The sequence below is a fragment of the Oreochromis niloticus genome, linkage group LG5 (assembly GCF_001858045.2).
Source record: "Oreochromis niloticus isolate F11D_XX linkage group LG5, O_niloticus_UMD_NMBU, whole genome shotgun sequence".
NCBI classification, from domain to species: domain Eukaryota; kingdom Metazoa; phylum Chordata; class Actinopteri; order Cichliformes; family Cichlidae; genus Oreochromis; species Oreochromis niloticus.
Window position 1 is genome coordinate 38,419,329 of NC_031970.2, and position 131,037 is coordinate 38,550,365.

Genomic DNA, 131,037 nt, shown 5'->3' on the forward strand with positions numbered 1-131,037 from the left:
TGTTAAAATGTCGCATCAAACTCAACCGGGCATGCTCAAATCTGAGCACTGCTCCTGCCTTAGTTTGCTTTATCTTTTTAATTCACTTATTTATCTATATATATACATATGAGCTGGGTGTGTGTAGGCAGGTTGAGAAAGGCCATAGTTACACAGTAAATGTTTAGCATGTATACATATAAATATGAGTGTGTCTGCTGTGCGGAAGCTAAGAAGAAACCTACTGTCTGAGACCTCCTCCTTAACACCGAGACCTGCTTCCCTTGTTAACCAATATCCCCATGGAAACAGGGGCGCTTTGTATTTTAATGCACATACACATGCCTGGAGGCTGCAGATGAGATGAAGCTTATGGACAGTGAGGAGCTACTACCCCTGTGCTGTCACAGCTGTCAATCAAATCAGGTCAACATTCAAATTTTAAGTCTCAGCAAAATGGTTGTAAAAAATAAAAAAGTCACACACACAAAGGGAAGACGAAATAGCCATAAAATCGAATACTCTTGTTCCACCCTGTAAACATAGCGTTTAGTTGGGCATTTTAAAACCGTCCTTATTTCACATAAACATTTAAATTACATAAGCAGAGTTTTAAATATAAAGAAGAAGGCAATTTTCTTGGGAAAAACACAGATTTGTGCACACGTGGATATCAGGGTCAGATGTACAGCTTTGAAGTCGGACTTAATTACATGGGTTGGGGATGGATTTTTTCCCTTGATATTGAAAGTCAGCTGTAGTTCTGTGATTAAAGGACCATCTCTGCAGAGACTAACTGCCGGAAACCCAAACTGAATTAGTGCTTAAACTTAATGAGTGCCGACGCTTTCATACAGGAGCCAAGGTGCCAGTCGCTGACTGTTCTGTCGACTTTAAAAATTAAAAACTTTAAAATTCACATGATATGTTTTCACAGTCACCAGATTTTAACCCAACTAAATTATGTTCATCTCTCCAGAAAATTTCTCTGAGAACGTATCCCACTGAGATCTTAAGCTGTTTCAAAGTTTTCGGTACCCCACCACCGTTGATTATGTTTCCCCTCTGTCAGGCCTGACTCCAGACAGACTGGGTCCTCCATCTCATGATGCCAGCCCAGTGAGCCCTGAACCAACTACTCCAGGAGCACAGTCTCCATCCCACCTACACTACCACAGCAAGGCCCAGCACAGACGCTTCTCCATGGAGGTAAGTAAAAACTCAAATTGCAACTTAAGAAAATAGTAGCTAAATCTAATTTATTTTGGTTTAATTTTTAGTGTAGTTAAAGTTTTAAAAGAAAAATGTAAAAGACTGGAAAAATGGGAAATGGATTTAGTGATTTAATGAAACATGGAAAAGCAGTATGAAATAATAGAATTTGAACAATTCTAAGTCAAGTCAAGTCGACCTTTATTCTGCAGCACTACCTAAACTCTCTTAGGAAAGCTTTCTTCTGGTTTCTTTAAGTCGTCTTCTGGGATAGTTTCAAAATTCTTCTTTCAGTGTTGCCCGTCTCTTGTTGTTTTATTTGTCAAGATGATCCCACACTGCTTTTTTTTTCTGTGTATTATTGTAGGGTCTACCTTAGAATATAAAACGCCTTGAGGCGACTGTTGTTGTGATTTGGCGCTCCATAAATAAAATTGAATTGAATTGCTTCGGTAATGTTGAGGTCTGAGCTCTGTGGAGGCCAGTCCATCACAGATGGTATATTCCAATGTCTTTTTTTCTATCCAGATATGGTTTTGATGTATTGGCAATGTACTTAGAATCTCTCACTCTTAATTTTGACAAGAAAACTTTCTCCTTACATACTGAAGACTGACTGACTGAACCAAAATGTTCTCAGTTATCTCACTTAGTAAGAGCTAATTAAGAGTTAATTATTAATTGAATAAATAAAGGAATAAACTGCTAAACAATAAAGTTTAGCAGTTTGAACATTAGATATCTTGTCTCTGTAGTGTATTCAATTGAAAATAGGTTGAAAAGGATGTGCAAATCATTGTATTCTGTTTTTATTCACATTTTACACAACGTCCCAACTTCATTGGAACTGGGGTTGTTGGTGGGCTCACCTTAATATGCAGCTTGGGGTATATATAACTAACCTGGCTTCAGTTTGGAGTGAGAGGTGGCAGGTAGAGATTTTTGTATCGCTCTGGCGCACTGCCTATAGGTTGAGATTGTTCCCATCTTTAATACGAGTGACTGGAGAGTGTGCTCAGATATGAGGGGATCGCACTACTCACCCTCCCTGGGAAGGTCTAAGCCAGGGTACTGATAAAGAGTCCATCTGTCGAACATCAGGCGTTTTCCCAACCTGTCTACAGATATTTTTTGAAGTTGGAGAAGGCATTTGACAAGTCCACTGCGAGATTCTTTGAGCGGTGCTTCAGGATTATGATGTGGATACTGTACCAGTCAGATGCAGTGAAGGGAGAGCTGAGCTTTAAGGCAAAGTTGCTGATTTACTAGTCAGTCTATGTCCCTACCCTGGTCATTGGTCAAGAGCCCAATGGGGCATGTCCTACCAGAAAAGGGTCCCAAGACTACAAGACTATGTCTTTCTGCTGGCCTGGGAATGTCTCAGTGTTTCTTAGGATGAGCTGTCTGTGTGACCCTCTCCCAGATAATCGGAAAACAGGTGGATTAATGCATGAACATATCCTCCACGAGGTAGAAAAACCTTGTTCTTGAATTAAAACATCTAAAGACTGCTGACTCTAATACACAGAATTCCTGAAACGTAATTGTCTGGGTCATTATGTGTTTACTGTCAGTGAAAACAAGTCGGACAAGGCTTTCAGGACATGAGGAATTAATTTCAAACAATGACAAAGTAACATAATTACCCTGGTTTACATAATGTCAAAGGAAAGTAATGATTAAAACTGCACTGCGCCTCCACTGATTTGGCACATCCCTCACAACATTTCTGAAGTGTGGAGCTTTAAACATGCATAGTCAGACCATAAGGTTTTATATTCTGCTTTATAAGGAGAACAAGTGCTTTTATTTGTATGTATAGAGGAAAGAGATATTGTTCCTTCAGTGGTCACATAATATAGTAAACTGTAGTTACAGCAACAGTGAAAAAGCTGAAAACTTACGTGCCACCACAGAGAAAAATAAGCAGACTGTCTCTACAAAAAAGATGTATTGTGGGATAAACAATAAATAAACCATCCATCCATCCATCCATCCATTCGCTTCCGCTTATCCTTTCCAGGGTCGCGGGGGGCGCTGGAGCCTATCCCAGCTGTCATAGGGCGAGAGGCGGGGTACACCCTGGACAGGTCGCCAGTCTGTCGCAGGGCCAACACACAGGGACAGACAACCATTCACGCTCACATTCACTCACACATTCACACCTAGTGACAATTTGGATTATCCAATTAACCTATCCCCTCAAACTGCATGTCTAAATATAAATAAACCAGTGCAGTGGAATTATAAGGCATGCTGTCATCGTGTGTGTGTGTGTGTGTGTGTGTGTGTAGGTGTGTGTGTGTGTGTGTGTGTGTGTGTGTGTGTGTGTGTAGGTGTGTGTGTGTGTGTGTGTGTGTGTGTGTGTGTTCTTCTGCAATCTCCTGCATCTTTGTATTATCTGTTGTTTTATCCTTGCTACACTGATACAAATCATTGCCTATATGTGTCACAGCATGCAAAAACCAGGCTACAGTCCAAAATTGAATTTCTAATTTTTTAAATGAATTATAAAATGTCAGAGCCTGTGGATTAACATGCAAAAACAGATTTGTTTAATTTTCTATGAATTTCTTGCTTAAACATGTCGCACTGTCTGTTCTGTGAATTATTGTGGTTTAGCAATGATGCATAAATAGTAATATATAAATCATCACTTACAGCATGTTTGTAAATGATTAAACTTCCAATAAAAACTCCACCAGGGTTACAAGAAACTGTTAATCAATCATAAACCACACAGTGTTTGGACATGTGCTGGAAAAATGGGCTGCCAAGTGACTGTAGAGTGGACAACCAGATGATCTGGAAGAGACAATATATACAATGAGTCACAGAAGAGAGGAAGAAGAGGAAGTCATAGAAAAGGAGAAGACTATGAGGACAGAGCAGACAATCACAACAGAAGGAGACAAAAACAGAAAGTAAAATTATCAAGGCAATAACCAAAACACAGCAACATGAAGATGAGATGTGAAGACTAACACTAAAAAAGATGTCAGACAAAGAGACAGAAAGGACGAAGGCACTGAAGGAGAGACAAGACGGTGGGAGATGAAATGAAAGCACCAAAGGTGCTCAATAACAGTGCAATCAAAGCAGGGGCCATGCAGTGAATCACATTAATTCCATCGGGAATTTTACTGAGAGGTGAAACTATAAAGATTAAAACTGATAACTTCGTCATGAGAAGGACCCAGCAGAGGTGGTTTGGGTATCTGACAACAACCAGGAGGAGGCCCCAGGGAAGACCCATTACAAGCTGGAGAGATTGTATCTGTCGACACTATAAGCTGGTTAAGGTGGCCGGGATGTAGGAAGTCTGGGCTTCTCTGCGCAGACTGTTGCCTCCACGACCTTAACCCAGATAAGGGACGAATGGAAACTGATCGCTAGAATAACAAAGAAATCAAAACAGGAGCCGAAACTCATGTGAACTCAAATCCATCATCTCTACAAAAAAAATCGGGATGATGACAGAATGACAAATGTTCCTTTTTATGTGCAGAGGTAATGAATTGTTCTGAAGGATTTTACAGCTCCTTTTAAAACCTTCATCATCATTGAGAACTAAAAAAAAGAAAGTGAGAAAACTCTTAATACTTAGAGTATTTTGTGAGGATATCTAAGTGTTGTAGAGTATTCAGTGTCACTAAAATACCTGGTTTAAAGAATCTCGAAGGAAGATGACATTTTGATGTGAGTTATTCATGCAAAGATTTGATTTTGATGTAAAATCAGTACTTTGCTGTGTGTGTGAGTTCTTTTGAGAAAAGCATCTTCAGAGGTGAGGCGTTAAAACATGTTGTGCCACAGCACTACAGAAAAACTGTAATATAATAGATGGTAGGGTTTGGATTCCTGTAATGCCTTCCATCTCACACGCTGGCTTCACACTAATTTGTGTTTTGCCAACTGACTGAAAGGAAACTGTCTAGGTTGGAGTGCATATTAAAAACATGAAACGTCAGCCAGGCGCAGATATCAGCAGTTACACGAGGAGATGTCCTCCTCCCCAGGAGTTATTTCTCCATTTCCACCTCCGTGGGCTCACTGAGATGAGTCAGAAGCTTTTAACCCTGCCCGCTGCAGCAGACTTTTTTATTGAAAATGTGAGAGTTCACAGTTCCACCTTTGCAGAAAAAGTCCCCGTGGAGCAAATGTGATTCACGCCACACAGCCCAGACAGTCGAGCGAAGCCAAAAGAGAAATGAGTACTCAGTGAGAAGACAGAAATAGGTTGCAGCCTGCAAGCTTACACAGACTTGGACAGCTTTTCTGTGCAGCTCTTTCTAATAAAAGGCTTTAAATAATGTAACTAATTAATGTGCTTTAATAAGAGATTGTTTCATGGATTCAGCACTCCTCTGCTCACCTTCAGACTTAGCAGAGTTGCAGTAAATCCAAATAGCCCCTGTGTGGGTGCTGTATTATGAAGTAACACTTTTTGACCACACGCTCTTTAATTACACGTCATGCTGCAGTTACTAAAACCGACTGAGTAAATTGCTCAAGGCCGGTCATTAATGAGTGTTTAATAGCAGCTCAGTTACTTCACTTTATGTTTTCATTAAAGTGACATTTCTTTCATTTTAACATGCAAAAGTGCAAAATGGAATTTAACCTATAATAAATGTGCACTGCCTCATTTAAGTGTGCATGTAGGACGTATTAAAGCAGATATGTATTTTAACCCCCCTGCCCCCCAACCTCTCACTTAAGATGATTGCTCCTCCCTGAGCCTGGTTCTGCTGGAGGTTTCTTCCTGTTAAAGGGGAACTTTGCCTTCGCACTATGGCCATGTCCTGCTCATACGGGGGTTGTTTGATTGTTGGGGTTTCTTTCTAATGTTTAGGTCTTTACCTTGCAGTAAAGTGCTTTAAGATGACTGTTGTGAATTGGTGCTTTATACAACACTGACTTGAATTGAACTAAAATCATCCTGTAGTAACTATATTACTATTTGTTGGGAAATTTCCAGTTTTTACTAGATCTATGAGGTTTTGGCTGCAAGTAATTAATTTCTGTTTAATATGAATTTCTATAAATGTATTCAACTACATGCCAGTTAACTAGACTCAATCCCTGTATTATCACAAACACATTGCCAGTTTGATCCCATTCTGTCACAGAATGATAGCAGACTGATTGTCTTATTGCTGCTTCATCACAGTCTTGATGCTTTAAAGACACTCGGAAGATGGCAACTGACTGGAGAGTCATCGCAGATCTGGTCCCCATCTTTGAAGCAGCCATTTGAAAGGCAACAAGACTGCATGTTCATTGCACACGGTCAAAATAATTGTGGTAGTGCTGCAGTTTCCAACCACTATTTTTACCCAGTCTGACTTTGGCATGATTTAATAAGGTTGTGTTACGTAGGTTGTGTAACATTGTGTGGACTTTGAACTGGACTGACTGAAAATAAACAGACAATAAAAACTGTTAAGCGATGATGTAATTTAAAAATAATAATAGTTATAAATGGTAAAAGAATTAACAGTATTAATGACAATACAAACAGTAAAAGAGTGCAAAGTATGTTTATGGTGTGGCATGGCTCAAAAAGTACAGATTCTCCTCAGCTTGCAGAAACAGTAAAGCCATTATTGTGGCTTAAAGATGACAGCTGAGGTGTGTGGAGACCAATTGAAGGCCTAAAGATATTCAATCCAAGACATATCCAGCCTACTTATTGAGGTCAGGTCAGTTATCTTGTTGGATTGACCCGTGTGTTCAATTCAATTCAATTCAATTCAATTTTATTTATATAGCGCCAAATCACAACAAAAGTCGCCTCAAGGCGCTTTATATTGTACAGTAGATAGCACAATAATAAATACAGAGAAAAACCCAACAATCATATGACCCCCTATGAGCAAGCACTTTGGCGACAGTGGGAAGGAAAAACTCCCTTTTAACAGGAAGAAACCTCCGGCAGAACCAGGCTCAGGGAGGGGCGGGGCCATCTGCTGCGACCGGTTGGGGTGAAAGAAGGAAAACAGGATGAAAGACATGCTGTGGAAGAGAGACAGAGATTAATAACAGATATGATTCGATGCAGAGAGGTCTATTAGCACATAGTGAGTGAGAAAGGTGACTGGAAGGGAAAAACTCAATGCATCATGGGAATCCCCGGCAGCCTACGTCTATTGCAGCATAACTAAGGGAGGATTCAGGGTCACCTGGTCCAGCCCTAACTATATGCTTTAGCAAAAAGGAAAGTTTTAAGCCTAATCTTGAAAGTAGAGATAGTGTCTGTCTCCCGAATCCAAACTGGAAGTTGGTTCCACAGAAGAGGGGCCTGAAAACTGAAGGCTCTGCCTCCCATTCTACTTTTAAATACTCTAGGAACAACAAGTAGGCCTGCAGTGTGAGAGCGAAGTGCTCTAATAGGGTGATATGGTACTACAAGGTCATTAAGATAAGATGGGGCCTGATTATTTAAGACCTTGTATGTGAGGAGCAGGATTTTGAATTCAATTCTGGATTTAACAGGAAGCCAATGAAGGGAAGCCAAAACAGGAGAAATATGCTCTCTCTTTCTAGTCCCTGTCAGTACTCTTGCTGCAGCATTTTGGATTAGCTGAAGGCTTCTCAGCGAGTTTTTAGGACATCCTGATAATAGTGAATTACAGTAGTCCAGCCTGGAAGTAATAAATGCATGAACTAGTTTTTCAGCATCACTCTGAGACAGGATATTTCTAATTTTAGAGATGTTGCGCAAATGGAAGAAAGCAGTCTTACATATTTGTTTAATATGTGCGTTGAAGGACATGTCCTGGTCAAAAATGACTCCAAGGTTTCTCACAGTGTTACTGGAGGCCAAGGTAATGCCATCCAGAGTAAGAATCTGCTTAGATACCATATTTCTAAGATTTTCAGGGCCGAGTACAATAACCTCAGTTTTATCTGAATTAAGAAGCAGAAAGTTAGCGGCCATCCAGGTCTTTATGTCTTTAAGACATTCCTGCAGTTTAACTAATTGGTGTGTGTTACCTGGCTTCATGGATAGATAGAGCTGCGTGTCATCTGCATAGCAGTGAAAATTTATGCTATGTCTTCTAATGATGTTGCCTAGGGGAAGCATGTATAATGTAAATAGAATTGGTCCTAGCACTGAACCCTGTGGAACACCATAATTGACCTTAGTGTCTGAAGAGGACTCTCCATTTACATGTACAAATTGGAGTCTATTAGATAGATATGATACAAACCACTGCAGTGCAGTACCTGTAATACCTACAGCATGTTCTAATCGCTCTAATAGGATATTATGGTCAACAGTATCAAACGCAGCACTGAGGTCTAGCAGGACAAGCACAGAGATGAGTCCACTGTCAGAGGCCATAAGAAGATCATTTGTAACCTTCACTAAAGCTGTTTCTGTGCTGTGCTGAGCTCTGAAACCTGACTGAAACGCTTCAAATAAGCCATTCCTCTGCAGATGATCAGTTAGCTGTTTGACAACTACTCTTTCAAGGATTTTTGATATGAAAGGAAGGTTGGAGATTGGCCTATAATTAGCTAAGACAGCTGGGTCTAGAGATGGCTTTTTGAGTAAAGGTTTAACTACAGCCACCTTGAAGGCCTGTGGTACATAGCCGATTATTAGAGAGAGGTTGATCATATTTAAGATTGAAGCATTAATTAATGGCAGGACTTCTTTGAGCAGTTTTGTAGGAATGGGGTCTAAAAGACACGTTGATGGTTTGGAGGAATTAATTATTGAAGTTAACTCAGAAAGATCAATTGGAGAAAAAGAGTCTAACTTAACATTGATGGTACTAAGAGTAGCTGTAGATGATATTACATCTGTGGGATGATTATTGGTAATTTTTTCTCTAATGATAAAAATTTTATTTGTGAAGAAGTTCATGAAGTCATTACTAGTTAACGTTAAAGGGATGGTTGGCTCAGTAGAGCTCTGACTTTTTGTCAGCCTGGCTACAGTGCTGAAGAGAAACCTGGGGTTGTTCTTATTTTCTTCAATCAGTGACGAATAGTAAGATGTTCTGGCTTTGCAGAGGGCTTTCTTATAAAGCAGCAAACTATTTCTCCAGGCTAAATGATGATCCTCTAAATTTGTGACACGCCATTTCCTCTCCAGCTTACGAGTTATCTGCTTTAGGCTACGTGTTTGAGAATTATACCACGGAGTCAGGGACTTTGGATTTGAGGCTTTAGTTTTCACAGGAGCTACAGTATCCAGAGTCGTACGTAGTGAGGAGGTAAAATTATTAACAAGATAATCGACCTCTGTTGGAGTAGCGTTCAGATAGCTGCTCTGCTCTATGTTGGTACAGGGCATTGAAGATGATAACAGTGGGTGGATTATATTCTTAAACTTAGTTACAGCACTTTCAGAAAGACATCTACTTTGATAAAGTCTACTCTCCACTGCTGTGTAATCAATTATTGTAAATGTAAATGTTATCAGGAAATGATCAGACAGCAGAGGGTTTTCAGGAAACACTGTTAAATGTTCAGTTTCTATGCCATATGTTAAAACAAGATCTAGAGTGTGATTAAAGTGGTGGGTGGGTTCTTTTACATTTTGAGAGAAGCCAATTGAGTCTAATAACAGATTAAATGCCATGTTGAGGCTGTCATTTTTAGCATCTACATGGATGTTAAAATCACCCACAATAATTATTTTATCTGAGCTGAGCACTAAATCAGATAAAAAGTCTGAGAAATCAGAGAGAAACTCTGTGTAAGGCCCAGGTGGACGATAGATGATAACAAGTAAGACTGGTTTCTGAGTTTTACAGCTGGGGTGGACAAGGCTAAGCATCAGGCTTTCAAATGAATTAAAAGTCTGTCTTGGTCTTTCGTTAATTAATAGGCTGGTGTGAAAAATTGCTGCCACACCGCCCCCTCGGCCTGTGCTTCGAGATTTCTGGTAGTTAGAATGACTCGGGGGTGTTGATTCATTTAAACTAACATACTCATCCGGCTGCAACCAGGTTTCTGTAAGGCAGAGTAAATCGATTTGTTGATCAATTATTAAGTCATGTACTAACAGAGACTTGGAGGAGAGAGACCTAATATTTAATAATCCACATTTCACTGTTTTACTCTTTGGTTCAGATGTGGATACTGTATTGTTCTTTCTTTGTGATTTTTTATGTTTAAGTTGTTTATTGCTGGTTTTTGGTTTGTTTTTTGTCTTTTTGGGAGCTGACACAGTCTCAATGGAGATGGGTTTTTGGGGGGTAGCAGGAGGAGAGAAGCTGCAGAGAGGCGTGTAAGACTGCAACTCTGCTTCCTGGTCCCAACTCTGGATAGTCATATTTTGGGGGGTTTAATAAATTGGTCCATATTTCTAGAAATGAGAGCTGCTCCATCCAAAGTGGGATGGATGCCGTCTCTCCTAACAAGACCAGGTTTCCTCCAGAAGGTTTGCCAATTATCTATGAAGCCCACATCGTTTCTGGGACACCACTCAGACAGACAGCAATTTAAGGAGAACATGCGGCTAAACATGTCACTCCTGGTCTGATTGGGGAGGGGACCAGAGAAAACTACAGAGTCCGACATTGTTTTGGCAAAGTTACACACCGATTCAATATTGATTTTAGTGACCTCCGATTGGCGTAACCGGGTGTCATTACTGCCGACGTGAATTATGATCTTACTGTATTTACGTTTACCCTTAGCCAGCAGTTTTAAATTTCCTTCAATGTCGCCTGCTCTGTATGGAATGCCAGGACTGCCATAATGAATTACTTAAATACACCATTAAATAATTAATTAAATGTGGCAATAATTAATTAAAATGGGAATTAATTAATTAAATACATAGTTATGACACATGTAATTAATTAATTATTGACACATTTAATTAATTATTTATGTATTTCACATTTTAATTAATTATTGACACATTTAATTAATTAATTATTGACACATTTAATTAATTATTTGTGTATTTCACATTTTAATTAATTATTGACACATTTAATTAATTATTTAATGATATATTTATTTATTTCATTTTGGCAGTCCTGGCGCCTGGCTCTCACCATGAAATAATTTTATCTGTCAGCCTCACCCATCAAACTCAGGGGCGGGGTTAACGCTGATCGACTCAAAACCATTGCTTTGGCCTGGTGGCCATTGTTTTTAGCCCACAACAACCGGCAGAACTGAACTTTGAAAAACCCTGTTTGTGTGTCACCAAAAACAGTTTTAATATTTTTTTAGCCGAGAATGTAGTGGTTTAATCTTCATATGTCTGGTCGGTTTGTCAAGATACAGCCTCTTTGCAAAAGTGCTTCGATGATTTCGGAGATGTCTGGCCAGTCTCACGGCAAAGCGTGGGATAGACCCGCTCGCCTCGCAAGCAATCGAGCTGTTATTACCGCCGACAAAGCGCAGGCCCCGGTACACAGCTGTAATAACCCCCGCTGACACTGACTTATTTTACTGAGGTTATATTTATCGGGGTGTTATTTCCTGATGTTCGTATGTGTCCTACGTGTTTCAGTCGCCAATTCTGAATTATAACTAACATTAAAAACATGTTTAAGGAGGAGGGAGAGCAAATAAATTCGATTAACAGCTGATCTTTGGGTTTCTGTTCAGTAATCAGCGTGACCTGCGTATAAACGCAGAAGAGAGATAACGTTGGTGTTTCCGTCATGTAGTAGCTGCTGGCTTTAACTGTACAAAGGTGGTTCGACACTATGAAACACATACAGACTTCATGATGTTCGGCTAATATTTTTATTGTGAATATTAATCATGAGGGTAAACGGACCTGTACACCACGGAGCAAGATCAGCATCTCCATGACATCTTCAGATCTCTGAGTTAACACAGAGTTTCCCAGCTGACTATCTAACTGTCATCTACGAATATGTCACGGGTCATATCAATATGATTTTACAGAAAAGCATCCTTAATACTGCCAACTATTCCAGAGACGTGAAAATCTACAGCATAAAGAACACAAAAATATAGCAGTCTAACGAAACACTGTAACAGAGATGAACCGTCAGTTTGTCGCAGATCAAAGTGGAATGAAAGTGATTGGTTGAACAGTTCGTGATCTGTGTTATCTGCATTTTCATCAGCGTAAGAGACTCAGCAGCAGATTAGACTAACAGTTATACATTTAATAAATTACCAAATGAATCCACGATCGAACCTGTTCCGACAGTTTGAGTTTGTATTCCCTCAGCTGCAGACTCGCTGCTGTTTAAATGTTTGACAGGAAGATTAGATATAAAGCAAACGTCAAACATAGACTCAGTCTGCGGTCACATTTGATATGAGGCCAGCACGGATATTGGCTGTGTCCTGTTTTAAGATCATACATGTAAAATTGTTGTCTGACCTCCGTCGATCCAGCCGCTCAGAGTCCGTGGTTACCATGGTTACTGCATAAGCAGCTATAATGTAAACATTACGCAGCATGGGTGTTTATGTTTTTCATTGCAAAAGAACTGTCTGAATGGTTAACTGACATTAACTTGGATAAATTATAGTTAAGGAGTATCACAGATAACGCCCATGTGAGCTGCTGAAATAAGTAGGCTATTACTGAAATATACGTGCTATATCATAAACTACAATATAAATAGGGAGGTCCTATTAACATGTTTAGTTTTAAAGGACACCTTCCTGCCTTTAGTCTCATTCATGAGCAGTATTAGTTTTCTTCTAACATCCAGAAGTCTGCACGATGTGTTTCATAGTTTGTAACAAACCTTTTACAGTTAAACATAACATGACCGAAAAAGAAAAGAGAGAGAGAGAGAGAGAGAGAGAGAGAGAGAGAAATCACACAAATTATATGTTAAGCTCATTTATTTTTAGTTAAGTAAACTCTAAAAATTCTAACATAGCTGGTGCTTAGAATACAGTTAAATAACTATTAAAAACAGATGATATAATATTTCTGTCCAGGTTGCAGTCTTCATGATGAACACGCTGTTGCAAACTCTGCTCCTCTCGGTGGAAATGCGCCTTCTCTTTCCTCTTTGTATAAAAACATTTTAAAAGTCAGTTTAATCTCAAAATTCACTGTTAAATCCGAAACACACCAGATAAAGAAAAGCGAATAGTTCAGTCTAACACATGTGCCAGTGAACCATTAAACGTCTGTAAAACTATGCAGTTATGAAACGTAACTTTAACCTCAGCCAAACCGATTTGCTCAGTTGTAAATAAAACAGCGAAGTAAACGTGACCCGACAGACAAAACCTGAGTGAATTAAGTCCAGCGTTTAACCACTGAGAGCTAAAACTCAGGTGAGGTTTCAAAGCTGTGTGCAGGTAATTGGACATCAGCTGCCGATAAAGTGGCTTCGCCTACAAAGTGCTCTGTAAGAAAACAAGCTCCAGCAGCTCTGCGCTCGGGAAAAATACTATATTTACTTATGTTGTGCAGAAAAATGCGCTGACATTGCGTTATATCGAGCACCGGCTGCCCAGTTAAACTGTGACTATCACCAGGTAACGTGGGCGTGTTTCTTGAATTAGCAGCAGGTGTTAAACAGCTGACAGGTGAGGAGGAGGATGCATGCAGGTAAACTGAGGGCCTGCTGAGCTGATCGCTGGTGTCGTGAGAAACATGTCAGCTCGTTCTTTATGTTACAGAAGCACAGAGACACAAGACCAGGCGGAAAGAGACGATCGTTCAGTGAAAATGAGAATCTGCGAATGCAACATGTGGAACGCGGAGAGTGGAATATGTAAACAAACCGGTTGACGTAACCCCCCTCGGTGCACTCTGCATGCTGACTGTTAGCAGAGCTACTGAAATCTCTGAAAACATCTGAGCACTTTTGCAAACATGTTCTATGTTGACAACCTGACCAGACGTGAAGATTACGGCGCGACATTCGCGGCTAAAACACTGTTAAAAGTGTAGTTGGTGACAGAAAAACGGGGTATTTTAAAACTACACCACCACCATTGCTGCCTGTGATTTGAAACGCATTCTGGGATACCTGGCTGCCTCAAGTCTACAGAAGCGATCGATTATCTAGGATCGACCTGTTTTGACTTACATTGCACGGCAACCAATCAAATGTTAGAGAAGCTGCATGGGCAGCGTTAACCCCGCCCCGTGAGTTTGATGGGTGAGTCTGACAGATAAAATTAATTCATGATGAGAGCCAGGCGCCAGGACTGCCAAAATGAAATAAATAAATATATCATGAAATAATTAATTAAATGTGTCAATAATTAATTAAAATGTGAAATACATAAATAATTAATTAAATGTGTCAATAATTAATTAATTAAATGTGTCAATAATTAATTAAAATATGAAATACATAAATAATTAATTAAATGTGTCAATAATTAATTAATTACATGTGTCATAACTATTTATTTAATTAATTAATTCCCATTTTAATTAATTATTGCCACATTTAATTAATTATTTAATGGTGTATTTAAGTAATTCATTATGGCAGTCCTGGCGTTCCATAGCTCTGGCCCCTGGAAGACAATTGACTATGGTTGCCGGTGTCTCTAGCTTCACATGTCTGAGAACAGAATCACCAATTACCAGAGTTTGACCCCCGGCGGGTGTGTCGCCGAGTGGGGAAAAACGGTTAGACACATGAACAGGTTGGTGGTGTACCTGGGGCTTCAGTTTAAGACTATGCTTCCTCCTCACCGTCACCCAGCCGCCCTCTTTCCCCAGCTGCTTGGGGTCTGCCGGGGAACAGCTAGCGGGGCCTACGCTATCTTCGGCTGCACCAGCTACAGGGGCCTGGCTAGCTACGGGTGAATGAAGGGTGCGAAGCCGAGTCTCCAATTCAGTAATCCTGGCCTCCAGAGCTGCAAATATGCTACATTTATTACAGGTATCATTACTGCTAAAGGAGGCCGAGGAGTAACTAAACATCTGACACAATGAGCAGGAAAGTGCAGGAGGGACAGGTGAAGTAGCCATGGTGCTAACGAGTCGGCTACGAGCTAAGCTAAGCTAGCGAAACAGTAAAGAGACAGTGAGTGAATACTTTGGCTATAAATTAGGTAGTGAGTACACAGAAAGGGTGATTCAGATGAAGCACGTTAAGATTATACTATGAAAAAGGGATGTATCAAAAGATTTAAATTAAATTGCTAAGCAGAAAAGCTACTCAGAAACACCACTGTGTTTGAGCAGGAACAGGAAGTGATACTCTACCACAAAGCGAGCGAACATCAAGTGACAGCGCCACCAAGAGTCAGATCCCAAACAGATGAGACGTTGAGGATGAGACTGCTGGTGGAGCACCAAGCTGACACGTTATGCACTCTTCCTCATTGCTGGCGATTGAACCAATGACTGTTGTGTCAACTGCAAATTTTATGATGGTGTTTGTTGCATGAATGGTTTGGGAGCCACGGGTACAAGGAGGAGAGGGCTCAGCAATGCTTTTGTGCCAGGATCAGTCCCTCAAAGCACTTGGAAATGAGAACGTACAGTTTTTATGAATCACTTTTATTCTTGCAGGACGTTAGTAAGCGCATGTCCCTGCCAATGGACATCCACCTGCCTCCAGAGTTTCTGAAGAAGTTGCAGATGGAGAATGAAAACTCACCGCTCTGCAAACCTCTCAGTCGCATGTCTCGACGCGCCTCACTGGTTAGTGATGTGTCTGTTTTTGCCATGTTTGTCTGCCTTTTTAATAGAACTTTCTCATTTTATTGACTTCATTGGCTTTTGAAGAAATTGCTCTTGATTGAAAGAACATCTCAATTTCCTTTGAACATATTATTAAGTCCTCTTACCTTGCTTCTGTGTTTTTGTTGTTATCCAGTTCCTTCTGTAATAATATAATGTCTAATTATGAATATTTTGAAAATTCAGAGATTTTTTAAAAAATGAGACATTTTTAAGCTTTACACAGAGATATGCAGTGTGTTTGTGTGTGAGATATACTGTACATGGTGCCAAAGGTGAGGTAGAGAGTAGTGGGTAACAGGCTGAAGGGGGACTGCGGAAACTTTAACTGTCAGGTTAGGTAAATATTTTCTTGGACCTTCTTCTCAATTAAGAGGTATTTGCTTCCTGCTCGCTTGACAGAATAAACTCTCTTGCTCTAATTAATTTATAAAGCATTAGCTAATAAAAGCAGGGTGTAATCAGATTGAAGGCACTACAGCAGTGGATGCTATAAGATTAATCTTTCCTTTTCTTCTTGCTTCTAGTCTGACATAGGATTTGGGAAACTGGAAACATATGTTAAGCTTGGCAAACTGGGTGAGGTAAGTTGTATCTTTTCACAGTTTTCATGTTTCATTAAGAGCACATGCTTATGTTAAACACTCAATTTTGCTTAGAAAGGCTTTGAAATGAGTGAAATGACCTGGACGCATCTGCATAGCAGCCATAATGAGAGCTGGGTGAATTCTCTAAATACTAGAAATTGCGTCATTGCTTCCTGTATTACCTCTTTATCAGAGGGCCATCCTTTGCGAAAGGAAAGGAGATAATAACGTCCAATATTTCACAGTGACACACTACAAAAACAAACCATCAACAGGTTATCATGTAAGCTGCTGCTGTGTTTCTTATCTTACAGGCTACAATGTGCTGTTAATACATGTTTTGAACTCTAAACAATTTGTTAAACCCACCGGTGAACTATAAATACTTTGCCGTCGTATAAAGTACGTCGTGTTAAGTAGTTGTTGTTTCAAGTACTTTGGAAATGGAGCAGACTGGATTTCGTATAGTGCTTTTCTAGCCTTACTGACCAATCAGAAAGGTTATACTACATTCATACACTTCTGTACACTCCACTTTATCTACCTCACATCCATGACCAGTGTAGAATCACCAGTTAACTTAATATGCATGTCTCCGAGTCAGAGTACTCACGGGTCACGGGTAAAGAGCAGTGTTGGTCAAGTTACTTGGAAATAGTAATTAGTTACTAATTACTGATCACTTCTCCAAGAAAGTAATTCCCTCTCGTCCATTTGTAGAAACACACAAATCTGAACTGATGTGTTTTTGCAAAGCTGTGTAAAGTTTGAATATTTTAACAGTGATTTCTCTCTATTCAGTTTTGCCTGGAGTGAAGTAATGTCAGTTAACCTAACATAGTGTCACGACACTTCATGTTTCCTGTGAATGCACTGTAGACTTTACAGAGGTTGGGAATTAATCTTGTAATGAAGTGATTTTTCCTACTGGGTTGTCCACGTTGACACAATGCACAGGGCAAAATATAAAGGATGTGTGTTTTGTAGTCCATCTCTGGGACATGATATCAACTCAGCAGTCTGACATCAGCAACATACTGCTGTCACATTATCACGTGTCAGAGCAGTCAGATACACAGTGGTTCTGTTTTCCTCAGTCCCTATAACTGCTGCTTTACATCTTTATTTGAGCTCAGGACAAATTATTAGGAAAAGAAATAGATTTTCAGCCACATCATAGTCCAGTGAGATATGAGTGTGCACAACAAGTCCACAGATAAACGTCTCTGGAGGATAACATTGTCTGTGATCAGCCACGCTCATCATATCAAAGTGAGTACCACATGCAGTATGTGCCTTCTTTGCTTATATACCAAGCCAAACTAGTGCACCCATGTGTTCAGATTTCTGGCATGGCTTCATGACAAATTGTTAAGTGGATTACATTTCATGGACTTGCCTAAGATGAAGAGGGCTCATGGGCTGAAAGCACCTAAATACCATGCTATTTATGTGAGAACATTTATTGCCTTAAGGGTTGAGGAATGTTTAGTGGCAGAAGCAGCCTGCATCAATCTGAGTCACAAGGCTCAGCAGCTGATAACAGGGGTGGCAGGAGATCAAGAAGAGCTGCTTTTATTGTCAATTATAGTGATAGGAGGTCCACAAAAGCATGGTTAGCTTTACGCCTTGCGGCAGGCACCATTGGCTGATAAAATAATCAGCAGTGGAAAGTTATTCTAGATGACAAATCATCAAACTTTAATAATCAGATCCTAAAACAATATATATATTTAATTATTGAATATGACAAAGGCTGTTCGAGATGTGAAGTTTTGATGCTGTTCACACGCGATATGTGCAATCTTAATTCAGTTTGTAAAACAATGGAAGAGTTTCATTGGGAATCTTTTAACAAATGATATTATTATAACATGATAACCTATTGTGACATCAAATTGTTCCTTAAAAAGAAAAATTGTTAGTGTTGTTATGGATTTTCATAAACTATAGACTTCATTGTTTCATCCTGCTATGGATGGTTCCACTGCGCTTCCCAGTATTCCCACTATGACTCCATTAGCATGCAGATATTTGAACCGCCTCAGCTCTTTCCTTTTGATGGAATACCAATGAGAGCCAAGGATACAGTTAACGATTGAAAATATATTAAAGGGTTATTTGTGCATAAGTGATGTGGATGTGTGTGTGGATGGTGCCACACCCATAATCTCTATGTGAACATGTACTTTTTATTAGTATATTTTGTTGTAGTACAGCAACATCACAATATCAGTTAGCTCTTCGGGATGTTTCTCTGTGCAGGGGACATATGCTACAGTCTTTAAAGGGCGGAGCAAACTCACTGAGAACCTGGTTGCACTGAAGGAGATCCGGCTGGAGCACGATGAGGGGGCACCTTGCACTGCTATCAGAGAAGGTATGTGCACACAGACACACACACACACACACAGACACACACACACACACACACACACACACACACACACGCGCGCGCTTTAGAGTCCAGTGCTGCTGTGTTTGTGCAGCTTCTACTTGCAGTTTTGGTAATCACACCAAACAGGTAGGTCTAATAATAACACCGTGTCCTTTCATTCACCTGCAGCATTAGTAACAGAGCAGCTTGAATTAATACTACAGCACTGTTCATACAGTTCAATATATAATGTCGATGTTAGTGTAGACAACTTGCTAAAGAATTTGCTTATGTATGATCCTTTTTAGAAGCTGAATTATCTTAAATGGTCATTTAAATGTTCTTCATGTGAGTCATGTCATGGTCTCGGGATTTTACAGTGTTATCGAATTTTAATCATCATTAAATTTTTATTTTTGTTTGGTTTATTCTAGTCTAGTTGTTCTTGTTATTTTATTCTGTCTCTTAGGCTGAGATGTGGAAAGATCTTGCAGACACAAATGCAAGACGCAGAAGACGCAAAATCAAACTCAAAACAGACATTAAGTGCTAATTTAATCTGAAGAATTTACAATGTCTAGAGAATCCAAAGGGAATGCAAGCCAAAGAAAACTCCAAATACAAGGGAATATATACAAGTCAGGACCAATAAAAATTAAATTTAACACAAGAAACAGAGAAACCAATACTGAAAAAAATAAATAAAAGGGAACTCATTAAATAGTAACAGCAAGTGAAACATAATATATCAGAACCTCAAAACACAAAATCTTTGTGTGGAAACAGTGAAGTAGGAGTATAAAGTAGCATGAAAAAAATCAGCACATGCATGTGTTAAATTTGATGAAGAGGATCAAAGAGCTGCAAATTCTTCTCTCCCTCCCCGTGGCTATGCAAACTTTAAAGCAACACACAGCAGCTAGCTTTAGACCACAGACTGTCTATAAAGATGGACAAGTACATGAAGCCAGCACATTTAGTTTGACACCTCGGGTGTAGTGTTGTCATGTTTTGTTGAATAAAATAGCTCACTTCATGTCTCCTTCCCTTGCCCAACCAGTGTCTCTGCTAAAGAACCTGAAGCACGCTAATATTGTCACCCTGCATGACATCATCCACACCGACCGCTGCCTTACTCTGGTGTTTGAGTATCTTGTGAGTATATCACTTTATGCTTATTAGGTTTTCTGAAGATGTTGATCTCAAATACCAAAAAGCAAAATGGATCAGTTTGACTGCAAAACTGTCACCACCGTGTATTTCAGGACAGTGATCTTAAACAGTACTTGGACAACTGTGGGAACCTCATGAGCATGCATAATGTCAAGGTGAGTCATATGCATGAATCATCATCTACATACTGCATATTGTAGACCAAAGAGTTCAGTTGCAGGCTGCGAGTTGTAGCACTAAGTAAGTTTCCTGAAAAATGTGTTCAACAAATGTTGAACACATTTTTCAGGAAAGGTCAGGAGGTCGCCAAACCTCACCAAACCAAATTACAGTCAGGGGGAACCAACAAAAAAATCTGCCAATGTGGAGCTACCTGCTGCGGTGACCCAAGTGAATAAGAGAGCAGCTGAAAGGAACTATTTGTTAGCAAATGTGAAAACCTTTGGGCAGCTCTCCATATTTATAACTACCGTGTAACCAGTATATTTATAACCAGTGTAAATTGTGCAGTGGAAAGCTGGCCTTACTGGATATGTATTTGTGGGAGCTTCCCTTTCAGATTAAAACATTTTGGAAGGAGAGTATTTAAATGATTGACAGAAATGTGCTTTGTACATCTTGTGTGATGTATATTTTGATTTACTTAAACAGATTCTTTTTAATTTTTGAGTTACTATGCGACTTTCCTTAGGCAACTACTTCCATTCGTGCATTTTTTTTACGCTTATTTGGGCCCTGGTCGCGGCAGCAGTAGCCTAAGTTGACCACCCTCTCCCCAGCCACCTCCTCCAGTTTGTCCATGGAAAAACCAAAGCATTCCCAGGCTTTGAGAGATATATTCCCTCCAGCATGTCCTGACAACTACATTGTTTAAGGAAACTCAGATAACAGATGATAGATATGCAATACACTGAACATAGAAAACATATGAAATGTTTAAATTAAGGGAATGTGACACTTTAAGATGTAAATAAGGTCTGTACTTACCTCTCAGAATTAATGCTGCCTTTCCAGATCCATTCCCACACTCTCAGAAATGTAGCCTTTTGAACTGAGTGTGATAACAAACTGGATCGTCCCCGCTCCACTTTAAGTATGTGGGGCATCCATGTTTTCTAAAAAGAACTATAAATTTCGATTAATCTGACTACAGGACAGTTTGACACTTCACCACAGTCCAGTTTAAATTAGCATAACCGAGAGAAGAGGATGCTGTTTCTAGATACTGTGCACATGTGCACAACGGCACGATGAACTGTGTTCACAGAGGGGTTTTGTGGAAGCGTCCCTTAGTGTCATTTTTATTAAAGACTGTTTTGTTTTTATCTTTTCTTTTGTTTTAAATCTTAACTATTACACAACTACTGCAACTCTTTTTCTCCTCAGATTTGTCCTGTACTGTTGTTCTGGTAATTACACCCTCGTTTCATATTTCTGTCTGCAGATCTTCATGTTCCAGCTGCTGCGTGGTCTGTCCTATTGTCACAAGAGGAAAATCCTCCACAGAGACCTAAAGCCTCAGAACCTGCTCATCAATGATAAGGGCGAACTGAAGTTAGCTGATTTTGGTAGGAAGGAGAACAATAACAGACACACAACAACAAGCGCACATTAACAAGTAAACTTTTGTGAAGGAAACAGCACATTTCTGGGCATGATCACTTTCCAGTTCTATTTTACTGCCACTCAGAGATCGCTGTCCTAACTACTTTAGCACCTTTACTTCCTGTATCCTAGCAACTGTGCCCCTCACGCTGAGTTTTCACAGTTTTCTGCTGGAAGTGGGTAGTTAAATCCACCAGTACTTTCTGACTGCATTTCAAAAGTTTTAAATAAACACGGGTAATGAGCGGATAGCGGAAGCTTCTCTTTACCTGCTCACAGTGTGTAGATGATATTTCACTGTGCTGTTACTGAGGTCCTGTGACTTGTGTAATGTCCAGGTCTGGCCAGGGCCAAGTCCGTCCCCACTAAGACCTATTCCAATGAGGTGGTAACGCTTTGGTATCGACCTCCTGACGTGCTGCTAGGCTCTACAGAATATTCCACACCCATCGACATGTGGTAAGCAGGGGACAATAGACGTTTCTGTTGAAGGGCCGTTCTTACATTTTTCCACATCAGTCACGGTGAACACTGACCTGCTTGGCTGGAAACTAAAGGCTTGAAACACAGCTAGAAGTGTACTTTAAACCACTGAGCTTGTCAGGAAAGGAATTGGTGCTGACCCTGGTTACAGTGAAATCCTGTTACTTGGTGAAACACTAAAATATACTCGAGGGCCATCCAGGATTTCCGTGACTCAGTTCTGTCTATTAAAATTTCACAGGTTGTTAGCAGTGAGATGAGTCACTAGTCATACAAAGGGGCGTAATATATTTGCATTCACTTTCTGTCAATGGAAAATTGTACTTAATAGTCAGTATAAGCTTTTAATGATATAAGTTTAATTATGATAGAATACTGCATAATAACCTTTTTGATGACTTAGACTGTTGTTACTTGTTCTGTTCTCTTTTATCAGTTCTCACAGCGATAGTACAGAGCTGAACAAGCAGTTCTGACTGCCTACAAGGAAAAGGAGCTGCTTCCCACACACACACACACACACACACACACACACACACACACACACACACACACACACACACACACACACATTCACATACGCACATGCTCACGTATCAACATTCCACTAAACAAATGTATTCATTATTGTATTATTTTTCTTGTGTATAAATAAAGACAAGTGCAAGAACAGAGCGCACATCACAGGGCCCCCACTCTGATGTGAGCGTTCTGTGACCGCCATTGCAAGTAAAGATCTGCAGTGTGTGTCTTCACTCTTAGACTCTCAGATGAAGAAGTGTCATTTAGAATATTTCTCTTGACACCTTCCTTACGTATTTTTGCACACAGTTTGCTGTGGTGAGAACACCCCCACAGCTTTGCTAAATCAGAAATATAAATGTGTCTCTCTAGCAACACATCAGCCTTTTATGAGCACATGGAGCTACATACCCTCTCATCAGACTGCAGGATGCCTCTTCACAACGCCATCCTGTGTGGAACAAAAGGCTGGACTGTGCCCACTCACTCCATACTAGTTTGCACTTACATTCACTTCAAAGACTGTTAATTGTGTGTGTGTGTGAGTGTGTGTCTGTGTGGTGAACTCGACCTCACTCAGAATTTTTATACCTAACGACTTGTCCTCTTCTGTGCCTCCTTATCTCCTCCTTCTCACAGGGGCGTAGGCTGCATCCTGTATGAGATGGCAACAGGTCGTCCCATGTTTCCTGGTGCCACTGTGAAGGAAGAACTACATCTAATTTTTAGGCTCATGGGTAAGAAAAACATTCAAATGTAAAGGCCATACTAAAGTATATTACAGCAGCAAGAGACAATAAGTAAACCTTTTTGAATCGTCTTCATCCTCGACCAAGATTAAAAGTCTTAGACTTGGCCACTACATTTACATGCACACTAATATTTCATTTCTATTCCAAATATTGCATATTCAGAGTTTGATGCACATCATGTATGTTCTACATTCAGCATATTCTTTTTTCTGTATTCTGCTCTGAATCATTATTCTGAAGGATTTTTATGGAGAGAAATTTTCCTCAAAATAGTTCCAAATGCGTACGATATGATCCACAAATGGAAACTAAGATTTACACATCTGTGCAGTGATTTGTGTGTAACTTATGAGGACTCACAAATGCATGATTCAGTCCACACAAATGTGAAGCAATTGACCACACATGAAACTAGTTTACATCCAAACCGGAATAAATAGTCATTATTTATGCACAATTTACAAGCAAGTTCAGTTTCACAAATCGGATAAATTTCTCTTTCAAAAAGCTTTTTAAAGCTTTGTCTAAGACTACATCTAACTTCTCTCTTGCTCACTTACGAAACTTTGCGTGCTTGTGCACCAATTGCCTGATATGTACAGATCGCATCACGTGCCCACGTGGGGTTTGGAGACAAATTCCACAAAACTGCCCAGATCCACAGATACAAAATCATCCGATTCGTAAAGCTGAACTTAGTACTTGACTTCCTCATGCAAATATAAACTGCTGCGTCTTTATTACAGTACTGTGCAAAGGTTTCAGGCAGGTGAGAAAAAAATGCTGTAAACAAAGAAAAGCGTTAATCAATTATTTTCATCAATCAACAAAATGCAGTGAATGAACAAAATAAAAATCTAAATCAAATCAGTATTTGGTGTGACGACCCTTGGAGAACTAAGCACAGATCTTCTGTGGATGTAGGCTTCCTCACAGCCTTCTGTCTCTTCATGTAATCCCAGACACACTCAATGATGTTTAGATCAGGGCTCTGTGGGGGCCGTACCATCACTTCCAGTACTTCCAGTTCTTCCTTACACTGAAGATAGTTCTTAATGACTTTGCTGTGTGTTTTGGGGCGTCGTCCTGCTGCAGAATGCATTTGGGGACAATAAACGATCATTTATATTTCTGAAAGCATTCATTGTTTACAGCCTTTCTTCACACCTGCCTAAAACGTTTGCACAGTACTGTATGTTTCATACACAAAGCTGCCAACCAACATTTTATAAGGCCGGGTACAAGCACATCTCCCAAGAGTAAGTTAGTATAGACCTGAATATCATTTGTGCATGTTGTTATTTTAAAAAACATTTGTTTAATCCTTGAGATCATGAGCTCATTTTTAGGAGAGGCCTTTGTACAAATCACATGTAACAATGTAGACAGGCACACTTACGTAATACAAAGATACATGTTCACACATAAATGTAACCTTTTAAAATGCTCTAATGAAATGATAAAATGCAGCTCCATGCTTTTTTGTAGTTCATCGTGTTCATAGGCAGCAAAGATTCAACGTAACTGAGAAGAAGAGCTGATGTTAACATGTGCTGAGTGCAGAAAAGAATCACCTGTGAAAACACACAAAAAACCCCACCAAAGGTAATAGAGAAAAAAAATGTAAAAATTGAATAATAACTATCAACTTTTAAACTTTTTCAAATTTACTCTCCTGAAGTCTCACAGAGAAGACAATTCTTCCCATAATAACGATTCCATAAGTAACATCGTACCAATCCTCAAAGACCGATGCGTCTGACTTAAGCCATGTCTTTGTAGTTGCTTTTCTGGTAGCTACATAAAAAAGATACAGAATAATTGCAGATAAAGAATGTAGAAAAGAGAAAGAAATGTTTCCAAATGAAAGTCATATGTTTGCTGAATGATTCTGAATGGTTGGACTTCTGGACAGGTGGACTGGAATATTTGTGAAGACTCTTTCACTGAAAAGCACAACATTGTATCAGATTTTTATCTGAGATGTAGCTGTCACTTTAATTCTAACATTTGTATTTTACCACCATTTTAACCTCCTGATGACCCTTCTGTATTCTTGAATACATAAAGAGAGTCAGTAGGTTGTTTACGAATGCCCTTCGCCCCTCCTTAATGCACCAGTTGATCCGGATGCACACAATTCCATATAATGTGCATCCTACCTCTTACGGATAAAATAAAGGTAATGGAAACACTATCTCAAAAACGTTATCTCTGTCACGGCGGGGATCGCTGGTGTGTTTAAGAAGCAGACCCAAAAGGCAGACGTGGGAGAAAAACAAAGTGTAACAAAAAGCGAGGGGTGGCTGTAGCTCAGGTGGTAGAGCAGGTCCGCCACCACTCAGAAGGTCGGTGGTTCGCTCCCAGGCTGCCTCCTGGCTGCATGCCAAATATCCTTGGGCAAGATACTAATCCCATGTTTGCCTACTGGTGGTGGTCAGAGGTGGCGCCAGTGTCCGGCAGCCTCGCCTCTGTCAGTGCGCCCCAGGGCAGCTGTGGCTACAATGTAGCTTGCCATCGCGTGTGTGTGAATGACTGAATGTAAAGCGCTTTGGGGTCCTTAGGGACTGAGTAAAGTGCTACACAAATGCAAGCCATTTTACCATTTATTGTGGCGGATATCATAAACAGAAAACAAGGCAAAATGAGGGAAAAACTCAAACTTATACTGGGATAAACTACGATTAACTATGAAAATTGTGACAGAAAACATGAACATGAATCTGGAGAGGAACAAGAAAAAAAGACAAACAGACACACCGACACTGAACAGAGGAAGACAGAGAACTTAAATACACAGGAGGGTAATGAGGGAAATAGAAACACCTGGGGAGACACAGCTGACACAAATAAACATGACGCCACTGGGAAAAGTAAAACTAAACACATTAAACATGAAAACACTAAACTCTTCAAAATAAAACAGGAAACGTGGAGCGACTTAGACATGACAACACAAGCTTGACAATTAGAACATGGAACACAGTGAGAGACGAACACACAGGCATAACTGAAAAATAAAAACACTGAGGACAAGACAGACTACAAAGAGGACAACAAAAGACTTATAAATCAGGAATTATAGATGAAACAAAAACTAGAATGAAACTCAATTAAATCCTAACTAATAATAACAACAAAAGAACTAAACATATTTCTAATATAACATAAGGAATCAAAAATACAAAATAAACTCAAAACGCTCGGTCACAGACCCAGCCCCTGACAATTTCTTTGAGCAAGCCATCATTAGCAATATTTAGCCTGTTTCCAGAGATGGGTTGATCCATTTGTTAGTTCCTGCAGATTTTTAATAACATTTTTCTTGCCCAACTGTGCTTGAACCCCAAAAGTGTGCCCTTTAATTTCCTTCCATCTTCTACTGTAGTTTGCATTGCACCATTATTTTATTGGTGTCCATTCAGTAACGACGCAATGAGCTTAATGTTTGTCTTGCTCGTGATTTAGATATAGATCAGATCAACATTTGTATGAAAATGTTAAGTGGCAGTGTGCTCTGATCAAATATTTCTTTTGTTTCTTTGCCCACCAGGCACTCCGACAGAGGAGACCTGGCCTGGTATCAGCAGTAATGAGGAATTTATGTCCTACCTCTTTCCTCAGTACAGACCTCAAGCTCTCATCAACCATGTGCCCCGGTAAAACTCACAATCTTCTGTTCACTGCCTATTCACTGACACAAAAAACAAGCTAACATTTGCTAATTATGCATGCAGAATAATTGCTGATGCTGGTATCAGTTTGCTTGTATGTGTTTTTTTTTAAGGATGCAAAACATTTTTGAAGAAAGTAAATAGTTTTTGAGCCATCACATTGATAATGGTAACTATTTGTCCCCAACTGTCAAACCTAACTATTAAATATTATAGCATATGCTAATGTTGGGGTTGGGGTCATGTTTCAGCTCTTACATAGTTAACTGAACTCAAAGTTAATTATGTCAATTCTAAACACAAAATACAATACAGTATAAAAATGTTATTCAGTGTTTACAGTAGTAATGTGTATTTAAAAGCACAATTAGTGTCCTTTTCAGAAATTGTTCTCAAAAACTGCAGCTAAACTCATTATACAGTCTGAACTGTTGCTTTGTGTCCCTAAGGTTGGACACAGAAGGGATTGACCTGCTGTCTGCTCTGCTGCTGGTAAAGGTCCACACATCCACACACCTGATTATGAGGACTTAAATATTCAGGCTCACCAATGAGCTGTTTTTTATCTCATGATTGCAGTATGACACCCGGAGCAGACTCTCCTCTGAAACGGCTCTACGTCACCCCTACTTCCTGAGTCTGGGAGACAACATTCATAACTTGGCAGACAGTAAGACACACACACACTGAGAGAGAAAGAGTTGGATATTGATATACTCTGTATATCAATATCCAACAAAGCATGAATGCTGATGGTGCTGTGTACTGTGTGTAAGTTAAAGTACTAAACTCAATATTTGTTCTAATGACTGTAGGCAGGAATATTTTTACTCTGCGTGTGGATAATATTTTCCTGCCACTGTATTATCACTCTTCAGAAACAAATGTCTTTTCCTACACGTCAGTTTGTCTTTTCATAGCAGTGTATGACCAGTGTGTAGCTAATTTAGCTAATTATGACCCTGTTCCAGTTGGGGGGACATCCATGGATTAACCTCTTCAACATAGTTGAAGCAGTGTGGGATCATCTTGACAGAGAACAGATTTTTATATATTTGGACCAGCTTTGGCTTTGTCTTATAGCATAGTGATTAACATTTGCTTGACAAGCAAAAGGCCAATTGTTAAATTCCAGCCAGAGACAGAAACCCCCTTTGGGGTTGAATCAGAAAGACAGTATCCAGTATGAAAATCCTCCAGATCAAACATGTGAAGCTGCCCGCACTGGCAACACCTTTGTGACAAGGGAGGACCTAAAAGTAAATTCTCCTGTTACTCAAGAGCAGGGGTGCCCAATCCCAGTCCTCGAGAGCTACTGCCCTGCAGCTTTTAGATGTGTCCTTGTTCCAGCACACCTGAATCAAATGAATGGCTCGTTATCAGGCCTTTGCCAGACTTGATGGCATGCCGAATTGGTAATCCAACTATTTGATTCAGCTGTGTTGGAGTAGGGATGCATCTAAAAGCTGCAGGACAGTAGCTCTCGAGGACTGGGATTGGGCACCCCTGCTCAAGAGGATAAGTGACTTTGCCCTTCGCTGGGTCAAGAGAGATGCCAGCCGCAGCTTAAAACCTTCACAGGGGCTTGGGAGTCTGCCTGGGCTTCAATTTCTTCTGGTCTTCTGTACAGATTACTGCCACTGTAACGGTGTGCCACCAGATATACATGTGCCATCTTTGGGATCTGAACCTGAACTTGTAAAGTGCAGGTAGTTTATGAAGAAGGTGAATTCCTTCCTTAAACACAAGAACAACACAGGTTCACAGCTTTGTTTTCATACCATCTCACAGTGATTCGATTCAATTCAATTCAATTCAATTCAATTTTATTTATATAGCGCCAAATCACAACAAAAGTCGCCTCAAGGCGCTTTATATTGTACAGTAGATCGCACAATAATAAATACAGAGAAAAACCCAACAATCATATGACCCCCTATGAGCAAGCACTTTGGCGACAGTGGGAAGGAAAAACTCCCTTTTAACAGGAAGAAACCTCCAGCAGAACCAGACTCAGGGAGGGGTGGGGCCATTGGCTGTGACCGGTTGGAGTGAGAGAAGGAAGACAGGATAAAGACATGCTGTGGAAGAGAGACAGAGATTAATAACAGATATGATTCGATGCAGAGAGGTCTATTAATACATAGTGAGTGAGAAAGGTGACTGGAAAGGAAAAACTCAATGCATCATGGGAATCCCCGGCAGCCTACGTCTATTGCAGCATAACTAAGGGAGGATTCAGGGTCACCTGGTCCAGCCCTAACTATATGCTTTAGCAAAAAGGAAAGTTTTAAGCCTAATCTTGAAAGTAGACATAGTGTCTGTCTCCCGAATCCAAACTGGAAGCTGGTTCCACAGAAGAGGGGCCTGAAAACTGAAGGCTCTGCCTCCCATTCTACTTTTAAATACTCTAGGAACAACAAGTAAGCCTGCAGTGTGAGAGCGAAGTGCTCTAATAGGGTGATCTAATATTATGACCACTGACAGGTGAAATTTAACATGGTGAACATGGCGGTGCGCATAGACGCAGCGGCCCGGAGCTCCTACATTTTTGCACTTTTGGTGGCACTGTGTATCATTTCACACAGTCTGGGTTTACTTCAGTACAACAGAGATGATCTACTACAACTATTACAACTAAGTCGTGGAGATCTTCAACTAACATCCGAGTATCTCATCCCCCGGAGATCGTCAAGCAACTCCCGGGGCTACCCGCAACAGCGAGCCGCAGGAGGAGACGCTGCGAGCGGAGGCAGAAGAGAGGCAGGCGGAGAGGCCTGTGGGCACGGCTAAAGGCTAGTCCGTTTAAACCACCACTCCCGACCATATTCCTCTCCAATGCTCGTTCAATCCGTTACAAACTGGATGAAATACGGCTGCAGATCGCCACTCGACGGACTTTCAACAACTGTTCGTGCATGATCTTCACTGAAACCTGGCTGGACAGCGCCATTCCCGACGCGGCTATTGAGCTAGCAGGCCGCACCGCCTACCGAGCCGACAGGTCTGCGGACTCTGGTAAGAAGACCGGCGGGGGGCTGTGCATCTATATCAACAACTTTTGGTGCACGAACGTCACGGTAACGGACAGACTGTGCAGTACAGAGGCAGAACTGTTGGTGTTAAAGTGCCGTCCATTCTATCTCCCTCGGGAATTTTCTGCCGTTTACATCTGCGCTGTTTACATTCCACCAGATGCTAATGCTAAGCTAGCGTTAGCTCAACTGAGCAGCAGCATCAATAACAGCCTGGTAGCACACCCGGACAGTGTCTTTATTGCGGCTGGGGATTTTAACCACACGGACCTGAAATCTGTACTTCACAATTTCCACCGAAATGTGAAGTGTGCTACCAGAGGAGATAGAACTTTGGACCAGGTGTACACCAACATGGCGAACGCATACAGAGCCCAGGCCTATCCCCACCTGGGTCTGTCAGACCATCTCTCTCTTCTGCTACACCCAATATACACACCAAAGATCAAGAGCACTGGGATTACAACCAAAACCGTGAGAACATGGCCGCAGGATGCTATTCCGATGCTCCAGGACTGTTTCCACCGCACAGACTGGGAAGTATTCAAGGAGCAGGACACTGACAATCGTGTCGCATTGGACAGTTACACCTCCACTGTCTTGGACTACATCTGTTTCTGCGTGGACAATGTAACAACCTGGAAACGACTCCGTGTGTTCCCTAATAATCCACTCTGGATGACACACGGAGTTCAACAACTTATCCGAACGAGGAACAACGCTTTCCATTCCGGGGACCTGGAGGCATATAGTGCTGCCAGGGCTAACCTGAGAAGAGGCATCAAGACTGCCAAGCAGCAGCACAGGAGGCGCATCGAGGCCAGGTTTGAGAACATCACAAACCCAAGACAGGTCTGGGAGGGCATCAGGGCTATCATGGACTACAAGAGGAGAACACCACCACCCTCAGCCGACAGTCCTACTCTGGCTGAGGACCTAAACCTCTTTTATGCCCGTTTTGATAGGGATAACACCGACCCTGTCCTGTCCCCACTCCCCTCAACCGACCCTGCTCCAGTCCTGAGCACTCATGAGCTGAGGTGTGTGTTCCGCAGCATTAACACCAGGAAGGCGGCCGGACCAGATGGAGTGCTGGGCCGGGTGCTAAAAGACTGTGCTGCGGACCTGGCGGACGTCTTCACCTCTATATATAACACCTCGCTGTCCTGTTCACTGGTACCATCCTGTTTTAAAGCAGCAACCATCGTTCCCATCCCCAAACAGTCAAATGTCACATGTCTGAACGATTTCAGACCTGTGGCACTCACCCCCATTCCCGCCAAATGCCTGGAGAGATTGGTCATTAAACACATCAGAGCTGCCCTTCCACCATCTCTGGACCCGCACCAGTTTGCATACAGGGAGAACCGGTCAACTGAGGACGCGATCACCACAGTGCTGCATACACTACTGGAGCACCTGGAGCACGAGAACACCTATGCACGGCTCCTCTTTGTAGACTACAGCTCGGCTTTTAATACCATCCGGCCATACAAACTCCGTCCCAAACTCCATCAACTGGGACTCAACTCCTCCCTGTGCAACTGGATTGTGGACTTCCTCACTAACCGTAGACAGAGCGTCAGAGTGGGTAAGAACACCTCTTCCACCCTTGTGGTCAACACCGGTGCCCCTCAGGGGTGTGTTCTGAGCCCTCTGCTATACACTCTCTTCACTCATGACTGTATTTCCTCCTGCGCGTCCAATCTCATTGTTAAGTTTGCCGACGACACCACAGTGCTCGGACTCATATCCAACAACGATGAGACAAACTACAGGACAGAGGTGCAACAACTAGAGTCATGGTGCCGCGACAATAACTTGGTCTTAAACACCAAAAAGACCAAGGAGATTATTGTAGATTTCCGGAGGAAAGGTCACAACAACCACCTGCCTCTCTTCATTGGCAGTGAGGCGGTGGAGAGGGTGAGCAGTTTTAAATTCTTGGGGGTAACTGTGACTGAGGACTTGTCCTGGGGCAACCACATCACCTCAGCTGTACGGAAGGCCCAACAGCGCCTCTACTACCTGAGGAGACTGCGGAGCGCACACATTCCCAGACCTCTGATGTTGAACTTCTACAACTGTGCCATCAGCAGCGTTCTGACGTACGGATTTCTAGTGTGGTTCCCCAGCTGCACCAAGGCCGACCAGCAAGCACTCCAGCGGGTGGTGAAAGAAGCTGGCAGAATTATTGGAACGATTCTGCCAGAGATTAGCAACATCTTCCCCACTCGCTGTCTGAGGAGGGTGCACAGTATCCTGCGGGACCAACATCACCCTGCGCACCACCTTTTTCACCTGCTGCCCTCAGGGAGAAGGTACAGGTCCATACAGGCCAGAACGTCCAGATTGGCCAACAGCCTGTATCCACAGGCTGTGAGGCTTCTGAACTCGCCCCCCCCCCTCTCTGCCCCCCCTCTCACGGACAATAACCATATCCAACTTAATAATAGCTGTGAACTGGTATGAAATATAGACATTTATCATATCTCACAGTACAATAATTGAACGGGTTGCACTGTTGCACTTTGTCATATTTCTCAGGTCTTTGTTTGAATGTCCCATGAACATTACCTGTCATATTCTCATGTTTTTGCTAAGGATCGTCTCATTGCACTGAAGTCACACTGGGTTAAATAGTCACACTTGGGTCTAAGGGGAATTTAGTATTTATTATTATTTGTTGTAGAAGCTCCAAACACAATTTCATTGTTCTTGACAATGACAATAAAACTTGAATTGAATTGATATGGTACTACAAGGTCATTAAGATAAGATGGGGCCTGATTATTTAAGACCTTGTATGTGAGGAGCAGGATTTTGAATTCAATTCTGGATTTAACAGGAAGCCAGTGAAGGGAAGCCAAAACAGGAGAAATATGCTCTCTCTTTCTAGTCCCTGTCAGGACTCTTGCTGCAGCATTTTGGATTAGCTGAAGACTTTTCAGCGTGTGATGGTGTTGTCCTGGTTTTCTCTGATGTCCAAAGAGCCTCTTCCCGTTTTCTTCAAATCTCTCTCATCCATTGTGTTGCAGTCTTTTACTCTGCTCATCCAAACTATACATGTTATGTTTTAGATTCCTCTGTCTTTCAAGTGTTCCATCTGTAAAAGGGATGTAAAGGTGATTTTATTTTTCCTGCTAGAAGAACTGAGGCCATTTTTACACAGCATCTCCAGTAGAACCAATATCAGATTTATTTGGTCTGGATTTTCTGACCCCTGCACGTCTCCGCATCTTGAAATTCCACTGTTTAAGTTTTGCTGGCATGTTAGATGCGTAAATGTGATTTTCCCCGCCCCCCCCTTGATTTTCACCATGATTTCATCTAAAAGTGAATCGGCATCAGCACTTTCAGGAATCAGTCTCAACACATCACTTCACAAACAGCAAAGCGCTTTGTCTTCATCTCCCAACAGGCTCGTGCACTGGGCAGCTGTACTTATCCCATGTGCATGTACATACCCAGAATTTGCTCAGTTTCCTTAGGAATTATGTTTAAAGACTTTTTTCTTTCCACACACTACACAGGTTTGTTTGTTCCGTTATTGTTGTTTCCTGTAGCATTTCGTATTCACAAAATTTACAAAATGCATGTATGGTGCTGAGACAAGTCTGTCTTCTGAGTCATCCTCACTACATTCCACAAATTCAACATCTCAAAATCTGGAAGTTTTTCTTCTTCCACTGATACTCTTTCCTTTGCACTTTGCCTCTTGCTGAGTGCTTTGTTGATGTGTCCTATGTTGAGTCCCCACCTTCTGCACTTGTCTGGTCCACACTTTCATCTTCAACGCATCTTCATTTTTTTCCATCTGAAAAAAACAAAACAATCCTCCCCACCAAACAAACAAACAAATAAATAAACAAAGTATTCAGTACTTCATCCATAGTAGTTTTAGTAGAAATCAATGAAAAATTGGCAAGAGTGCCCTGCACAGAGGTCAATTGGTGTGTGATCTGGACAGCTTAGGTGTGACTTGTGACAAATACTGGATGAAAAATGGGACGCCATCCCACAAAAATATGTGACCAAGCTGGGGATCAGCATGAAGGGTGGCAGCCTGTCTCAACTGTGTATGGTTCCTCCACATGCTACTGAAGGCCTTGTTTGTTAAATGAATACATCAAATTGTCAATCCAGTAAACAACACCAAAGACCCAAAAGCAGAATAAGCTGTTTGGTATTGGCAGAGAAGCTTTAGCAAGGTTTAATGGGAGCAGCCCACATTCAGTGCTCTACTCTACTGCTCAACCCATGAGCTGCTCAACCCATGGGCTGAGCAGCTCATGGGTTGAGTAGCTCATTCCTTACAAATGTGGCACCATTTCTAGGGCAACAAACAGTCTTTCCAGTTGTATACGATTTATTGCTACGAACTATTACTGTAGAGCAAAGGAATAACTGACCAAACAAAAGTGTCCTTACTTGCTTTGTGCTAAGTTTTTTTGCATACCTTGTTCTCCACCTGTGTTACAGCTGCTTCAGTGTTTTCTCTCAGAGAGGTGCAGCTCCAGAAGGACCCAGGACACCGCAGCTCAGTATTCCAGCCTTTAGGTAAGGGATCTGACCTCAGTGCAAACTCTGGCCACTTGTTGTACACATAAATAATATTTATAACATTCAGTCTTTGTTTTCTTCATATTGGTCACAAGATAGAAAAATTTCCTTCATTGTTAATTTATCTGAGCCTAAAAAAACAACTTTGTTCTTGAAATGCTGAAATGTCTGCACATGTACTTTGTTAATTAGCAAAGCACTTTGAGAGGCCAGCATGCCATGTTTGTTTATTCTAATACAATAAAATTGCCACTCCAAAAACTCTCAGGGGAACTGAAGGACAAGTAAAAATAATAAAGACCTCTCTACTTTTTCCTTTCCTTTTCTTTTATTGGAAAGTAGGCTCAGCTATTGTGAGATATTTCTACTACTCTTTCATCAAACTAATTAATGTTAGTTTGAGAGACTCCTTTAAGGAAAAAAACATGAGTCATTCTTTCTTTTAAAAATTGCTTTCATTTGTTTGAATTAGTCAATGCCAACTACAAGCGTCAACTTCAATTACAGGTCGAGGAAAGAACCGAAGACAAAGCATCTTCTAGAGGTCGTGGAGAGGATGAAGAGAGATGCACGCAAAGCAGAAGACGGCGAGGAACTGCCTTTTCAGATCACAACACCAAGGCCATCGCAGCTCAGCACATTCACAGCATGTTCACCTGCACGGACAAACACGCAGTCATTTCCATGGCAGCTGACTGTGGAGGCACACAGAGTTTCTGGAGACAAACTTGTATTGCACTTGAAATACCTTCTGTATTCATACATATTTGCACACATTTGCACAATCAGCTACACCGAACATGCTGCCGTGATGTAACTGGACACACCAGAGATTCATCCTCCTGACACACACATGCATTTCAGCCTAAGAAGAAACGGAGAACTAAATGAAACGCTCTGCTATGCTATACTGCACACCTTTACACAGGCCTGCTTTACATAGTGTTCAGAGCACACCCAGGGTTCTAGCCATTCAAAGTAGCTGCTATCACAACTGGAACAATGGATACAGTTGCAGGTATGCATGTCTTTGCCCAAACAGAAATGCAAGTATTGCATTATGTGTTGAGTTTGTTCCAAGTCAGTTGGTTTCTAAATTATTTTCTGGTTTTATCTTACAAAACATATGGTCTAACACTGATATGTAGCTTAAAGACACAGTTTGGCAACCAAGGACCCTTATGAATCCTAATTCTTCTCTCAGCTCAACAGTGATTCACAGGGATTTGTAGTTTGAGGACAGGGTTAAAACTTATACACCACCACTACCCACAGAAAAGGCTGACCAGAAACCAAAGAGAATAGTCACATTTTTTTCTGTTACTTGGATTATCTGATTTTGTGATGTAATTTGTTTAAACATTGTGTAAATATATAGTTAATATTTAATTGTCATAGAAGAAGTTCATATCATGTTTTTTAAGCCCCTTTGCTTTGCTAACCTCAAATTTTAAAAAACTGTAACGTTAGATATAACTCTGGGTGCTGCTAGGCACTTGCTCAATAACGGACCTGTATGCATTTGCAAAGTGTTGGTGAACTGATGAAGCAAAAACATTATGCGGCTCACAGAAAAACACTCAGTAACGCTTCATGGTCATTCATTACTTTGCATAATGTGACGAGCTATGCATAATGTGCATTAGCTAGTGATGGTTAGCTATCCCAGCTAGCTAAAAATTTATTCCAAATCCCACTGACATTTGTAATTATGCTAATAGCTAAAAGTTTAGTCTGGAAGGCCATCTTTCAAAATAGCACGTTTTAGGCACACAGATATTAAATGAGAGAATTAAAGACTGATATAATATTATTGCTCAATACTCTATACTCAGTCTGTTTAACACATACTTGATCGTTATGGGCAAAACTGAGCCCTCAGTGAACGGTGCAGGGTTGCATGGCAGTTTTAGCATGTAGTGGTCAAACCATGTTCAGTTTTTGTGTTCACTGTGTGTTACAGAAGGCGTTGATGCTCTCTTGGCTTTGTAATGAATATATACTTGTAGGTGCTGCTTTCAGTCTTGTGAGCTGCATCTTTGCATTCTCGCTTATCTGACCAAGGATTCAGCACGGCACTAATCTGAAATGCAGTCACAGTTTACTTACACAGTAAATGGGTTTAAATGGTGTGAGTTGCATTTGACAGTTGATTTTTACTGCTCAAGTTTATGAAAAGCAACTGTAGAATTGGAAAGTTAACTTTAAGCGTTATAATATTAGGGTTGCTAACAACAACATAAGATATTTTGTTATTAAAATATTCTTATAGGGAAACCCACAGATTAAATATAACTCTGAATCCCACATCACATTATCCTATCCAAAATCATGTTAAAATTCACTCATGGTCATTTTTAATTGAGTATGAGCCTCTGTCCCATAGTTACAACTGGAGGTTCAGCTCTTCATGAACAATATGGCAGGTGTGTTGACACAATGGTCCAATGAACAGAAGTAAGCATTGCGGCATCTACATGTATATACCTTAGCTGTTGTTATTGAACAGAATGGAATCGGATGTATTGTGATATTACCGCCGACTTTCTTAGGCCCCAGTGTGGCAGCTATGGTTTACTTGTATCACATAACGGTCTTGAAGTTGTAGGCATAGCGTTACACTGCTCATTTGCAGTACCTCTGCCGTCATGTAACAACCACTGAAGCTACGATAAAATCTGACTCCGTTGTGAACATAAACCTGGAAAGTGGATAGACTCGCCTCGCTACAGTGCCCGTGTCTTCTCGTTGTGGGGGTAACATTCCTTACAGTGTTAACAGCTGACTTTCACACCAGTTTTTTGAAGTTGCCTTAGTAAACTGTGCATGATATTTTAGCTTGTGAAGAAATTATATTTGCTTCAGTGTATCCAATGTGCTAGGAGACATTTATTTTGTGTATGTAAATAACTCACTATGGGTGTATGTATTTTTGTAGTTTCCTATTTGCACCAGCCGGAAGTGTCCTCTGAAGCCTGTTCCCCTCCCTTTGTGTCTTTCCTTACATGGTTCCAAAGTATGACCCCATATTTTACCAAACTCCTCATTCCTAAACCAGTGAATGGAGAAAATATGCCCTGTAGGTACTTTCTAGTAGCAGTTTAGTAGGAGACACCACTACCCTTCATAATTTGCACAGCCTGTTGTTAGAGAGCAGCTTTTCACAGTAGATTCACTAAAGAAAAGTGCATACAGTGACAAGTACACTCTTCTGTGAATAGACAGGTGAGAATTTCACAACTGTGTTTTTAATAGTTCCCATGTGATCATTTGAGCCAAGAGCTTATGTTTATGTCCTGGTTAATGAATATTATCTGGAGACAAAAGTGATTTTGGCTCTTGAAATTGATACTCTCCTCTGTCCTCAATTTGCTCTGACATCTTGCCTGTCCTTGTTCAGTGCTGCTGAAGTATCCTCATTGAAACCTCTGATGAGATGTTGAGGCATTTGAGGTATTAATAGTTTTAGATACACCATTTGGTGCCCCTGGACACATCATCAGTGATGTCACCTGAGGTCATGGGGGGTTTCGGGTCTTTCAACAATCAGACCGCCTCTGCCAGGCAACCCAGCTAGTGTTGATCAAGGTAGCGCAGGTAGCGCTACCCTACACGTCACGCCTCTCCTCTTCTGATCCGCAGCGACCTCGACGCTGCTTCTGCTGCGTTGGTGGCCTTCGCTGGCTGGCCCCTACGATGCCCAGCATTTTGTATGCCCTGCAGAGCGATTGGCCCGTGAATCCTCGACATCCCACTTCGATGGGTTCAGTGTTGGTCAAGTTACTTGAAAAAAGTAACTAAGTAACTAATTACTGATTACTTCCCCAAAAAGTAATCCCGTTACTTTACTGACTACTTATTTTCAAAAGTAATTAATTACTTAGTTACTTAGTTACTTTTTAAAAACACAATTTACAACCTGAATAGGTGATAAAGCGATAGATCTTTCAGCCCAATTCTACTTTTTCTGCATAATTCATCATACAAAATGTAATCAAATGGAAAAGTCTCTTTTTAAAACTTGTTTTATTAGTTTTAATCTTTTAACTTTATGCATCAAGCAAAAATTTAATTATATGCAACATTCTCTGACTGGAAGAAATTTGTTCAACATTTAAACCTATTTTCTGCACATTCCAGCACATAAAATAAAATATTTTTTTGTGTGTTTACACTCACTCTTTCAAATAGATGCAAGTAAAACACAGCAGAAAATAAATAAAGTCAAAGACTAGTTGCTCTTTTCACCTGTAAAGCAGGACTGGGGTAGGAGGAGGTTTACCCTGGTGCAGGTGTGCCGCAGCGGTCAGTGGAAGAATCCGCGAGTTTCTCTGTGAATTTCCCATTACAGTCGTAGCTCACTCGGCGCTTGCTTGGAGGTTTAGGGGGTATTTTCGCTGTAAAAAGAAGTTTTCGTCCCACGCACAACGGACACTAATGTTTTTGTCACTTTTTATGGAATCAAACTCAAAATAAGGTCAGTACTTCCACGCTTTAAACGCTGCATGCTCATACTCTCTCCCGCACTCGATATATTATCCATTGTTGATCTGCAGACAGCTGTTGTCACGAATGTTGCACTCGCTTACGTCACTGTCATGAGACATTCTCGCAAAAAATCACGGTTTTAGTAACGCAGTAACGCAACGTTCCTACGGGAAAGTAACAGTAATCTAATTACCGTTTTTGCAATGGTAATCCCTTACATTACTCGTTACTTGAAAAAAGTAATCAGATTACAGTAACGTGTTACAAGTAACGCGTTACTGCCCATCTCTGGATGGGTTGGCATCTTGCCCGCCAACCATCACTCCGGCACTCCTCCTCTAGCACAGAATACTTTTCCCTCTTTCTCTCATTGACCTCCTCCATACGATCTTCCCAAGGCACAGTAAGCTCCAAGTGGAGTACCTGCTTGGAATCAGCTGAGAATGATGATGAATGATGTCTGGCCTTAGCGTTGTCTTGGCTACCACTTCAGGGAACTTTAACTGCTTTGCCAGATCAACTCTCAGTTCCCAATCATGCGCCGTTGCCAACAGGCCAGAGAAGGTGTTTCGGACTGCTGCTGCTGGCTTCTTCCCAGCTTTAATGAAAGTGACCTGTAAAAATCCTGTGTTTTAAAATAGCTGAAAACCTCTCATTATTTAAATTAATTAAACCTATCAACAGAATGTGAACAAATGACTACTTTACTTTACACTCAGCTGAGACAGCAGAAAAAAGGAGTGCCAGTAATTTTCATAAAGTTGCTCCTTGAAATTGATCTCTCCATTGATAAAGAAGATAGACCTTGAACGTGTCAGAAAATAATGGCCAACTATGTGATCTGTAGTAAAAAGGTCCATGAAATATGTGAAAATCTCGAAGTCCACTCTACTGGGGCCACTGCTCTCCTGCCTCGCGGTATGTGGTCACCTCTGAGCTAAAGTGGTACTGAGTAAGCACTGGTTTTGAAGCTTTCAGGGTGGTGCTTACACCGCTGAATGTTGCAGATATGTTAGTTTGTTTTGTTTGTTGTTTGTAGCTAGCAACCTGGCAGCCTTTTGTAAGAATTCAGCACTGTATGTATGAGAGAGAGACATGAAAAAGTATTTCCCTCCTTCCTGTTTTTTAATCTTTTTGCATATCTGTCACACTTACAGATTTCAGATCATCAAACAAGTTTTAATATTAAAATATTAACATAATATTTTAATATTAGACAAAGATGGATCCAAACCCAATGTAAGGTTTATGCCACAGCTTGCTAACAGTATCAGTAATTACCAACAGTTATCAGCATGGTTCTGCAATGGTTAATCCACCAGTTTGTGCAACGTATTTAATCAAAATCATATTTTTAATACTACAATATAATTATTGTCATTATCTATGAACTTTCAAATTTACTGTTATACATAAATCCAAAAAATAAAATAAAAAGCACATCATTATTATTTTGTATTAAGATAAATACACTAAATTATTAGAATTATTTACTTGTATTCAAGTACAAAATTAGTTTTAGTGGCTGAATGTTTCATTTGATTAATGTCTGACTTCCCACTAAAGTCCAGTGTCTGCTCAAATTTAAGTATAAAAACATGAATTCAGTAATAAATAACAATCACATTTTTAGTTTTATACACAGTTTTGACAGATATCTAAAATATCTGTTTTCTCATTTTTATGAAAGGTGGTCTACAAATTGGTAAGCACTCTCCATACAGTAAATAGATATAGGAAGGCAACCCGGCAGCCTTTGTAAGGCTTTTGGTTGGGAGACCAGTCATTGGATTGTGAGCAGAATGGCTCTAAATCAGCGGTCCCCAACCTTTTTAGCACCACGGACTAGTTTATGTCCAACAATATTTTCACGGGCCGGTCTTTAAGGTGTCGCAGATAAATAAGATTAAAATACAGAATAAAATACAGAATAAAACCAGTACCGGTACCAAAAAAAGGTGATTTAATTATAGCACATGGGAAAAGACCCAGGGAAACTGACTTAACGATAAAAATGATGAAAAAAAAATAATGATAAAAACCGATTAAAAACCCTGAAAACCATAAATTTCACACCTGAGCCTCAGCTCTCGCAGCCCGGTACCAAACGACTCTTATGGGACCGGTACCGGTCCGTGGCCCGGGGGTTGGGGACCGCTGCTCTAAATCACTGCTGTGTATTCCAGGCAACCAGTGTGGTCTTGCTTTAAACTTGCATTCTTTCCTATGGCCAGCTGTGAGCAAGTCCTCTAGTTGCAAAAAGAAGTCCAGTAGAAGTCTGTTGTTTAAGCCTATGATCTCAGTAAACACTGTCCCGATGCTAGTTCATGTTCTAAATGATGGTCCCTGCTAAAGTGAAAAGGAAGAGTGAAGCTGGGAATGCTGTAGGGCTGTGATTGACGTGTTGCTATCTTATAAGCTTCATGCATTACAATAACCTGAGGATTATGATGGACTGTGAAGTGGATGGGCTACTATGTCACTGACATTGTGGTTTACAAGTGAGTCTAAATTAAATATAATTTTAATGCAGATTAACTGATGTCTCACCATGTGATGTAGATCGCCAATGGTGCATGGCTGCTTGCCGTTTTACTGATGTCAAGGACAGTTTGAATTCATCCTGGCTTCTAAAAAGGACCAATCCTTGATTTTTATGTTGCAGTATTAGGTATTACTGCACATCTAATGTGAACAGTCTCACAGGCTGCAGTAGTTTTTAATCTGCCTGTGATTTAACATGCCAGATGAGGCGTTCAGTGGGGATGGCAATTCCAAAAGGCTGTAAAAGCCTTTTTGGGTGAGTGTAGATATGTCTAAACAAAATCTCTTGCAAGTCCAGTGTATTTTACTTAGCTTGAATAGATAAGTCAATCCACAGATTTACTGTTTATGTGTGCTCTCTATCCAAGTGCAAGCAAACAAATGGCACTTTAAAGTGCTCATAGAGGACAGCAGTAGAGAAGCAGAGAGCTGGGTGTGTCAAAGTGTCCTTAAGTCAAGCACTGAACCTCTAAAGCAGGTGCTTGCTGAGCACCATCAATGGGGTTACATTTGTATATGAGTGAAGAGACAGACGCCAGTCAAATTTTTTTCTACCTCTACAAGTGGGTGAATAGAATAATGGTACAACCATCCCAACCTCTGTTCACCTGTCAGCGTGTTAGAGCAAAGATGAAGGCACCGAGGAGAGGAATTCAGGGCCCACCTGCAGGGACTTCAGATGGATGTATCGCTGTAGACGTTACACTTCCAACCTTCCCCTCCTCCTCCCCCCTCAATGGCAGAAGTATTACTGTGTGTTTAGTTGTGGTAAATGAAGCTATTTTAAATATTGTAATAAAGAAAAAATTAATAATATATGTATTTTAACAGATGTTCTCATTTTTTCTCAGTGAGTTTTATGATGTTAAAAAACAACAGAGCTTTTAAAATAAAAACAAAGAAAAAAACTGTAGATGACGTCTAAATGTTTTATAAAAGATGAGTTTAGATTTTGTATAAGATGTGATATTTTGTGGGATTTGTCTACACTGTTATACAACAAGAAATTGAATGTACTGTGACCGCCATAGGCATAAAACTGATTGAATAATTGCTCAATTAATGAATAAATAAACTACTGAAATTGTGGAAAAAACTGGTTCCAGTCTTTTTGTGTACGTTTACCATAATGCTGCTCTTGGGGGACACAATACCAAGGAGAAGAAGCAGTAACTCAGATAAACACAAGGTGGTGCTACTGGACAACTACAGGCTGTTCTTTGCTGGATGAATGAAGAGAATATAAGGACAGTGACAGCTCCAGTAATTTCAGTTAACAACAATTAAACTCAGTTGTTATTATTAGTTAAGGTAAATGATTGGAGGACCAGAGAACTGACTGTGACAGATAAACAGATCCAGAGAGTGCCAATGTGACAAGCAAAATGAGTTTGTAGACCTGTAAACTGCAGCAGGAATTCAAAGAGTTTTATTTAAAAGGAACAAAGACATGTCAGATAGTGTGCAGAGACACAGGATGTGGCCACAATCCAAGTCATTCCAGCGTGTCAGTGAAACATAGAGGAGATCATATGACCCTCTGGATATGTTTGCAGCTTCTGTAACTGGCACAGATGGTGGCAGCAGTGAGACGCATGCAGAAGTGTGCAGACAGAAAGTAATTCCTTAATTCTCACTTTTATCCGACAGCCAGACGATGATCTGAAAACACCCATCAACCACAGCTTTTATCCCAGTATAGAACAGGAAGGGTTAGAATGGTTAAATCAGTCAGGGGTGTTGTAACAACAATAAAGAAACGCCCTAGGAAGAAAGCTTTTCTAAAGCAGATGTTTAGTTCTGTCAGTGAGTCATAGATTTAATGGCATCATTGTATCGACAGCCTGTGAAACCAAGCAATAGATTTGTTTCACTTTTGTTTCCCATAAGATTCATCTGTTAGCTTAGAGTCAAGATCATCATTAGTCTTTGTATGAAATAATAAAAATTTATATGCATTTACATGTATAGAGTTATGAAGATCTCTGCTCCTTTTTATCCACCATGCACCATGCACCAACCAGTCCAGCAATTTATTTCAATTCAATTCAACTTTATCTATATATCACCAATTCACACCAACAGAGACATTATATTGTAACGTAAAACCCTAAAATGATAGAGGGACAACCCATAATCAGATAACTCCCCATACTTGGCAACAGTGGGAAGGAAAAACTCTCTTTTAACAGGAAGATATAGGCAGAAGCTTCTTCCTCCTCAGCGAGGGGAAAGCAGAGAGAGACCGAAGAGAGCGGAGAGAATGAATGTGTTTCTTAAATAATATGTATTGTGGAAATATCCGATTGTGCCCTGTATGCCATGGAAAGGATCGTAAATGAACTATTATTTAAGGAGTTTAACAATTCATCTTTCAGCGTCCAGTGGTCAGTGGCAACCCATGAAGGATCAGGGTTAGGGTTTAGGTGAGGTTAATATCACCTCTTTTTACAAAATTTTCACCTGTTTGAAAAAAATGGGAAAACATCTTTTATAGTTTTTAAATATTTATCTAGCAGTGGGTTTACCCTCCCACTCACAAACCCTAAACCTAACCCTGAACATATCACTGCTGGTGACTTGGTCATCAGAAGGCTAAGCATGTCTCTCAGTAAAGGGAGTAATGCATATCCACTAGAAAACTGAGGGAACGGTTTAACCCTGGGGACCTATGGCTCAGATTTCTTGTTGGAAGAAATATGAGTGGAAGAAGTCACTCCAACATCTTGGGTGTATTAAATCATAAACCAATAAAAAAAACTATAATTTCACCAATTACCAAAACTGAAGCACAAACATCTTGTGTCAGCTGATTCCTTACTGTAAACCATGATATTTGTTGGACAATTCAATTAGTATGTCTCAGTTTCAACAAGTATGAAGTATCTCTCTGGTTGCAGCAAATGGCCCCGCCCCTCCCTGATCCTGGTTCTGTTAGAGGTTTCTTCCTGTTGAAAGGGAGTTTTTCCTTCCCACTGTCGCCAAAGTGTTGCAGATAGGGAGTGGTTTCATTGTTGGGGTTTTCTCTGTATTATTGTATGGTCTTTACCTTTCAATGTAAAGTGCCTTAAGGCAACTGTGATTTGATGCTATATAAATAAAATAAAACTGAAATGAATTGAACTGAAAAGTAAATGTGTAACATTACAGAAATCTTCAAGTTAATTCCAGAGGTATGCTGTGAATAACCGTCAGGGAGATCTTTCTCATTTGGAAAAGCTGGAAAACTTATGAAAAATTTCTGTTCTCTTTTAAATTTTCCAAAGCCATCCAGTGGCCAAGATTGGAGTCTTTGCCGACTGCTTCTGCTCCTTCAGGCCTTATGTTTGACACCACTGCACAAGAGAACGCTCTAGCACGGGCTTCATTTTTAAGCCACATTTGACATTAGTCAGTGTAGGATCACAGGAAGAGAAGGAAGATACAACTAAACAAATTCCCGAGATATTGGACGACCTGCACAAATCTGAATATTAGTCATATCGGATATCCGTATCTGTCTTGTAGAGGAGAGCACTAACTTACTTTAATAAAAATACCCGTGTTAAACCTGTAATTAGTTCTTAATTTGTAAGTAAAATTTTCGCAATGACGAAGTAAAATCATGATTTATTAGTTATTCCAAAATATATATTTCAAAAGAGCCCACAGTGACACAGGTGTCACCGCCCCTTTACACACTGAGGAAAGTTCCTGTTAAAGGTTCAACACTGACTGAAGGATCTGGGCCCTTGTGGGTTAACTATGTTTTTTTTTTCTCTTAGATCTTCCAATTCTATACACCGTTTAATGACATCATTTCTCATTATGTATCGTTTGCTCTTGAGAATGTTGCTTTGAATCTTACAGCCATACCCGTACAGCCTCCTCTAATGATAGTCACATGAGAATTCCGTCAACCCAGGACCACAACAACTTTTAGACTTTTTTGACCTCACAGAAAACGGATCTCGGATGAGACGAAAACGGATCAGACCTGCCATCATCATGAGGGCGGTTCTTTCGACAGCCAATCAACGTGATTTTCACTACAAGCTCGCTGGCACAGCAGTGGAGAGCGCCTCGGCTGAGTGCTCACACTGTGTTTACTTTGTCAGCTGGCAGTGTGTTCAGTTCAGTTCAGTGTGAAGGAGCCGGCTCTGTGGATATGAGCAGCTGGCAGCTGTGAGGCCTCTAAGGACTTCCGTCTACTCAGAAGTGTTGACGATGCTGCTGGACGAGCGGATCTGGTCGCTGTTTAAGCGCCACTGGCCACAGACTCTCACCTACTGGAGCGTGTTCTTCAGCTTCGGCCTGTGCATCGCCTTCCTGGGACCCACTATCCTGGACCTGAGGTGTCAGACCCAGTCGACCCTGCAGCAGATCACCTGGGTGTTTGTCTCTCAGCAGTTCTTTCTGCTGGTGGGCAGCAGCGTGGGAGGACTGTTTAAGAAAACGTGAGTCTGGTTAGTGAACACCGAGTGTTTTCATGAGGTCTAGCTTCACATGTAAAACACATCACCGCTCAGTGTACTCACTGTTTCATCCAGTGCGTCCTCTGCCAATCATCAATGCTTTGACCTGTTTTTGTTATCAGAGCCCAGCTGTGAAAGCTGACGGTGAATCCTCTCTCACTCTGTATGTGTGATGGGTTAGACACAAGCCCACTGGGAAAGTTTCTAACAGGGTCCATGTGAACCCACACCCAAGGAGTGTGTAGCATAACATAGTTTGCATGTCAGTGATGAACTTTATAATAAACAAAGGATTATATACTTCATCTTTAAAGGTCCCAGCTGTGTGTCAAAGGGAGTTACTATTAAGTGTTCTCAATCTATGCCCGGTTCCACACATTTCCTAAAAGAACCTGATTTGTACTAAAAGCAGGATATGAATAAACTGCTGGTTGCAAAGCTGAAGCCACTGACGTCAGTGGTTACAGGAGAGGCTACTCTCTCAGGTGGATCTGTTATCAGGGTTTCTGTGAGTGCACTACAAGCACAGCTGTCTGCAGGAACCTTTCTAGATACAAAAACCACAATTGTTAAACTAGTTAATATGTCTTATTAGCCTTCTGTTACATGTTGAAAATACACTTATTCACAAGGTGGTGTCACAGTGGGTAGCTTGTTTGGATCTTTAGCTTGTTAAGTTTTAGGGAGCCACTTAACCATGAAAGCAGCTAAAAAAAGTTTTTTAAATAAGGAAAAGAGGACGAGTTTTACCTGTTAAGTTTAGGTGAGTTCACTTATGTCCTCTAATTCACCTGCGTCATCTAATTACAAGACTTAACTGCAGTGATATCAGCGTTCTTGTTTTGTTCTGGCAGAATAACTGGTTCTCACATTTGAGCAAAGTCAAAGTCAAAGTCAACTTTATTTGTCAATTCTACCACATGTACAGGACATACAGAGAATAGAAATTTCGTTACTCTCAAACCCTCAATGAATAGCAAATGAACACTTAGATATAAGAGAGTGGTTAAAAAAGAATGCAAGTAAAATAATTAAAAAAAGTAAAAATTTAAATAGATACAATACAGTTTTCCGTATAACAAGAAAGCTATACAATATACAATATACAATATTCAAGTAAGGGTAAATGACATTAAGTGTAAACCAGGCAGAGTAGTGCAAAGCAGGACAGTGGTTTAGAGTTTCACAGAGTACAGAACCATATAGACTAACTACCCCTGTGGGTAACAAAGACATGCCTTTGCTCATATCTCTGCTACCTTTAAAGCTTGCTTTTTGGTCCAAAAATAGAATAGTTCCATTTTAAATAAACACATACAGATGTAAGTTAAGGTCTATGAATATACAGAAAATATAACTCAGCAGATAAATTACTACACCAAATGGGATTTTTTTTCATTTTTGGTTATTAAAACAATATTATAGAATGACTGAGGTTGAAATTTTGCAAAATATTGTGTTCTTGATGGAGGGCTCAGTATGAAATGTTTTGTTCCTGATTAAGAATAGTGTTGAAATAATTTTCTGACTGCAGCTAGACTTTCACCTGTGACAGTTGGACAGAATACTGTATTTGACTGGCAGATCTATGGCATGCAAATGACAGAGTTTTGGTTGACATTTGTGTTTGAAATTTCCAGCCACTGAGCAGGAATGACAGATTGTGTGAAATGGAAATCTACATGTGTTGGGACACAATGGACATACAGTATAATGCCAAACACATTCACTAGACATCCCATTCTTAATCCATAGAGCTTAATATGATGTCAGCCGCTATTTGCGGCTATAACAGCTTCACCAAGGTTTAGTTTTTATGGAAATTTCTGACCATTTTTCCAGAATCACACTTGTGAGGTCAGACACTGATTCTCTAACTCATCCCAAACGTGTTCTGTCAGGTTGATTTGAGGACTCTGTGCAGGCCAGTTAAGTTCTTCCACACCAAACCAACTCGTCCGTGTCTTTATGGACCTTACTTTGTGCGCTGGTGCACAATGATGTTTGAACAGGAAGGAGCCATCTCCAAACTGTTTCCACAAAGTTGGGAGTATGGAATTGTCCAAAATGTCTTAGTACACTGAAGCATTAAGAGTTCCTTTCAATCAGAATCAGAATCAGAATACTTTATTGATCCCGAGGGGAAATTATTTTGGTTACAGTGCTCCAGTATAAACAGTAACAAAAACAGACAATACAAGAAGTTAGAAATAGCACAATATATACAATATATACATATCTATAAGTCACTTACTAATAAATATCTGATAAATATCTGAATAAGAAAGAAGCGCATGTGCAAAAAAGGTGTAGCAATAGCAGTATACAGGGAGATCGCCACAGGCAGGAATGATTTCCTGTGCTGTCCAGTGGTGCTTTTTGGTAATCTCAGTCTCTCACTGAATGTTGGGGTTTTTGGTAAATGGGAAAAAGCCTTTTGAACCTTGGAACGTTCCCATGGAAGCCCAGTCTCTTTCTTATTGTTGAACCATCAAAACTGACCTTAACTGTGAGACTTTTGAGACGTCCCGGATGAGTTGTTCTTGATGTTTCTTTAAATCGTGGCATGATGTGTTACTTTTTGAGATCTTTCAGCTTACTTCACTTTGCCATACATGTTCTACTTCACTGAGCAGGTCTGGCAGTACTCAGGATTGTGTGGCTATTGAGCAGAGATTAGCTTTCCAAAAAATGTAGTTAATCACAATTAATTTATGATTGAACAAGGAGGGAATTATTTTTTTTACATAGGGGCAAGTAGGTTTGGATAGTGTTTCCCATAATAAATTAAATCATTAAAAAAAAAAAAAAGATTTTCTATTTACTTGGGTTATTTTTTAAATAATTAAATTTGTTTCATGATCTGAAAAGTGAGAAAAAAGAGAAAACCAGAAATTAGGAAGTGGGTAAATACTTTTTCACAGCACTGTTTCATCGTGGTACCTATAATACGGGCATATGGAATTCTCTAAATGCTAAGGAAAGGTGCTTTTTTTCTTCCCTCATTTACCAAAGACACACTGGACCATCCATTACGAACAGAGACGACGTAATGCTGCCGCATTCATACAAACAAACAAACAACGTAATTAATAAGTGACTTTGATCATTATGTACATTGCTGTGTTTTCCGCTGTTACTGTCACTTGCCAATATGCGGTTAGGTGTTGAACTTTTAACAGTTTGAAGTGTTTAGTTCACTTACGGATTTAACAAACTTGTTTTGTTGTGTGAAGCACTTTACAAAAGCTTTCGTACTATAGTTAATGACCTACAGTACTGTATGTTTAAATGATCCACAAGAATTTTGACACATTGCGATAGCAGTTAGAAAAATAAGCACGCATAAGATTTGAAGGACTTGACAAGGGCCAAATTGTTATGGCTAAATGACTGGGTCACAGCATCTCCAAAACTGTAACTCTTGTGGGGTTTTCCCAGTCTGTGTGAAATAGGGCTGCCACAAACGATTATTTTGATAGTCGACTAGTCACCGATTAGTTTTGCGATTAGTCGACTAATCAGATCATGCATCCATTGGAAGTACAATGTACAGCTTATTGCACCAGCATGCATCTGCTCTTATATAACTATCATTAGCTTACAGCGTGTTTAAGGTATGTGTTAACTAAAAACAAAGACAAGATGATAGTTTCTTAAACTTTTAATGAAATTTGCAGATTGTTTCGGTGGACTTTAATAAACTCAGCCATCTGCTACTTGCTATCTAAAATATAACAGGACACCGGAGTATATTCTCGAGCATCTCACACTTCTGATAATCAGAAGTTGTCTGCTTGACGTTTATTCAGCTGTGTAAAAACTATAACTTTCATCTCAGCCAAACCGATTTACTCAGGAACAAATAAAATACTGAAAAAAGCCAAACAATAACATTTTTAAGTTATCTAAGTGACTTATATATCATGTTTAACCTGAGTAGCGAAAGACGGCGGTGGGTTTGAAAATGATTTGCCCGGAGTCCGGTGTTCTCACCGGCTCTAGTGAGCCTAGAACCCCGGTTAGCTATCGAGCTTGTGGGTAACAGACGTCTCCGAAAACGTCGGAGCACTTTTGAAAATATGTGATGTCTTGATAAACCGAGCAGATATTTGAGGTTTACACAGCTACATTCTCGCCTGAAAATATGTTAAATGTTTATTTTGTGACCCAGAAAGAATAATAAGAGTAACATTAAAACTAACTAGCTGCCGCCATTGTTGGAAACTGAGCAGGGCCGCGCTATGAATTCTGGGACACAGTTTCTTCTTCTTCTGGGTTTAACGGCAGCTGGCATCCTTGTACATGCAGTGCTGCCATCTTCTGTTTCAGTGCGTTATTACACTCTTAAATCCTACTACTTATTCCTTATTTTGGGATCTTACAAAGCTTCAAACGACGCGTCGACTATGGCTGTATCCCAATTCAGGGTCTGCAGCCTTAAAGTACGCAGCCTCAACGGTCCTCAAGGGCCGCGTACTCAAAGACCGCTAAGGCCGGAAGTGTGAGGCTTGTGAAATAGGACGGTCTAGCCTCCGTCGCGCTGCCCAGGTTGCCTAGCAACCATGATAGCTGGAAACGTGTGGTTGACAGAAATGAAGGAGAACATATTTTGTTCGTTTGTTTGTTTCTACATGAGCTTTGTGTGATTTAATAAGTGTCTGAGGCTGAGACCACAGGACTGTAAAACATGATTGTTGGCCTTCAGTTCTGTACTGAACAGTCATTTTAAGATTAGCTAGTAAATAACAATTAGTTAATGTTGTTCATGAGACTAAAGTCAGTGTAAATATGAGATGGCCAATATTATAGTTATTATATTAATCATTATAAGTTATTACAGCAGTGAGTTTGAACTCTCAAATCAAATCATTTCTATTGTCACATCACATGTGCAGGTACACTAGTACAGCACATGTGATGTGAACTCTGTGTCAAATACTGAGCTTCAGTAAAGATTCAAGTTGCATTTATTTATATGTCCTATCACCTTAAATCTTCACTCAAAGACAAGTATCTTTGACAGTGTATATATAGGTGTATCATATATAAGAGACAAATGTTGTTCCTTCAGTATGTTGGCATTACTAAATTTGTCTCATTGCTTACATATATTTATAAAAAGAAAATGTACAAGCTGTGATAACTGTTTCTGATAGAATGAAGAGTAGACTGATATATGAAATATTCCTTTATTGGGTGAGAAAATCAGACCATGTCATAACAGCTTTAAGTCATACAGAATAGATATCAGAGCCTTAAACAGGCTGACTCCTGCTAAATGCGTCAAACTGGGCAGAAAGTACACAAACACATAACATCCTTATAGAATATGATGTAACACTATAGATCAAGTTACCTCAGAATATATAAAGCATATAAACAATTTAAGCAATATGATGCAACAAACACAGCAGTACTACTAATCCAAAATACTCAAAGCTTCATAGAACTGAAACAAACATTTAGTTTTAGGTACATTCTGCTGCTGATACATACTTTAGGTTTCTGAATATTAAACTTTCTGCCTTTCATAGTGTGTAACTTGAAGGCCCTGAGTACTTTCTCCCACACTGAAAACACTGGAATGATCAAATTATTTGAACATTACCTAATAAGACTGATTCAGGACAGACAATTAGTTATTCTAAACTTTCCTAGCAGTCCTTCACAAACAGGGAACAGTCTGTCTATTCTCTCCATCTGTCAGCTGTTGCTGGCTCTTCCTCCTCCTCTTCCTCACACACTCCTGAGTTTGTCCTGGTGGATCATCAGGGGTGCAAAGCCTCACAGATGATGTGCAGCAGTGGTCCTCAGTCTGTCCTCACTCTGGACACTTGCAGTCGTCACACATGGAAATCAAATGTGTGATAAGCTGCAGGATTCAAACACAAGTGTAACTTATAAATACATGTTCATACTTTTATTCCACAATCAGAGAGAAAGAAAAAGAGAGAGAGTGCAGGACAGACAGACAGGTGACAGTCTCAGGTGTACACACTGCTACAAAACAGCACAAGAGAAGGAGGATTTAGTGTTTGTGTTATTACGAGTGCTAAACAAGAAGAGTTCCCAGATGGTCCAGTGGACACATGTGTGACTCCTGTGATTAAAGCATCTTTCTTTCAGCTTAACGAGTGAACCGTCAGCTCGTTCAAACACACGTTAAAGTCCGTTTGGCTCGACACCACCGAACAGAGGCAGCAATATAACATAGCTAACATTAACAGTGCAGTGAATCCTGCTTGTGCCGTCATATTCAGGACTGCAAACCGAGCAGCATCACTGACTTTCAGCTTGTTGTGTTTGTGGATATATGACTGACTTTAATTATCCATAAATCATCACATTCTCTGTAAGATTAAATTCAACTATATATATATTTAGAAGGCTTTAAAACCAAGTTAACGCTGAAAGTACAAACATCGCTAATGGTAAATAACTTTGTCGACATGTGGCCAACAGTAATGTTTTAATGTTCCTCATTATTAAACATTTGCACATAAATAAGTGACATAATATTCAGAACTTACGTTTAACAGTTTACGCTTCTGCCGTCTGCGGCAAAATAATCCACAGTGACTGCCGCGCTATGAATTGTGGGATATGTTGGGCCACGAAGTCTACATCGCCACAGCCTTAAAATTCAGGGAAATGAAGGCCGCATTTCAGGGCCGCATTTCGAGCAGCCTTTGAATTGGGACAGCCTTCGGCACGCCGCTGTGACCTAATCGGCCTTAAAATGCAGCCTTTAAAGCTGCAGACCCTGAATTGGGATACAGCCTATTAGTCGTCGATGATCGTGACTAGTCGACTAATCGTGGAAGCCCTATTGTGAAAGGGAGTCCAAGGAAGGAACAGTGGTGAACCAGAGACTGAGTCATGGTTGGCCAAGTCTCAGTGATGCATGTTGGTGGCAAAGGTTGGCCTTTGTGGTCAGACCCAAGAGAAGAGCTGATGCCTGTCCACTGCCGAATTCTTACATAGGGAACACCAGGCAGGATGCACTATAGAAAGAAGGTAAGCCGGTAGAAAGGTAATGCCAATGTTCTGCTGGGAAACCTTGGGTCCTGCCATTATTGTGGATTTTACTTGTACATGTACCACCTAGCTAAGCATTGTTGAGGACCACATCCACCTTTTCATGGGTGTATTCATGGGGTTTTCCCTTATAGCTGTGGCCTCTTTCAGCAGAATAATGCACACTGCCACAAAGACAAAATGGTTCAGGAACAGTGAGTTTGAGGTGTTCAGCTGTGATCCATCTTCAGCTTCCCAAAATGTCCCTGTTTAGCGTGTGGCTAAAGCAAAGTCAAGTGGATGTTAAGGGGTTAAACAGCCAACCATGTTTCTTGGACCTTTGTTTTTTAACCATTATCTTTTAGTGCAACTACATTGTTTTTTCATTATCACTGTTGAGAAAGCTCCTTTATCTTTATTGTGTTTGCTGCTCACCTTGCAGCACAAACACATTTCCCAAAACCTAATCCTGGATGTGTTTGTGTGCACTTTGGAGGCCTTAAACAGTACATTTATATAATTTAAAGTGGAAGCCTTTACAAACTCAGCAGGTGTGATTCATTATTTTTGCTGCTGGTTTTTTACCCTCTGGTGGTTTTTATGAATGTCCCTGTAGCTAACAGAGGATTAACTGGGACAAGCTGAAAGAGAAGAATGGAAAGTTGGCAGGAAAGAAGGGGAATGTAAGGTGAAGATAAGATGTAGGTTTACTGAAACTCTATGTATGTGTGTGTTTCTGTGTGTGTTTGGGGGTGGGGGTGGGGGTGGGGGGCTGTGATAAATCTGGCTAGGTAAATAAGTTTGAGCGACAGACCATCAAGGTGACTTTACTGCAGCAGTAAGTAGGTGTGAATGTAGGCGGAAGATTATTGTTGGTATTTTCCTTTAGTTTTAGGTTAGTAGAGCATAAGAAGTTTATTTATTCAAACAAAACTCTATCATATGTACACTGCATAATGTGTATGTGTGTATTCCATCCTCTGCTCCCTCTTTTTTAGCCTCAAGTCCTCGCTCTTAGCCCTCTTCTTCTGCACCCTCATCATCTCGCTGGTGTTTGCCGTCATACCACTATGTCACCACGTGATACTGCTGTCCATCGCCATGGCGCTGGCTGGCAAAGCCATGGGCGTGATCGACACCATCGCCAACCTGCAGCTGGTGAAGCTGTACCAGAAGGACTCTGCCATCTTCCTGCAGGTCACTAAGATGTTGATGTGTCTGTCTGTGTGTGTCGGTGCAGTTAAAAAGCTGCTGTGACTGTGGGTCAATTTGAAAAAAAAAAAAAAGAGAGAAAATCACTGTTTGACATAGCCTTGTTGAAAAAGTGAGGGAAGTAACTGAGAAAAATGGTGCCTTAATGAGCATTTTTATTTAGTCAAAGAGTCACATGGTTTTGTGAATGGATTTTCATGGGTTTTATAGGTTACTCATTTGTTTACTATACTGTTTGGATTCCTTTCACTGGGCTCATTAGGAGGCCAAACTAGGTTAAAAGGAGAGTGAATGTGTGACTTGCATTCATCATGCCAACAGAAACCAGGCGCCTGCACAGTCAGGTGAAAATCCTGTTTGCTTGTCATTGCAAATGACCCCTTATCACGCTGCCCATAGTCGTGCACCAAAGCTGCACGATTATGGCAAGAATGATTATAACAATTATTTTGTTCAGTCTTAAAATGACTTTTGTCATGATTATTAACTGGCTTTAGAGACAAAGTGTCTTTTTATTGCATGTCATATAAATTGAATACTGCTTTCACATCTTAATGTCTGTATAAATCTTAGCATCTCTTAGAAGAAAATACATGTAAGAAAAGAAAACGCACCAAAATGTAGCACAAAATTAATTCAGAAGGACACTTTCACTTCACTTCACCTTTACATTGTTCTGCATTCATACATTATGCTAATAAATTAGTCTTTGCAGACAAATAATATAAAGTCTGTCATTCCGTCCTGTCTCTAATGCTGTGTTTTTTGTCCAGACTATTCCAAGAAACTTCAAGTTGTGTGGTTCAGGGAACAGCTGTGATAACTGGTCAGTGGCTGATTTGGTCAACAGAGCACGCATTTTAAATATCGCTTGATCATGCTCGTATAATTGTTGGAAACCAAAATCGTGATTGAGTTAAAAATTTTATTAATTGTACAGCCCTGGCTGATAGTACAATGCCAGCTAAAATAAATTAATAAATACATGCAGAGCTGGACGAGGGTGCAATGTTTTAAAAAGTAAAAACAAAACAACTTTTTTAATCTTGAAAGTTCTGACTCCTTGACTGCTAGATCCTCTTAATTTTAATAACGCAGGCCGCTGTTCGTGTCTCTTGCTAGGCCTTGCATTTCTTCACAGGCCTTGGGGCACTGGTCAGTCCCCTGGTGGCCGATCCCTTCCTGGCTGAGGACAGCTGTGTGCTGGGAGCTAACTGGACCACCAACTCATCCTCTCCCAGGGACCTACAGCACCTCCGCAGCACCCTCGCTGGCCATGGAGCAGCACTGCACAACATCTCTCACTTTCGTCTGTATACCGAGGGGGTTGTCGTCACCAGGGTGTCGTATGCTTTCTGGATCATGGCTCTTATCAATGTGAGTTCAATGTGAGAAAAAGAATGATCCTTGATTTCTTAGTTTTTTTGTATATTTTTCACACTTAAATGTTTCAGATTATCAAACCAGTGTAAATATTAGGCAATGATAACCCGAGTAAATACAAAACAGAGTTTTTAAGTCATGATTAACTACATTTTTTGGAAAGAAGGTCCATTTCTCTTACAGTAACCAGGCTTAGTTACTCCAGAGTCACTGAATCAAAAAAAATCCTTTTCTGGACTGACGAGATAACAGCTGAACTTTCTGGAAGCTTTGAGTCCCATCATATCTGGTGTAAAACTAACACAGCATTTCATAAAAAGAACATCATACCAGCAGTCAAACATGGTGGTGGTCTAGGCCTGCTTTGCTGCTTCAGAACCTGGATGACTTGCTGTAATTGGTGGAACCATGAATTCTGCTCTCTAACAGAACATCCTGAAGGAAAATGTCCGGCCATCACTCCATCTCCTAAAACTCAAGTGCTCTTGAGTAATGGTTCAAAATAATATAACACACCTATGAATGGCTAAAAAAAAAAGAATGTTTTAGAGTGACCTAGTCAAAATCCAGACTTAGATTTGACTGGGATGTCTTGCAATGTCCTTAAACAGGCCGTTAATGCTTGAAAACTCTCCAGTGTGTCTGTGGTGCCACCAGTTATTAGGTTTAAGAAGCCATTACTTTTTCAACTGTCTTGAAGGAGTTCACAGAGATGCTGAGCACTTGTTGGTCCTTCTGCCTTCACTCTGTGGTCCATCTCATCCAACCATCTCGACTGGGTTTAGGTCAGGTGACTGTGGAGGCCTGACCATCTGGTCTGATCTGGGGTCATTGTCCTGTTGAAAAATAAATGATGGTCCAACTAAATGCAAACCAGATGGGATGGCATGTTGCTGCAGGATGCTGTGGTAGCCATGCTGGTTCAGTGACTTCAGTTTTGAATAAATCCCCAACAGTGTCACCAGCAAAGCACCCCCACACCATCACACCTCCTCCTCCATGCTTCACAGTGGGAACCATGCAGGTAGAGACCATCTGTTCACCTTTTTTGCATCGCACAAAGACACGGCGGGTGGAACCAAAGATCTTGTAAAATCACTTGTAAAATCTCAGATATCCACCCTCAACTTACCTCTGTAGGAGCTTCCGACTCTGAAGTAGACTTCCTGTTTCCCCCACTGTCTTCCCGTCAGTTATTTTCAAGCTTTACTCTTCCCCCCATAACTGATGTATCTAATCTTATTAAAAAATCTAAATCATCCACCTGTCAACTTGACCCTCTTCCCTGTTAGTTAAAGCCTGTCTTCTCTTCCATTCCTCCCTTAACACTGGAATCGTTCCTTCATCTCTGAAAAAGGCTTCTGTTATTCCAACTCTCAAAAAGCGTGGTGCAGACCCCAATAACTTTGATAATCTTCGCTCTATATCAAATCTCCCCTTTATTTCAAAAATTCTTGAAAAAGTTGTCGCCTCTCAGCTTCACTTACACCTCAATAACCATAATCTCTATGAACAATTTCAATCTGGTTTCCGCCCTAATAATAGCACAGAAACTGCTTTGTTAAGGATTACCAATGACCTTCTGATGGCAGCTGATTCTGGTCTCCTATCCATCCTAATTCTTCTTGATGTTAGTGCGGCGTTTGATACCATTTCTCACAATATCCTCCTGAACCAGTTAGCATCCACTGACATTAGTCATACCCCCCTTGCTTGGTTTGCCTCATCTTTCAGACCACACTGAGTTTATCCAATTTTAATCCCACTCTTCAAGTCTCTATCCTGTTTCTGCTGGTGTGCCCCAGGGTTCAGTATTAGGGCCTCTTTTATTCATTATTTACATGCTCCCTCTTGGTCATATATTCCGAAAATATAATATAAATTTTCACTGTTATGCCGATGACACCCAGCTCTACATTTCTTCTAAACCCAGTTCATCCCTCCCACCTACCTCCCTCTCAAACTGTCTTATCGAGATTAGATCATGGTTCTCCTCCAATTTTCTTAAACTTAACAGTAATAAAACCGAAGTTTACTTGTTGGTACAGCCTCTATCTTAACCAAATCCCACAGTTTTTCCATTAACATTGAAAAATTCTCTTACCCTACTCTTTCATTCCAGTCTCACATTAATTACATAACCCGGTCTGCATACTTCCGCTTACATAATATTAACCGACTCCGTCCTGTATTGATTACTGCAATTCCCTCTTATTTGGTCTCCCTAAAAGGTCCCTTCATAAACTCCAACTTCTTTAAAATTCTGCGGCTCGGGTCATAACTCGTACTCCGTCAAGAGCTCATATTACCCCAGTTCCTCAGCAGCTTCACTGGTTGCCCATAGAAGCCAGGATAAACTTTAAAATCTTACTTCTCATATACAAGTGTATCCATAAATCTGCTCCTTTCTATATGTGTGACCTGCTTCATATCACCACTGTTTCCCACCCTCTCAGATCCTCATCTGCTTTTCATCTTACTGTTCCGTCCGGACGTCTTATCACTATGGGGAACAGAGCCTTCAGTTGCTCTGCTTCTCAGCTCTGGAACTCTCTTCCTCCAGCCATAAGAAATATAGACTCTCTTCCGGTTTTTAAGTCACAGCTCAAAACACATCTGTTCAAAGTGGCTTATTCGCTTTAAGGCTGATTTGATCTGTTTTTAAGTTCTGTTTTGCAATTTTAACTTATTTTATGTATTTTATGACTATTGCTCCTTTTATTAATTTTGTTCTTTTATAAGGTGACCTTGGGTTTTTGAAAGGTGCCCTCAAATAAAATGCATTATTGTTGTTATTATTATTATTATTATTACTATGATAGCATGCATCCCAGCAAGTCCGTGAACATATTGGGAGGTCAGTTCCTTGATCATTAAGCCAGTGATTATGCACATGTACTGTTTATAAGGTTGGGGAAACCTACAGTCAGCAGAGACTGAAGAAGTCACTTGGATGAGTGACGAAACGTTTCTCCCACTGAGAATGCTACATCCAGATAATCAGAATCAACCTTTTGGGGTTTCCTTGGTTCCTTTCACCCAGTGACTGTAGAAAATATGGACGACCTAATAGCTCCCCAAAGATGAAGCCAAAATTTCTCTATCGCCCCCTGGTGTCTGGCTGCAGTATAGGTCATAAACCCCATCTCCTCCACATTAGCGGATGGGACTGGGGTCAGACTAAAATAAAAAAATTCTCATCAGATGATATATATATATATATATATATTTTTTTTTATCAGTAGTTCTCGTCATGCTGATTTATGTCCAAGGGATCTCCTTTCTCATAAGTTTGATTCTAATTACTACCATAATGCTGTTAGATTGGGGGCCAACGTCATCATAACAGCTTTGACCAATGATTGGTTTCACCTCTCATCCGAGAAGCTTCTTCAGTTCTTATATAGTTTTAATTTTTTTTAACCCTTCTTTGGTCCAAATGATCATTCATCAAGTAAAATACATCAAATTGAAGTTTTAATTTGAACTACTACTAGTAAGTCATTAGAACAGTGTAAGAGGTATAAATGGCTTTCTCTTAAACACTGAATTTCAAAGTCTGTAAGTTTGTGCCTAAGTTAAATGTTTAGCTTGGTCGAGTAATTAGCTCGGGTGCTGGTGGCGAGGAAACAAAACAATCTGCACTAATTTTTAGCATAGTTTTCTTTCCCATAATGAAATCACTGATGTATCCCATGACTAGATTTCCCAAGTAGTGCTGAACAATTTCACATGAAAATGGCTCAAATGGAAGTTAATGATATAATGACATTTCCAGATAGCATTGCTGCTCCTCAGAGTTGCCTAAACCTCTTGTTTACAGTTTATCTGGGTTAGAAGTAACAGAAGTTTTGATGAAGTAAATAGACTTCCCCATCACTGCGTGCAACATTTTCAGTGTGTGCTGGATCAGTTTCAAGCGGATGACAAGAAAAGAAAGTGTAGATTTTATGTTTGTGAGAAGAGGTTTTCGCAAACATACAAACAGGAAGTGTTGTCTCTTCATTTGGTGAACAACATTCTCTTTGTGTGTCTGTGTGTTTGTGTGTGTTTTGACAGCTCCCTGTCCCAGCGGCAGTGCTCGCATTGATGTCCCATGAGCGATTGCTGCCTTGCTCCAGAAGCAGTCCACGTCTGCTTGATGCAGACTCCAACAGGAGCCCCGCGGGGGACACGGACCAAGGTACTGCACACGTTTGTGTGTGTGTGTGTGTGTGTGTGTGTGTGTGACAACTTTGCTGAGATGAAAGTGCTCTGAGTGTGACTGTCTCCCCAGGACATGGGAGTGTTTTTAGCTGCTGTAACCCTGCCAAACTCCGGGATCGCCCTGCTACTTTCTTCATCATCCACGCTCTAGGAGGAGCTATCCTCTTTATCACAGATGGGATTATAGTAAGGCTTCCAGCTAACACCACACACAGTTACACATGAACTTTTTACAGTTTGATATAGTGTCTGAGGTGAGAGGGCCAGGTGAATACCTGAATTGCTAACCATGGTGGTCATATTTATAACAATTCCAATGATTAAAGCCATTTAGGACTGCAGTTTGCTTCAAAATGATGAAGAGTAAAAAGGTGATTATTAAGATGAAAACCTGTGGAGACTCAGAGTGTTGATGGAGAAGTATACAATGTGTTTTTGTGGATCTAGAGAAAGTATATGATAGGATGGCAAGAGAAACTGGGGTACTGTATGAGAAATTCTGTTTAAAGACAAAGTTGAGCGAAGGTTGAAATAGCTTGACATGTGCAGAGGAGATATAGTGGATATACTGGACAAAGGATGTTAAAGATGGCGTTTCCAGGCAGGAGGAAAAGATCCCTGAACCGGTCCAAATTTGTTTTGATAGCTGTAGGTAAGTAAAATGGGAACAATCCAAGGATAACCTTTTACACAAGAAACAACAAAACAGGACCGTGATATGTGAGAGCTTCAGTGGTTTTGGCTTTGCTGTATTAAAAGATCATCTAATCGACTAAGAGTCTGCTTAGGAGTAACACAAAGCAGTACATCGATTTACCGTCAGCATTAAAAAAGAAAGTTTGCACTTGTGACATCATGACTGTTTATTACACTGTGTTATATGTTATATTGCACCCATGTTATATTTAGAGAAGCAATATCCTGAGAAGGGATATTGCTTCTATAAATGTGGTAAGAAATCATACAAAAAAGAGCACCTTTAAACGGAGCTTCCTTAAGAAACGTCATTATTAGAGTGACCTGCTGACGGTTGTCTGTGAATCCAGTGTAAACAGGCAATATAAAGCTTTAAGAACAAGGCTCAGATATTATGGTGCACTTCCTTTTCCATCAAACAAAGCCTTATTTGATCTGATTATGTGTCGCCAATGAGAACAGGAAAAAAAGTGAATGACAAAGTTTGTTCCCGGGCCTGATCTAACTGACCTCCGGCCGGGTTTCTTGTCCTGCAGGGCTCTTATGCTGGCTTCGTCTACACCTACGCCGTCTCCCCTCCTCTGCTGATGGGCCATAAGATGGCAGGCTGTCTGGACAGCATATTCTGGGCCGCGATCACCGTGGGAAGACTGGCTTCAATGTACCTGTCCTACAGATACACGGCACCCAAGCTGCTCACCGTCAGTCTGGTATGGACACGTGTCTGAAGGACAAATCTGCATGAACACAGATATCACAGGGCAGGAAAAGCAGAGGTGACACTCAGGGGTCAGGCTTTATTCCTCTTAAAGCAATAAGACAGTTGTCTTATGAAAGTTCAAACCAAATATTTGAACAGGGTGGGAATGCAAACCACTGAGAAGAGGATTGTTGTCTGAGTGGGTACACAAAGTGCCTTTGAGCAAACCTGGTTTGTCACGTGTGACAGTTTATAGAGGCACTTCTGCTGTTTATCGTCATTTCTTTTTTAGCCTCTGTCTCACTTAGTACCACATTCAGTCTGACTTTTACACATCATTTCAGTCTGATTCATTCCACTCAGTTTCGGCATTGCAGTGTAGTGTCTCTGTGGACAAGCAGTTCATTACAAACGTATAAATGCTGTCCTGCTTGCTCTCATAAATACGGATTGTTATTATCAGTTTTCTGCTGTGTTAGCCTGAACATAAAGTGCGCTTTTCTCATGCAAAGTGTTACTGTTTTGTTTTGGTTTTTTTTAATGTTGTTTTCGCACTTCTTAATTGATGAATTGAAGCAATTAATTAGTTATGAAATGTAAAAACAAAAAGTTTTTTCTACAGTTTCCTGGAGCCCGAGGTGATTTTAAATGATCGTGTTTACAGGTTTTAATCTGTAATGGTTTGTAGTTTTTTTTGCTTTTTCTAATTTTTCTTCACAACAGGCCCTCAGGTATGTGCTGAAATATCTCAGCTGGTCAAGTGTTAGACTGAAGATCTGACCGACTCTGGTTCTTTGCTGGGTTTTGGCAGCACTTAGCTCCCTTTTAAACTTTAGCAAGACTTTCCAGTGTTAGTCTTAGCTTTCAAATCCAGTCACCTGTTATTTCCACTTCACAACAGTATGTGTACATTTCTATCAACGACTGTGCAATACCTCTCTCTCTGTTCTTTCTGTTTATGTATATTTTATATTTAATGTGTGTGTGTGTGTGTGTGTTTCTCTCAGGTGGGAGTCATACTGGTTCAGTGTCTGCTGTTAATCTTCTACACCAGCTCTGTGTTTCTGTTCTTTGGCACCTGTGTGTTGGGACTGTGCATCAGCAGTGTGTTCCCCTCTGTGTTAGCCTTCACAGAGGACATATTAGAATACAAAGGTACACACACACACATCGTCAGTGCCTCACAGGAGTACAGTCATCAAACAGTCATTGTTAATATTAGGCTAAGATAACCCGATGATTTCATTTATTAAAGGGAAAAGGCTTCCCAACCCTACCTGGCCCGGTATAAAATAGTAACCTCCCCAACAGAGAGTGGCTTATGAAACTGAATTCAGTTTGTTTTGCCACACTCTGGCCTGATTACTGCCAGACCTGTTGAATCAAAAAATAACAAATAGAATCTGACCAAGTGAAGTTCTCATAAAGCAACACTTCATGCCAAAATGTAAAGAATCTCAAGAAGAGAAACAAAAGTTTATAAAGTCTTTTCTAAGACTTTGAGGGAGCTCATTTCCAAAAATGGATATAACGTTGAACAGTGGTGAACCTTCACAGGAGGGAAAAATGACTCCTATCAAAATAAGAGCGCACTCTTGACTTATTCAGGGGATCACAAAGGAATGCAGACAAACATGTAAAGAACAGTTAAGGTCAGCGTTCATACAGTTTGCTCACTGAAGTATTTTCATTTTTAATATTTCTTTTTTTGTTAGGATTTATAGAAAAAGAAAAACAACGGTCAGGAAGGGGACAAATACTTTTTCACTGCACCAGGGTGCATACTGCATTTGGAGCTTTTTAAGTAATCTGATAACCAGTAAATATATTGTAAACTAGTATGAAATCATTCCTGATGACACTCAGGAAAAAGTTAAAGGTGAAAGTGTAAAAGAGAATAACTTGTTTGCAAAACATATAAATACAATATTGGATTAAGAGCAGATCAAACTGTGAGCATGAAAATCTGTGCTCACTTTGAATTTCATGCCAGAAAGACAGCAGAAAGAGAGATTTATAATACATGAAATTAAAACTATCACATAAAAATGTAGATCCATGCAGGCATTTTTACATGTAAAAATAAAATATTGATGTTCTGTTTATAATATGCATCATAATTAACTGTAACTGTTTCTACAGTTCTGTTGAGGGTTTTTTTTCCCCACATTCCTACACATGAGTGTAATAATTCCCCCAAAAAGACATAGATTGTTTAAATATACATGTTTGTCTTTAAGTATGATTTATTACTAGTTCTTAATGATCAGATCTTACTGATTCATTTATACTTTCATTAGTTTTTAAAATTCTTGTGTCATCCAATTGTTTGTTTCTATTAAAATATTCAAATTAATTTAAATTGAAATTTCTCGATATATTTTACATCAAGTGTTTAATGTAAACAAACAAAAACCCTGTTATCGATGTAACACACAAATATGATCATAATACATTTATTCATTTTTGTTTGATTATTGATTATTTTAATTTATTAATAAGCATTGATTGATTTTTTTTTTTTTTAGTTGATTGGTTCATGTACACTTTTAGAGGATGCAACTTTTGTCCCATAGCTGTAGATTATTTCTGTGTGGTGTGCTGGTACGGTGCCAGCAACGGGGAGATGCTGCTGCAACTGCTTGTTGGATCGGTAAGAAAGGATTCGAGACTCTTCTGTCTTCCTGAACATTCTTATAAAGTATTCACTTCCACAAAATGCTTTTACATTCAGTGTTTTATATTAATTTCTCGTTTCTTTCTGAAACATTTAAATAACTGTACTATAATAGTGCATGTCCCCTCATTGGGGAACAGGCTTTCAGGTCACTACTGAGCATTTCTGCAGTGACTGTAGCCTGCTGTGTCTGAATGAATTAGGCTAAAGCACCTCAATAACGTTGCCATTGCTTCCCAGGGTCGACCGCTGAGATCTTTGTGATTTGGAACTCTAAATGTGTTTATGTGTGTGGCTCCTGCAGGTGATCCACAGTCAGGGCAGCTACTCCTTCCTGCTGTGCGGTACAGTAGCATCCTTTATTGGCTTCTGCCTGTTTCTGCTGCTCCTCTATATCCAGAATATCCACAGAAGCCAGCACACAGGTAAATACATGCAGAAAGACTAAATGATTTGCCAAAACACTGGTGATGCTATCTGAAAATACAAAAGGCAGCCTCAAGTGGCCATTAGAGGAATTGCAATTTTGGCACTTGTGCTTCAGTCACATTTTCTGCCCTGGAGGTTGCTGCCTGGACTCAATTGGACTAATTCTGACGTTTCAATCTGGTTCTATCTGCGCTCACAGGTAGCAAGCCAACAATCAAACCTCCTTTTTCATAATTTTTTTCAGCTTGAGAATATCACATCTGATGCGACCTGTCAGCCTGTGGATGTCTTTTTTTTGTTTTGTTTTTTTCTCCTGTTTTCCTTTAGTAACCAACTCTTTCACCTCTCAGATTTGTCTCAATGCACAGACATGAAAGAGAAACCGAAGACCGGAGACTCATGACGCACTGGAACCCGAGAGAGCAGAGGATACAGCAAAGGGAGAAATACTTCAGGAGAAGCTGACACTCCTTCACGTTCCCCCAGGTTGGAGGGTTCACAATCACACTCCTGCGTCATGGAAATCACATGCTGAATAATTATTTGCACCCTACTTTCAAAGCCTGATGATCAACAAACAGCTCAATGGATGACTAGAGTGTACACAATCATCTCTTTGAGCACATTAGACTGTGCGTTGATTAAATACGACCTCTTCAGTATGAATGTAAATGGACTGTTATATTAGGACTCGTTTGGTGGTGGAAAATAAAGACGCAGTGTAAGATGCAGTCGGTTAGAGATCTTTTATTATTGGTTTCTCCTACTGTAATTCTTTTTATATGAACTCTTCCTCACACATCAATACGCAATACAATCAATCCTGTGTGTGCATATAAAGTGAGTCACTAATGGAGATTAACAGTCATTTTAAAAAGTGGTTTAGGATGGGGCCAGACTGCAGGCCTTTCTCTGAAGTGTTTTACTTTTGAACTGGTAGATGTTACGAGCAAAGAGTTTCAATTCACTTTCATTTATATAGAACCAAATCAGAACCGTCACCTCAAGCACTTCATATCATAAGGTAAAGATCCTACAATAATATAGATGGTAATCAGACCAGTTCTTATATAGTGTTTTTTTATTCTACCTGAACAACCCAAGCACTTTATACATCATGTCTCATTCACCCAAGTGCTTTTTTTCCCCTATGCTTAAGTACTTTATAGCCAACATTTACACACTGATGGATGCAAGCTTCTGTTTAGTACATGACCTCCTGAGCTACAGCCACACCAGACAACAAGCAAGATGTCAGATACCAAAAGATCTTATCTTTCAATTCAAGTGTCTTATATGTACTATATGTTATGCATATTTGACTTAACAATTCTTTTATTCTAAAATTTAAATTTGCCATATGTCATTTGAAAGGGGACTAAGTGGTACTGTAAAGACTATTCCCACGTCTGGTAGACCTTCACAAGAATCCTGAGGGAGGCTGGGGAGCTTAAGTGTACCATGTTCCATATACCCTTTATATGTAAATGGATAAATGCATTCTCTGCTTAAATCTAACTTTATTAAAATGGTTACCTGTAGTAAAATGACTCAGTATCCCAACACCTTCCATAGTTACACCTCTTTCGTAGCTTGCAGCTCATAAAAATCGGTAATCCATTATCTCAGATTATTAGAATATTTTCCAAGGTCAAACAGAAAAGTATTTACAGAAATGCCCAATATCTGAAAAGTATGCTCATTTAAACACTGACTGCATCAATGGAGTTGATTGGCTTGTGGGACTGCTGAGGTGTTATTAAAGCTTAGGTTACTTTGATAGCGGTTAAGCTCATCTGTAGTTTAAGGTTGGTTGGTTCTTGTCTTTTTTTTCAACATGTGGAGTTCATGTGTGAGTGAGTTGGCTGGCCAGTGGGAATTTGGCCAGAAAACCATTTGGTCAAGTCTTACTGAAAGCTAAAATCCATCTCCATATAGCTTGTCAACAGATCAAAGCATGAAGTGTTCTGAAATTACACGGCAAAGTTTGGCTTTTGACTTTATAAAAGTGGACCGACCACCACAAATACCAGCAAAGGACATGGTGCAACAGTCATCACAGGCTTTACACTATACTTCAAAGACCTTGGATATACTGTCTCTCCACTCTTCCTCCAGGATTTTCAAATGAAGTACAAAATTCGCTTTAATCTGAAAAGAGGACCCTATCACAGAACAACAGTCTAGTTTGTTGTCTCCTAGCACAGGTAAGAAGCTTCTCACACTTCATTCAGGAGCGACTTGAGGTGGCTGTAGCTCAGGAGATAGAGCAGGTCATCTGTTAATTGAAAGATTGGTGGTTTGATCCCTGGCCGTTTCAGTCTGCATGCCAAAATACCTTTGGGCAAGACATTAAATTCTTAATATTTAAGAGTTTATTAAGGTTAATTCTTTAAGTCTCAAAGAGTTGAAGAGTTTTCAGTCAAGAAGCTTGCACTGTTTGAACTGGACAGATCAATGTGGTAACTTAAGCTGGACACATAACCTAGTCTGGAACAACTTGTATTCAAAGTGGTGATGTAGACAATGTAGCAATATTTTCAGGCTTAATGCTAATGCTGATGGACTATAGCACTACTGGAATTACAACAGAGGTCCGATTGAAAATTGATGTATTTAGAGGCTATTCCTGATCATTTTCAATCAATAAAATTAAATTCACTTTTTCTTAGTCTTAATCATTTTAGAAAGTGAAATTCATTTAAAAGTGAAACTGATTTGCGTGAGTGTATGGGCGTGTGTTCGTTTCCTGGCGGACATTAAAGACGCAGTCAGTTAGAGATCTTTTATTATTGGTCTCACCTAACTCTTTTGATATAAACACTTCCTCGCACATCAATACGCCACTTAAGACAAGCAGCTTGTAAACATTTGAAAAAAGCATCAAACAGTTGGAGAACTGGACAATACAAAGCAAGAAGGGGCTCAATTTGTCCAAAACAAGATTTTACATTTGAAGGAAAAGTCAAGGGGGGGAAAAAATAAAATAAGATCAGAATACAAAAACAAATGTGTGGATGAATAAAAGGCCAAGAGGAAATTTTAAATGGAGTTGAAGTTGAGGTCACGTTCCAGCTATTTCATAGATTTTTTTCATTAAAGTTACTGCAAAAATATGCAATATAGCTTACCAATTCTATTGGGTATAAAGTCATACAAATAAATATTAAGTGGCAGTGCCTGATTACAAATTATTGTAAATTTATTTGATACACTGTAAAAGATTAAACTCTTGTTTGCCATATAAAATACCAAGTGCATAATTGTTTCCTCCCTTTGGGAAAATAGACATTTCTCAGTAAGCAAACAACATTTCAAAGAGCAACTCTGAGGCATAGAAAAGTGACAGAATCCAATACTACAGGAACCCCGAAGATTTAAGTGCAAACGTTTCATCACAACATCTGCATTTACAATATCAGCACTATTATCAAAACACATAACATAGAAAACGCAGATTTAGATTTATCCCATAAGGCTTTGATTCCCTACAAAACAAAACAAAACAAACAAAAAAAATGGCCAACATTGCCACGATGTCGTTGCCACCTCCTCCTAAATCCACAAGAGGAAACACATGCACAGAGAGAACATTAAAATCAGAAAACCCAACATAGGAGACATCTAACTACTTGGCCATTACAAAAATAGAAATTAATCTTAAAATTCTATTTGTATTACAGGAAAATAAAGGAGATTACACACAAACAAAAGCTTAAACAGGTCTTCTATATATATTCATATACTTTCTGAGTAGAACATTGAGAAGCAGGCTGGAAACAGACATGGCTGCCAACTTTAATACACGGCCTGATTACATTTTACATGCTGTGCATGTTGCTGTCCGTATGTACAGTAAAGCATCCAGAAGGTCACTGCGGCACATTTGAGCTGCAGTGTGCTTGTGCACAAAACATCCCTGGTGAAGTTTTACTCCAAACTTCCGGGGTTTGGTCTAAGATATGGCATAAAAGCGAAGAGGAGAGCTGTGGTATACTGTTCCATCACTTTACCTCCATCCAGTATTGGGAGAAACGTGGGCGCGGCTGTGGTAAGGCACCATATATCACTCTGATGGATGATGGGGTCTGTTAGTGGAGCAGAAATGAGCAGTAAGTTCCCCCACTCCCCAACATCCATCCCTGGGATGCAAAGTCTGGTAAACACACAAACTTCAGTGTGTTTTATCCAAGTATTGTGTAAACATGTCATGTACAATTTGCATGTTTAGCATAGAAAGGTGGGATTTACCACCTTTGGGATTTCAGTCTGTCTCTCAGACGTATGGCTTTAAAATCAGTGGCAAAGAAGGTGCAAACCTCTCATGGCGGATCAGCGAATAGAGAGTTCTAAGGGGGAAGGAGCTTTTCTGCAGATGAGCCACAACATGATGGCCGCTCTCATGAAGAGAGAATAATCTGGGGTGTGTTTAAAGGTACTGTGAGCGAACTGCGAACTACTAAATCTTGGAGAAACAAGCAGATAGCTCTTACAATGGCCAGCGACAACACCTATGGAACACCAAGGCTGGCTTGTGGGGTAGTAACCAACAAACCACCTTCAGCTGTTTGGTATAATCCCCAACACAGCAGGTGTGCGCTGTGGCACATGAAGGTTCATTAGCATATGATGAGGGGTGACCATAAATGCTTTGGCTCATCACTGCATGTTCAGATGACTAACAGCCAATGCTGGGATGGCAAGAGTCTAACCAACAACAGCACTGACATGCCAAGCAACAAGTCACCAAAGCCAGATATCAGTGAGACTGTAAAACTTGCTGGGAATGTTTCCTGGGAGAAGAATCCGTCTAGTTTCAGCTCCCACCAAAATTAAATAATACATCAGCTCAAAGATATTCCATCTTCAAAAACACCACCTCAGCTCACAGAATAACCCAGTATATACCATGTCCGTCATTTTTACTAGATTTTGGCATGTTAAACAAATTGTACAGAAAAGATGGACACAGTCTCCACGACATTGCCAATTGGTTTTGGTTTAAACATTTTGAAGCCTCAGTGTTAGGAAACAAGAGGCTGTAAACATACATTTTAATGCTGTAAAGTACTGGAGACTTCTCCACATCACCTGTCTTTTGCATAACTACATCAGATAATGATAAACTGGTGTTGGCAGAGGTGAGCTTTCATCCATACTGAACTAACGTTATGCATATTAATCACTGAGCTTTAGCGGTTTCTGCTGGGCTGGCAGTAGAGTGGCTGCTATGCAATGAAGTCCTTATTTTCTCTCGGCTTTTCTCTTACATAGTTTGTTTGAGACACTTAAGGTAAGAGCCGCTAACATGATGCCTGATTTGCAAATGAAGAATTTGTCGTTGCTTGGAGAAAGAGTTATGGCTTCGCTTTCTTTCATTCCCACGTGAAAGCTTTACCAACCAGAGGCAGACCAGCTCATGCTGGCTTTCAGACCTATTCTACTGGAGATGCACTATACACTAGAGCTGATACACCGAGGCAAGGTTCAAGGTTCAGCTTGGATTATGGCCACATGTCACGATAAGACAGAGCAGCTGAGGCAAGGCTTAACATTTAAATTTGTGTTGAGAGCTGGCTAAAAGATAGAGGAGCTGCAGGTAAACATGCAGGTTGAAGTAAATCCTTTAAACTAGAGGAAAAGTTAAGGACTGAGCACAAAAACAAACAGAATCACCGTGAGCAGGCCCCGTGAAATCTGTCGTGTTTGGCAAGAACACTTTAGCACGAGAAAAGAAGGTCTGAGTCTATAAAAGGAAAGATTCAGCTGCTCCGTGTGTCCAGGTATGAAGCAGACTGCGGCTGCTGAGGGTTCAGTCCACGTGCACATCTGCTTCCATAAAAAAAGTTTTTTCAAAAAACAACTTTCTTTTAACTTTTGTGACACAAGGAGCCCCAAAAAAGCCAGACTCCATTTAAGTGTGTTGGTATTATTAGGATAATAGTGAAGATGAAAATAAACGAGCACAGCAAAGCAGTCACACAGCAGGCCTGCCGACACTTCTCCACACACCTGAGTGTAGTGTGAATCCTGTGGCAGAGAACTTCAAAGCACCAGAGTGATGTGAAATAAACACTCAGCTCTCACATCATCATCCTGGATGTGGGTGGAGAAGGTGGAGTAGGAGCTGGAGAAGGGTAGGTGTCTGGCTTTCTGGGTCCAAATGTGTTGGTACTGAGGGGAGGAGGAGACGGGCTACTCCTATGTTTTCTGAGGGTCCGGTGAAATGGGGCCAGGTGTGTTGGTCCCGTCCATGCTGTGCACTGGGATCTGGAACTGGGGGGTGACGACTGACGGAAACTGAAAGAGATTATCAAGGGGTGAGTTAGATGCACCGATAGATACAGAAAGACTGACTGAGAGCAGAGAGCGGCACTGACTTGGAACAGGTGGCCGCCCTGGCGTCGCGTGGCTGGGCTGAGTGGAGCGACCGGACTGAGCGTGCTCCAGAAGTGGATGTTGGAGAGAAGCGGGCTTGGAGTCAGCAGAAGCGTTGGAGTCTGAGGAGGACAAAACAAGGCCCACACTTAAGCTAGAGTGAGATTAATGTAAATAAAAGATGTTTTTATAGCAGATTTTTAAAAATAAATAAATACACATTGGGTGTCAGTTTGGCTCAGTGGGAGAGCAGCGGCTTGCTGCATGTCTTCCCTCTCCAGCTTGTTTCACTATCCAAAAATGCAAAAACAAAGATTCATGACTTTCTAGCCATTGTGCTACACAGAGGTGTCACGTTGCATTTTTGGAGTTTATTTCTTGTTTAACTGTTAGGATCACAATGTTTTTGTTCGACTCCAGTGTTGCCCATTAGCAGCAGCAGCATGTATTTTTTGGAGGAACCCTGAGAATGCAATTACAACGCACTAATAGACCTTATCAAGGTCTGGGAAGTAGGATGCTGCAGCATACCCCAGGGGATCATAGAGAATCTGCACTAACACAGCTACTTGAATGAATAAATATGCATGTGACATATGATCTGATGTAGCGTGGAGCGAGAATCACAAACCAAAAGAACAACTACCACCGAGTTAGTGCAAAAGCACTTTCACTTGGTTTTCTTTGCAATCAGAATTGTAAATTCAATGCTTTTACAAGAACAGCTATATAGAATCTCTAGAGGGTTAAATTGCTCACGTAACTCTTTTATCATTATTCATTTCTATTTGTATTATTTCAGTTATTACATTATATGTGGTATATTATGACGATGTCTAAGGCAGGACAGGCAGGGGGAAAACGAAAGGGGAAAAGATAATAAAATCCCAGAGGATCGACCCGCCAAAGGCCGGCCACCCTGGTACGGGTCGAGAACGGGGTCCCAGGTGTCCACGCTACTCCGAGGCACCAGGCGTACAGAATAAAGTGCTCTATCACTGTGTGTGTGTGTGTTAAAATGTGCTTTGAGTAGAAAAGGACTATGTTAGTACCAGCTTATCCTTGTAAGAGTGAGTCGTTGCAGATGTGGAACTTTATTTCATAGTAACTTACTTATTTAAGTTCTTGCATTTCAACATCTTAGTTACGCATCTGACACATTCGAAGACAATACACACAATAGTAAATACCAAGTGACCAAATTGAGGTAAAGGTTGACAAACAAGTCCCAGCCTGTGTGACGTAAGAGACTTTTTCCCCAGTGGCGAAACCTCTTTACCCAACAACACAGACATTATGTTAGACATCAGAAAAAAGAACAATAGTTTCCTGAGAACATAAAGACACCTTCAAACAGAAGCAAACTGCTTTTACATGACACTTTGGAAATTTCTCTTCCATTGTTATTACAAGTGATTGAGACCTCTCACACATTGCTTTAGTTGAAAATATCCCCATTCAGTCTAAAAATATCTGGATAGGATTTTGATCTAGTTTTACAGAAAGACAGTAAATAACAGGATGGATCACCATGTGTTAAAAATCAACTACAGCTAAAACCGCCGATGCTACAAGTGCAGCTTTGACTCCATCACAGGCTGCGAACAAAGAAAACATGAGAGGAACTCAGTCTGAGCTGGATCTCATGACCAGACCTGGCTGGCCTGCTGGGGGACAGACAGGGAACCAACAACACAATTACATCTAACAGACTGTGACATTTTATACAGCAGCGCACGCAGACATGTGATCTGTAAATAGTATGACCAGGAAAACTCAAAACACCACAACAAAGCAAGAGAGCATTAGTTAATCCTGAAGCACTGCTGCCCCCTGCTGGACACGATCACTACCTGTTTAAGCTGTTTCTGTGAGCTCACCTGTAGCATTGCTGGTGTGAGCGAGGCAGTAGGCAGTGAGGGACTGCAGAGATTCATGGGGGAGAAGTCAGAGGCAGTGACGAGCAGAGTTGGCGGGCTGATCTTCAGGATTTTGGGGGGCTTGCGTGCCTTTCCTGAGCTCTGGGTGCTGACTGTGGTGCTGCTGCTCACTGAGGACGAACTGGTTTCAGTGTCCAACATGCTGGTCTCATCTCCAGACAGGACAACGCTGTTCTCCATCTGCTGCTCAAAAACAGTTTCTCTGTTTTTATTCTGACATATTCAAACTATTAATATCTGACTCAATATGATGGACAGCAAATCAACACAACCCCCCCCAAAGAGAACTAAAACAGGAGTCCACAGTGACTTCAGTGGGCATGCTCATTCCATTTAACTTTAGTTTTAAAATATCTAGTACTAATGTAGTGTTTATTGGTTTTAATTAGTTCTACTTTTCATAATATGGAGGGGTATTTGTCAGGTGTACCATGTCGAAAAGATATATTCTAACAGACAAGTCAAAGTTTTAGCTGAGTTCTATTTCACTATAATAACCTTGGCAAAGGTGCATCGAGTGTAGCGCTGAGAGGAGATTAAAGTCAGACTTTGACAGGACTGTAAAATTTATGGAGTAACCCAGTGAGTTGTTTTATCACCAGTATTTACAGCATCACAAAAAAGCAGCTGCAGAATTCTAAAATACACTTTGATGTTCTCTTATAGATATTACTATCAACATAAAAACACACATAATAAACTAAATCAAATGTCCTGTATAAATGAACTGCTTGAAAACTCAAAATATGTATAATATGCAGTACTGTGTAAAACTCCAAACTTTGTGTGGTTTTTTGTAATCTTGAATAAGAGTTCTCCAGACTTCATGAAGGACTGTCAAAGTTTTTTCTGCAGACATTGGCTGCCTTTTCCCAAAGTCCTTTTTTTGGTTTTGTTTCTTTAGCCACTTAACACTGACCTATGAATCATTCAAGCAAAAAAAGAGAAAGGCACATAAATAAACCAGTGTTGTATATACCTATAACAGAAAACTTGGCATTCCTATTTCTTTTTGCACTTTTTGCAAGGTGACTCAGAAAGAGCTATTAGCTGCAAACTTGGCATATCAAAAAGAAGGGGCAAAAAAATTACTTATAATAGATGAAAAGTATCTAAAGGTCAAGGCCTTGGGAATAAAAGGCTGGCAAAACTGCCAACAGTGAGCATTCAAAGTCTGTTAAACACAGTGGAGGCTGGGTCAGTGTTTGCAGCTACATTTCAGCCAGTGGTGTTAGGGATCATATCAAAATTGGTGGAATTATGAACACTGAAAAGTATCATCAGATTTTTAATCCTCCATGCGATACCATCTGAAAAGCATCTAATTAGCAGTGGTCTCAGTTTTCAAAAACATATCTAGACAGAAAAAACACACAATCAGTTAGGGCTGTTCGGTATAATGATATGGATCAGATGACGATATGAAAACGTCTATTGTTTCACATTATGCTACCGTGTTTCGTGGTGTCGCAAAATAAACTGTTTACAGCAATACTTTTTCATGGTTTTGATGGTCACTGTAGTGGCTATATTAATTTCTTAAAGTTCTCTCTTTCTCCTATATTTAAAATAACTACACTACGGATGGATCAGCAACTGTTTTTACGCGTTGTCATTAGCAACGACGACGGTAAATCCAGCGTGTGACTCCACAGTCCACTTGTTTATTTTCCATATAAACCTTTCACAATAAAGCTGAAGATCCTGTTGAGATTTTTCAAAATAAACTGAAATGTTGACAAACAGAAAAACCAGTCAAAACAAATTGAAGACCTTATTTCTAAACGAGGGGCTACCTATGTAGCATGGACATGATTTGGTTATGAAAAGTCTGACACGGACCGGAAAACTGTACTATGCAAATTATGCAGGAAACCGGTCCCCACCTCAGACTCAAACCCAGCAAACCTCTACCACCTATGCAAGAATCACGTGAAAGAGTATGGAGAGAGTTTATGGATGAGAAGCAAAAAAGAGCTGTCAGGTGCTCAAAATAAACCTTAGACTCAAATGTTAAGACAGGCTTTTCCCAGCAGCACACCTTGTAATAAATACTCACAAAGAAAATGGCACATAAGTCTGTAACTTATGTCTAAAAATGAATAGTTTCATGCATCGGTCAAAACATTCAACTCCAGGTACACAACGCCCAGCTGAAAACACTTCACACGGGTCGAGTTGCCTGAGATTCAAAGAATTTACAGAAAATGTAAAATTTTTGTGATATATATCGTTGTCGGGACAGTATATCGGGATATGAGATTTTGGTCATATCGCACAGCCCTACTATCAGTCACTGGCCCACCCAGAGCCAGCACTGAAGCAGTGTGGGATCATTTTAACAGAAACTAACAAAATGTAGTCAACATCCAAACAGGGGCTTTCAATGTCCTTCAAGAAGTCTGGAGAACTATTCCTAAAGACTACTTAAAGTACCTTTGAAGAATAAAGGTGGTCATACCAAATGCAGTTTCAAGCTTTTTAAAAATTGTACAATCTCCTTATACTGTATTTCCATGTGTGTTTGCACGTTTCAATAAATCGTTGCACCTCCAAGCAAAATTTAAATCATTTCGTGATTCAAGGCTGTTGCACAGTACTGTACTATGATGAACACAGTGACCGTCTCTCTGCGTTTGAATGTTTACTTGCCTTCTCCTGTGCCTGAGAATTTGTGGGCTCCGGTGCCTGAGCGTCTGTGGGCTGAGAAGATCCAGACTCAATGTCGCTGTCAATCACCAGCTCCTGGGAAGAGTCTGGCACTAGATTGGGCGAGGGGCTGGTTGAGGTCAGATCTGGGAGGCTGAACGTTGGTTCTGATGGGCGGATGTTATCGAATGAGTAAATGGTCTGTGGTGGCAGGGAGGAGTGTGTGCTGATGTCTTCAGCCCTGTGGGGAGGAGTTTGAAGAGAATCCAAGGGGCTGGGCATGAGGCTGGGCTCTATAGCAACCTGAGGAGGCAGTGCTGGTGCTGGTTTTTGAGGGGTGTTCCCGAACTTGATGACCGAGGGCAAAGCAGTGGGTTGCTGTGTTTGAGGCAGCATCTCCTGGCCCTGTGGAGCAGCAGTGACAGCCCTCTTCTCAGCCATCTTCTCTGCTGGATTCTCTATTTTGATGGACTTGAAGAGCTGCCGTCCATTTTGCAGCGAGTTGAGCGTGAAGGACGTATACATGCCAGAGTGAATGTAGTCATTACGGTTCGACTGCTTGGTACTGGAGGCCAGAGACGCTGCGCTAACTCCCACCCTGGCTCTGTCGCCAGACTCGGCCTCCTGCACAATGTCGTCTCCCCTCTTCGATAGTGGAGTGGTACCCCCTGCACCCGCATCCACGCCCTCTGCTCGAGTGACGTCTCCTTTGAGGATGTCAGGATAGGACACGAAGCGATAAACAAACTTCTGACCATTCACCTTCTTTATGATGTTCTATAAAACAGAAACACAGCATGATAATTATGCACGCACACAGCTAGTGCAGTGTGAGACTGTGGTAGTATGTTTCTAAGAAAAAATATAGAGTCAAACCACAGAAAGGCTTTGTGCGTGGGACAGATCCGTCTTTCCTGTCTGTACGAATCTACTAACCACGAATGCTGCAGCCAAACATACCAGACCAGCCCTGCCCTGCACGCCCACAGGGTCAGCCTGAGACTCAGCCAAACCGCGAGCAGAGTGGGAGACAGACAGCTCTCTCCTTCTCTTCAACATGTCACAGAGCAGTAGGTTTGAAAGCCCCCCCCACACTCAAAATGCATTTGACTCTTATTGTGGACAACCAAGTGTGGTACTTAAAGAGGAAGTGGGAATGATTCGGTGACATTACTACTACTTTGAAGCCAATCATGGTGCCACAGATTACTACTGAAAATTGTTTTTCTATACGTCTGTAAATACTCTGTAATGGTTGCTCTTTGATGCAGCTGTCTGGAGGAAACAAGTCTCCAGCTGCTGCTTCAAAACTCACTTTAAATTATGGACAGCAGTTTCACACCTGATTTCACACACATCAGAATCGAGCATCATGTGATCAAACTTACAGTACACGTTTTGGAATGTGAGTCTTTACGCAGCTAATATTCCGTCTCCCGGACAACATGCTGGGGAGTATTTTTTAATATTCAACTTTTCAAATTTAAAATTCCCTTCTGCTTCATCTGAACTCAGGCTCTTTGAAATTTGAAAAATAGGACAAGAATAGAACAACCAAGTGATGCATCATAGATTAACTGTGCTAATGTCATATACTCCAGCATTATCTTACTTTTAAAACAATCATCAGTATCTAGAAAACAAGGCCAGGAGACTGTGCTGCACATTTAGTGGGAAAACTATTGCTAATCTGTACTAAAGAAATCAGAGATGATCTGAACCTGTACGGCTGTACCTCAGCCCAAGGTGCCATCTCTGAAGCTGAATGACGCTACCATGAGTAAACTGCAGGTCCTCTAAAGGTCACTTGAGCCTGGCTGTAAAAGCGAAGTGATCACCACAGACTCCCAGTTTAAAAGCCTTAACTTGACAGCATGAAAAAGCATATTTACATCCCAGTTTAAAAATGGTTTTACCAACTAATGGCTGTTTTATTCCTTCACAACAACTGTATGGTAGCTGAGGTTTGTTTTGTTTTTTTTTACTTCTCCCGTTTGGATTTTACTGAGGTTTATAGTAAGGAGCATGTCTGCTTGGATTGACAGATGCGGTTATGCAGGCCGCTGCAGCCGATAGCTGCCTGCTCAGCCGATAGCTGCCTGCTCAGCCTTAACTCTGCTAATTGGAGTCAAAGAACTCAATTGCTTGACCACATTTGTGGGTTTGAGGCCTAATTTGATAAATAACGTCCCGCTGTGAGACAAAACCCATTCTATAAGTCTGTGCTTCAATTTCAATGAAATTCAGTTATTTTATTAGTCTGTTACTTACTGCTGTAGGTCTCTGCATTGCACAGTTTATAAATATGGTCAGTTTTGGCTCCAAAGTGCACGTTTCAAAATGAGGAGTCCAAAAACCACAGAGGGTATATAAATCTTTTCAGACTAAGGAAAAGAAATTGAGAAATTGCCACAACTGTGTGTTCTGGCTCTAGACTTCAAAATTCTTTACCCTCTGCCTCAGTTAGCTTTGAAAGCTAAGTCTGTTTCACCAGTCGCTCTTTGTGTTACTTAAGTGGTGTTACCAGTAACAGACCAGTCTCAGATTCAGATTATTACAGTTGCAATCACTGCAACTTTCTTGGCTGATTCTGATTTGTTGTAACTGCATCACGCCAATACAGATTTTCTTTTTATATCTGATTTTCTTTCTAAAACCTATAATAAAATAAAAAACAACTTTTCTTCAATACAAATTTTATTTTCACAATAACAGATGTGATTCAACTTTACAATTTTCACAAGTTCTCACTTAAACAACTGAAAATAAACTGCTCTCCTGTTGTAAGAGGTACAAATAATTAACTGAAAACAAGTTACCTGACACATTGTAGCTTATAACACAAAAGCAGGTGCAACAGTTTCATACAGCAAAACAAATGACAGTAACTTGTATCACGTTGCAGTATGTTTATAAACTCCTTCGATAAAGAGACTTTTACGCTACTCTCTTTTTCACCTGTCTCTATAATACTCCTCATAACCACTTTGATCCTTTGCCTGTACTTAGCCTGCTAGCTTGTGACTGGCTATGAGTACCTTTAGCTTTAGCCCTTTTGCCTCTGCTAGCTTCTTTAAAATACCCATGTTCATCTGGGTGAGGGGGATTTTTAAAACGCCCAAATAATAATAATAAAAAACAAACAAATAAAAGAACAACTTTTCAAGGCAGTTAAAGCTCACAGCAGCTGGTAGCCCACCAACCACACAGTACCCACCCTATCAACCACAGGAAAAAACATATCCTGACATCATCTGGCCTATATGAACACCAGCCTGCAGTTGGTTGAATGTTTAAGAATACTGAAGTACAGCGAATGGTTTAGGTTCAGTCTTAATGAACTGAAAGTGTAATAACTATTACTTGAAGAACAAAAAAAACTGAGCTTTCAGCTGCGATGTATCCCACCTGATAGAAGACTATAGACGTGCTTACCTTGTCATAGTAGTATCTGAGTGCCCTGCTCAGTTTGTCATAGTTCATATTGGGCTTGTTCTTGCGGGCTCCCCACAGCCGGGCCACCTCCTCAGCCTGCAGCAGTTTGAACTCCCCTTCGTCATTGGTCCAGCAGATGAGCTGTTCATTGTTGGAATCCAACAGAAGCTGAAGCAGGAACTGCCACAGGGTGACGGAGTTGTCCATGTCTCTCACTGAAAAGAAAAAACAAGGCAGGGACAAAAACAAACAAACAAACAAAAAAAGACGCTTTGGGTCAGTATTAAATCCAGTAGTGAGATCCCACAGAAATGTGTCCCCAATTTCTGTCTTATATTACATCTTTTAACTAAAGATTTACAGCTTTTATGGGACCAGGTGGAACATCTGCTACAAGCACTGTTCACCTGTGTGGTTCTGCCATTGTATGTATTACTGTAGGGTCTACCTTACAATATAAAGCGCCTTGAGGCAACTGTTGTTGTGATTTGGTGCTGTATAACTAAAATTGAACTGAATTGCTAGATAATAATGCAGCCACACACTCTGCTGAATAAACGGAAGACTTGTTTCTTTAACAGCTGGACTGAGTCAAAAATCTTCGATGCCACACTCTTTATGGAAATTTCTAATACGCAGAGAACACAGTCACTTTGGATCGTCTTCACATCTTGGTGAGCAGGAGAAAATGCATTCTGAACGACTGCGGTTGTTTACGACTACTCATACTAAATGGAAAATCACATACTTCACTTTAAGCCAATTATTCAGAGATAAACATAAAAATTAACCATGCAATGTGGTTACTATACAGTCCTGCTCAGGCCCAAATAACTTTCTCACATCTCGGGAGGTATTCATAAAATTCCCTTCCTAAAATGTAATAAAGATGGCTCAGAAAGGAGACTTGCTGAAGGGGCCCAGGATATGCACAGGTGTGTCATTTGCAGGGGTGTTTATGTATATATTTATGTCTACAGTTCCAATAAATGACTGTAGGAACAGGACTCTTTAATATAACTTTTATGGGTTTGTTTGTTTTTTTATAAAGATGATCAAACTTCATGCCTTTCACTGTTTCTTTGTGTGTGATTTAAAAAAAATGTCTGATATGTTGTTGCACTGCATCATGTTGTGAATTGAATTGACAGCAGCTAAGCGTCGATCACTGACCAGAGAGGAAGAATTCGGTGCAGATCAGTGTTTGTTATTTTTATGTACCATGCCTTTAATTTAGTGTTCAACATTGCGGGGCTATGAAGCACTTGTGACATCCACAAGCAGCAACCCCCAACTGGGTAGCAGGCAGCTATTTCTACCCTGCTGCTAATGGCCCACGCTTTGCTAGACAGGGCTGTTTCCAAATTTTACAAGAGGCAATTAAGACAAGCAAAATAATATAATATTATTAACTACAATATAAACTGTCACTAACACAAATACTGGATTTACATTAAAACAATTTAATAAAAAACTAAACAAAAGAAAATACCTAAAGCCCTTAAAAAAAAGAAAAAGGATCCCACACACAATTTCATTCTTGGTCTTTCCCAGAAACTTTAGACTGTTTTCCATTCTCCGGGGATACAGTTGCCTGAACACCCTCAAAAAGTACAAAGAAGAAAAACAAGTGAGTCCTAAGTATAATAAGTATAAGTGATAAGTGACTGCCTCCACTTTACACTAAAATTAGCACCCTTATTCATAACAGATTCCACACACATTTACCCACACAGTAATCAATTACATTTATGTGGCTAAAATTGTCTCTTTATCTAACAGACTCATTCTGCCATACACTAAACAGCTGCTCGAGTGCCTGGAAGACAAAGACAGAATCACACACACAAATCATGTAAATGTATAATACAGAACCAGTTCTTCCAGGCACATTTACACTTTGAAACAAAATACAAGTTATTCTGAACCAAAAATGACACACGTCCTTATCACAGGCACAACAAGCAGCAGTAGTTACACTATAACAGAACAATATGTCAAAGGTCACATTTAATTGGCACTGCTTTAAAGTGATGGATCCAAGTCAAAGGTGACTCATTTTTGTTAGAAGTTAGAAGGCTGTTTTCTTGCCTCCTCTGTTCACATTTCTAGTGGGAGTGATTAAGACATGAGGAGAGGAGCTGAGGATGAGAATCATTGATGTGCAATTCTGGATAACTGTGACAGAACTCGGACAAAGATTGCTATAGAATCTTTACAGCTTGGTTAATTAATGCACATCTTTTCAAATGCTAGAAGATGCAATCACCACTCAAGAGTATGTTGAGAGAGGGCCGATAAAACCAAAGTAAATGGTCACTGTTGGCTAGTTGAGCTAAGACTTGGAGCTTGTGGATTTTTTTCTTAAAAAGAAACTGAAGGAATGTGAAAAGATCTGGCACCCTTTCATTTTTGACTCAGTGTCCATTTATGTGGCAACAGTTTTGATAGTTCTCTTCTTGTCTCATTTTCTTCTTACTGTTGTTATTTTTCATTGTTTCCCTGTTTTGTTTTGTTTTTAATTGTGTATCTTTTTTTTTAAAGCTAAAAGACAAGGATGTTTGAGTATTTAAACAGCCAGAACAACTCAAGCTGTCAACTCATGCACTAAATTATATGTAGGAAAACATTCCACCTTAACAGTTGCCAGCTGCCTTGGAACAACAGTGAATTTGATCATTATTTTGTTACCAGAATATACATGGACTGTCTGATGAAGACGGTGAGTCAGAAGCCCTGGCACAGTCAAATGAGTTTAGGAACTGTCTACTCAGTTACATCTAAGTGTTATATGTAGAACTGCCATCATAAGAACGGTGGTTACATCACTTCACAAATCAGCCACAAATGACTTCACTCTGGTTTTTAAGTAGACAGCAACTTTAAAGAAGGGTAATGTCTGAGGTGGTCACCATCAGAAGTGTGCATCCCCCAAATAACACAATGACAATGACAGCAATGACAGTGGTAGCAGCATTAATACGACTGCCACCCATAAAAGTGTAACCATGCAGCCTTAACGATTTGACTCTTGATGCTGTGTGATGAAGCAATCAGTTTCACTATGGCCTCATATCGTGCCGTACAGTACTGTTCAAAAGCCTCGAGCCAGCTCTCATTTCTTTAGATTTGGCTTCCAAAAAGCCAGTAATCTTGAGCAATAGTTCTCCAGGATTTCTGAATGTCTTTCAAAGTTTTACTTTACTCACTTATTTTCAGTCCAGTCCTTCTACCTGACTATTTTCAGAGGAATGGGTTAGGATTTATTATAATGACTTATGAATCATCCAAGTACAAAAGGCACCTAACTCAAAGGATGAACCAGCGTAAGAGAATTTAGCACAGAACCAATACATAATTCTGTCTTCAGACACACATAATTTGCCATCACTTGTGTAACTAAGCCTACAAAAACTGAAAAGATCTGACAAACACAAAATAGTATTGTTTCACCAATTAGTAAAAGCGTTATTAGCCAAAAACTGATGTTAACTTATATGATCTTTTGGTGCGTAGCATGTCCTTTTTAAGAAGACATTCTTAAGGAAGGGAAACGGGGAGAAAAGACTGAGGTATGCCAAATGACACAGGAACTGGACTGAAAAGCAGCTGGACTTTTAAAGTGATGGATTCAAATCTTAGGTTTAAATCATCACCAGATACACAGAGGTCAGGAGACCGGTACAACAGTGTGTGTTTCCAGGCATCTGTACAACACGGTGGAGCCTCTGTCATGGTTTGGAACTGCATTTGGGGATCTTGTCAAAGATGATGGAATAATGAACACAGAAAAGACCAATCTGATTTTGTCATACCAAATACTGACTTTCAAGCTCAGTAGAATAATACAAACTCCATTTTTGCCATATATACATATTAGATATGCAGGCCTGCTGAGGCCCATGTGTTTCTGACTGTCTTTAAGTCATGGTGGGAGACAACACCAAGTGAGTAGGGCTGGGTATCGTCACTGATTTCTAGAATCGATTCAATTCCGATTCACAAGGTCCCGAATCGATTCGATCCACGATTCGATTTAATTCAATTCGATTCAATTCGATTTAAATCAGGGAAATTTTGACAGTCAGAAATATTATAATTCAGATCAGTACATTTACATATTTTTGTATCAATAAAAAGGAAGCTGACACACGCAAGACTTTATCAAAGGTGTGAGTGTCATATCAGATGCCTTTGTGTCAAAGTAGCTGAAGATAAAACACAGAAAAACATGAAGGTGGTTTTCCTGGCCTGGGATTTTAAAAAAATATTCTGCAGTACATCAAAAACGAAAGAAAACCATTAATCAACATATGAACGTTACCTCTGACGTTACAGCGGTTTTATTAGAGACACGATTAAGCGTTTTGCATTTTGCATAATTTTAAAAAGTTTAAATTGGTTCAGTATTGAACAGCAGAAATTAGGTTTTCTTTTCGGAAGTATGTAAAAGGGGAAAAAAACAGCGGCCCACAGCGCTGTAAACAACAGTAGACTTGTGCGTAACAAGCAAGCGAATAATGCAGAAAACTGATTTTTAGACGGGAAACTGTTCTTGAAGTACAGAGGGAGGGAGGGAGAGGGAGAGAGAGAGAGAGAGAGAGAGCGCTGTGCATCGTGGTGGAAGCAAAACAGTAAAAGTCAGAGTTGTTGTTTATGTGAAGCATAGTTTGGATCTTCTTGTGCTGCTGGTTCGGTCAATATTATTTGGAGAGAGATAAAACTAACAGCTTTAGAATCAACACAAAGTGCGGACCCGCCGACAGATCACAATCAGCGAGCTGTCGGCTTTCAGCCCCGACCGTGTCCGTGCCGTCAGGTGAGAAAGGCGACATCTCACTGATTCTGATGCGGGTGTGTTTACGTCTTTGTGCAGAATCCGTGTTCCTGCTCTCACTTACTGTCTTAGCTGTTTGGTGGTTGTTGAAATTTTGTGAGATTTCACCAGAGATTCTGGCATTTCGGGCAAAATAAATTTATATTAAAAAATCGATTCAGGATTTTAATGAATCGATTTTATGTTATCCAAGCCAGAATCGATTTTAATCGATAAATCGATTATAAAAACCCACCCCTACAAGTGAATATGCTTATTATGCTAATTTAGCATAAAAGAGTCCTGTTACTTGCAGATAAAATCGCAGTTTCAACAACACTGCAAACAACTGACTTTTGATAACGCTTTGGTTTCCTGTATTATTTTGTAAATTTCAGATCAAGCCCTCGGTGTGATTTTCTTTCATACTTGTGATTGACTTTACTGATATGACAGTGCGCTCTGATTCCAGCCCACAAACACAGGCGGCACACCCACACAGGTGTCCTCACTATAACTCATTAGGACAATGTAGGAGTGTACAGAATGTTGTTGACTGCCATCTCTCTCCACATTGCAGTTCACATATTTGTGAGCACCAACTTTTATTTTCTTTTTGTTCCATGCTTTGTGATCTTGAAATCCAGAGTATAGGCAACTGGTACATCTTAATTCTAACCAGCCAAGACAGCCTAACTATAGTTCTTCCTGCCTGTTACCTCAGCTGGGTGCATCTCTCAAGGGTCACCTAATTATATGGTTTCAAAAAGAAAAATGAGAAGTTCCTTTTCTCAGCAGGGAAAAGGCTTCTGTGGAGTTAAAAAAATAAAAAATCAGATGAGTTCATGTTGTGAGTGACACTGCAGCAAGTCCTATAGTGAAGACAGGAGAGGAACAAATGTATACAGAGTGAGTGGATACTACACATAACCCGAAAAGTACACAAGAGTATGGCTGCCTTAAAAAAAAGAGTGGACAATCTCTTTCTTTTCGGATGGGGGCAGGCGACAGTTTCATTATAACAACATCCTGCTTTTCATGTAGGGCTGCCACAAACGATTATTTTGATAGTCGACTAGTCACCGATTATTTTTGCGATTAGTCGACTAATCAGATCATGCATCCATTGAACGTAAAACATACAGCTTATTTCACCAGCAATCATCTGCTCTTATATAACTATCATCATCTTACAGCTTTAAGTGTTTAAGGTATGTGCTAACTAAAAATAAAGACAAGACGATAGTTTATTGAATTTAAATGAAATTTGCAGATTGTTTCGGAGGAGTTTAATAAACGCAGCCGTCTGCTCCTTGCTATCTAAAATATAACAGGACACCGGAGTATATTCTCGAGCATCTCACACTTCTGATAATCAGAAGTTGTCTGCTTGACGTTTATTCAGCTGTGTAAAAACTATAACTTTCATCTCAGCCAAACCGATTTACTCAGGAACAAATAAAATACTGAAAAAAGCCAAACAATATCATTTTTAAGTTATCTAAGTGACTAATATATCATGTTTAACCTGAGTAGCGAAAGACGGCGGTGGGTTTGAAAACGATTTGCAGGGAGTCCGGTGTTCTCACCGGCTCTAGTGAGCCTTCAACCCCAGCTAGCTATCGAGCTAGTGGGTAACAGACATCTCCGAAAACGTTGGAGCGCTTTTGAAAATATGTGGTGTCTTGATAAACTAAGCAGATATTTTAAGTTTACACAGCTACATTCCCGCCTGAAAATATGTTAAACGTTTATTTTGTGACCCAGAAAGAATAATAAGAGTAACATTAAAACTAACTAGCTGCCGCCATTGTTGGAAACTGAGCAGGGCCGCGATGGGTCGCGCTATGAATTCTGGGACAGTTTCTTCTTCTTCGGGGTTTAACGGCAGCTGGCATCCTTGTGCATGCAGTGCTGCCATCTTCTGTTTCAGTCCGTTATTACACTCTTAAATCCTACTACTTATTCCTGCGTCTTTTGCAATCTTACAAAGCTTCAAACGATGTGTCGACTATTAAATTAGTCGTCGACGATTTTGATAGTCGACGTAATCGTGACTAGTCGACTAATCGTGGCAGCCCTATTTTCATGTAACCTTTTTTCAACCTGTTTAGAATTATGAAACAATACCCTGGAATCTCTGGTCCTTTCTCACACTTTAATGCTATGACAACAATTTTCATGCAGTTGCTGTGCTGTGGAAAGCAACAGTCTAAAGCTAAATGCTTTCAATTTTTTTCACTGCATATTAAGAACAAAAGACTGTGCAAGTGTAGGGTAAATGTAGCTAAACACATCTGAAATGGAGGGCGGAAAATGTATGTGATAAGCAAGCAAGCTGCTCTACAACTTGTATCTAATTGTAGCAAGATTTGTTTACAACAGAGCTGCACAACTAAGACCATCAGGCAGAATAAATCTGGCCCTCCTGCTCCAAAACGTAGCCAATCTCCATAGAGTCCAATGTTAGAATGCACGGTTTTACAGCACATTTGCAGCCTGGTACAAAAAAAATTCACATCACTTTTGGTTCCTTAAAAAACCCAACATGTCAACAGCCAAAACACATATATATATAAAGTCTACAAAATGAAGAGTACAAAGCAATGGTTGACATCTAATGGGACCACAGGGGGTAACTACATACATCTTATGGTCCACACACATTTCATCTCACTCTTGCATGGGTCAGGCTAATCACAGCATTTATCAAAGACAGGGCAATAGAATGACAAGCGTCCTTGTAACATGTTCAGTATATTTTGGTTTTCTGGTATTGGTTTACTGTTAAAAGAAAGGTTCAACAGTAATTTGCGATTGTCTGGTGACAAGCAAGGCCAATGGAGAACTGGTTCCAACAGAATAAAAAAATAGAATAATTAAATGCCTGCAGGCTTATCAATTATTTTAATCACCACTGGAATGCGTGCGACAGTTTCTCATTCCAAAACAATGACATCAAATTTAAGGCAGTGGAGCTTTTGCATTCTTTGGTTTCCAACAGTAAGCTGGTATTAATCATGTAGAACTAATTATGGGTGGGCAATATATCGAATATACTTCATGTATATTTGTGAGTTTTTCCACGTACAATGGTTAAAATGGCTTTATTGTAATCATCACGTATAAATTGGAAATATTAAGTTGTCTGCATGTATTTTACTTTGGGGTTTTTTCTACCACATGCTGTGAATGCATCATTAATCCCCCCTCCCAACCAGAAAATTTTCTACCTAGCACATTATGCTGAGCATGCATGCTTATATACTACCAGATAGGGAAAAATAGGGAGACTGCGGGAGTTTGAGACATCCGAGGGAATACTCGCTGTCATTTGGATTTCACAAGGAGGATGCTGAACAAAATGCAGTCATTTGCAAAGCATGCCATAAAACTATTGCTGCAAAAGGTAGCAGTACCACGAATTTATTCCACCAGCTGAAAAGTCATCCACTGCAAAATGAAGACTGTTTTAAACTCGGCATGTCAACGTCTCCCCACACTGTTCTGTAACTCGAGGTCATCACATTTTTTATTTTACAATTTTTAGACAAGCACAAAGGAGCACCTTTTTAATTTCAATTGTTTTATTTTGTCTCCTGAATTCTATGGCACTATGTAGTTAAAAATAGCATTAGTATACAGTGTATCGTGATATAGACAAAAAATGTTGTGATTAGATTTTCCACATATCGCCCAGCCATAGTACTAATGGTATCAGTCTACAGCTCTATGCTGACTGTATGCCAGTGTTAATTTAATTATTTCATTCATTGAACACAATGACACAATTGCTTTACTTTTCACAATTTACTCACTCTTCTTTGAAAATTAAGTCACTGCTAACCAGCTAGCTCTGCACTGGTTGGTTAGGTTCCTATCGTGGTGGTCATCAACATCATTCAGTTTTTTTGAGTTCTTGAGTTGAGTCTTGAGAAAAGATCAACCTTCACCATCTCGGACCGACTGCAATGCATGCGCTCTGTGAATGCAATTAATCAAATGCACAAACAGCACATAAATACAACGTCTTTGTCTCCATCCATACTGGCTGTATTTTCCAAAAGGCACTGGATCGACTAGCTGGTTTTGACTGGGTTCCATTTTTGTACAGTTCATTGTCCAAATGTTGTGCCACAAACACTCTCCTACTGGCTTTAATGGTAGTATATCATAGAATTCCCAGCATTTTGAGTCAAGCCCTATAATTCAGCACCAGCACAGGTCCATGTATGTGAGGAACTGAGAACCCTGTGCTTAACTTATTTCCAACAGCAATGCTGCCACAACAACAGGGAAACCAGTATGTTTTCAGTGAAGGAATAATCTGAAAAACATTCCATCTCTCTGCTTCTCTTCTACTTTCTGTGGTCGCATCATGTTTTTGTTGTCAGATGACTGTACCGGAAAAACATATTAACACAGATTAAACCTGCCTTTAATTTGCGGTTTGCTTTTCTTCACTGCTAAAGTCACAATTTTTTTTAATGAGAAGGCATCTGATAAAATTGCCCATTCACATACAGTAAAGACTTAGCTGGTCTGTGATTTCAGTTCAGTTCATATCATCCAAACCAGGATTTACACACTCAGTTACAATTTCTTTCCCCAAGCTATCATGCCCCAACCCCCAACTCACACATCAGCACTTCAAACACACATACAAAACATACTCACACATACACATAAACATCACCACCACACAGGACAAGCGCAATACTTTGGCGCAACAGTGCACATCTGCATAAACCTTGTACATCTGTTTGTTTGTTCTTTAAATTGTTAGCTATTTATTTGTTTTTTATTGTTATTTATTCCATTTTGGTTGAACATATGATGTTCAATGACAATAAAAGGATTCCGATTCACACGTTATAATTGTGAGGAAAGTTTCTTCTGCTGATACACTGACGGTACATAACTGACACTCTTTCAGAACTCGATAAAGGCCAGTTTCGAGCCAGGGAAAACCTTGCTACCATCATAAGTTCTGTGGTAAACACTAGAGAGACTTAATCATTGTTGAATAGGAATAATTTGTAATACTTTGCTTAGAAGGTTTTTGTTTTGTTGACTAATATATCAATGCACACTGATATAAATGGAAGAAGGGGTGCTCTTTAAAAAAATAAATAAATAAATAACAGCAACAAACTGTTATCTATTGACCATTTTCCCTCATTAGGACATTAGTACATAGAATTGAATGTGTGTGAGTGAGAAAGATTTTCTTTTACGCATTTATCAAATGATTGTAATAAAAGCATTAATAAAAGCCACCCAACATCACCCCCATCTATCTTTTGGAGTGCTGCCTCCCACGTGGGGGGTGTTCTGATGAGTTATACATATATATGCATCATAACTTTATTTAAAAAGTCTAATGGATCATGCTTGGAGCCCACTCTCAATAATCCACAAGTGATGTAGTTTTGGAAAAGCTTTATTTTGTAAGAAGCTCGTTTTTTCCTCATGCTTACTCTTCAGTTTTAATAACAGCTCCTATTGCAGGTTTTATGTACCTGTAATTCACAGCTCCACTCCTCTTGCGCACAAAAACTTATCACTGAGGTGATCGCTGCTGCTGTGTGTCGCTGGCTTTTTTTTATCTGCGATTCTTGTTATTTTGTCCAAGTAACAGGTTCAATATGACTTATGCTCTCGTCAGTATCTGTCAACATGTGTGCGTATAAGCTTCTTATGGGCCAGGGAATAATAAATCTGTCCTGACTCATCGAAACCTGCTGGGATGCAGACATCCACCCCACACACACACACACACACACACACACACACACAATCTGTCCCAAACTGTCGTGTTAAACCGGTGATATCAGGGCAAAAATAGGACAGTGTCAAAACTGGTGCCAGGGAAGAAGATTACCACTGAACGTTATGTAACTCCTGACATTAGTTGCAAATGTTATCTATGCAGATAACGTCAGCTAGGTCAAATCAGTCAAATGAAGTGTGTTATCTGTGTGGTGCGAACGCTAGGACCTGAGTTGCTGTTTTTCTCCCCTCTCACAGCCAAGCACCCACACAGTTCAAAATAAAAGACCACTTGTTGATAGGTAACGTTTGCTAGTTTCGTCGCCGTCAACACAGGCTGGACGTCTTTTTTCCCCTCGAGACTTGAAAGTCTCGAGCTATAGCTTCGAAGCTACGTTTAGCACGAGCGCAAACATCCGCGTACACCAACAAATCAAAGCAGTCTGTTATTTTGCTAACTCTAAGTTAGCATTTAGCTAACCTGGCGTTAGCTTTGCCTGCTAACATTACCTCGCTCGCGGAGCCCGCTGAATTTCCGAGTCGTCGAGCCGCATCGAAATATTCCCCAAACATTTCCGGAGGGCTTTCTATACGACCATAGCTCAGGAAACAAGTTTCAAACAGAACGTCAAGCAAATGCCTGAACATCAAACACATTAAACTGTATTTGGCTCCCACTGACGATATATCCTCTGAACAGGAAATACTGTCGCGTTCAACGTTCCTCGTACACTTCCATTCAGTGAATTATCCGCCTTTAACTGCTTCAGTGTGCTGGCGGCACTAGATTATTTTTTTATTGGTAGAAACTGAGCACCAAACGCCTTCGAGTTACGAAACTAGTGTAAGAATAGTCGCTTTTCTTGCTGGATATGCCTTTAATGTTAGCAGCGTTATTATTAAATCGGCTTAAAAGTTATACCGTGCAATCTTCAGCGTTCGCACCTGCTTTTGGTTGCAAAAATTCCTGCTCTACCAAAAGCACGTTAATGCGTCATTAAACTCACGCTGAGCTCACTTCCTTTGTCGTTATATGTCAAAGTCATTGTAGTTAATTTATATATTCTGTGGCTAAACAACAATAGTACTTTACTTACTTGTGATTTAAACAACTTAAGCTGTGGAAATGACACGTTTCTACTCACAGTTCGCAGTACTGCTGGTATCCCCACAGCAGAAATCGCAAGGCAATTACATGAAAAAAGGGATTGTGTCCACTCAGTTTTTACACATTGAAAAGTAGCCTTCACCGGCTCGTCTTGACCCTTGGTGTCACGTTATTGTTTTACCTAAAAGTTCCAAATAGCAGTGGGCTACTTCTGTGTAGTAGTCAACGTATTGCTCTTACAGATAATAATATAAGTCCAAATCAAATTTAAAAAGAAATGAAAACAAACGTCTCATAACGTTGAGTGTGTAATACAGACTTTTTTCACACAGCGCCATGTAGGTTTGGATTTTTTCCTCTTAATAATAAACAGCTTCATTTAGAAGTGTTATCTTGTTTTATCTTTGTCTAATATTTAAATTTGTTTGATGATCTGAAACATTTAAATGTGACAGACATACAAAAAAAGAAATCCAGACAGGAGCAAACACTTTTTCACACCACTGTATATTCCCCAGTTTCTTATGGAATTGTGCTGCTGAGTGACATTGTAGTTCCTTTTGGTAAAAAAAAAAAAAAAAAAATCCACCAATGCACTGCTAAGTAATTAAATCTAATAGCAAAAAAAAGTGAGAATGTGGAAGCAGAGTCATGCTATTCACAACTGCAGACTTAACCCCTACACAGTGTTCCCCTTATTTCCTGCAGGGTACCAAAGAGGGGTTTTTCACTCTCTCTCTTACATACTTTCTGTTTAATACTTGGTCATGTGTTTGTTTTGTGCTACTACAAAATAAATAATCCCATTTGGGCACATTTAAGCTATTTGAGGCAGTAATCTTAACTTCAAGCTATTTTACAAAGATATAAGTAAGGACTTTTTACTAAAATCTATATAAAAAATATTATTTATTTCACAAGCTGAGAATAATTTCAAAGATTTGAAAACCCTGTGCCTCTGGAACAATCTGCTTGAGTCTGTCACAACTGTAATTGCATCCAAATTCAAACTGAAAACTCTCAGAATAGTTACAATGTGTCTCTGATTTATGTTTGTGGGACTGTTTTAAAAAAATAAATAAACTCTTATATGTGGAGTGGGTACTTTATCATCTGTTTAACACATATTGCCTGTAATAAAGTGTACCATTTAAATGGTCTCTTTATTCAAATTGAATTTCAATTAAAGACTACAATATAAGAGAGAGCAAGTACTTGGCAACAGTGGGGAGGAAGAACTTTACAGTGACATGCAGACACTGGCGTTGGGAAATTTTAATGGCCTATGGCCTATATTCCCTGGGCTATGAAATCTTCAGAGAGAGAAAGCGAGAGTGTCTGCCTCTGGCTCATCAGGAGCCAGAGGCAGATAGAGATGCAAACAGGAACCAGGACAACAGCAGCCCCCAAGAGTACCGAAGACAACTGCACACCCATCCCAGCAGGAGAAGGAGGGAGGCCCTAGATGGGGTGCCCAGGGCCAAAAAGTCCCAGAGGACCGGAGGCAACAAGAAGTCAACCCCGCTAGAGGCCGGTCACCCTGGTACGAGGGGGCAAATACTTTTTCACAGCAATGCATGTATTTGACACATAGACTGGCTATTCACAGTCCATGTGTGCGGGCCTTCAACTGAGCCAGATGCATATGATGTTAGGCAACAGAAAGAATGCTGATCAGTTGAAAAGTGGACATGAGCAGCAAAGGAAGTGACAGCAGAATTTACCAAGAAGAGGAAGTGGAAAAATAATCAAAGATTAAAAAAAGAAACACAGAACGTGGCTGCTGTGGGCAGTTTTTCCTGTTTTTAACACTCAAATAAATATCCATGGCAGTCTGAACGTACATACTGCTGATCTACTCCAGCCATCTCTTTAAGAGTGGTCTGAAAAAGAGAAATTATCCATTGAGGTCAGAAGAAAATGGCTTATTTTCAGCTGACAGGAAGTGAAATAATTCCTCATTACAACCAAGATATGCAAAACATCTCTGAACCCACAAGATCTACAATCTTGAAGAAGATAGGCCACAGTGGAGAACACCAGGCCACTGTCATTCCTGTCAGCTAAGATCTAGAAACTGAGACTGTAATTCATACGGACTCTCAATCAACATTAAATTGCAGCCAAGGCTAAAGAATCTTGATTTTGGCAGACACAACATAAAGTACTCAATCCATCCAGCCTTGTATCAACATTTAAGGCAGCTGGTGGTGTAATGATGTGCAGGATATTTTCATGACACACTCTGGGCCTCTTAGTACCAACTGAGCATCATTTAAATACCACAGCCTACCTGAGTATTGTTGCTGGCCATCCATTTATGAACACAGTGTATCAATCTTTTGGTGGCTGTTTCAGCAGGGTGCTGGATGCAGACATCATGTCACAAACCTTAGATTATCTTAAACTTGTTTCTTGAACATAACACTGAATTTAATGTACTCAAATAGCCTCCACAGTCACCAGAACTCGATCCAAAATAGCACCGTAGTACCCTTTGGGATGTGAGCACATGTGAGCATCACACACGTGAGCAATAGCACACGTGTGTGATGCTATGATTATTATGCACCAAAATATCTGAGGAAAACTTTCAACCTCTTGTTGAATCTGTGCCATGAAGAACTAAGCCAATTATAGGTACAAGTAGATCCAGCCTAGTTCTAGCAAGGTGTACCAAAAAAAAGAGTTGATTGAGTCTAAATATTACAATTTCAATATTATATTTTGTGTGTATACAAATTATACAAAAAGCAATTTGTAAAAAAGAACCATGTTAAACATCATTTTGGATTTTCTATCAACACAGAACATCATTAGCAACAAAAAACAATATACCTCCACGTCCAGAAGCTGCATGTTGTCAGATTAACCACCAAGTGGCAGCGTATCCTAACAGTCACAGTACCATCAGTGAGCCCTGCACAGATTCTAGTCTTGTTATTGTGGACATTCATCTGTTATTATCTGATGTTGTCAGAAAGCAAACATACAGCTAAACGTAGCCTAACTGCATTTAAAAAATATTAAATTAAAAAAAATAATAATAATAAAAATTGAAAAAACAAAACAGCATTATGTTATTACAAGAAAAAAACCATCTGAGGTGTTGTATACACCTCGGGCTGGAGAGAAAGAGTACAGTATCAGACCTAGCTGGCATATTTAGCTAAAACAAATACCAGCATTATTCAGACATAAATGCGAAGCAGTCGAAGACCAGAGGGTGATTATTTATAGAGTGGTGGAGCTGGATTGACTTGGCGGGTGAGTGACTCATTCGCAGTTGAAGGAGAAATCTGTTCTATATGAATTGCCCTAATTAATATCTTGTGTAGGATTACAATAACCTCATATTTCTGGATGCCAGAAAAAGGCTTGTCTGTCAATGAGAGTCTAAGAGCTTTGAAGACATGACAAAATCAGTTGTAATGAGTTTTGTGTTTTATTTTTGGTCCCTGTCACATGATTCAGTGTGAACATCTAGATTTCAGGAGTAAGACTGCTGAATCCCACAGAAGCCTTACATTATTTTAACATTTGACACTGAAGCAAACCCAGCTTTTATTATTAAATACATTTTTTGTCACTAGAGGACAGTGGAAGAAGCAAAGGTCTACAGTTGTTGTGGTAAATGGTCTTGTGCTTTTCTACCCCAACTGAACACTCAGAACTTTTTGCTACAAGCTTCATTCACCCAATCACACACCTTCGTGCTTTTACCTGTGCCTAAGCACTTTGATCTAATTCAGTTTAATTTATATATTGACAAATTACAAGAACAGTTGCCTCAAGGTGCTTTATATTGTAAGGTAAAAACCCTGCAATAATACCCCAATAATCAGATGACCCCTATGAAAATTCACCTGGCGACAGTGGGAGGGAAAAACTCCCTTTTAACAGGAAGAAACCTCTGGCAGAACCAGGTTCAGGACAAAAGACACTATTCACACAAACAGTCACATTTCAATGAATACATGGGAGGGGGGGCACTTATGGTGGTGTGGATGTGATGTGAGGATGTGCACCAGATGTGTGATTCATAAAAATAAGGTGCCGTTTGGTCCCAGTTGCTTAATAAACTGGGTGACTGAAGCCCCTATTTTGTCTTTTTTGCTTATTTTTCAAAGGAAATGACCATGTGATTTCGGTTATCATTTACTGTATTTTTCTGTATTGTTTCAGATGAGGTTTTGATTAAACTGAATACCAACACTGTACTGCATTTATATTGTACGAATATGAACATACAGTTCCTATTTACACTATGGCCAGCTGACTGTGCATTGTGCTTCTGGCAGGCCAGAGTGTCCTTTTTTTGATAGTTAAGAGTTGGCAACCCTACATGTGACATTAACTTGTCGGCCATTTTGCATGTGTAATAATCCTGAAATATAGTGGAAAAACTCATTAAACGAGATAAACTATATTAAGTGACTAAACAAATAAACATATCCTCATAAACATATACATTGCTCTAGAGTATATGTTTACTATGTTTACTAAACATAGTAAACATATACTCTCTTGGAGGAAGTACAACATTTTCTTGATAAGCATCTTGATTGTTATTTGGAGAAACTGGGCAAAGGCATATGGATAGCCATAATTTTCCATCAGTGTGTTCTGCTGTTAGCTCCTGTTCACCGGTATTCACGGCTGTTACTGAAACTTTTTTTGAAATGGATTTGACGTGGGTAGACTCGTACTTAGCAAATAAACTCTTGTGATGTGAGAGTGAAATCATACTGTTAATCGGAGAGAAATTAAGTTTTAGGATGCTAGAGGCTAATGTTAGCTCGCATGACTAGCTTGCATGGTTAGCTTGTTACATTGTCGTTTAGCCATCTCTTGTTACCTGTCCAGAGACGAGAGGGTCACATGCCTGATCTGCTGACAATAACTAATTGCAGTAATATCAAGATCAAATAAGTATGTTCATATGAAACCTCGTATGTTAGAACTTTAACTTTAGTTCAGGAGGAAGAGGATGAAATGGAGATGAGAAGGCGAGAGTTGTGCTGGAGGAGGCAGATGAAGAAGACGAGAAAAAAAAATAGAAAGAAATAATGAAAATATAAACGTAAACACTTTAAATGGTACATATTGTTTGAAACAGATACTGGTGCCTTTATTCATTAATTAGGTTTTTTTTCATATTCTTCTATCTAAAAAGCATGAAACTGATTAAAAAAAGATTTTCCTTCTGTCCTTGATTGTCCTTGATGATTACAGCACCTAACCCCACAGCAGAATGTAGGCGTTGTGAGGGAAAAGTAGTGATAATTTCTATGTAAACAATGGATTAGTGATGATTACGTCCAATATGGCAGACAGGTCGTGAGTGCCATGCGCATGACGTCATCTGTATGTAAATCCTCTGTATGATTTCAGAATCTGCAAAACATATTAATTTCACACTTGAAATTATCCTTATTACCTAGGTTTGATCAGTTTGCTGCGTAGTGTATTCAGATCAATGACTTTCACTTGTGTTGTCTATTTTTCACAGATCCTCTTAAATTACACAGTTGTTAAACACTAATCTTTCCTTAAACTGTGTTTTTATTCCTACATGAATTCTATTTAGTTTCCAGCTAGGCTGGGTGATGAATGAAAGAAGGTAAGAAGGAATAAAAGAAGTAGTCTTCAATAAAAGTTTCTTGTTAACAGTCACAAAGAATTGCTGCAGGCTATCTACTGAGATAGCCTTCCTCTGTGTTCTTCAGCTTTATGAGACAAATGTTCTGGTCCCATTTACTGATCATAATAAATCTATAGCTTTTCAAAGGCCATACTGTTCTGTTTTAAAGAGCAGTGCAGCACTTTGTCCTACAGTAACCTCTGGTCATGACTGTTGTCGACTACTCTTGTTACATTACAGCTTGTGGCCACATTTCATTTCTAACAGGAAACTCCCTCCTTGCTTCTCTCCTCCTGTTCAGCCCCACGTTCTTGCGAGATGCCCGCCTACAGTTTAAGAATCAAAACAGGACTCAGATGATCAGCATTTTTATGACTGCGTATTCAGGCCACATTAGTAAAAGTGTCCAAGAGCAGAGCAGGAAAGGAGGAAACTGTTGTTTTTGCTTTGAAGCTGGTCCCAGTTCCTTCCAGGTGTTCCCCTCCCATTCCCCCTTTCAGTCAAGCACAGCTAGAAAACACTGACAGCCAAAACATGATATGTGTAGAGAGCTGTAGCTTCCTCTTAGCTTTGTAGATTACCAAAGTGAGAGGTGGTGCAGCATGCAGCAGGATTCAGAGTACTGGAAAGTAATTACAGGATTGAAACCTGCCTGCTGCTTTTTTTTAAAGCCAGATTTGCTGTGCTGTAATCCCTGCTGTCATTTAGCACTGCAGGAAATTCAGATTGGTGTCACTTCTATGAGACAATCTTTGGTATTATCAGAGAGCAGGTGACTACAGAGAAATGGAGAGAAGGAGAGAAGCTGGTAAATCTGCCTGCCAGTACCGCAAAGCTGTCGATATTTGAAGATTCTTGTTTCTTACTTCCAAGATTTGTTGGGGAATGTTGTATATCTGTTACTGCATGTGTATTTTTATACTGATGCTAATGTTTCCTTGGACGACAATTTTTTGCTGTGTTTTTTGTTGTTTCTTTTGATGTGAATCAATGGATGTTAGACGAGTCAAATGGAGTCTACTCATAACAGACAACTTAGCAATGGGCTAGTTCAAAATTTTATCTTTGGGCACTTAACAGCCTGTCACACAAATCATAGAATTTGTTCCCTTGTCTTTAAGTTAATCTGCACAAAGTTCCAAACGGTCTGACAGACATAAAATGGTAGTTTTGCACCATCAAGGTGACTTTCAAGGAGCAATTACTAGTAAACTGCGTATATCTCTGCTTGGGTTGCAGTATGTCCTTATAAACCTGGGGAAACTGGACAAGTGGAGGCCAAAATAAGAATAAATAAGAAAACTACTTACGGTACATGAACAGAATCTGAAGGTCATGTCCTCCTCAGGACCTGAGAGGTGCCCTTGCCCTTCAGCTGATCCTACTGTTCATCAGAAATGTTCTCAGTGGTAGGGTGACTGTCAAGAAGCCATTCTTATTGTAAGGAAGGGAAACAGAAAGGCTGAGGTATGAGAAACTTCACAGGAACTGGACTAAAAGTTCAACAGCAACTGGTCTTATGGAGTGATGAATCTAAATGAGACATTTTTGGTTCAAATTATTGTCATTGTTCTCAACACTGACTGACTCACGAACACAAAAAAGTGCAATCAAATTTTCATCCACCATGCAAGACCATCTGGAAAGCATCTGATTGGACGTGGACTGAGCATGGCAATGATTCCAAACACACTGCCACTGCAGTAAAAGATTAACTGGATTTTAAAACACCCCAAACAAAAAAAACCCAATCAGTCGTGGATTGGCCTCCCCAGTGTCCAGACATCAACATTACTGAAGCAGTGTGGGATCATCCTGACAGAGAACAGAATAAAAGGCAGCAAACGAAGAGCTTTGAATGTCCTTCAAGACGCCTGGAGAAATATTCCTGACCACTACTCAACTTAGAAGAAAGCCGCACAAGAGTTCAAGCTGTGTTGAAAATAAAGGTGGTCAAAACAAACACTGACTTTCAAGCTCATCAGAACTGTGCAAACAGTTTTTTCCCCTGTATATTTACAAATTTCAATAAATTGCTACACATGTTAGCCATCCTCTTAGCAAAATATAAAGAGCCTTGAGACTTTTGCACAGTACTCTACAACTTGATACTTGTTTTAAGGTGAAGCCATAATTTTGAGGTTAGCTTTAGTTTACACTAGCTTACGAGCTGATGTACGACAGTGTGGTGTCCTAAAGCAGGAGCATTGTGTATTTTTGTAGACTGCAGACAGAACCTTGGACTAATTCAAAAAAATATGAGGACATTGCCATGTTTAATATTATGTACAGTACAGATCAAATTTTAGCAAAAATTATTTATTTTCGCATGGACACCGGACACAAAGTGAAATTACCATTCATTTTGACATGTGATTCTGGCCAAAGGGTAAAATAAAGTCAAACTTGTTTCCTATTTAGTTATTTTTTGTCTTCAACAAGAACATAAAAAGTCTCACTTAGCGCCAGTACATAGATATATCAGACTATTCATGAAAGCTAGGACCCAAAACAAAAACCCCAACAAGCTAAAAGACAGCTCCAAATAGCCCCTTAGCTTTTTTTAAGAAACCTTTGTTTCCCACAGTGGATTCGAAACTATCACTAAGAACAGTACTCAAGATTTCTGGTTTCCATCTGTACACAGATATTTCACACTATAAGCTTGTTAAAAAAAGGCTGAGTGTGAATAAAAATACTTTCACACCATTTCTATACTTGTTATTTTCTCACATGCTGGTACATTGTCACTGTAAACCTCGTAGCAAATGCTGATCTATGTCTGCCTAACAAGCGTTACTGGAATAACAACATAGCAAAAGGATTAGTGTTTTTCTTTTTTTTTAAATTTTATTTCTGCAAATAGGAAAATAGCATATCTGGTATTCAAAAAAACCAAACAAACAAAAACAAAACAAAAAGAAAATATCGCCTGTGCTCAGGCATCACACAGAAAGAGAGAATTGGATGATGATGATTAGGGAATACAGGTCTGGATGTAGGTCAGTAGAAGCAGCCTGGGGAGGCTCAGACACAAAGACAGCACTGGTTCAGACAGATAAACACGTCTGCCCGTCTGTTTCTACGCTACAGAGCATGGCTGCTTGGAAAGAATGAAACCTAGGGTATCCAGAATGCTAAGAATCACAGATATAAGAACGATTGCTGTGTAAATGTCTGTGCGCTGCTACGCGCATAAGTGCTCTATTTTTGCGCTTATCCATAAGCACCAGTGTTGCTCGAGCTAAGGTTAAGACTGCCGGTAGCCTGCAGTTTGTAGTAGTAAGTGCCTGTTCAACAGAGATAATCCAGCTATGTGAGGCGTTACGCTTGTAATTACAGCCTATTTTGTGAAGCACCGGTAGGTTAACAAGCACCACAATGTTGAGATCAAATAACACACTGTAATACCAACCGCCACGGGCAGTTGAACCTTCCTTACAAAAATTGCTTCACTATTTTTTTTTGCATTTTGCTGTTCCAGTGCATTTTATGGAACTGCCATAAGAGCAGGAGTGTTTTCTGACTGTTTCTCACTTTTCACTAGCACAAGTGCACTTGAGACCAGCAGACTCAGCTTTAATGGTTTATGTGAACGGGTAGAGCGGGACTCCAAATCCCAGAGTATAATCAGTCCGACATTCCACAGACTGATCGCGCTACAATCAAACTCACACAACAGACTGAAAACCTCTCCAGGAACACCACTGAATAGCTTAATGCGCTGATTGAAAATCCTCGGATTTCAAAACAAACAAACATCTATATAAAGGCTACAAGCTGTACATGTGTGTCCTTAATATTCAGTACACATTATATTGAATATGCTAATACAAATGATTGGATAGATGTTAGCTGCCTTTCCAGCTATTCATACTATTAGCTTTTCTTGCTGCTATAACAAAAAAAATAAACGTTTACAGTAAGTGCTACTGTAAATTAAAAAAAGAGCAAAGTTTCACATCACTGTTGCACCTTATAGGCCCATAACTACTTTGTGTGTGTGTGCGTGTATGTTTTTTAAGCCACATCAATGGGCTGCACAATGATTTCCAGAGAACAAAGAGCTTATAAACCGTATAAACGAAGGTGTCGTTTTCATCCTCCCACAGAGGGCCAGAACAGGGATTTCTGGTTTGGCAACCCTGTGTTCAGAGTCACAGTTAAATAAGAGCAGTCATATGATAACAGCAGGCTCAACAGAGGTTTTGTGAGATGGACAAAGGCATCGATAAAGAGATTAGGACATACTGGGACTGAGAAAAGGCATACAGGTCCAAAGCATTTTGGATCACGACTGGATGAATGCAATCAAGGCCAGGGGTGTGGTCCAGAAAACAGTGAGTTTTGCTCAACTTGGCCAAATTATCAGGGACACCACCAGTTCAATACGACTGAACTATCTCTGCCGTGAGGAGCCTCGGCATCACTTTGAAAGTACTTTCAGAAGAATTCAGAAATCGGTAGTGGGTTTCCGAACTCTCTCGCGCGTGTCACGTTAACGATTAGAACACATAAGTGCAACAACGGAAGCTTCATCTGAACCATTTGAACCCTGAAGTTTACCTTTGAGGAAGCAAATTGATTGCAAAAGTAGAAAAAAAGATTCTATAATTACAGATGCTCCCATTACTGGTTAGCACTCTACTTCCCACAGCACCTGGCAGCTTGGTAACTGGAGCAGTGGGGCACGCAGTGGTTACAAGAGGGGCCCTTATAAGAATGTCTGCTGCTCTGCATTCTGCGTGTGCAAAGGCCAGGAAATCCACTTTGAGCTGACTTTTTCCTGAGGTGGCTGCTAGCTCGGTACAATATGAGCAGCTCACAAGGAGCACTGAAAGTAAAACGGAGGGGAGGAAGAGACGGGACAGAAACTTTGAAGTGAAACGGCAGCCAACTCCCGAGATTCTTCTGAAAGTCCAGCTCGTAAAGCACCAAAAATCCTGAGGAGGCCCGGACCCTCACCGTGCTGCCCAAGTCGAAACTGGGCAAGGCGGGCAAGGCAGGTGTGGGTGGGTGGATGCTGGGCAGGGGTCAGGTCAGCTCAGGGTATCACACGGTGGCTCTGATAATCCTGCTGGGCCTGGAGCTGCGGTGGACCTTAGTGTGTTTGGAGAGGTGGTCGCTGCGGGCAAACTTCTTCTCACACAGTGAGCACTCGTAAGGCTTGACGCCCGAGTGAGAGCGGCGGTGACGAGACAGTTCGTCAGAGCGGGAGAACCTGGAGACACAAAAGCAGAGGGGTGATGTTATTCACAGCTTGAAGGAGGTTTAAAGACATGCACACCAGCTAACATATCCATTAATCGGGACATACCAAATCCCTTCCCCCCAATGATGGATAAGATTACACAAATTAATATTGGATTTATTATATGAATCAAATCCATTCTCATGTTTTGCAGTTAAAGATGAGATATTTGTAGAACTTCTCCCAGCAGATCTCCTGTGTGGGAGGTACAGTAAAGGTTCAGGAACTTCTGGGGCCGAGCGTGCTGATTGGCCAAATGTTTTTGTGCTTTTGTAAGTTGTTTTTTTTTTTTTTTTTTTTAAAAACCTGCAGGTCATGTTTACCATTTACAGAGTAAAAGTGGGAACTCTGGCATAAAGAGAAGGATTTATCTTGTAATTCCTCACAGTCTGTCATTTAGCCCTGTAACAGAGAGAGTAGAACAGCTAACTTTCTGAAGTGACTATTATCTTCACAGAGCTTCAAACCGCAGTGGGAACTTAGATAAGGAGTTAAAACAAGTCTCAGTCCCTTTGGAAGTCCCTGACATCAATCCTCAAAACTAAAAGGCATTAAAAGTCTTTAATGACACAAACGTAAGCTGGCAATGGGTAACAGGAGACTGAGAGGCTGAAATCAATGTTTAGCAGATGAAAATGAGAAAATGATCATATGAAACAGTTTCAGCACGCTCAGTTACAAATGATTCTTTATTAATATGAAGCACTCCATTGCGTTAACAGCCCTGGAAAAATCTGATTGTTTACCTCATCAATCATTTAAGGCACCACCTCAGCAGCTGAGGAAAGCCTTGTGCGGACACTGTAGCAGAGGCTCAAACACCCATCTCTCTTCATATCAGTGAGACCATCCGGGGAGACCAACGTTTTATGTTTAATAACTACCATCCCAGTCTCATTGGTGATCATCATCACATCTCAGCTCACCTCACAGGTACTTTTAAACCACTTTTGCCCCGCCCTAAAACACACAATATCATAATAATGTATGTATGTTCCCTATCTTACAGTTAACTGAACGCCGAATGGTGACCTTACAACTGCGTTCACCGTGCGCATGCTTGTTGATGTTTCATGCGCATGTGGCACGTTCATCTATTTTGTGGATGTTCTACGTTCGTTACGCTACGTGTTTAACGGTTTTTATCTTCGACAAAATAAGCCAGTGTAAATATGCTTAAAAGTGCAGCAGAGCAGGCGACATCAACATGAAGATAAGATCACGAAAGCTGGGTGAGCATAATCATATCATGAGACACTTTCTGAAGCAACCTGCTGGGTATTAAATCCTCAATATCTATTTGATTATTTATGTTATTCATATTATTTTGATGTATTCCTAATTTCAAATAGTTTTTTTGTTCATAATAAATTTGTTATATTTTTACTAAACTACACGCAGGTCTTTGCTAGCCTTTTAGATTTCTTCATCAAGACACTAATGATGAATGTAATAAAAATAAATAATCTAACATCATGTCTTTTTGAAGAATACTTGAATCTCATAAACTCATGAGCTAAACGTTTACCAAGGCCACAGATCAAGTGTCAATTTGCTGTAGGCTTCGATATAATCGGACTTCTTTTTGCAGCCAGAGGTGCTGCCCCCTACTGACTGTTAGAAGGAAAGCAGGTTTTAGCCACCTCAATACTGGCTTCACTTCCCAGAACTGGAAGCTTCACACGTCTTTTACATAAACTGTTTTTACATGAAGGTATTCATATAACTTATGTGCAAAATTTTGTCAATTGACAAAAATAGCTTTGACAATTGACTGCTGATTACCATCAAACCTTCGGAGCCAAAGGAAAAAAAACTAGACAAAAAGCACTTCTGGACACAAAGCTTAATGGGTTGTTAACCAGGAAGATGCTTGTGTAAACATGTAAAGCATAACCGAGATGGAAACTGAAATTCTTTGTTGCTATGAAAGTATTCTGTGGATGCATAACAAACCCCTGTGAATAAAGGAGCAGCTGAAATTGTTTATTCTTCGTCCATTTCCTCATATTATAATAAACGTACTGTGGCGTGTTTGTGCAGGGTCTGTTGCTCTAACTAGTCTTGCTGGATCAAGCCATCTGCTTAATCAGTGCCAACAATCAATCATGGGGAAAAACCCCTAAAACCTCATCTTAACTGTTAAACCTGCTACAGCCTCCATCATGTTCCGTACCTCCATCCACACTCGGGCCAGCTACACGTGTAGGGTTTCTCTCCTGTGTGACGGCGGAAGTGAGCTTTCAGGTGGCTGCTTTTGGTGTACATCTTCCCACAGCCTGGGTGGGAGCACTTGTGGACCCTTTCAGTAGGTGGCACCCTCGTCATTCGAGGAGCCATTGCTTTTAGCACACCACCTCCATGGCCCCCGACCCCAGTCAAGCCTGTGATTTCCAGAGTCCTCATAGTGATTGGCAGAGGGGCGATCTTTACATACTTCTGGTCAGTTGACTTGTTATCACCACTGTTTAGTGATAACAGAGTGGTGTGCGTGGAGGGCACCTGGGGAGCCAGCAGGGTTACATTTTGTCCTGTAGCACCTTGAAGCCCCATGACCACATGGGTGAGCAAAATCCCACTTTGGGCCCCCGGAGGAGAGCCTGCTGGATTCTGGGCCTGGGCCAACGGAAGAGGCTGGAGTTGGAGCACCAAAGGAGCACCCAGGAGCACCGGTGGGGACAAGGTGGGTGGTGAGGGGTTAACTTGGGCACAAGAAGGGTCAGCTGGAATGGGGCTATTTCTCCCGCCTTGAGTGGCATCTGAGCTAGACGTGCATTGGGAGGCATCAGTCTTTGGATCATTGATAGTCTCTGAGGAAGCAACCGGGGGAGCGGAGTCAGGTGGAGGGTCAGCGGAGCTGCATGGTTGAGGGGAGGCCTCCTCCTTTGGAGCAACCATCCCGTCTTTGACTATTTCCATCTTTTCCCTCAAAAACTCTTCGATGTCCTCCAAGGTTGGGGAGAAAGGGGAACAGGGGTGGAACGAGAATTCAGGCAACTTAGGCTCCTGACTGGCAGCTTCCCCTTCTCCCAGTTCTCCCAAGAAAATATGGAGATGCTTTTCTCCATCTTCATCCTCCTCCTCTTCTTCATCTTCCTCATCCTCTCCTGGGCTGGAGCTGTGCAGAACCTCCACTTCCCTGGCTTCTGGACTGTTGCAGGAGGCCGAACTGCCCCCCTGGCTGCGGTCTCCGTCCCCGAGGTCAAGGGAGAAGAGGCTGCTGCTGTCCCTGAACAGGTCATTCTCCAAACTCAGCATTCTGCTGCTGAGAGACACCATTGAACACTGCAGAAGGGATGTAGAGGAAACTCGATCCAGAAGAGGAGACACAAAGACCTGCAAAGGCAGCAGTGAGACCAGATTTTATTACCCAACAGAAAGTAAAACGTCAGGAGGGCCCGAGGACCTCAATGACTCGATTATTGACTTTAAAATAAATATAGTTGATGCATTTGGCAACAAAAAACATTTTTCTCCTTAATATTCAAGTTAAAGTTCTATTCTAAACTCTGATTATGTCAGACGGTTAAAACTAATACTGGATCACAGAAAAAGAAATGAGCAAATACTCTAATGATGCACTGAATTAGACATAGACTCATATATCAGTCAACCAGATCACACACATATCTGTATAAACGTACCAGGTGGTCCAATATCGATCATAATTTAGAAAATCATATGCAGGGTAGTTGGGGTAATGGCATCATTTAAAATTTCTCTTTTAATACTGGATACCCATACATATAACAAATTTTGGCAGATGAGTGCACGGCATCCTCTCAGTCACACTGTTGTGAAACTCTTCATGCATAGCAGCATATTAGGAGCCTGGCGGACAGCTGGGTCTAAGCCCCACCCCCCCACCCCACTGAGCCAATACACTGTTACAGTTTACCGATCTATCTTATTAGCAGTTTTTAGACATATAAGAGGCTTGAAAAATTTCTGTGGTGATATTTTATGACTTTATACTTTTTCAAAAATGTCCTGGGGATGAGCTGAATGATTTACTGCTGCACGCAAACGAGGTTAAACATGATTCGGTGCTCTCCCGCTGGTACATGCATACTTTCTGGGCAGTTTATTTCCTGCTTCTGTGAAGAGAAAAGTAAGAATGTACGAGCAGGAGTGTGAGAATTCCTTTGCGGTGCAATGCAGAGTCTACTCCCAGTTAGTGTAAGTCTCTGGTCCTCACTTTGATAAATAAATACTCGGGAGCACTAATATAATGTTAAACAAGTCAGGTACTAAACGTGGACTCTGACACAGGGCCTTTGTGCAGCACACTGCTACAGCATCAGGGCATAACATCTGACTGTCATTGTACTTCAGCAAGGTTACCACCTTTCAACTACGGTATGTGAGAATGTGGGGACCCCAGCAGAGGAGAGGGGGATTGTTAGTCATTTGGGTTGAAACGGCCCTTTAAATAGAGGTGCTGCTGTACATTTACAGTATTACTAAGTATCAATACCAAATTTTCAGACAGTTGATTGCTCATAAAAGTGTTTTATTTATTCAATGAATTCCACACACTGGAAATCCTGTTCCTGTGTGAGGATAACTCATCTAACCACAGCAGCTTATGACACAACTAAAACATTTTTATTGTCACCGGGCTATTTCCTGCCCAGTTATTTTAGTGACTAACAAACATGTCTGTTTATACTGCTTAGAATAATCCATCTAAGGCTACATGTTGCATTTTAGCTATATTTTTTTATTTACAAGCATGCCAATAATAAATCACAATAAACCTGTGGCTCCACTCTGTCGCCTTGGAGATGCACATATAGATCGTATGGAGATCCAACAGCTGGAAGCAAAAGGGCCGGCTTCTAGGGGTGCCACCAATGGGGGTCCTGGGGGGGCACTGGCCACCCCCGCAAAGTTTGCTGGTCTCCCCAGTGGCCTCCCATTACAAGACTGTCCTATGTTGGTAATTCTAATAAACGTGACCACAAGAGAGAGGTGAGCACACCTTCTCATTTGATTTTCAGATGTACCTATTTTCAGTGATATCGACTTTAATAGCAGGAAATTAACTAGGCATAGAATTCTTCCCTTTTTCCCCATATTTAGTAACCTATATTTGACAACAGCATAATAAAATTGGAAATTATGTTTTTGGTGTGCCACCCCAATATTTTTAGTGGCCCCCATATGGCCACCCCTATGAAAAATTCTGGCGGCGCCTCTGCTGTCGAACCAGGATTCACATGTACTCAGGACTCTGCTTTAATGCTATACCACAGGTGCGCTGTAACCACAGGCTGGCTTTTATTTTTTAAAGTCATTTCCTAAGCTGCAGTACATTTGACCTCTCACGTCCATCGCAGTGTTGGTGCTGAAACACAGAAAAAGCCTGATGTGAACACTAAACAGTGTAAGAAATAGCAACCCTTTCTAGAGTTATGCAACAAGTGCTGGGACCCCAAAACGCGTCAGGACGCAGATTTAATCCGACGGAGGGCCCCCGGGAGTGCGTTTACGTCCCCTCACATGTCCGCAGCCCCTATGTTTAAAGCCAGCTTCCTGATCAAACAGTAGCACAATAACCCCATGTGCTTATGTAAAGGCTGTTTGTGGGTGCTGTCAGAGGGCACATGTGGCAGCAGGGCCTCACTGCTCGCGCAGAGCACGGCCGCTCGCGCAGGGTAAACACGGGCCGCACAGACGCACCCACAAACACGCGAGAGAGCGCGAGCGTCCGATCACCGAGAGAGAAAAGACGGAAAACCCCACGGCCCGACTGTCTGAGAAACGAGCGAGCGCTCCTCCGACAGCATGGCAGTCCAACTGTGCCCACTCAGACATCCACGAGCCTCAAGTTCGCCTGGGTCATAAAAACTGCTCTATTTATACTCCTCGGTCTTTCCGGAGGAGTCGAGCGGCGCGATCCCGGCGGCTGCTTCGACCTACCGTGCTTCGGAGAGGGGAGAGTGTTCGCGGAGGAGGCGCAGTCCACGGCTCTCCGTGTTTCGCCTTTATTTCTCGTCTCCGTCGTGTTATTGTCGTCGCGCACTCGCATCCCGTCTTTGCCACGGGTCCATGTTGGCATTTCTTTTCCCAGCGTCACGTGACGGCATCGCTGCACAACTCGGAGGCACGGGTCCCTTTCCGCGCCTGTGATTGGACCAGCGCCGCGGAGGCTCGCCCAAAAGGAACGCGCTGATTGGCTGCCGCTCAATAAATTCTGACTACCATGTGTTGTTAGAGGGGAAGCTGTGCTGTTTTAACAGGATGCACCGTGGCCAGCAGATGTGCGGGGAAGGAGGTGGAAGTGGGGGTGACGGAAACACCGTCTTGTCGGTGTATCCGTCACCCCCAAGATTGACCTGCGCCGTCAGAGCAACCTGCAGTTACTGCTAGAGATAAAGCTGCCGTGGAAGCACCGCTACCCAGTTGTCTGATTTCCGTGAAGCGTTCACGCAGAGAAATCCGACTTTTCTTCACATTTTAGAGTTAAGCAGAACGTTTTTTCACTTCTAGGTGTAGTTTTAGGTGTAGGGAGGCACACAGAGCACAATATCTGTTTATATCAAATAGCACAACATCCACCCATAACATGGACAGATGGATGGAACAGACATGCATGTGGACAGTTGGATGAAACCTGTGCAGGAACCAGAAGAACCTGCAGACTCAACACTCAGAGGCTCCAGCCTACCAGAAGATTCAAATCCTCCAGTTGTGAGGCAACAGTGCTCTGAATCACGTGATCGTGATTTACTCCACCTATGAATCTTTTTAGGTAAACTTGACTATCCCCTCCACACACCATTGGTCCAGAGCAAAAGGAAGAAAGAGCCCGATATTAGAAGTTTCTTTTTAATTTTTCAATATTAAAAATTAAACACAATTTTTTAGGTTTAGAAGGGTTGTTACTAGTTTGATGGAAATGTTGCCTGTCCTGCTGATTTCGAACCTGAATAACATAGTCGGCATGGTTTCTGAAACTCACAGACATGTGTGATGCGTTCACATCTGAGCTCTAGGAGTCCAGGTGTTTATGAGTTAAAGTACACGAATTCATCATGGATGTAATGACAGGATATGTGTGACATATGTGCACATTCGAGCAGGTCATTAGCTCCAAATTTACCTGAAATCAGGCAGAACTGTCACACTGTCTCATCCAAAAGAGGACAGAAGAGTAAATCATGCCTATGTGTGTCCGTTGGCTCAGCAAGTTATCATCTTAAATGCGAAAGAATAAGAACTTAAAATCCCCACAGAGGGTCTGAGGGCCCGAGGCATTTGGCATAAACAGATATACAAAAGGTTCAAACTGCTGCACAAAAATTCACAATGTAGGAAATGAAGCCCCTGATGATCTAAATCTCCTGAGGTAGGACTTCCACTATCCATCATTCACGCTTTCACAGTTGCATCTTTTTCATTTTTATTCTCCATGTTTTTTAAGTCTAACACAAAGTCTGCACAATTATTTTTCCGCTGTCAGGATGTTTTTTAAACTCATTAGAATTTGCCATGACGCTACGAGTGCAGACATGAAATTGGCTAAACTTGGACTTCAGTTTTCAGAAATTCTGCTTTGGCAGAAGTTACTGTTTACATGGAAATAACATTTTATTACCACCTTTGACTAGTTATCTATTTTTTCCTCAAATTTACATTGATTAGTTATTGTTTCATTAAGGAATAAGCAATTAGCTCATTACACAATAGATTAGTTATGATTGCAGGTGATTTTTTTTTTTAATGTTGTTATATGCAGGATCTCTAGTGATCCAAAGCATGTATCTGGTTAATTAATTAATGTTTTTGTGTTGTGCAATGAAAATTCGAAAGGGCAAAGTTGTAATTGTCACATTGACCACACCGGGGCGCTGTTATGCTGCTGAAAAAAACAGACACAATGATACAGAAGTGTGCTTACAGCATTAGCTCTCAACAGCATTTTGTCTGATATTGGAGACTTTTGATTACAACAGTGCTGCTGATGAAGATGTACCTGAGTAGTTAGTTTTGTGCCATCCATGAATCTGCTCAATTAAAAGCATCAGAAGAGGAAGAAACTGATACAGATGTGGATTAAGCCTTGTTCTAGAACGCAAACTTTTTTCTGTGGAGAACTTCCCTCATTTTTAAAATTAATTTCTGTTGCTGTTGTTGTTTTCTGGGACCATTCTTAGTCCAGGTCTGGTTAACTTGCCAATTATGATCACAGCGCTCTGAATGACTAAGTCTGTCCAATAAGCATCATTAGAGAAGTAAGGGGCGATCTGTTAGTCAGATTAACTCTGCTGCTACAAACACAGGTTTTCCAGAACAAATTTCCAGCGTGAGAAGTCAGAAGATTTCAAATACAGGCAAGCTGTGGCTGAGCTCATGTGGCTGGAGAAAAGCAATGGCGTGCCAGAGGTCAGTAATGATGCAGCGAAAGAGGAATGCTTTTTCACTTTGCAACCTTGCTCAGGCCTCTTCCAGACACCAAAAACTGACTTGCAGCGCTACGTCACTTTCTATGGCTCAAAAACAGTTTCATTACTGGGGTGTTAATATAGAGGATATTAGAGAAGAGGGATTTCCATCCACTTCCACTGATCCACTGATCACTTAGGTGACCCATTACTTCATAATATTTAAGTCTGTTAAATTAGTCACAGCAGAAGTACACTATGACAGGTCCTGTGTTGTACTGGGACTGTGTGTCAAAAAATAGATTTATATTCTGGTATGTTTTCAGTATTTAAGTTTGTGTGTCTTTTAAATAGATCATGCAAAAACTACAAGACCTATAATTTCATGAAACATGGTGGAACTTCTCCAGTTATATTGAGGATCGTGGCCTTAGTTTTCTTTTATATTGAGTTCATTTGTTTGCTGTAAGGCTGCAATCAACACTTTAAAGATAAATATATCATAAGATACTATTCTCTGCTTTCTTTAACAAAATGATTCATTGATGAAGTCTTTAATTATCAGAAAATAATCTCAAAACCAAATACACATACGCATTTTGAAACACTGACAGTTATTAGTTATATATAATACAATAAACATTATCAATTCTATTTTATTGATATAGCGCCGAATCACAGCTCAAGGCACTTGAGCATCTCCTTGTGGAGATGTGAGAGAATCTCGGCACAAAGTGTTGACGTGCTAAGAATGATCTTCATGGTTTGGAGAAATTGATGAAACGTATTTTTTTTTTTTTTTTTTTTTTTACCTCTGCCAGCAGCTCACTGCTAAGCAAAACCAAACTTCACACCTTGATTTATACTCCATCAACATGGAAGCTGTAATATTCCACATTATTTTAAGGACATAAAACTTTTATTTAAAAAACCCCTCAACATATCAAGATCACATTTGTTAATGCATGTACACTGTTAGAAGAATGAACATAGTTGCCCTGCAAGAATACCTTCATGCATTTACACTTCATGCTGTGCAGCTTTTCTGTTGTGCAAAGGGGCCCTCTGGTGGTTTGGAAGGGCTGAAGAAACTCAGACAGAAGATGAATCTTTACACTAAACGTGACTGAAATCGGAAAATATTAAAGTCAATAAAACAACACATTTATTCACACGTCATGGCTGCATTTCAAAGTATGATTTTTTTAAACCTTTTACCATTCTTTAAACTGACAACAGTCAGAAAACAATTAGGAGAATTTAAAAACAAAATCCCCTGAGCGAATTCCAAAATAACCTTCAATGGTGAAGAATAAAGTCATTTATATATATATATGGGGTTTAGTACAGCTTTTCCAGCACGTCAGTCAAACGCGTGGTAAATTGGGGTATCTGGGCTGCCTCCTGATTAACTGACAAATTAAATTACATGTCATGTCTACTTCAATAAATTAGGGCCTTATGGCTGAATACAAGATAATGCCATGAATAAATACAAGGTACTGGCTCATTGTCCCTTTTAAAGGAATCCCTCAGCTGCACAATTTCCAGACAACTTTGATGAGAAAGATGACATCTGTGCAATATTTCAGCCTCCTTGGTTATACTGGATGCACACGTGGACTCAGAGTAGATAAGACTGCACAGATGTATTGTAAACTGTAAATTGTACAGTCAATATTGATCTGTCCACACCCTCTTCTACAACAAAAGGACAGGGAGTGGAGAGTTCATTTTACCATAATATCTCAGCCCATCATGCGTAACAGCCACTACGGCCGCAAACGGCTGGAACACACGGCTCAGAAGGAAGGTATTTTAAACATGCGTTCTAATCACTGGGTAATTAGGTTACATGCTAGCTGTAAATGAATCTCCATAGCAGCCAAGCTGAGCATATGGATGAGGAGACTGCAGCAGAATGCACCACACAAGCAGTGTCAAGACTCCAGTGTTGTTTCTTAGCAACAGCACACGGCAGGATATCATTCCCTGTCATTCCCTATCCAAGAATACAAAAAAAAAAGTTATTTGATACAGTGTATTCTGTGTGCTGTGTCATTTAACTCACAATAAGAGTGATGGTAACACAGCATTCACAGACCGTATTGTATTAAAAAAAACCCACTACATTTGGCATGTGGTATGATCGTAAAGTGGCAGCATGATTCTTATGTGACTGCTTTATATCCAACAAGCTGCAGTAGGTCCTTGACTGTCTATAAAAAACCTGAAGAATGCTCTATGTTCCCCCACACGAGAACACTCAGGATCCACTGTTTCCAGCACATGACTCTTGTGTCGGCTGATGTTCCTGATGGAGACTCGATCAACACTGGAGGTCAGCATGGCTGTAGACAACTCTTCTGGCAAAGAGCAAAGCCAGCAGGCTGAAGCAGCAGGCGCAGGCCATGTACGCCCTCACGCTGTTAGTCAGCTGCACTATGGAACCGAGGCACATGGCTGGCAGCACCTTCAGGTAAGCAGAAGAAAAGACCTGCATTTTAAATGCATGACCACAATTTACAAAGCAGTCCTTTTGATGTTGTAAAATAGCCCATCTTCATCTCTGTTAACCGCAAAATTGTCTTAATTGCTTGACCTGATTTAACTGTCTAAGTGTATTTGCAGACATTATCAAAGAGAAGCATGGTATTCAGAGAATCCTGAATTCAAATCTATGGGAGGATTCTGCAGCAGCAAAGATGATGGTAAATGTTTAACTTCCAGGGGGAAAGAAAGTGTTTTTTAAAAAAAAAAACTTTTCACTTTTTTAGGTTTTACGTCCCACGGAGCATTGAAGTGAAAGTTCATTAAGATAATCCTTCAGAATGACTTCCAAAATAAGTGCCCAGGTGTCAGGGCGCTGGGTCTGTGACCCAGCATTTTGAGTTTGTTTTGTATTTTTGATTTCTTATGAGGTATTAGAGAAATGTTAAGTTCTAGTGTTTATAAAGACTATGTCATAGTTAGGTTTTGGTGTAGTTAATGTTATCACCCATGCTTCCTTTTTTAGGTGTCATTTCCTGTTTCCTGTGTAAGTCTGTCTTGTCCTCTATGTATAACTTTTAGTTATGTCCGTGTGTTTCATGTCTACATGTTCCATGTCCTATTGTCAAGCTCGTGTTGTCACAGTCTATGTCTCATTATGCTTCCTGTTTTATTTTGACAGTCTCTTGTTCTGTGTGTTTAGTTTTGCTTCCCCTGTGGCGTCATGTTCATTTGTGTCAGCTGTGTTCCCCAGGTGTTTCCACTTCCCTCATTACGCTTCTCTGTATTTGATCCTCTGTCTCCCTTTGTTCATTGTCGCATTGTCTGTTCATCTCGCCTCATGTTACATGGATGTCATGTTTCTCTAGTCTCGGTTATCTCAGGTTCTGGTCATGTTCATGTTAGATTTATGATTATCGTTAGAACTTTTCCATGTCTTGCGTTAGTTTTTCCCAGTTTTCTCAATTTATCATTTAGTTTCTCACCCCTGTGCTTTTGTTTTGTGGTAGTTATCAGCCTAAATAAACGGCTCACTTTTTGTTAAACTTTAGTCCTGTCCCTTGTGTATCTGCTTTTGGTTCCGCTCCTCAAACACACCAGCCAACCGGCAGGAGTATTTCAAGAAGCCAACCAAGCGGTGAGATTTGGTTGCTATATTTGGTATAACTTAACTTGATTAACTCCAACTTATTAACATAACTGATCAATAAATGCAATCAGCTGTTGAAACAAGATCTGAATATTCTTTATATCACATGAAATGAGATCAGGTACACCACCAATTAATTCGGCTCCAATTGCCCACCCATACCTGGGAGAGAAGGTACGCGCCTTCCAGTATTGCCATGTCAAAGCCCATCCCTCTGTTTGAGACTTGTGTGGAATCTGCTTCAGCTCTATCACCTCCAGCCACCAAAAGTGATAGATGTGGCGACTCAACCGAGGGCTCTGCCACAGGAAGTATCAGCCCCACTGCTTGGTGCTTAGCAGGTGGACCACATGAGGGAACAGGCTTAGTAAGTGTTGAGTCATTACTTTCAGTCCGCTCAAGAGGTCTGGGTCTGGATGACTTGAAGAAAATCTTAAAGAGAAAAGGTTACCAATTACATTCACTGTCATCACTAAACAATATCATCTGATGTAAGGGGGACTTACTATGTTTCTTGATTTTAATTGGTATGTGTATGTTCTTTTAATGTTCTTCAGAGGGTAAAAGATTTAATAGTCTGAATATCAAAGTAAACTTGAGCAAGATACTAAAGCCTGGGTTGCCCCTGATGCATCCATCAGAGTGTGTGTGACTGTTAGATTACCAGCACTTAGGCACAGGAAATGGTGCTTGTATGAATGCATGTGAAAATGGGCGAATGGGGCTTGTAGTAAGAAAGCACTTTGAGTAGAAAACCACTATATAAACAGGGGCGGATCTAGAAGGGTGGCATGGGGTGGCAAGTGCCACCCTAAAATGATCCCTTGCCACCCCAAGTGCCACCCCAGTTTTGCATATGACAGTGTTGTTTATTAAAATAAGATAGCATTAACAGTTTGAGCGTAGTTACAGTCAACAGTGAATATAAATGCTAAAACTGAATATATTGCATAGTGTTCCCCCCATCCACAATTAACAAATGGTTCAGCCCATAGCAGGGACCGGCTTTTTTCTTGTTTTCAGTAGCAAGCGGTGTTTATGATTGTGCCAGAGCACATTTTGAACAACACCATGGGAATTTCGGATTTTACACAGGTGGTTGGATGTTACACTCTGGAAATGGAAGGAAGGTGAGTGTTATTAACCCTCTGTGGTTCACGGACATGCTGCACCTCCAAATCACATGACTGATGTAGGCTGACATAGCAACAAGCTGCAGCCACGCTGAGTCTCTGTTTCAGCCCACATTGAAAGTTCGGACTTAAAAGTTTTTAAGTTTTAATTACAGGCCAGTAAATCCAGAGTTGTGGTAATATATATAAGCCATGCTTTTTACTAAATACTGTCATCACGTTTGTGTGTGTGTGTGTTTTAAGCGTTTTCTAAGGACAGCGTGAAAACAGTAAAGAAAGGGAAAAAAAGCCACCGCTTTCCTATCGGTGGAAAAATGCACCATGTCGACCAATTTTAAAAAAAAGTCAACACGTGGGATTTGGTTGTTTAGGAAGAGGGGAGAGTTTTGGGAGTGACGGTAATGGCAGCGAGACAGAGCGAGCGAGTGAGAGAGAGAGAGTTTTTAGATGTGGGAGATTTGTGACGTTTAGTGTGGAGTGTATACTTAGTGTGTTGTGTTGTGTTGTCTTGTGTAGTTGTTCTGTTGTGTAGTCGTTTTGTTTTGTGAGTCAGTGAGGGCACTAATGAATGTCACAAAGGCACATTGCAGTGTAAACACTGTCACTAAGTAGAAAACCAGCAGAGTGATACACCTCCTGTTGTCAGGCCTGCAGGTTTATCCCTGTGCTGCTCTCCTCTGTCTTTTGGTGGACAATCTTTTTTTACTGGCACACATTTTGTGGGGCATCTTATTGCGAAACCTGATTGTTCTCTCATTTTAGTTTTAGTAATATTTTTAAATGGTTGTACAAAATGAAAAAAACGGCAGGTGTATTGGCTGCATTTTTAGATAAATAGTTGTATATGTTTACAAAATGTACAATTTATATTTGCATTTCAAGTTATAAAAATTTACTCAACATGTCTGTGGTTTTTTTTTACAGTAAAAAAATACTACTAGGATTTTAAGTTCTTTGTGTGATTTCAGATCAGTAGTACTAATGCAGTATGTCAGTGAAAAAACCTAAATTCAGTTGAGCTGAAAAGAATGATACCAAACAAGGCAAGGGGAAAAAATAAAAAGAAACAATTTGAGGGTGAAATACAAACGTAAACTCAAAAGGAGTCAAAAATGGCCGGTTGTATTTCAGACCTCAGTGGGTCAATCCAACAAATCATGAAAAATTAGGTTTAAATTTTTGTTCATGACAGTGCAGATTTCTGACATTTTGTGTAATTTAAGCATGTAACAATTTGATTATTTTCTAACAAAAAACAGTGTGAAACTTAAGTTAGACTTGTGTTTGTAAATGAACCGCCCCATGTTGTGTAGCTTTCTGGATTTTATACTTATTGGGCTACATATTTATTTATTATACAGGCTATACAGTACATAACATCAAAACTCACATGTTTTATGTAACTAAAGTGTGTAATTATGTGGGCTACAGACAATAATTAAGTTATAGACTATATTTATATGAAAAACGTGTATACTTACTGCATTTGAATCATTTTAACCATATGTAACCACCTGCATATGTGTTTGGGGGAAAAAAAAGGCTTTGATTTTGCCACTCCATTTGATTTCTTTGCCACCCTCATGCCACCCTAAGAAAATTTCTCTAGATCCGCCCCTGTATATAAATACTAGTCCATTTACCATTCTAGCAATGTACAGCCTGCCAAATTTAATGACTGAATAATTGACCAGACTGAACAGTGTGATTAAAGGCTGCGAAAACCAATCAACAGCCGAAGGTGGGTTGCTGAGGACCAATTGGTGGCTCCAATTTGGAGCTACAAAGAAGAGTTTCTTAGAAAAATACTTTAAAATAGTTTTTGATGTGTGTGTCACTTTCTTTGCGACTTGCTAATAATTTGGAGAACAATTATAAATAATTGTATATTAATTGTAATTAAATAAATAATATAAATTAACAGCAGGCAGGTAGCTTGTCTCATGCTAACTGTTAGCTGATGCTAACTTGACTTGCCTTGTGATTTCTTAGTTGTTGTAACAATGGTAATTATGCCCCAAAGATACCTGACCCCAAAAAGGTCAGGCATATACACCCATCAAGTGCTGAAGCAGCATCCACAACAAGTTCCTGTGATGCCATGCTAAATAGTAAAAAGAAAATACACGTCTGTCCGTTCTAACGTTTAAGATTTAAGAGGATGCATTTTCTTTTCACCATGACTGTAAGTGGTTTAATTCTCAAAGTGAAATGCATGCAATGGTAAGTTAAACAGAGCTGTTATGAGCTAAATGTAAGGTTTAATTATATGCACCGAATGTAAAATTCTGGATCAGTGCTGATGTTAAAAAGAACAATCTGACTGACAGCAAATATTCATATTCTTTCTTTTGATTTTGTTGCTTTTTATTTCCAACAAATAAATATTAAAAGATTTTTTTTGTATCCTTTTCCTCACAAACACTGGACTTCCTGAATATTCATTCTTCATTCTTGCAGAATTCCCACTATATCACACACAAGGCTGCACACTGTGTAAGTAAGAACTAACCTGTCTGTCTGAGTGATAGAGACACAGCAGTGTGTATGGCAGCACCTGCAGGACACAGAGTGTGTACCCCGTCACAGCAGCCATGACAGTGACCATCATCACACTGTCTGAGACACTCATGACGGTGGTGGCCAACAGCAGAAGAGCCACCCCACTAATGTATACCACTTTGGCTCCCAGCAGAGCCACCCAGCGGTCCATTAGCGTAGAGCACAGCACCGACACGGCACACTGCAGGAAGAGAGCCAGACTGGCCATGCGCACACCTGGACAAGAATCAAGTGGTTTTAATGCAAAACATAATCTTACTGACTGACTTCAGCGGTTGGAAGAACTTACCCTACCTTCATCATAGTGTTTCCTTTCCTGTGATTTTGGATCTGCACCCGGCACTCCCTGGTACAATCCCTCCCCCATAAAGTCAGCGAAGAAGAGCATAACACTCATCAGTGCCATCCAACTACACACCTCTGCCACAAAAAGTCTCCATATGACCTGTGGCACATGTATGCACACCGCATACAAATGATGCAGCATTGAAAGACTCTCTGATGCACATCGACACAGCACATCACGTAAACAACGAGGCCGAGGTAGGAAGGGGAACGGGCAGCATCTGCTCCTCAAACTTTTTAAAGGGGGATGAACAAGAATCTTCCTCTCTCCTCTGACTCCTGCTTCCTCCCTGATGCAGGTTGTGGAGAGGAGGCAGCTGAAAAATAGGAGGGTGAGCAGGGTGTAAACAAAGGCCTCCTGCCCTCCCAAATATGCTGCTATGGGCGCCTGGCTCCAGTCCACGGCAGGAAGCAAAAACCTGAAAAAATAAATTTTAAGGGTTGCAATATTAGGTCTTTTAGGTCTGTTCACTTACTTGGATGCTGTGACTGTATTGTGCCTGTTGGAGAATTTTTATCTTACTATTAATACAGCTGTACCATAGGTACAGCAACTGATATAATGATTTGTCTTTGTCCTGTCTTTCTCCCCTCACCCCCAACCGGTCGCAGCAGATGGCCCCGCCCCTCCCTGAGCCTGGTTCTGCTGGAGGTTTCTTCCTGTTAAAAGGGAGTTTTTCCTTTCCGCTTTCTCGCCAAAGTGCTCACTCATCGGGCTCATCTGATTTTTAGGGTTTTCTCTGTATTTCTCTGTATTATTGGTATTATAGCCAAGGTCTTACCTTACAATATAAAGCACCTTGAGGTAACTTGGCACTATATCAATATAACTGAACTGAACTGAAGTATGAGACACAACCAGTTAGGGAGAAAAGATAATAAGTGGCTTACCCCAAGCATCCCCCCAGGCTTGTCATCAGGGAATTAACTGAGAATGCTTTTCGGTTTTCTTCCTCCCCGGGGAACAGGTCTGACAGCAGGGCAAGCAGTAGGGTGAGACAGGCCTGAGGAGACAACCTGAGAGTTAGCTGACACATGTAATTATGATACTCAACCAAAGCCTCCGAAATGAACAAAGTCTTATTCTTTCAGAAATAAAAAATAATAATACAAGTCGAAAATTGCCAAAATTATTAAGTGAACCAGGAAGGTCTAGATTAGATTTTAGAGGTACAAAAACTCATTCATAACTTCATTAACTACAAATTTAGCCTCGGGACAGAGAATCTCCTACAGTAAATAAGGCTCATTTAGGGCAGCAGCTATTGATTAATTTAACAATAAAATATTCTATCAATTATGAACTGCTCATTTGTTTCCATTTTAGAAGCCGCAATGTTTTTAACAGTTTAACTGCAGCTGTCAAAAATAATAAAATAAGGTACAGTATATATATATGTATACATAAATATATATATATATATTTATGTATATACAGCAGGCTTGCTACAAGGCTGATGTTATCTGGCAGTAAAACGAGTTCTGTTGTATTTGTTGGATGACGCAGATTACGTGTGTGTTCATGTGAATGTGTTTTTGTACATCTGTGTGGGCCTACGTGTATGTGGTCACTGCAATGAAGAAAAACGAGTATTTCAGCATTCTGAAATACTCGGTTTTTTGTGCCATTGAAAACAGACATTCTGATGGTGCAGATATTAATAATGTCCAGCCTAACAGCCCCAGGTCAGTGGCTCCTCTGAAAAATAATGTTATGAAAGTGCTGAAATGAATATGATCTAGTACCCATGCCCTACTTTAGATTCGTCCCTGCTTGCTGCAGGTATTACAGGATGGCTGCTGCTAACCTTCAGCATGCTGCCTGATTTAAACATTGTTTAAGTTAAGAGTTCATCTACATATTTTATTACAACTTCTGTAGCTTTCCTGCAGATTTTTTTCAGTGTAAAACAAACAGAGGTGGATTGAGCAGCTACAAAGTTTACTTTCCTTCATGTCAGTAGTTGTTAAACAGGTGCCTTGATGAGGGACTGCTGCTAGCTTTTCCCAGTAAAGGTTTTAATGGTGATTACAGGAACAAGCACTGCTGTTTTAGACAACAAAACATTTTCTTTTACTACCCCGTAGCTCACTGTCTCGGTAATGGCTCCACCTCTTTGCTCTTTGTGGGGTGAGTTTGTAGACAGACAAAGAACTGATGTCCAGGATTTTTTTTTTTAATAATCTACACATTTGGATTACTAGATGAACTGTTACAGCCCCAGGCTCATTTAATATATTTACATCAACCGGGTTGCAGTAATGACCTGCTATGCAGGGTATCTCCTGTACAGAGGAGCTGTCGACTGCACAGACCCATTTGCCTTCTAGGACACGAGACTGTGCTCTGTCCATGTTGGTTACAACTGGACCCCTGGAAGAGATCCCTGTTAATCCCTCATCTAGTTCCCAAGAAGCACGAGGATAAGAATTAATAGTATAACTGAGAATATAATTTTTATTTTTGTACAACTTTACTTGTAAAGTTTACTCACCTGTGCACAGAACTCGACAAGACACACAGCTGCAGCCTGCACGCCAGCTTGCACCCAGTGAGGGTGCTGTGGTGAAATCAGTAGAGTCAGCCGCCTGGCTTGGGGAATGATTTGCAGGCCTAGCAAAACTCCCAGGCTCAGGATCCAGATAAAGGGCCTGCGTCGACCGAAGCGCCCTCTCCAAGAATCACTAGCTGAGCCAATCATGGGTATAAAGATCAAGCCCAAAACTGGAGTCACAGCTGGCAAAAAGAAAGACCCTGTTAACCTTCTTAGTGGTCCTCAAAACTCAATCAGGAAAGCATCAGAATGGATCTAGTGATTATTTTTATGGTATAATGCAGTTAAACTTCTGTTGTAGTGGTACTTTATCTGCACTGACGACGTTACAGATACCAACAGTCTGGGAAACGTTTACAGCCCGCCCAGCGAAAGTAAAGTTAGCTAGTTAGTTAGCTAACAAGAAAATCATTATTTAAATTTTTCAGTTTAACTTAGGACTTAGGTGTATCCATTTGCTTAGCTTAATAAATATTAGCTTCCTGCTATCTTGCTGACAAATGGCCACAGTACTCAGGGTTCTCCTGTGTCATTGCTTTGTTGTTTTTGATGAAGCTGCATGCTCATTGGCTAACGAGGTGTGAATCACGTGTTGTTAACCAATGACTGTTCGATTTTAAAACCAGAGACGACCATTATTATTAGGCAACCAATATGGCAGCCTTGAAAAAACTCAATGTAAGGCTTCAAAACAAGTCTTGACAAAGCAACAGGTGATGTCACAGTTGCTACGTCCATCTTTGATTCTGTCCATGGCTCAAAGTCGTTATTGAAACTAAGCTACCTAAGAGCCACTTTTTCTAGTTTTAAACATTTATATAAAAAACTATTGATGATGACAAATCATTATATAATGACAAAACTACATGAAGCTATGTTTTTGAATAAATTTCCTAGTTTGTAGTTGTAGACATGCAGGTCGTCAGCACTTTGCCAGGGGGTGCTGCAGCACCGTTAGCACCCGTAGTTCAAATTACAAACAAATGTTTCAAAAACACAATCAGAACAGCTATAAAATTGTAATGCTCATGTGGTGTTTTTTTCCTCCACTTACCAAGCATCATAGTCATGTAGCGTTCCTCCATGCCGGCCTGCAGCAGTAGAGGTGGGATGTAGACAGTCCCTGCAGCCATGCACACCTCCAGGCCACATGATAAAGTGTTCACTAGCAACAACTTCCACATCTGACACTGAAACCACTTTTTCACAACCATCTTTGCTCCTGGCTCTTCAATTTTTTCTTTAGTGTCTTATTTGAATGTACGGATGTCTTTAGTCCTGATATGAAATATTAAGTTAATGTAAAGACAACTATTAAACAAAGGGGTTTCCCAGAGGGGTTTTGGCTGGTCATCAGTTTTGGACAGCTTCCTTGTCATGATGTGCTTTGTGAGTGAAGAGGTCATCAGAGAACAGCAAAGACAACTTTCTTAAGTTTCCTTTTTATTTGAGGTTCCATTAGCGCCCCAGCAGAGGCTGGCATCTTCATCTGCCAGTGTGGTGTCTTCCTGCGTAATTCAAAGAAAAGCACAGCAAAGCCTGAAAAAATCTTTGAGTTGTAAAATCTTGAAAAAGATTACCTTCTATATCTAAATGTGAAATGGGGAAAAGTCATTTTGTTCAATCTATTAGCAAAACCTCAACTCCCATTTTAGACATTCACCAACTCACATCAATCTACTGAGTCATTTTCTGTTGGGGAAACCATCGGTGTGAACTAAAACTAAACTTAGAATTAAAGAAACACTGAAGAAAAATTAAATAAAAACTAGACTTTTGAACAAGATGAAGACTGACTGAAACAATACTGTGTATCAAGGTATTTATAGGTAACTAAAAACTAAAAGTACACGTGAAAAACTTTTTAGTTAACTAAAATAAAATAAAAACAGACTTTAGAAAAGACTAACTCTAAAAACTACTTCGAACAATTTTGTGAATTTCGAAAACAGAGTAAAATAAAAACATGCAGGTGACATGCTTAGTTTTACTACCTGTATGTATTGGTATGTTAAAACATGTAATACAACTTGTTTTTTTTCTGTCACTCACATTAATAAAGGATATTTGTGGTTTTAATGAGAAATCTTGTTCTTAGTGGCGGGTAATTTGACAATTAAAAGGATTTTAACTGGTTCAGTATTTATTCCTGATAGAACTTTCTGAGTTCCTTTCATTTTTTAGGAAATATCGTCACTGTTCAGAAATCTATAAACATAAATATAAATATGGTTTCAGTGTGTTTCTTGCTGTCTAATGTCATTTAAACTATTATCTATAGATTTCAGTGAAGGTGTAAAGATGACTGTAAAATCATCTGGTTTTGAGGACTTTTGAGCCTACAGTCTGAGCTAGTCTTATCCATAAGTGTCCCTTCCTCACATCAGTACACACCTTAGAAGCACTTTGTTGTTTCTTAGGAAAATGAATAGTACCTTTAGGCATTAGACGTAGAGAGGTATAGAATGTAAGGTGTGTCAGGGATATAGATGATTATTATGGTCTAAAGTGTTGCTGTAAGTACACAGAGCTTTATTGCTCTCTGAATTCTCACAATGTTAATGGTCCTGAGAATGAACGACAAAGAAAACTGCATAATTTGTTAATATGTAACAGTGTGTTTCTTTATGGTATGTATGCCTCCTACTTACTGTAAGCTATTGCACACAATCCATTCATTTGCTAATCTTTCCATCTGGCACACTGTGTGTGTGCATGTGTGTTATTCACTCACTTGTTAAACCAGAAGCTCTTCTTTCTCTGAGACACACTCTAAACATTAAGCAATAAACCACTAGTATTTTTATTTCCACTTGCCTCATGAAAGTCCTTTGATCTCTCTTCGAGCAGCAAAAGTTGTTTGAAAAGCCAGCAGTGTCCACTGGTGTCCTTCCTTTAAAGTTCAGTAGCCTGTGGTGTATACAGCTGTGTATGTGCCGCAAATGACAACAAAGAGAAATACACTCCTGTAACAGGTGAGATTCTTACTCACGTCACGCTTTCTGTTAAGGATGTGGGCGGGCCTTTGGTGTCATCAGCGCTACAGGTAGTGCTGACATTCCTATGTTGGGTTTGTTCTTACATGTGTGTTCATATGATTTGCTCAGCTACTGTTGGTTTGTAAAGGGTGATACTTGTTGGGGCTACATTTGGAATAACTGAAAAATGTGTTCATTGTATTATTTTTTTTAACTATTACTAACTTACTTTGAAACTCAGCCCTCGGCAAGCTATAGTGCATTTCCTTTTGTCACTTCCTGTAACTGTAGCTGAAGCCCGATGCAAATTATTGCATACTGCTCTGACTGGTTCAACAATAAATAAATGAATAAATAAAACGATCATTGTTTTTCGTGTAAGCCAACCAATCCAAACTCCTTATTTTTATGTCTGTCTTTTATATTTATTTCTCTGTCATCACACCTTTCCCTCGGATTAAGAGTTTTGGTGTCTTCCTCGACAGCACTCTCTCCTTCAAGGCACACAGAAATAATATCACAGGGTCTTCTTATTTTCATCTTAGTAATTTTAACCGCCTTTGTCCTTCACTCACTCCAAACAGTACCGCCATACCTGTCACTGCTCTTGTCACATTTTGTTTAGATTACTGTAATTCCCTTCTCTATGGTCTACCTCATAAATCTCTCCATAAACTGCAGTTAGTTCAAAATTCAGCTGCTCGTATTATATCCAGAATTGGATCCACTGAACAAATAACACCTGTTCTTAAACAGCTCCATTGGCTTCCAGCTCACCTAAGTGTGAATTTCCTGCTTCTTACTTTCAAAGTGCTTCATAACCTCGCTGCTCCATATTTATCTGATCTTCTCCATGCGTACTCACCCTGCTCTTCTTCAGCTTCCCTTCTGTCTGTTACACCTGCTCGCCTCACTACCATGGGACTCAGAGCCTTTAGTTGCTCTGCTCCGAGTCCTTGGAATGCACTTCAACCAAATCTCCCGACTACAAACTCTCTCTCTGCTTTAAAATGACATCTTAAAACCGATCTATTCAGAATTGCATACCCTTTATTATTACTTGTATTTTTTACCTCGATTAACTTTTATAGGTTTTTTTTGTATTTGCTTACCTTATGTTTTTATTTTGTTGTACTAATGTAAGTTGACCTTGAAGTTCTTTAAAGGCGCCTGTAAATAGAATGTATTATTATTATTAGTAGTAATTTTTTATGAGTAAATGGCATGTCCCTTCTTCATGTTGGTACACACCTTAGCAACAGTTTGTTGATTCTTAGGAAAATGAGTAGTACCTTTGGCCTAGCAACAGTTCTTCATGCTAGTCTTGAAATGATGTCATACAGCCAAACAAGGAAAATGCTAATAATGGCTGCTCTACAGACGTGTCATTGGAATATTGCAGAGGTGGAAATGTTGGAGGTAATTGTGCTATAATATAACAAAATATTATTTTAGTCTGAAATAACTATGGCTAACTTGTCACATTAGTGTCTTGTTGCTATTACAAGAGGACAGGGCTGGACTGGTTATGTCACATGTGGGGGATTTTCCCAGTGGGTCGATGTACTTTGGGGCGGATGGAATGATCAAAGGGCAGCTGCGCACCCACCCTTCAAGCACTGACAGGATCCCATTGGTTCATTTTCATTACCAACACTGTGTTGCCCAGTTAATCTCTTAAAGCAAACAGCCCCTCCCCTACATTAACTGTGCACTCATGCAACTTGTGAGAGTTTTGTGTGGAAGTAGTGGAGCTGAAAAGCTAAGAAAGAGAAAGGAAAAAAATAGATGCCAACATGTTAGCTGTCAGTGATGCTGCTGCTGCACCATCCACTGTAGTACCAGCAACAACTAGTAACAAAGCCTCACAGTCACAGGAGGATGCTAATGTTGGCAACAGCTGTGGAGAAGTGAGGAAGGAGGGACAGAATCCCAACAACAGAGTGAGGAAGAGACAGAGGAAGGTGAAACCGATGTGTTACAAAATAAATGGAGGGACATAATTAGGAAGGGAGAGATTCAAAGAAGATGAATGGCTACTTTGACTAAGAGCAACTCCTGATGGCTAAAGTGTAGCTTTTAGCAGTACAGTGCAACTAAGAAGGAACTTGCTTTTCTGAGGAACTCAAAAGAATTTTCTTCGATAATAACATTCTGTTGTATTTCGGACCTAGCAACACTGTCAGACAAAAACTGGTTCACCCCAAGGGCAAACGCACCCAAGCACAAGCTAAACAACATAGTGTATGTGATGCAGTGCACTGAGAAATGCTTGAACCAATATATAGGAAACAGTCACTCCACAAACGCACGGCACAACATAGGAGAACTGGCACAACAGGATGAGACTCAGTGATACACCTGAGGAGTAATATGCTTCGTAAAAAATAATTTATTTTATTTTAGAGTACTTTGAAGTAAGTTGAAGTTGAAGTGAGGGAAAGAAAAAAAAGGAAACCATGAGTCTAACCAGACCATAACAAATACAGAGGCTCACAAACATGCCATTGACTTCACAATGAGCAAACAGCAGAGCGCATGAATGTTCTTGGTAGAAAACAATGTACCTAAAACTTTGTGGGAAATGTGAAATTGACCATGATGAATCCGCAGCTTTATTAGACACAGAATTTTTGGAACAATATATGGAGGTGATCACGGGCTCAGAGGGCCTCACAGCCCTATTTCAAAGCCTCTGAAACGATTCAAAATAAACATTTGGAGAACATGTTCAATGTATCGAGAGGAGGTTGCCAAGCAGGTGTTACAAGCCCCTTTCGTTGCCATTCAAGCGGATGACACAATACACAGTTTGTTCATTGCAATCGGCATGCTCAGGAAGACTCTCTGACTTGAAAGTGTTTATTATCAGATTTATTTGCATCTTTTTTTTTTTTTTCCAATTTTTTTCATTACTCAGACATAAAAGGAAGGAGACTGATCCAGGATGGGACAGCGAAGTCTACGACATGTCTGTGCATCTGGAGGATGACATGTTTCTACAGTTTTTGAAGTTTTTCCACAAGCTGATGCCAGAAAAATGACAAGTAGATGCAGACCATCATCTGTGCAGTGGTCAACTTCAAAAACAGAGGACAACTGAGAGAGAGAAGGGGAAAGAGAAGACACAATAGCATAGAAGAGGGAGAGCATCGTGTCTAAATGATAAAAACAATGCTGCTGCTTTAATGATGGAGACAGGTAACACTGTGGTTGTGCAGATACAAGAGAGATTCTGGAAGAATGATCACCTTATTGCAGCGTAACATCTGGACTTTGTCCCATGATTTCCCAGTGCTGCACTTGAATGCCCCATCAAAATATGGCCAACTGCAAATAAAGGGTAGGTAGAAACCGAACTGAAATCAATGTACAGTCACCTCCCATTAGCCTCGAGTCAGTTTTGATCCACCCTCTGCCTGCCACATCCCTGTTTCCAAATACTAAAGCCCCTTTTCCATTAGTACCTACTTGGATCAATTTGGCACAGTTCGCGAAGGTTTTAGGGGTTTTCCGTTAGGTCATAGTACCTGGTACCAGGTACTTTTCTAGTACCTGCTCGGCCAGGGTTTCAAGTGATTTGAGCAGGTACTAAAATGTGACGTTGTCAGACTGCATGCCACAGATTGGCTGGTCAGTAGTATCACTCAATCGAAATCCAGCAATGGCTACAAAAAACCGATCCCATGGTCCTAGAGTCTGACGAAAAGCCACAGACCGAGCAGCAGGTACATTTCTGCTTCGACGTCCATTTTTCTTGTAGCGTTGTAGCGTTCGTGTGACCCTCAGATGGGTTGCTATGACAACAATCACGCACATTAGGTAGTACTGAAATGTAATGAAAAAACCAGTCGGTACTGATGTGCAGAAGGGGCTTATGATATCTACTAATGCTAAGCAGCAACACCCCAAACGCAGTGGGGAGGTCAGGTTCATGACGTGGAAGTTTAAGGGAATTGACTCACTTTTGTAGTCAGCCTCAATTGGCCATTAGAGGAACTGTAGCTGTTGGTTTTCTGTTTTTGTGTTTTTAATGTCGGCTTCATTCTTCAGATTTCTGCTTGGCTGAAAGTTGCTAAAAACTCTCCCTATCCCACACATACACCCTGTAATTAACACAACTGAACACTGTAGGGGAGACCGGGGATAGTTGTAACATTTTTGACATTTCTGTCTGTAAATTGGAGCTCTTTTAAGTTAGTGGATTCAAAATGTAATGCAAAGTATTTACATGTCTCTGCTATTAAATAGTGCAGCTATTTTCTCTGCAGCACAATTACCCATTGCATGGTATGGTCTCAAACACAAAGAGTGAAATGTTACAATTAACCCCATAGTCTGGGTTAGTTGTAACATATCCTGGGGTGAAATGTAACACAATGAAATAAGGGTACTAACAAAACATTAACATGTAATCTTTGTTTATTCAACACATGAATGCACTTAGAGCCATTTATGTAGCTATGTGTGTGTGTGTGACAGAATGCAGAAATCTAGCTTTTGAACATATTCCAACCCCCCAAAAAGACAAATTATGGAATTTTATTCAACTGAATATTTCATTAATTTTGGTTGGTCTTCCTTGAGTTTGGCCTCATTGGCTCAGTGGGCATTATAACCTACAACTCTTGCACCAATTTTGAACATAACAATGAAGCTGAAAAAATGTAGTTGTGCACCAGCATTGCAATTCCATTACTTTTTATCATGGCTTACCTTGGTGTGGTTTGCAAAGTGCTTCAGAAAGATGAGGAAATCTGTCTCTTGCACCCATCCTGATTTATTTCCACTACCAATACTTCCTACTGGTCCATCTCTGACACAGTGGTCTGCATAATGTATGTGTGGGAACACAAACAGTGGAGGAATTGTGTTGCCAATGGCATTAACCGCATATACAAAGGTGACCAGTGAACCTCTCTCTGCTGATGTCGTTGCCCCAACTTGTTTAATATAAGTTAAAGTAATAGTGTGGTAAGTTGTAACATCTGCATTATTGTTACAACTAACCCAGACTGTTGCTGTTACAACTGACCCAGACTCCTATAGCCATGAACTAGCTAACATTACAGCCAACGGCTAAAACATTAGCACTAAAGACCTACACAGAATATATCCCCATAGACATACAAATAACATAATTTAAGTTTGATGAATTTAACTGCAAAGCAGATAATGCTATTAGAAATTGAAATAAAGTAGAAAAACTTACTTTTTGGCATGCAAATTACTTTTTTTCGTGTTAAATTGTCTGTGTTTGACAAAATGTGCTGATTTTTCACATGTGATAGCAGAACTGAACTGGGCATGCACAGGATGAGTCACATCATTTGAAACTTAGCTCTGATTGGAGAAATTGGAAGTGTTACAACTGACCCACGTTACAACTGTCCCCGGTCTCCCCTACAACTGTACACAATTTACAAATGCAAAATTCATAAGCTTTTGATTCACTGGTCAATGCATCTTTTTAACCTTTGTGATAATTTCTCATGTTTTTAGCATTTAAAGTCAGTGACTGCAGCAGAGGTGTCAGCTTATTACAGCTCTAGCAAGAAACTGAAAAAGCAATCGACTACTTCTTCTTTTTTGTTTTTTCCTGCCATTGATAGGCAGCACTTCAGTTTTCAGGAGTGAATAAAATGCTGTTTTCTTTGACTACCTTCCATTTTTGATTATAGCTTTATGACCTTTATATCTGTTTGAACTTTATACCAGTGCGACAGCATGGACATGTGGAACTAAAGAACTCTATTGTGTACTGTCTGTGTCGGTTCTCAGTCATCCAGGTCATCCAAGGGGCTTGGAAAGAAAAGCGACTGGACTTCTTTAAGTTTGTTGAAGATTTTTCATCTCTCATCTGAGAAGCTTCTACAGTTCTGAAGAAGCCTTTCAAGCTCTGTAGTCTATTTACTTTTTATTCAAAAATTTCTACACATTAGAAAAGAAGTCCTAGAGCCCCAAAGCTACAGAGCATGCTGGTTTCTGAAGTCACAATAGAGGGAAAGATAGCTGTGTAACAAAAACAGTGTTGGCGCGTTGGAGACAATAAAACTGCAGACAGTAAAAATAAAATCAATATTACTCACTTTGTTATTCCAAGTAAAACGAGCATGTTGCCGTCTGGTTCTCAGTCATTGGCTTCTACTGCTGTGACCTTAAATAGGACTTGGTTTGTGTATTTGTGTGTTCAACTCATAGTGTTAACAATGCAGCAATAAAAAGTGCTGAGGAGCCGAGATGTACACAAGTTGTCAAAAAGGGAAGCTGAGAGGGAACGTGCTTATGCCTTCACACAAAGAAGCACAAGCACAGACAGCAGAGAGAGTATTGGTGCCATGCACAGACTGTTGTGTCAGAGCAAACATGGGGAAGTTTAGTGTTGCAAGGTCGAGAACTCATAGCTATACATGCCTAGACGCTGTCAGAATCATAGATACAGTTAGGCTGCATTGCCAGCTTAGATGAATTGCTGTTAATGGTAACAGTAAGTTGACCTGCGCAATAGCACAAGTATTTAAACGTTTTCATCAGGAATCAGCAGAAAGATGACCAAAGAATTTGTCATTAACGATACATACATGTGTGTTTGCACTGCCACTTGACAGGCCAAGAGAGGCGACCCACACAGCATAAAAATGTAGCCAGGGCATGGTAAAAACTGCACTTTTACTAATGGGACCTTGAGGCTGGTTCCAAACAGAGTAAATCCCTATTGGCTCCCATGTTGAATTGCCCAACTTTACAGCATTAAAAAGCATGTTTACAGCCTGGTAGAGACCACTTTTTTGGTCTCTATGGACAGTTTCACCCAACTATGAGGTGGCTGTTAGGAATTAGGACCATGGACAGTGTTGCCGATAGCTGTCTGGAAGCCCTTGCTAGTTGAACCTCTTCACTGTGTTTGTGCAGTTGGTGTCTTTTCTAGCATTTTAAATACATTTTCTTACAAACAATATAGCCTGCCATTCATCCGAATTTGTATTTCAGTTACAGTGAACAGTCAAATTCTGTTACCCCACTATTCTACTAATTGGATGCTACACATGGCTGTTGAATTTTTGCGGTTTATGGATGCAGCTTGCTAGCCAAGCTTGCAAGCATTAGTTGATACCCTGACACTTGGTAAATGGCCTGTATTTGTATAGCGCTTTACTTAGTGCCTAAGGACCCCAAAGCGCTTTACACTACATTCAGTCATCCACAGAGTCACGCACACATTCACACACTGGTGATGGCAAGCTACATTGTAGCCACAGCTGCCCACTGACAGAGGCGAGGCTGCCGGACACTGGCGCCACTGGGCCCTCTGTCCACCACCAGTAGGCAACGGGTGAAGTGTCTTGCCCAAGGACACAACGACCGAGACTGTCGGAGCCGGGGCTCAAACCGGCAACCTTCTGATTACCCGAACTGCCAACTCTTGAGCCACGATCGCCACTTCACCATTTCTTCCTTAAAGTTTCATCTTCTTTGTAGGAAATGAATAAATTCTACCAGAAACATTTAAAACATGCCAAGCGTGATCAAACAGAAATGAAAATTTAAGGTAAGTAATTTTTTATTGATTACTTTACACTACTACCTTTAAAAAATTATACTAAAATATTTTGTGGCCGCATGGAAGAGATACATTACATTAACCAAATATCTTCTCTAAAGTTGATGTCTAATATGTTACTAATGTAACTAATTATTAAGCATCAAACAGACACCAAGCAGGATAGCTTTCCTCTTTGAGTTGTGTTTGTAGACACATGACATTTTGGGGTTTTTGATTTTTCTACACTCCTTTAGACATTTCTGAACAAAAACGTGCTTCAACTAAATATGTAAACCAAAACACTCTGAAAGTTTTAAAAAACCTGTCACAAAGGCGAGGTTAGCTCTGCAGTGCAGACAACAATTTGGGGCACCGACACTACAGTTGCTTGTTCCACTGTCTGTATTAAAAAAAATTGAAGATGAGCTTTAATTTGAGACATGCTGTTATACAATCAAAGCGGTTGATTGCTGGTGATTCCATAAATGA

General features: G+C 40.3%; 5 protein-coding genes across 6 annotated transcripts; 2 read left to right on the forward strand and 3 right to left on the reverse strand.

Annotated features, from left to right (window-relative positions):
* The first annotated feature begins 1,004 nt into the window (after positions 1-1,004).
* Positions 1,005-37,879, forward strand: cdk18 (cyclin dependent kinase 18). Its single transcript, XM_019354810.2, has 14 exons — positions 1,005-1,188; positions 15,659-15,790; positions 16,357-16,413; positions 18,682-18,796; positions 19,854-19,948; positions 20,059-20,121; positions 21,411-21,534; positions 21,910-22,030; positions 23,216-23,313; positions 26,882-26,987; positions 27,452-27,494; positions 27,582-27,672; positions 34,520-34,597; positions 35,108-37,879. The coding sequence occupies exons 1-14, from the start codon at positions 1,183-1,185 to the stop codon at positions 35,140-35,142; spliced, it is 1,164 nt and encodes a 387-aa protein (XP_019210355.2). The 5' UTR covers positions 1,005-1,182; the 3' UTR covers positions 35,143-37,879.
* Positions 37,880-45,764: 7,885 nt separating this feature from the next.
* On the forward strand, positions 45,765-67,523 carry mfsd4aa (major facilitator superfamily domain containing 4Aa). Its single transcript, XM_019354807.2, has 10 exons — positions 45,765-46,068; positions 54,105-54,303; positions 55,441-55,695; positions 59,761-59,884; positions 59,978-60,093; positions 61,140-61,313; positions 62,311-62,492; positions 63,920-63,956; positions 64,285-64,405; positions 64,760-67,523. The coding sequence occupies exons 1-10, from the start codon at positions 45,839-45,841 to the stop codon at positions 64,810-64,812; spliced, it is 1,491 nt and encodes a 496-aa protein (XP_019210352.1). The 5' UTR covers positions 45,765-45,838; the 3' UTR covers positions 64,813-67,523.
* elk4 (ETS transcription factor ELK4) lies at positions 67,497-90,125 on the reverse strand. Of its 2 annotated transcripts, XM_005452254.4 has the most exons (7): positions 89,910-90,125; positions 87,446-87,609; positions 78,812-79,026; positions 75,380-76,153; positions 72,668-72,910; positions 70,790-70,909; positions 67,497-70,709 (listed from the first exon to the last, which is right to left on the reverse strand). In XM_005452254.4, coding segments are annotated over exons 2-7 (1,452 nt in total). In that variant the 5' UTR covers positions 87,447-87,609; positions 89,910-90,125; the 3' UTR covers positions 67,497-70,610. The 2 variants fall into 2 exon arrangements, with proteins under 2 accessions (XP_005452311.2, XP_013127597.1); XM_013272143.3 differs by lacking the exon at positions 87,446-87,609.
* An 8,485-nt stretch (positions 90,126-98,610) lies between these two features.
* Positions 98,611-107,524, reverse strand: si:ch211-117k10.3 (Krueppel-like factor 15). The gene is made up of 3 exons (XM_013272131.3): positions 107,328-107,524; positions 103,579-104,738; positions 98,611-101,372 (listed from the first exon to the last, which is right to left on the reverse strand). The coding sequence occupies exons 2-3, from the start codon at positions 104,679-104,681 to the stop codon at positions 101,204-101,206; spliced, it is 1,272 nt and encodes a 423-aa protein (XP_013127585.2). The 5' UTR covers positions 104,682-104,738; positions 107,328-107,524; the 3' UTR covers positions 98,611-101,203.
* Positions 107,525-111,631: 4,107 nt separating this feature from the next.
* On the reverse strand, positions 111,632-129,239 carry slc45a3 (solute carrier family 45 member 3). The gene is made up of 8 exons (XM_003446523.5): positions 129,095-129,239; positions 121,082-121,535; positions 119,968-120,209; positions 118,364-118,476; positions 117,422-117,891; positions 117,078-117,343; positions 113,595-113,864; positions 111,632-112,265 (listed from the first exon to the last, which is right to left on the reverse strand). The coding sequence occupies exons 2-8, from the start codon at positions 121,239-121,241 to the stop codon at positions 112,122-112,124; spliced, it is 1,665 nt and encodes a 554-aa protein (XP_003446571.1). The 5' UTR covers positions 121,242-121,535; positions 129,095-129,239; the 3' UTR covers positions 111,632-112,121.
* Positions 129,240-131,037: the final 1,798 nt, after the last annotated feature.

What these genes read in the sequence shown, in the direction of transcription:
- si:ch211-117k10.3 (XM_013272131.3), bottom strand. Translation starts at nt 104,681, where the DNA reads ATGGTGTCTCTCAGCAGCAGAATGCTGAGTTTGGAGAATGACCTGTTC. An exon ending in TGGCCCGAGTGTGGATGGAG is followed by an intron (nt 101,373 to 103,578) that starts GTACGGAACATG and finishes TTGTGTCTCCAG; the next exon opens with GTTCTCCCGCTCTGACGAAC.
- elk4 (XM_005452254.4), bottom strand. An exon ending in TCAGATACTACTATGACAAG is followed by an intron (nt 76,154 to 78,811) that starts GTAAGCACGTCT and finishes TCTGTTTTATAG; the next exon opens with AACATCATAAAGAAGGTGAA. An exon ending in TCACACCAGCAATGCTACAG is followed by an intron (nt 70,910 to 72,667) that starts GTGAGCTCACAG and finishes TGTCCTCCTCAG; the next exon opens with ACTCCAACGCTTCTGCTGAC.
- mfsd4aa (XM_019354807.2), top strand. Translation starts at nt 45,839, where the DNA reads ATGCTGCTGGACGAGCGGATCTGGTCGCTGTTTAAGCGCCACTGGCCA. An exon ending in CGCGGGGGACACGGACCAAG is followed by an intron (nt 59,885 to 59,977) that starts GTACTGCACACG and finishes CTGTCTCCCCAG; the next exon opens with GACATGGGAGTGTTTTTAGC. An exon ending in AGCTGCTCACCGTCAGTCTG is followed by an intron (nt 61,314 to 62,310) that starts GTATGGACACGT and finishes TGTTTCTCTCAG; the next exon opens with GTGGGAGTCATACTGGTTCA.
- slc45a3 (XM_003446523.5), bottom strand. Translation starts at nt 121,241, where the DNA reads ATGGTTGTGAAAAAGTGGTTTCAGTGTCAGATGTGGAAGTTGTTGCTA. An exon ending in TTGTCGAGTTCTGTGCACAG is followed by an intron (nt 118,477 to 119,967) that starts GTGAGTAAACTT and finishes TTGTCTCCTCAG; the next exon opens with GCCTGTCTCACCCTACTGCT. An exon ending in AGCCTGGGGGGATGCTTGGG is followed by an intron (nt 117,892 to 118,363) that starts GTAAGCCACTTA and finishes TTATTTTTTCAG; the next exon opens with GTTTTTGCTTCCTGCCGTGG.
- cdk18 (XM_019354810.2), top strand. An exon ending in TTGCACTGCTATCAGAGAAG is followed by an intron (nt 18,797 to 19,853) that starts GTATGTGCACAC and finishes TTGCCCAACCAG; the next exon opens with TGTCTCTGCTAAAGAACCTG. An exon ending in TCTAATTTTTAGGCTCATGG is followed by an intron (nt 23,314 to 26,881) that starts GTAAGAAAAACA and finishes TTTGCCCACCAG; the next exon opens with GCACTCCGACAGAGGAGACC.